The sequence below is a fragment of the Chenopodium quinoa genome, unplaced genomic scaffold (assembly GCF_001683475.1).
Source record: "Chenopodium quinoa cultivar QQ74 unplaced genomic scaffold, ASM168347v1, whole genome shotgun sequence".
In the NCBI taxonomy this organism is placed as follows: Eukaryota; Viridiplantae; Streptophyta; class Magnoliopsida; order Caryophyllales; family Amaranthaceae; genus Chenopodium; species Chenopodium quinoa.
Window position 1 is genome coordinate 3,798,870 of NW_018744080.1, and position 144,179 is coordinate 3,943,048.

General features: G+C 36.0%; 10 protein-coding genes and 2 pseudogenes across 14 annotated transcripts; 8 read left to right on the plus strand and 4 right to left on the minus strand.

Annotated features, from left to right (window-relative positions):
- Positions 1-12,060: 12,060 nt before the first annotated feature.
- Positions 12,061-13,631, plus strand: LOC110691544 (zeatin O-glucosyltransferase-like). Its single transcript, XM_021868478.1, has one exon. The coding sequence runs from the start codon at positions 12,105-12,107 to the stop codon at positions 13,515-13,517; it is 1,413 nt and encodes a 470-aa protein (XP_021724170.1). The 5' UTR covers positions 12,061-12,104; the 3' UTR covers positions 13,518-13,631.
- A 4,171-nt stretch (positions 13,632-17,802) lies between these two features.
- On the plus strand, positions 17,803-19,282 carry LOC110691607 (annotated as a pseudogene).
- Positions 19,283-19,901: 619 nt separating this feature from the next.
- On the plus strand, positions 19,902-21,854 carry LOC110691546 (annotated as a pseudogene).
- Positions 21,855-23,797: 1,943 nt separating this feature from the next.
- On the plus strand, positions 23,798-26,323 carry LOC110691545 (zeatin O-glucosyltransferase-like). The gene has a single exon (XM_021868479.1). It carries the CDS (start codon positions 24,612-24,614, stop codon positions 26,028-26,030), a length of 1,419 nt encoding a protein of 472 aa, XP_021724171.1. The 5' UTR covers positions 23,798-24,611; the 3' UTR covers positions 26,031-26,323.
- A 19,953-nt stretch (positions 26,324-46,276) lies between these two features.
- On the plus strand, positions 46,277-68,300 carry LOC110691547 (ABC transporter D family member 1-like). Of its 4 annotated transcripts, none has more exons than XM_021868482.1 (28): positions 46,277-46,573; positions 46,913-47,062; positions 48,351-48,466; positions 49,180-49,459; positions 51,709-51,933; positions 55,084-55,281; positions 55,396-55,850; positions 56,697-56,832; positions 56,916-56,994; positions 57,948-58,186; positions 58,345-58,649; positions 58,756-58,867; positions 58,965-59,123; positions 60,415-60,514; positions 60,598-60,706; positions 61,810-61,900; positions 62,049-62,173; positions 62,289-62,438; positions 62,575-62,647; positions 63,612-63,792; positions 64,022-64,180; positions 64,927-65,085; positions 65,149-65,382; positions 66,570-66,730; positions 66,855-66,907; positions 67,049-67,127; positions 67,841-67,954; positions 68,033-68,300. In XM_021868482.1, the coding sequence occupies exons 3-27, from the start codon at positions 48,405-48,407 to the stop codon at positions 67,925-67,927; spliced, it is 4,011 nt and encodes a 1,336-aa protein (XP_021724174.1). In that variant the 5' UTR covers positions 46,277-46,573; positions 46,913-47,062; positions 48,351-48,404; the 3' UTR covers positions 67,928-67,954; positions 68,033-68,300. The 4 variants fall into 4 exon arrangements, with proteins under 4 accessions (XP_021724174.1, XP_021724175.1, XP_021724176.1 ...); XM_021868483.1 differs by having other exon boundaries at positions 67,841-67,949; positions 68,026-68,300; XM_021868484.1 differs by having other exon boundaries at positions 67,841-67,949.
- Positions 68,301-70,760: 2,460 nt separating this feature from the next.
- Positions 70,761-73,973, minus strand: LOC110691548 (protein FATTY ACID EXPORT 7-like). The gene is made up of 2 exons (XM_021868485.1): positions 73,762-73,973; positions 70,761-71,347 (listed from the first exon to the last, which is right to left on the minus strand). Exon 2 carries the CDS (start codon positions 71,317-71,319, stop codon positions 70,990-70,992), a length of 330 nt encoding a protein of 109 aa, XP_021724177.1. The 5' UTR covers positions 71,320-71,347; positions 73,762-73,973; the 3' UTR covers positions 70,761-70,989.
- Positions 73,974-77,408: 3,435 nt separating this feature from the next.
- LOC110691549 (nuclear pore complex protein NUP93A-like) lies at positions 77,409-87,234 on the minus strand. Its single transcript, XM_021868486.1, is given in 16 exon segments — positions 77,409-77,839; positions 78,272-78,563; positions 79,251-79,432; positions 79,842-79,922; positions 79,924-80,742; positions 80,811-80,897; positions 81,260-81,343; positions 81,439-81,492; positions 81,733-81,867; positions 81,967-82,062; positions 82,992-83,261; positions 84,838-84,927; positions 85,200-85,259; positions 85,493-85,559; positions 86,786-86,877; positions 86,993-87,234. Coding segments are annotated over 16 exon segments (2,589 nt in total). The 5' UTR covers positions 87,095-87,234; the 3' UTR covers positions 77,409-77,761.
- Positions 87,235-101,930: 14,696 nt separating this feature from the next.
- Positions 101,931-106,377, plus strand: LOC110691550 (uncharacterized protein At2g39795, mitochondrial-like). Its single transcript, XM_021868487.1, has 3 exons — positions 101,931-102,407; positions 104,643-104,974; positions 105,973-106,377. Exons 1-3 carry the CDS (start codon positions 102,282-102,284, stop codon positions 106,136-106,138), a joined length of 624 nt encoding a protein of 207 aa, XP_021724179.1. The 5' UTR covers positions 101,931-102,281; the 3' UTR covers positions 106,139-106,377.
- Positions 106,378-111,256: 4,879 nt separating this feature from the next.
- LOC110691551 (putative calcium-transporting ATPase 11, plasma membrane-type) lies at positions 111,257-120,160 on the plus strand. 2 transcript variants are annotated; one of them, XM_021868489.1, is made up of 8 exons: positions 111,257-111,616; positions 115,169-115,220; positions 115,308-117,232; positions 117,331-117,457; positions 117,552-117,580; positions 118,088-118,259; positions 118,339-118,637; positions 118,809-120,160. In XM_021868489.1, the coding sequence occupies exons 1-8, from the start codon at positions 111,455-111,457 to the stop codon at positions 119,112-119,114; spliced, it is 3,072 nt and encodes a 1,023-aa protein (XP_021724181.1). In that variant the 5' UTR covers positions 111,257-111,454; the 3' UTR covers positions 119,115-120,160. The 2 variants fall into 2 exon arrangements, with proteins under 2 accessions (XP_021724181.1, XP_021724180.1); XM_021868488.1 differs by lacking the exon at positions 117,552-117,580 and having other exon boundaries at positions 117,331-117,486.
- Positions 120,161-120,346: 186 nt separating this feature from the next.
- On the minus strand, positions 120,347-123,359 carry LOC110691553 (UDP-URONIC ACID TRANSPORTER 1-like). Its single transcript, XM_021868490.1, has 4 exons — positions 122,916-123,359; positions 122,028-122,131; positions 121,096-121,324; positions 120,347-120,689 (listed from the first exon to the last, which is right to left on the minus strand). The coding sequence occupies exons 1-4, from the start codon at positions 123,357-123,359 to the stop codon at positions 120,543-120,545; spliced, it is 924 nt and encodes a 307-aa protein (XP_021724182.1). The 3' UTR covers positions 120,347-120,542.
- Positions 123,360-127,162: 3,803 nt separating this feature from the next.
- Positions 127,163-128,521, minus strand: LOC110691554. Its single transcript, XM_021868491.1, has 2 exons — positions 127,975-128,521; positions 127,163-127,886 (listed from the first exon to the last, which is right to left on the minus strand). The coding sequence occupies exons 1-2, from the start codon at positions 128,141-128,143 to the stop codon at positions 127,264-127,266; spliced, it is 792 nt and encodes a 263-aa protein (XP_021724183.1). The 5' UTR covers positions 128,144-128,521; the 3' UTR covers positions 127,163-127,263.
- A 1,921-nt stretch (positions 128,522-130,442) lies between these two features.
- On the plus strand, positions 130,443-131,882 carry LOC110691608 (F-box protein CPR30-like). The gene has a single exon (XM_021868564.1). The coding sequence runs from the start codon at positions 130,443-130,445 to the stop codon at positions 131,880-131,882; it is 1,440 nt and encodes a 479-aa protein (XP_021724256.1).
- The last annotated feature ends 12,297 nt before the right edge of the window (positions 131,883-144,179 follow it).

A 144,179-nucleotide genomic window follows, 5' to 3' on the forward strand; every position in this document is an offset into this window, starting at 1 on the left:
TATCTTAGTCCTACAACGACTCATTTCAAATGGCGAGTAGTGGGGACAAAGTAAAGAGAAGTTTTTTAGGTGACGAAACATATTTATGATGTGCATGGGTCACTACAAGAAATAAGCTATTTTGCGACAGCCAAAAGTCGCACATAACAATTAACGGAGCTAGTATAATGGTCTTTACATACTATCTCAAAATGAAAACAGAAACATAATTTTGGATATCCAACATAGGAAAACAGGAATTATATTATGAGACGGAGAGAGTATAGAAGAAAGTCACATAGGACAATGATCACACGAGATAAATATACTCCACATTTTGAATATCACTGCTAAAAGCTTTGACCAACTATTCAAATCGTCTAGAAAGAAAGAAGAGTCGTAATGGCAAAAAAGAAAAATAAAATACAACAGACTAGACTAAACTATGGAGGGGATACAACCATTTCAGAAGAATTGTCTAATGTCTTTGAATAATCTGGAAACTGGCCTGGTCATCAATAATGTGACCCTTGAAGATAAGAAAGCTAAGTTACAATGCAATGTCACGGAATATTTTGATTTGTAAACAATAACAAAAAGCTTGTCACAATTGGACCCCCTTAACCGCTTGTAGACAAAAGTTGTATGAGACTTTTATTTTGTGGAAAATTAAATAACCATTTAGAAAGTTGTAGTGTTCATGTACGATTCACGATTGAATGTTAATCAAGTCGAGTTTAAGGCCTTGTTTGGTTGATATGGAAAATAACTTTCCATGGTAATTTATAATTTATGGGAAGTTATTTCACTCATTCAATTCTTAGGAATATAATCTAATTTGTTTGGTTGGTATTAAGGAAATTATAATTTATGGGAATTTTGAATGATCTAGGGGACCTAGGTAATTTACTTCCTAATGTGGTTATTTTAAATGGATTCCAACTTCCTCCATTTTGCACTTTTTGGTTAACCAAACAACTTATCAATTTTGCATTTCCTAGGAATTTTGAGTGTCTATGGAAAATTAGTTTATTAACAACACCTAAATACAACTTTGTACTTTTTACTTTTGAAAATCTCTAAATCAAACATATAATGTTAAAATGATCAAGCTAAATTAAAATAAAAACTGTGAGTAAATATTAATTTAAAGGTGTATAATTTTTTCTTATAATAAATTTACTTAACATAAATAAACGAGTTATTCATAAACAAGTAATCGAGTATATATATGCTTGTATGTAAGCTTGTTTATTACACAAGTTTCAAAATTGATTAGCCTCAGCTCGTTTGTTTAATAAACAGATCATGACTCTTATTATACAACTTTCCATAAGGATTTATGGATCTATGATATTCCATTTTTTTTTAAGGGGATCTATGAGAAGATGATAGTCAGTCATTCGTAAATTATTCATGTCTCAACAATGTGCTCACTTATAAAGTATTCATGTCTATAGGAAGATTTTATGCAGTCGTGGAACTTGACTACCAGGGCTGTCCCAAAGTATACGGAGGCCCCGTGCGATTAAAAATAAATGGGCCCCCATCCAATTTATAATTGTGTCACCCAAAAAAAATAAAAATAAAGAGTGAAGCTCACAACTATCATCGAACTTTGAACCACTTGTAAATATTCTCTAGCATCTAACCATTGAGCTACTTACGGAGATTCTCAATAATAATGCTAGCTTATTTGTTGAGTAAAGGTAAAATACAGTCCCTAAACTTTCGTATTTGTGCACTTTTAGTCCCTGTCAATTTTTTTGTGCACTTTTAGTCCCTCCTCCACCACTTTAGGTGTTTTCTAGGCAAAAGTTTAGGGACTATGCTGACTAAGCATTAGTTAAGGGATTATGGGTCAGCAAAATAGTTTAGGGATGTTGAGTCATCAATAGTTTAGGGACCATGACTTATATTTTTTTTTTTCCTTTTTTTTTAGAATTTATTAAAAAAAAGAATCTTTTAATTACTTGTCATTTTTACTCTTTTTTTTTACAGCATTATTTTTAAAATCAGCTTTAATTATAAATCAAAAGTAATTAAAAATAATACTTTTCTTTATAAAAAAAAATTGACAGAAAAAAATAAAATTAAGCTTTATCTTTTCATGGCTTCTACTCTCTCCCCTTCTTCCCTAACACCCCCTTCCCAATTTTCTCTCTCCTCCCTTCACCCATGGCTTCCAATTCCCTCTCCTCCTTCGAAAATGGCTCCCACCCCTTAAAAAACCCAACCTCAACCACCAACAAAACAATGAACAAACCCTAATTTCCCCTCTCGAAATCTCCGCTGAATCCTCCTTAATCTTCCCACCATGACCCCACAAAAGCTTGCATCAACAATTGCTCGCACTTAAGGGTGTTTAAGAATGGGTTGAATTTGGCCGGATTTAAGGATTTATCTGGGTAAATACATATGTAATTGTTCTCTAATGGTGGAATTAATGGTGATTCGGGTGGTACGATTACAAGGCTAAAAATTACTACGGTTGATGAAACATTTTAGGCTCTGGTTTGGATTGCAATGGCGAGCTGGTGTTGGATATGCGGCTGCGTGAATTAGGTTGTTATGGTGGAGATATGCGAAGGGGGAGATGCGGTTGCGGCGACATACATGAGAGGAGGAGTAGCAGAAGTGGTGGTGTTGTGAATTAAGGCAAGTTGCAAGGTTGGTAATGGTGCGGTACGGGAGGTTAGGGGAGACAGGGGCTGTGTTTGGTGGTAGTTGCGGTGGGGATTGAGTAGCAGCAATGTGAATTGGTGATAAAATAATTACATGGCTTTTTTATTTTTATAATTGTTAAATAAGAATATAGGTTTTTTTTTTAATTAAAGAAAAAATAAAGGAATTTTTCTTTTTATTTTTATTTATTTATTGTTATTAATGGGGGTGTTAAATAAAATTTTGACATAAAAAATTTTTAAAAACAAAATAATATAATGAGTCATGGTCCCTAAACTATTGGTGACTAGGTTTAGTCCCTAAACTTTTGCCTAGAAAACACTAAAGTGGTGGAGGAGGGACCAAAAATGCACATAAAAAGTTGACAGGGACTAAAAGTGCACAAATACAAAAGTTTAGGGACTGTATTTTACCTTTACTCCTTATTTGTTATATTCAGAAATTGATATGAGGCCCTATTAACTTTTGGGTCCTGTGCAGTTGTTCACCCTGCACACCCTAAGGGCCGGGTCCGTTGACTACTACCTCCGTAATATATTTTATCTCTTATAAATATTACCCAAGGTTGCAACTAATATATTACGGAGGTAGAACTTAAAAAGTTAAGAATGTTGATACTATATACATTTGAAAGGTGCTCAGTTGCTCACCTCTTTCTTACCTTTCTTTTGAAGTTGACACATTTTATTTTGTATATCCTTTCTGTATTCAATTCTCTAATCTCCATGCCAAAAAGAAATTAATTAATTAATAAAACTAAAAAAATAATTTAAAAGACTTATAAATGTTATAATAACTATATTAGACTCGTGCGATGCACAATTTTAACAATATGTTACTCCCTCCGTCCCAAAAAGAACGATCCATTTGGCCAAAACTTTGTCCCAAAAAGAATGACCCATTTGCATTAAAACACCACCAATTTGCAACAATATTTATGCAAAATTAGCTTCCCCATATAAAAATTTCATTTTCCATATTATTTTATTACTTTCTCTCTCTATTTTGTTACAAACCCCATGTAAATTTATCTTTCCAATATTCTTTTACTTCTTTTTACTTAACTTTCTTAATACCCGCGTAATCAACCCAAGTGGGTCCTTCTTTTTGGGACGGAGGGAGTACAATTTAACAAAAAATTTAGCTTATTTGTGTGTGATATGTACGTATATAAATAATTTAAACAAAAACTAATATATTGATAAATTAATAAAGAGTTGAAACCCCATTCATATAATCTATTAAAAAAAATATACGAAGTAGGAGAAAAAGATAATGTTTATAAGAAAATGAAATAGTCCGACCTTCTTTAATTTCTGCAACGAAAATTGTATAATTAGTCAATTTAAACATGAAATCTGTTAGGAAAATGTATAATTAATTTACCATTTTCAAATTTTTTTTATTTTTGTTGAAAAAAAAAAATTATGATGTCATTATTAGTTTTGGAGGGAAATATTTTTATAAGAAATTGACATATGGAAAGTAATGACATCAGCGGTAATTACTTTAATTATAACTAGTTTTGTGCCCGTGCGATGCCCGGGTTGTTTATTGAATAAGATAAATTTTTAATCTATATGTCAAATTTTAGAACATATCATTGATACAAAATTAGTTAGGAATTGATGTGTTTTTGCATTTAAACTATATAGTAGGAATGTAATGACTAATAATAATAACATTGGTGAAAAACATTTCTTGACCCGTAACCTGAAATAATGACCCTGTTCGAAATGACTCGTGACCTGACCCGATTGACAGGTCTACACACAGTAATAAAATTATATTAGATTGTAAAGTATATTGTTTTAATTGATTAGAATATATTATAAATAATGGATGTGGTGCATTTTGAGTTAATTCCTTCACTCCAAAAAAAATACTATGATACAAAAAATTTTATATGATAATTTATGAGTGTTATAATTTATTTTTAATAAAATTATAATTTAATTTGTACATATGAAATATTGGTATTTTATCGAAAATAAAACTCTAAATTAACAATTTTATCCTAAAATTCTATCCAAATTTGATTGAAAATAGAATTCTAAAATTAACTTTTTTATTGTACAAATTAAATTCTATATAACTCTATCATACGTGGCGCGACACTTGGCGAAAAGTTGGAATGCCAAGTGTCACTATCTCGTCGCCTGGCTAAAAGTTTATCTTTATATATTAGTTACTAGTTTTGTACCCGTGCGATGCCCGGGTTGTTTATGGAATTTTAAGATAAAATTATATTATAATCAATTTAATTGATTGAAAATAGAATTCTAAATTAACTTTTTTTTTCCTACAAAGTCTATCTATATTTATCCAACGTGGTACGACACTTGGCGAAAAGTTAAATGCTATACGATGTTGTCTTGTGGCCTAAATATAAGTTTATTATTTGGTATTTTCTCGAAAATAAAACTCTAAACTAACCATCTTATTCTAAAATTCTATCCTAATTTGATTGAAAAAATAATTTTTAACTAACTTTTTTATCTTATGAATCTATTTAAATCTATCCAAGGTGGCGTGACACTTGGCGAAAAGTTAGAATGCCAATACCAAGTGTCGCTATTTCGTGACCTGGCTAAAAGTTTAGCTTTATATATTAGTTATATGATATGATTATAGATTATAGATAGATTGATAAATCAATGTTGTTGTCTAAATTCCCTCTTTTTTCGGTACAGGGAGACTCTTAAAGGAACAATGATGTAGCAAAATTTAATCTCAGGATTAAGCTAAAAAAAAAAAAAAATTGCTAGCTAGCATTCTTTAAAAATTCAACATGGCGAAATGCTCAAATTTCTTAATAGTAAAAAAAAAAGGGCAAAATTACCAAAAGGATCCAGATTATTGCAAACATTAACAAAAGCATCATATATAAACAAGAATATATATGCAATTTGTAGCTAGCATGAAACATTTGATTTCTTTTTATGGGTATGTTTAAAACTTAATATGCATCCCTCTAACATTCAACAACTCATCATTAATATTTAATATACTCCGTAATAAACACTCTAACTTAAACGTCCCATTATCAGAACTAGCCCATCTCGTTGTCTACAAATTCTTAAATGGACCTGGTTCACACTAATTTATTGTGGACCACTAACATTAGAGAAAGTATGGTTGTTTTATTAATGAAAAAAAGGGTTACTATAATTAAAAAAAGGAAAAATGGAAAAGAAAAATCCAACCTTTGCACTTTTTCCTTACAAAAATCCAACCTTTAGTTTATTCCTCAAAAATCCAACCTTTGTACCCCTCCTTCCCCAACAGGTCCATTTTACCTTTTACCTGATTAACTGGTAAACTTTTTATTTTCCCATCCTTCACCCTTTCTTCCTTAATCGTATTCATCTCTCTCCTTAACGAATTTTCCCAGCAAAAATTAAACGCCATTTTCATTCTTTCGGAAGCTTGAAAAAATCCAGGCTTTCCCTAATTTTTTTTTCATTTGGAAGTCCTCAAAGGTTGTGTCTTTGCCTGCGGAAGAATAATTGGGGAAAGATAATCGACATTGCAATTGTTAAGGTAAATCGTCGAACCCTAATTCTGCGTTTTGGAGAATTTGCTTAATTGGAGTGATTTAAGTGCTTGTTTAGTTATTTATTGTAGTTTAAAGTTAGTTTTGGTTTATATAATTGCGAATATGGTTGATGTTTGCCTGAAAATTTATCATGGGGGCAAGTTTAAATTGAACAACAATGGTGTATGGGGTTATTTGGGAGGGCAGTATAATACTTTTGATGTTGATCCTGATGAGTTTTGTTGGTTTTATATGGAAGAGTTAATTGCTAAATGTGGTGATTATGCTGAAAAGTACTTGCTTTACTATTTACTTCCTAGGTGTGAGTTTGGGGAAGGGTTGAGGAATGTCTGTAATGATGATGAGTTCAGGACAATGGCTGAACTGATTATGAACAGTAGAGAATTAGACATGTATGTGGTGCATGATGATGTTGAACCTGATGTGTTAGTCCAATCCCAAACTGGATCCACTAACAAAAACCAGCCCAAACTGAAGTCAACTAAGTCCAGTAGGCCTAGAAAAATTATTCCCAGGAGGGCTAGTACATTGACCCAGGAGTCAATTGCTGTGGGAGATAAGATTCCTTCCCCCACTTGCAATAAAGGATCAGAATTTCACATGGTCCCCCCTCGAACAGTCAACAACCTAACAGCTTCTAAAAGCATTCTTGTCCCCTGTGAATCTACCTCAATCCCTTTTGAAACACAAGAAAACCCTATTGAAAAACCAGATCCCCAATTTGAAGCCAAAAAACCACCTTCAACTCCATCAAAATTCATTAGGTCTGCTGTGCCTGATGACTATGACTGGGAAGACAACAGACCAGACAGTCCAATCCCTTTAGACACCTTCCTCTGGGGTGAACCTTATGATGATGAGGATGATGGTGATGATGAGAGGGATGGTGATTTTGTAGTGGAGAATGAGCCTGAATGGGATACTGATTGTGAAGAAGAGTGTGAGGAAGATTATCTAAACAAGGAAAAATTGGTTGACTGTGAAGAGGAGGATTGGCTTGGTGACTATGAGATTTATGATGCAAACTTTGGGTCTGGTGGGATGGATGGTGAGCCCAATGATCTTGAGTTTTTGAAAGACCCAGAGGTGTTTTGATTTGGACACCAGTGATGATGAGCATGAGGTAGCTAGGGAGAGAGTTAGGGGATTTAACACTTCTATTGTTCAATTAGCACAGAAGCTGCAAGAAGAAGCTGGGAATGGAAAACTTTATGCACAAAAAGAAGGAGGGGTGAATTAATAGAGGCCAGGCAACAGGGTGGTCTTGTTTCTGAATATGAGGATTCAGAAGATGATATTCATACACCTAGGGGTAGTGAGGATGAGGAAACAAATGAGAATAGGGAAAACAGGAGGAGTTTGTTAGTAGGGGTTGACACAGACTTTAAACAATTCAAGTGAAAGGCAGGACAAAGGTTTGGCAATAGAGAAGCATTTAAGGAGGTTGTGGCTAAGTATGCTGTATTTCAGGGTAGAAACCTCAGTATACTGTCAGGGAATAGGCCCAAGCAACAAAGAATTGTAGTGAAGTGTTCAGTAGGGTGTCCATTTAGGTTGTATGCTTCTTAGGATTCTAGGAGGGGTTCATTTGTAGTGAAGACTGCCATGGAGGAACACACATGCTTAAGAAATATGGAGAAAAATAAGCAACTAAAATGCACTTGATTGACTGAACAGTTGCTTGATGTGTTCAAGGCAAGGCCACACTGGCCAACAAAAGAGATAGTTGAGACAGTGAGGAGGGCTTACAGAGTGATTGTGAAGAAAGATTTTGCTTACAAAGTGAAATATCAAGCCCATAAAAAGTTACATGGTTCTATGAAAGAACACTATGGGAAACTTGGGAGGTATTTAGAGGCTCTGAAAAATACAAGTCCCCAAATTAATTTAGATTTAATGACTTACATGGAGAAGAAGAAACCCCCAGAGATATTTAAAAGGTTGTATATTTGTTTTGAGGGGGTGCAGAAGGGTTGGAAATAAGGATGTAGGAAAGTGATTTGTGTGGATGCATGTTTTTTGAAAACCTTTTTGGGAGGGCAGTTAATGTCAGCAGTTGGGAGAGATGGCAATGATCAGATGTATCCTATTGCCTAGGCTGTTGTAGAGGGAGAGAATAACAATTCATGGGAGTGGTTTTTGAACAACTTGAAGAAAAGCCTTGAGCTTGGTGATGGTGGTGGCACAGTCATTATTTCAGATGAGCATCAGGTAACTTCAATTTCCTTATTCCTTCTTGTTTTGATCTATTTGTTGTAGTGTGTTAGTTGTGAAGATTATATGTGTAATTCTCTGTTATGGATGTTTTTTCTCAGTCCTTTTGGCAGGAGTGAAAGAGGTTCTTCCAAATGCAGAGCATAGGCATTGTGCAAGGCACATCTTTGCTCATTGGCACAAGAAATTTAGGGGGGATGACATGAAGTTGATGTTTTGGAACTGTGTGAAGTCTTACAGTGAAGCTGATTACAATGATGCAATGGGTAAGTTAGCAGTGGCAGACCCCCTTGCAGCAGAAGCCTTCAAGTCATACACCCCTAAGGTGTTTTGTAGGGCCTTCTTGAAGAGTGAGGTGAAGGCCGATGTAGTTACAAGCAACATGGCTGAAACTTTCAATGGATACATAATACATGCAAGGGCTAAACATTTGATTTACATGTTGGAGGATATAAGAGGTGCCCTGATGAGGAGGTTAGCATTGAAGAAAGAAGAGATGTTGAAATGGAAGACTGTTCTGTGCCCAAGAATTCAGAAAAAATTGGACAAGGAAAAGGAGGAGGCTGCCTTCTGTGAAGTCCTGCCATCAACAAACACAAAATTCCAAGTGAGCTACAGGTTGGATACATGTGTTGTTGACTTAGAACAGAAGTCATGCACATGTAGAAAATGGAACATGTGTGGCTATCCTTGCTGCCATGCTGTTGCTGCCATTTTCTTTTTGCACAAGAATGCAGAGGATTATATGGATCAATGCTACAAGAAAGACACTAACCTGAAAGCATATGAAAACTCCATACCACCATTAGAGGGTGAAAGGCATTGGCCCATGTCTGACTTAATTATGGACCCCCCCCCCCACCAATCAAGATAGGCCCAGGTAGACCTAGGAAAAATAGGAGGAAAGACCCCTATGAAGACCCTAAGAAACCAGGGAAGCTAACTAGGCATGGAATGGAAATGACCTGTGGTGTTTGTAACTCAAAGGGGCATAATAAGAGAAGCTGCCCTAATAAAGGTACAACACTACCACAAGAACCCCCAGCAAAGAAACCAAGAGGTAGTCCTAGAAAAGAGCTTGTGGTTCAGGCTACCCAACCAGCACAGACTGTTGCAGCTTCCCACCTCACTGCTACTGCAGAGCCTTCAAGGATAGGTAGAGGTGGCAGGGTAATAGGTAGGGGAGGCAACAGGGGAGGCACCAAGGGAGCAACCGCAGGACCAACTCCAACTGGAGCACCTAGGGGAAGGGGGAGGCCAAGAAAAGATGCTGGCAAGGAAAGTGATCCTCCTGCCAGTGTGGAAGTCCACAGTACAAGGGGAAGGGGTGGTAGAGGTGGAAGGGGTGGCAGGGGTTCAATAGGTGGAAGAGGAAAGGGACAAAGTATTCCTAAGGGCTATGGGAACTTTGTTACACAAGATGGAAGCTCTTATGTAAGCTTCCTATCTGTATCTTTAATTTTTTTTAGGTTCTGTGTTAAGGACTATTTTATTAACATTACAGGTTCATGGAAAATCACAAGCACAGGATGCCAGCTTAACAACCACAACCTTTACATACAACTTCAGCCAAGGCTCAACTTCATAGCTTCCTCTAGTTCAACAGATTTAAAGTTGTAATAGTAGTAGTTAAAGTCTGTTTTGGGAGACAATTTGTTTTTGATTTCAATGTCCACATGTATGAATTTGGATTACTTTATGTAAGTGTTTTGCAACATTAATGTATTATCAGTTGCTGTTATTATCAGTTGTTGTTATTATCAGTTGTTGTTCATTATGCCTTTCTTTTCTTTCAAATTTTGCATACAAAAAAAACATCAAATAAAGCAACAACATGAGTTCATTCCATTAAAATCAGTTGCCCAAAATTTACAATTATTAACACTTTATAGGTCCACATTGACCATACTAAACAAGGAAACTTTTTTTTTTGCCAAGTATTGTCTGCTACAACTACTGCAGACATCTAAACAGAACCATTAACCTAGTACTACTACTTGTTGCATATACATCCCCAAAAGTCAGCACTAACACCTACACCTTAATCATCCCCAAAAGTCAGCACTATTACTAACACCTACCCAAAAACCTGCAACAACATCCAAACCCCCCCCCCCCCACACAACCCCTTCACTTACTTAAACATAAGCACTAGAGTGAAAAAAGCCCAAGAAAAAACCAGAGTAATCATGAGCCTCTTGTCAGTGTTATTCTCCTTCAGCTCGAACATTGTCTCAGTAGTAGCAATGCCCATCTCTTCAACCTCCTCTACCAACTTCTCCTTTTTTGCTTTCAATTTCTTCACTTTATCCCTCATAAGATCCATATCTTGCTTCAACATTTCCACCTGATGCTCAAGCTCGGAAATTGTTTCCTCCTTCTCAACAACAATGTTTTGCAATTCACGTACATCATCAACCTCATCAGCCCATTTGAAGAACCCACATGTCCTCTGTTCCTACAAATTAATTCAATTAAAACCCCTTTCGTACAAAAACGCACAAAAAAAATTAACCTAAAAAATAAAAGACAATTCACACACTTACAGGCCAGTACGAACAGCCATAGAACCGTTTACCCTTCGTAGGACCATCGTAGCGAACAGTCCTCAATGGCGCTAACTCATTGTGGTAGCATACCAGTTTTGCAGGGGAAGAAGAATTTCCCTTCGACCTTGAAGAACCAGAGCCAACTGAAAGATGACTTGCCATTTTTTTGGAAAAAAATTAACGATTTCAATTAGCCTAAAATGGAATTGCAGTAGAAGAAGAAAACAGAAAGGAGGGCAGAGCTTTTAAAGAGGGAGGATACTTGGAAATTAATGGGAGTATTAACTACCCTGCAACGGTATTAAATGGAGGGAAACCGGCTAGATTAAGAAAAGTAGGTATTTTACCTGTTTTAAAAGGTAATGGACCTGTTGGGGAAGGAGGGGTATAAAGGTTGGATTTTTTAGGAATAAACTAAAGGTTGGATTTTTGTAAGGAAAAAGTGCAAAGGTTGGATTTTTCTTTTCCATTTTTCCTTAAAAAAAAGTCACTATATTGAAATAAAAATCATTTTGGTAATATACATGCCTAAGTGGTTATTTTTGTAATGAAATATTTTATATACTGATTAATATGAATAACAAAGGTCACTATGTTAAAATTAGGATAATAGCGTCATATTTCAAGTTCACAATATTATTAAACGTTGTAGTAGTTTTAATAAAGGTTACTTGTTAAAAATAAGGTTACTATGTTAAAAATAATGGTCACTATGTTCAATATAATGTCAGTTACGTGTGTATAGACCTCGAGTCCACAATAATATTATTGTGGACCAGGTCCACGCAAGTCTTTTTGCTCTTTGTCCCAATTTCAAAGTCCTATCAACTAGTGGTGTTTGACAAATGATATACACCATCCGAATCCGGGCCACAAATGACAGGACCAAGAGCAAAATTCTGGCATGTTTAATTTTGTTAGAGATTGTTTAAAATGATCACTAGCATTACAAATGACGCATTTAGTGAGGTCATAAGACAAATATAAAGACTAAGTATTTAAGTTTCTTTGTAAAAACGATGCTTGTATTACTTTATTGTCTATATATATATATATATATATATATATATATATGTAGCATCAATAACTTCATCAAAAGAAAAAAAATTAAGACCAAAATGACAATAAACAACACCCTTAAGAGTAAAGTAGCAGTGGTAATTGTACCACTGCCCGCACAAGGCCATCTCAACCAGCTTCTCCACCTCTCTCATCTCATTGCCGCCTACGGTATACCGGTTCATTATGCCGGCTCCGCCTCCCACAACCGTCAAGTGAAGGTACGATGTAACGGGTGGGAATCAGAAAGCTTAACAAAAATTCAGTTCCATGATTTTGAACTCCCTCCTTATGACTCACCTCCTCCTAATGTCGACCTCATCTCTTTCCCCCATCATCTCCTACCCCTTTTCAAGGCTTCCATGCATCTTCGTCAACCAGTGTCTGTTCTCTTGCAGCAACTCTCGGGAAAGTTTAACCGAGTAATAGTCATTCATGACCTTGTTATGGCTTATGTTGTCCAAGATGTAAAGCTCATTCCGAATGGTGAAACATATAGCTTTAATCCTGTCTCCGCGTTTTACAATTTCTTATATTCATGGATAAGTATACCCGACAAAGAGAAGCCGTTTCAGTTGGATTCAAAAGATATCCCAGAAGGTATCCCCCCTGAAGATGATGGGTTTAGTACACAAGATATGACAGAGTTTTTTCTCAATCAAATGAAATTTCTCGGGTTTGAATCAGGGTGGATTTTTAACACCTCGAGAATTATAGAAGGTAGATATGTTCAGCTATTGGAGAGGTTACCTACAACAAAATCACAAAGAAATTACTTTGCCTTAGGACCTTTTAACCCGGTGAAAATCAAAAGTGAAAGCATGAAAAATAGACACCAATGCCTTAATTGGCTAGATAAACAAGGGAAAGATTCAGTGATATATGTTTCTTTTGGGTCGACAATATCACTGACAGATGATCAGATCACAGAGTTGGCTAACGGGTTGGAAAGATGCGGGGAGAAGTTTATATGGGTGCTTAGAAGAGCGGATCCAAACGACATTTTTACAGAAGCTGATAAAGTAAAAAAGCCTCAACTTCATGCAGATTATGAAGAAAGAGTAAAAGATAGGGGAATAATAGTAAGAGATTGGGCACCACAGCTAGAAATCTTGGCTCATCCATCAGTTGGCGGGTTCATGAGTCATTGTGGATGGAATTCTTGTATGGAAAGTATAAGTATGGGTGTGCCGGTTGTAGCCTGGCCTATGCATTCCGATCAACCAAAGAATGCATTTTTAGTTAGCAATGTACTAAAAATTGGTGTAATGGTAAGAGAATGGGAACATCGTGGTGAGATTGTAAAGTCAATTACAATAGAGAATGCAGTTAAGACACTGATGGCATCACAAGAAGGAAAAGAGATAAAGATGAGAGCTGCAAATATTGGTGAAGCTGTGAGAGGATCAGTTGCTGAAGGTGGTGCTTCCAACTTAGAAAGGGATGCTTTCATTTCCCATATCTCTAGATAGTCCTACCTTGTAGTAGCCTTGTTTCCATTGCACATTTTCTTTTTTCAATTCAGTAGTCCTTGTTTTTACAGTATTGTTACATTCCAAATAAATGGTTTAAACAAATTGTTGCAAGGATGTTTCTGGATCTCATAACTAGCTTGTAAAAAAAAATGAACATCTGACATTTTTTATTATAAGGAATGGACAATGAGACTATTAATTCTACAAAAAGGAACCGTTTTAGAAAACATATACTACCTCCCTCTCTTATTAAGAAAAGTTTCAAAAAATAATACAAATATTTGGCCCGTTCTTTCTTAATAATACAACCTTTGGGTTATATACAATCTTTGGAGAGTGTTCATTTAAACAGGCAAACCAGATTGGAAACAAATTTACCATAACACGTGTCGTCATGTAATTGGTTACCATGACACGTGTCGTTATAAAACGATGATAACTTGTATAAGCAGGTTACCAATTGATTTATTTTAGCCTGTTTAAAATGAACACCCCCTAAAGATTGTAATATTAATGTATAATCCAACGTTTATATTATTAAAAAGAACGGGCCAAAAGTTGTATTCCCTCCGTCCCATAATATAGTTCTTGTTTTCCTATTTTAAAGAACCAAAATGATGTTTCTTTCCATTTATGAATAATATGTAAAGACTATTACATCCTCAATTTAATAACTTTAGTCATTCTACTTCCTACATTACTCTTGAATTTTGCACATGTCTGGTACTTTTCTCAACTTTCTCTCTCTAACTTTTGTGTATAATTGTACTTTTCACTTTTATTAATATACTTCATCCACTTTCTCCTCTTATTTCTTAAATACTGTGTAAAAAATACAATCGAGAACTATATTTTGGGATGGAGGGAGTATTATGTTTTGCAATATTTCGTTCTGAAAATTTTATATCTCACAAATAATACCCTTTGGACACATATGGGGACATACTTGTAGTTTTGAAGACAATCCATGTGATAGAAGAAGTAGCATTTTCAAGTTTTCATCAAATAGAAACAATACCACATAAAATGGTAGGGCAGTAAAGTAGGAATGATCACTAACCTCTCGAGGCTCTCGTGGTGTATAATTGGGGGGCAAAAATTTCTACTAGCTGACAAGTTACAGGGTTATAAAACATGTCTAATCTTTTTCAACAGTGTAAAAATCATCATCCTTGCCTAGTCCTACGGGCAAGTCCCAAACCATCTCAATTTCATACCACCAGATGACATTAATCTATAAAGAACCGCACAATTTTATACCACCAGATGACATTAATCTATAAGAACCGCACAATTTTACAGAGTAACATAGTCAGTTAACTTATATGATATGTGATACTTGGTATATCTTATCATTACTTCATAATTCACTACACTTACCAATTACCAATTTACCAGCAGAGTTAATGTGTTATAAGCAGACCTATAATTTTCCAAGGTTCTACGAGTATATTGTTTTTTTTTTTTTTTTTTTAGTGCAACCACTACAAAAATTTGGCCTTTTAGCAACAGGTGAAATCCGTTGCTAATTGCTAAAAATCCGTCGCTGGACATAGCTAGCTACGGATTTATCAATGGAATCACTCCGTTGGTAAAAACCTTGTCGCTAAATGAATTTAGAGACGGAAAAAAAAAAAACTGTCGCTGGACTTAGCAACGGAAAAAAAAATCCAAAAATAAATCCGTCGTTGGATTTAGCAACGGAAAAATAAATCTGTCGCTAAAAAATCCGTTGCTAGATTAAAAATCCAAAAATTTGGGTCGACCTCACTCGGCTTTCCATGTAACGCTCCTTGAATCTCAAGGTCGCAATATTACTGTTAGTAGGAGTCGAACCCATGACCTCAATGTCAAATATTGATACTCTTACCAACTATACCAAATATTATTTGTTTACTTTTACGCACATAATTGATAATAAATGAAAGAAATATTAGAGACGGAATTTAAAATCCATCTCTAGTTTAGAGATGAATTTAACTTACATAATTCGTCTCTAATGTAATATTTTAAATAATTAGTTTAAAAAATTATCTAGAGACGGAATAAAAAATCCGTTGCTCATATTAGCAACGGAAAAAAAAATTCCGTCTCTAACTTAGCAATGGAAAAAAAAATCCGTTGCTAACTTAGCAACGGAAAAAAAATCCGTCTCTAACTTAGCAATGGAAAAAAAAATCCGTTGCTAACTTAGCAACGGAAAAAAAATCCGTCTCTAAATTTAGCAACGGAAAAAAATCCGTTGCTAGATTCATCAACGGAAAAAAAAATCCGTTGCTAATTTAGCAACGGAAAAAAAATCCGTTTCTAATTTAGAGACGGATTTTCAATTCCGTTGCTAATTTAGCGACGGAATTTTTAATTCCGTTTCTAAATTAGAAACGGATTTTTAAATTCCGTCTCTAAATTAATTTAGAGACAGATTTTTTGATTCCGTCTCTAATTTAGAAACGGATAAAATTCCGTCGCTAGAATTCCGTTTCTATATGGACATTTTTTTGTAGTGAATCTACGAGTATATTCGTAGTATTGTGTTACTCTGTGTTCAACATGGTTTCTTCCATCTATCAAAACTTACTCGCTTTATATAACTGATAAACTCTTATAATAGTCTAATTCACGAAAGCTGTAACAAGGCCTAACAAGCAATTTTGACTTCTTACAACAATAAACAGGTCATAAGCTGTACCTGAACACAACTGTGAAATTTTTGTTACAAGGTACAGAAAACTTTCTGCAACACATACGAGCAAACTTGGCTACTGTATAAAAACCATAAGGTATGAAACAATTGAATGGTACGGAGTATGAGTTAGGATACACTGATATTTTACCTCTTTTCTGGCTGTATGGCAGTGTATGCGGTCTACCCTTAGCATTCTTTACATCCACAATATTTTGTTTTTCGAGCTAAACAACCTATAAGATTGTAAAGGACTATATCAGCAAAATTCTGTAAAAATATTTACTATCTTAGAGGTCGAGGACTGTTGAGCATGTTGGTCTAGCACCAAACATACTTGGGATGGTTATTCAATTTTAAGAAATCATAGGTGGTAGACATTGTTAGTTCAACTAGTAGAGCTCATAAACTTAACATACATGGAGTGATTGCGATATGCTACCTTTGTACCGCCTTCTTGTTAATCTTGGCATGTAAAAAAAAAAAAGTAGAAATCAGAGGCCTAAAATTAAAATGTGACATACAAAAGCTGAATAATTATGGGAAAAATAGTTATAAAAAAAGTGTACAGATAGTAAAAGATTTATGGTCAATATAACAGAGATAATTACGTAATTAGAAAATGTGAGACACTAATCACAAAAGGGGTGTGAAAATCTTTGCACGAGTTAGTAATAGGAAAACATTTAATAGGCATTTCAAAATAGCATAAAGGAAGAAAAATATTAAATTTAAGTCCTGGTTTGAATATACTTTTTCTCGTTTGTTTTTAATCACGATGAATTCTTGTTTGAGAAGCTATAAACTTATTGCAATATTAGTTTATTTTGAGCATAATCTATCTCTCTCCTTATCACATACTCCGTAGTTGGATTCATGACATAATAAAAACAAATAAAACATAGTTTTGGAAGGAGGAAACAGACAGATTTGAGCAAGCAGGCTTCACTTTTTTTTTTTCTTTTTTTTTTGTTGTTGTTGAAGAAAGCAGACTACTTAGTAAAGATAAGTTTTTTTTTCTTTTTATTTTTTGAGGTCAGTAAAGAAAAGAATTAAACACGGGTATATACGAGTAGTAAATTCCACAATAATCAACGTCGGTATTTGCAAGTCAGACACTTTGAGAGTGAGGAGGGAAGGATAAGGAATCTTCATCCTCAAAATGCCTCTAGTAGGGATTGAACCCCCAACTTCAAGGTTGGATGGTACAATCTTTCCCACTAGATAAGCTTAGCTTGATAAATATTATTCTGATCTGAATAGTTCATATTAATATTGACTTGTCAAATATGCAATTTTTATAATTTTTTTAGTTACAAAAATAAAGATATTCAATGAAAATTAAACCTAAATAAGAAAATCTATATAGTTTAATTTGATCTGAATTAATTTGATACAAACTTAAATAGTTTTTTGAGGCAAACTTAAATAGTAGTTAAATTGATCATAGCTTATAAACACATTTGTAATTATCATAATTTTATACTCTGAATCCAAAGTAGCAACAATACATAGTAATAGTTATAAATCAAACGTAATACTCATCTTCGACAATATGAATCTACATACCTCCCTGCCAAGTTCCCACCCCAACTAACAATGGAAGGCCAGACTTGCTATAAAGACTCCCAAGTGGCAGTTCTGATGGTGCCGCATTTCCGGCACAAGGCCACCTTAATCAACTCCTGCATCTCTCAAATCTCATTACTTCTTATGGATTACCTGTACACTATGCTGGATCCTCGGTCCACAATCGCCAGGCCAAACTCCGTCTCCATGGCTGGGACGCGGAAAGTTTGAGTAAAATCCATTTCCATGACTTCAATCTCCCTCCTTACAGCTCCCCTCCTCCAAAACCAGACCCTACTGTCCATTTCCCTACACACCTTCTACCGCTTTTCGTTGCTTCTGAGCATCTCCGTGAACCTATTTCCCTACTCCTACAGCAACTGTCAAGCAAGTTCAGGAGAGTGATCGTGATTCATGACTGCCTAATGGCTTCTGTGGTACAAGATGTGAAAGATATCCCAAATGCTGAAGCATATGCATTTATTCCCATCTCTGCATTTACATGTTTCTTCAATTCTTGGGACAAACTGCCACAGAAACCTTTTACATTGGATTTAGATGTACCAAAAGGCATCCAATCCACGGAAGGGTCTTTAACGCCCAGGGTTACAAGCTTTATAGTCAATCAACGAGATCATTTGGGGTTTGAGTCTGGAACGCTTTACAACACATCAAGGGTGATAGAGGGTGAATATATTGAGCTACTAATGAAGCTGCCAAGAAAAGCTGATATGAAACACTTTGCAGTTGGACCTATGAATCCAGTGGAAACAGAAAGCAAAAATGAGAAGCGTAGACATATATGCCTGGAATGGCTTGACGAACAAGAGAAAGATTCAGTGATATATATCTCTTTTGGATCTACAACCTCAATGACAGATGAACAGATCACAGAGTTGGCGTTGGGATTGGAAAGAAGCGGCCAAAAGTTTATATGGGTGCTTAGAAAGGCTGATACTAGAGACATTTTTACATTTGATGAGGTAAGCGAAAGAATGCCTCAGCTGCCTGAAGGGTATGAAGAAAGAATGAAACAAAATGGAATTGTGGTAAGAGACTGGGCACCCCAATTACAGATACTAGCACATCCATCTATAGGTGGGTTCATGAGTCACTGTGGGTGGAACTCATGCATGGAGAGCATCAGCATGGGAGTGCCAATGGCAGCATGGCCTATGCATTCCGACCAACCAAGGAATGCTGTTTTGGTGACAGAGGTTCTAAGAATGGGTACTCAAGTGAGGGATTGGGCACACCACACTGAACTGGTGACATCAACTACTGTAGAGAATGCTTTAAGAAAATTGATGGCATCAGAAGATGGGGAGGAGATGCGGAAAAGGGCAGCAGAGCTAGGTGAAGCTATTCGAGCATCAGTTATCAAAGGAGGCACTTTTAGCTTAGAAATGGATTCTTTTATTTCTCATGTAACCAGATAATAAAAATCTGTTAGTGTAATGCAGGGCCAAAATTATCAAACAAAGGAATAGAGATTGACTCGAGTCCAGAAGGCTCTTCAACAAAATTATGCTCTATCTTATCTTAGTTACAGAAACTTACCATTTAAACATTACTGTTAGTGAATCTCTTGTTCAAAAAACTCACATGAACCTGTGCTTTATAATAAGCAGGCACTAAGCTTGTCTATATCCTACTACTGTAATCTCTGTGTTTGGCATTGTAAATTCCTACTAAAACTTATAAGCATAATCACCTGCCTCTAGATCACGACTATACTCTAAGAATAATCAGAAAGCACACTTGTATTAAGAGTTCTTACAAACAGAAGCAGGTAGTAAAAAGAGTTTCAAACTTCAAACTTACAAAATTAAACTTTTTTCAAAAACTAAACGAGAAGAATTTATAGATCCAAAAAAAAAAAAAAAAAAAAAAAAAAAAAAAAATGGTTTACGAATACTTAAAAAAATAAGTACACCCTATTAAAAAAAAATAAATAAATAAAACAACAACAACATACTGCTTGAACAAATTTCAACTTAGATGTACAAGAAGCAAAATGGCCCGCAGCTAATACCCCTTTTTGTCATGTATGACTTAACATGAATAAAAAGATTACAACATTTTAAAAATAGAAAACTTCAGTCTGCAAACGTAGAAAAACCACATATCAGCAGACAATGTCACAAATAAAATGTTATAAAATCCAATCTTAACATGAATCTTACTGATAGGGGCCATGACGCAGCCACTGATGTAAGAACTGAGGCAACATAAGCTCCTCCTAAAATAACATTAAACAAATTTTGCTTTGTGTGTACGACAAGTAACCATAATTTAATAGAGTTTTTTTCTATTTATCAAGAGTAGTATAAAAATCACAATTCTTCCTATATTCTACCCCAAAACTTGACCCCAAATGGAAGACCAAAATTGCAGTAAAATAGGCAACCAAGATGAAGTAAAACACCCTCAAGTGGCTGTGGTGATGGTACCATTTCCAGCCCAAGGCCATTTGAACCAGCTCCTCCATCTCTCTCACCTGTAACCTCCTACGGATTACCAGTTCATTATGCTGGATCTGCCAGCCACAACCACCAAGTGAAGCTCTGACTCCATGGTCGGGACTCTGAAACTTTAAGTAAGATCCACTTCCATGACTTCCATCTCCCTCTTCATAGTTCACCCCCTCCTAATCCCGACCCCTCTATCCTTTTCCCCACTAACCTTGAACCACTATTCGATGCTTCTACACATCTACGTCAACCCGTTTCCCAACTCTTACAAGAACTCTCCACAAAGTTCAAGAAAATCATCATCATTTTTGATAGTCTAATGACTTCAGTGATCCAAGATGTAAAATCCAAGATGTCTTCTTTCCTGTCTCTGCCTTTATCATGTTCCTAAATATCTGGGAAGAAATACCTGAAAAGCCTTTTCAGCTAGATTTTGATGTCCCAGAATGCATTCCCTCAAATGAAGGGTGCTTGACACCAAAGGTTTTTAATTTCATAGTCAGCCAACAACTTTTGGGGTTTGAGGCAGGAATACTATACAACACATCAAGGCTGATAGAAGGTAGATTTGTTCAACTATTGGAGATGCTATCAATAAACCCTGAAACAAAGCACTTTTCTGTTGGACCTTTGAAAAGGAAGGTGAAAATGATAGCCATATATGCCTACAATGGCTAAACAAACAAAAGGCAGGTTCAGGAATATACGTCTCTTTTGGATCAACAACCTCGATGACTGATGAGCAAATCACGGAGTTGGCAATAGGATTGGAAAGAAGTGGAAAAAAGTTTATATGGGTACTTAGAAGAGCTGATACAACTGATGTATTTTCCAGCAATGAAGTAAAAACTCCTTTGCTACCGGAAGGGTATGAAGAGAGACTGCAAAATAGGGGTATGGTGGTAAGAGACTGGGCACCCCAAATGCAAATTCTAGCACATCCATCAATAGGTGGTTTCATGAGTCACTGTGGGTGGAACTCATGCATGGAGAGCATCAGCATGGGTGTGCCAATGACAGCTTGGCCCATGCATTCTGATCAACCCGGGAATGCCACTTTAGTGACAGAAGTGCTAAAAATTGGTACACTGGTGAGGGATTGGACTCACCATGCTGACCTAGTAACGTCAGCTACTATAGAGGATGCATTGAACAGATTGATGACATCATAGGAAGGAAAGGAGATGCGAAAAAAGGCTGCAGAATTGGGTGAAGCTGTCCGAGCATCAGTTGCTGAGGGTGGTGCTTCTCGGGTAGAAATGGATTCTTTCATTAGTCATATCACCAGGTGATGATATGCAGATATCTCTCTTAAAAAGTGGCCCTTTCACCAAGAATCTCAGTTGCTTTGGGTCTAGAAGGGTCAACATCCAGTTGTGTGGTGTCTTAAACTATTTTCACAGTCACATGTTCTGCTTCTCTATTATCAAATTATTTTCATCAGTTTATTTATTTATTTATTTATTTATTTGAAAGACTGATGCGTTCAGATTATCATAGTATGCAAACATTATTAAGTTTTCCAATGGTTGTTATTTCAATAATCACAATTGTGCTCAAAATACTATTGACTCACCATTAATGATACTAATCAGCTATTTCTCTTTTCTCTGAGAACTTTTATCCATTTTTCAGAGCTTCCAATCCCTTCCATACATAATTTGCAAGCCTGTTTATCAGCTCTTGCAGCACCTCTCGCCTATGTATCAGAAAATAATTGCCATTAATAACAATGTATATGATTCTGTAGACCAAGATGTAAAGTTTATCCACAATTACTGAACTCTACAGTTTAGTTCCCATTTCTGACCTTACCCTTTTCTTGACTTTTGTGGCATAGTATAGCATTCCTTGGCAATGTCCTAATTCCCTTTGAACATGTAAAACCTTACTAGTTAGAGCACACGAAAGCATTAAGGAAGCACAATACTCCCTCCGTCCCTTGTTTTTGCCCCATATAGAATTATAGATGAAGTTGCTTTTTTAAGATTTTGTTGGAAAGAGTTGATGAGAGAAAAAAAAAATGGTGGGACCAAAAGTAGTTGGTGTTAAGAGTAAAGTAGTGGTCCTATATAGCATTTATGGAATTGGGCAAATTTAAAGGGACGGACTAAAAAGGAAATTGGGGCAAACATTAGGGGGTATAAATTAGTAAACATAAAGAGTATAAATATTAAATAAATAAATAAAAAGAAAAGGAAAATGAGAAGATCCATTTTTTATTTTATTTAATCATGCTTATATGTTGCAAATAAAAAAAATAATAACTAAATCTAATTTAAACAGAAGTACAGAACATACTTCTTGAAACAGGAACAGCTTAGACGTGCAGGAAGAAGAATGGCCCTCAGCAAATGCCTTTTGATCATCTATGAATTACTACGATAATAAGTACAGGATATAAGGATTGGCACTTTTCTACAATGATTAGAGAAGCATAAGACAACTTCAACCTACCCTAGATAACTCACATATCAGCAGACAGTGTAGGGTTGCCAAAAAAAATCAATATAATGGAGAGAATGCAGAAAAGGGAAGCAGAGCTAGGTGAAGCTATCCGAGCATCAATTATCAAAGGAGGCACTTCTCGCTTAGAAATTAGAATTGGATTCATTCATTTCTCATGTGACCAGATAATAAAAAATATGTCAGAGTAACACAGGACAAGAATAAAAGCCGAGCCAAATCTTATTCATGTAAAACCTGCTTGATTTAGATCGGGAAAATCGTACGCTTTTATGAAAGCATGTGCTATGGCTCAAATCCGTAGTCAATGCGATTTCCGATAGGAGCAGTTGACAATTGAATCCAAATTTCCCCATTATTTTCGTATCCGTAATAGTGCGAAAAGAAGTCCCGGCTCCAAGTTGTTCAAGACAAGAATAGTAGAATAGTGGCGTTGAGTTTCGCGACCCTTTGCCTTAGGATTAGTCAGTTCTATTTCTCGATGGGGGCAGGGCAGGGATATAACTCAGCGGTAGAGTGTCACCTTGACGTGGTGGAAGTCATCAGTTCGAGCCTGATTATCCCTAAACCCAATGTGAGTTTTTCTATGTTGACTTGCCCCCCGCCGTGATTGAATGAGAATGAATAAGAGGCTCAGCAATAATGATATCCCCCAACATACCAAAGCTGGCGGTCACCCCACCAGTAGTAGGAGATGTAAGGATTGATACATAAAATAACTTTTTATTTGATTGATAATCATATAAAACAGACGAGATTTTCGCCATTTGCATTAAGCTCAAGCTTCCTTCTTGCATGCGTGCCCCCCCGGAAGCACATACTATAATAAGGGGGATTAATTTATTGGCAGCATACTCAATCAATCGGGTGATCTTTTCCCCTACTACGGATCCCATACTGCCTCCCATAAACTGAAAATCCATAACACCAATTGCTACAGGAATACCGTTTAGTTGACCTATACCTGGATTGATGTTAGTCCAATTTATGCTCTTTCTTATGCTAATTTCACAAATTCGCCATTTACATATAACTGTTACTCTGTTAGTCCATACTCACATGGATCTGTTGTCCATAATAACTTAATAAGTAAACGTCTAGCTTCTCTATGGTTCCTTAATCCTACTAATCTACTATTGTGATCTGCTTTGTGTTTGGAGTTGTAATCTCCATGTAATAAACCTTATAAGCATAGTCACCTGCCTCTAGATCATGACTAGACTCAGAAAAATCAAAAAAAGGTGGTAAAAGGCTCACACCAGGTTAATTGAGAATATATCAATCAAGCAACCTTGACGGCTTGACTTAAGGGGTTCTTCCTAACAGAAAGCAGGTTCCAATAATAGTTACAAACTTTCGAACTTATAAATTTAACTTCAAATAAAAAAAAAAGTGTCACAAATAAAAAATTCAAGTAAACCCTATTTAAACGAAACTAAATACTTGAATAACTCGATAAACTACAGCTTTAGATGTGCCAGAAGCAGAATGACCCCTTAACTAATGCCCTTTGGTAATGTATGCATACTATGGCACTAAACATAGATACAAAGATTGACACTTAAAAAAATAATGAGAAGTGTACGACAACTTCAACCTGCAAACATAGAAAAACACATATCAGCCTATAAATGTTATAAAATCTAATCATAAAATCCGTCTAACTCCAAGGGGCCATGACAACATCAATGAGGTAAGAATTGAGGCAACAGTAAGTATTTTTTTTATTTTTCTTTTATTGACAATAGCTAAGAGGGAGCAACAATTTGCCGCTAATTAATATTAAACAAAACTGAGCGTATGACAAGTAACCATAATTTAATAAAGGTTTTTTGTATCTATCATGAGTAGTATAAAATCATAATTCTTCCTATACTCAACCTCAAAACTTAACCCCTAATGGAAGACCAAAATTGCAGTAAAGTAGGCAAGCAAAATGAAGTACAACACCATCAAGTGGCTGTGGTGATGGTACCCTTTCCAGCCCAAGGCCTTTTGAACCAGCTCCTCCATCTCTCTCATCTCATAACCTCCTATGGATTACCAGTTCATTATGCTGGATCTGCCAGCCACAACCACCAAGCGAAGCTCCGACTCCATGGTTGGGACTCTGAAACTTCAAGTAAAATCCATTTCCATGACTTCAAAATCCCTCCTCATAGCTTGTCCCCTCCCAATCCCAACCCCTCCACCTTTTTCCCTACAAACCTTGAACCACTATTTGATGCTTCTACGCATCTCCGTCAGCCCATTTCCCAACTCTTACAAGAACTCTCTACAAAGTTAAGGAGAATCATCATCATTTTTGATAATCTAATGACTTCCGTGATTCAAGATGTAAGAGGCATCCCAAATGCTGAATCATATGCCTTCCATCCCACCTCTGCCTTTACCAAGTTCTTAAATGTGTGGGAAATATTACCTAAAAAACCTTTTCAGCTAGATTTTGATGTCCCAAAATGCATTCCTTCAAATGAAGGGTGCTTGACGACAAAGGTTATCAACTTCTTGGTCAAACAACATCAACTTTTGGGGTTTGAGGCTGGAACACTTTGCAACACATCAAGGCTGATAGAAGGTAGATATGTCCAACTATTGGAGAACCTTTCAATAAATCCTGAGATGAAGTACTTTGCTGTTGGACCTTTGAATCCAGTGGAAATGGAAAGCAAAAATGATAGACATATATGCTTACAATGGCTTAACGAACAAGAGGCAAGTTCGGTGATATATGTCTCTTTTGGATCAACAACCTCAATGACTGATGAGCAAATCATGGAGTTGGCGCTGGGTTTGGAAAGAAGTGGACAAAAGTTCATATGGGTACTTAGAAGAGCCGATAAAGCTGATGTATATTCCAAAAGTGATTTGAGAAATCCTCTGCTACCCGAAGGGTATGAAGAGAGACTGAAAAATAAGGGAATGGTGGTAAGAGACTGGGCACCCCAACTGCAAATTCTAGCACATCCATCCATAGGTGGTTTCATGAGTCACTGCGGGTGGAACTCATGCATGGAGAGCATCAGCATGGGTGTGCCAATGGCAGCTTGGCCCATGCATTCCGATCAACCCAGGAATGCCACTTTGGTGACAGAAGTGCTAAGAATTGGTACACTGGTGAGGGATTGGGCTCACCGTGCTGACCTAGTGACCTCAGCTACTATAGAGAATGCATTGAGAAGATTGATGGCATCAGAGGAAGGAAAGGAGATGCAAAAAAGGGCTGCAGAACTGGGTGATGCTGTCCGAACATCAGTTGCTGAAGGTGGTACCTCTAGTGTAGAAATGGATTCTTTCATTATGCACGTCACAAGATGATGACCTGCGACCATTTCACGAGAATCTCAATTTTCTTTGAATCCAGAAGGCTCAATATCCCAAGTTGTGTAGTGCTATTTTGACATTTTCACACAGTTAATGTACTGTATTTTTGTCTGCATTCAACATTGTTAATTTTGTGTAATAAAAAGCATGTTCAACACTGCTTCTAAGCATGTAATGAAACAAAATTGTAGTCATCTTGTTCTAGATCACAAGATTCACAACAATACCAATGGAATTATCTCACTAAGAAAAGTTAACAAGAAATGAAATAGCTCAAGTAGAGGATACATCAAGTGAAATTGAATTCTCACAAACAGAAAGCAGTATTAGTTTAAATCAAAGTTCACTAGGAGGGATAAATGGTTTTCAATCTACTGAACTCTATTACTTTATAAGCAAGCTTACTGAAGTCTGATGATTCCACTTCATTGTCACAAAATTAACTAACCTTCAAATTAACTTATTTCAGAGAGATGAACAATAGCAAAACGAAATGTTTCCTTATCTCTGCCTTAAAATTTATCGTTACAGTCAAGTAAAAAGCTTTATAAGTTATGGCCTTAAAACATAAGTACAATAGAAATACAAGAATAAATCTAAACAAAGGGGTATAAAAGATACGGGTTTTTAACATGTTTTTTGACATCAAGCAACAAAAATAAGTATAATAAGATAACAAACAGATTAGAATACCACAAGCATATAAAAACACAGAAAAAACTTCAAAATCGGATTTCAGAGTAGCCAGTAGGTGAAGTTATACTACTTCCAAAGGATTTTAATCTAATTTCAAACCTCAAGCACTTCCTTAAGTTCTTAAGATGTTAAATTGGTATAGAGTTACAGCTAGAGTTTAAATTCACTCATCAAGAAGTAGGAACTGTAAACAAACTTATAGGACAGAAGAAGCATACACATTTTATGATTGTTCCAAATGCCCCGAAGTAGAGACGACGTCGTTGATACTTGGAATCTTCATTATCTTCCCCTCAATTACCAATGCCAATACCTCAATTTAGGTGTAGACACTCGACACTTCATTTTGAACCAAATTCGTAAAATATCCGACTTGACAATTGGCACCTGTATGATCAAGTTTATCAAGTATCATGTTAACTTTCCAAGAGACAAGATTCACACTCAGGCTCAAAATCAAAACACATTGTGCTCTTAAGAATTACAGTTTAAAACCCTCACAAATATGAGAAAATTAGCAATAATCATTTTAATATGAGTACTTCAAATTAAAGCCAAAATAAACAAAATTCATGCCCAAAATGACAATTTCTCTCATTTTTATAACCCTAAGTAAAAAAAAATAGATAATTAACTAAAAAATCTCAACTTCTCAAGAGTAGTACACTTATGATCTTCTTCTAAAAAAATAAATAAATAAATAAAAAGAAAAAAATAGCATTTATGATCAATTCACTAATCCGAGATGCAAACACTCGATTAAACAAGAAAATTGCTCAAAATACTGTGAATATGTGACAGATTCAGTGAAATAAAAGCTAAATTACTCAAATTGAAGACACATAAATGATGAAAATCAAAATTTAGCGGAAATTCTTCAAATTGGAATTGGAAAGAATCCACTGAATTAAACGAGTGTAGATTGTAGAAGCAGATGTCTGAAATGCAGGTAGCAGATATCGAATGGATAATTGTTGATGAAGGATGATGAATACAGATTAACTACAACAGCTTCTTTAAATGTCTAGCATTGAAATGGTGAATTGGAATGGTGAGTATTGTTGCGCCAAAAGTAAACATGAATTGATTTGTTTAAATACTTGTACTTCAAAAACAGAGGAACGGGAAAAATTCGAGGAAAGATTAAATACGGTCCCTAAACTATCGTATTTGTGTCGTTTTAGTCCCTCTAAACTATTTTGTGCCCTTTTAGTCTCTCAACCACCTTCTTTGGTGTTTGTCAGTCAAAAGTTTAGGGACCTAGTCTAGTCAGTAAAAGTTGAAGGACCATGACTCGTTTTTTTTTTTATTTTTGTTTTGTTTTTTTCTTGAGAATTTATTAAAATATGAATCTTTTAATTATTTGTTTAAAAATTAATAATAAAAAACAAGCCACCCTTAAAAAAGCCCAGCCGCCCTCCCCTTACTCATGTCGGAAGCCGCCGGCGACGGCGACCACACCTACTCCCTTTCCCCCACCTACCAGCCACACCCACCACACGCACCACCAGCACCATAAAAATTCAACAAACTCCACTAATCAATCGATCATACAAATCAAAACCCTTAATTTATCACAAAATCATGAATTCAACCCAAACTATTCAACAAATTGGGCAAAATCATACCATTTTTTCGCCAATTTTGCAAGCCACCACAAATCATAATTAAAAAGTCATTTTTCGCCAAAATCATACCACCAGCAACACTACCCAAATAATTTTTTTTTTTTTAAAAAAAAAAAAAAAAAAAAAATCTCCACCCTAACCCTAAACCCGCCTAAGCCTACACTCTACAGCCACCACAAACCCAGCCTAAGCCACGCACCACCACCAGCACCACACGAACCACCACCAGCACCATCACACGCGCATAGCCACACCCACCACACGCACCATTAGCACCGTCACTACCCAAAAAATTAAAAAAAAAAAAAAAAAAAAAATCCTCAACGTACCTTATGAAATCTTCAATGTTTGGTTTATATGGTTAAATTCGACCATGAAAACCCCAGGTCTGGAGTTTTCATGGTCGAATTCGACCTAAAAAATCATTAATTGATAGTGGTCGAATCCGATCAAAAGCCCTGGGGATGGATGGCGCTGGACTTCAAAAACCAAGGAGAGAGAATGAGAAGGGAGGAGGGAGGCGAAGATGAGAGAGACCGAAGGGGGGAGGCGGAGATCAGAGAGAAAGAAACTGAGGAGATGGAGAGGAGAGAGAATGAGAAGAGGGTAGGGGTGAGCAAACCGGGTACCCGGTCAAAATTTTAGGATCCGGACTTGGAATTGGTTGGAACCGGTCCTAAAATTCGGATCTGGAATTGGTATTGGTTCAACCGGGTCCTAAAATTTAGGAACTGGTATTGGAACCATCGAGTACCGGTTCCGGGTACCCACTTATGTATGTAATTGTTAAAATATAATACAAATTATAATGCTTATTTTAGTTAGGTTCATTTTTAGCGTTTAATACTTATATTTATCAGTGGGTTTCTGGTGCGGCTGGCCGCACCATGCGGCAGGTTGCCAAATCAGCAAATGACAAAGTAACCCCCAGAAAAAGTAACCCCAAGACAAAAATAACCCCTTACTGACTTAGTAACCCTTGACCAAGTAACCCCTGACTGACCTAGTAACCCCAAGTAACCCCTAACCGACCTGGTAACCCTCGACCTAGTAACCCCAAGTAACCCCTAACCGACCTAGTAACCCCCGACCTAGTAACCCCTAACCGACCCAGTAACCCCTAACCAACCCAGTAACCCCCGACCTAGTAACCTCCGACCTAGTAACCCCTAACCGACCTAGTAACCCCCGACCTAGTAACCCCAAGTAACCCCTAACCGACCTAGTAACCCTTGACCTAATAACCCCCTAATAATCCCAAGTAACCTGACATGGTAAAGTCGTATCCCCTAATCAAAAGTAAATACCTAAGTCCTCTAACTAAAGTAGATAGGGAAGTAGGGTCGAACTCCACAGGGAAACAAGTCTTTTTACTCCTAATTAATTATTATAATCTAAATTATCTAAGTAACCAATATTTTTGGGAATAAATTCTATACTACGAAGAATAAGTTTAGGGAGGAAAACAATAATAAGAAGGTTTAGGGTCACAGGTTCACCAATAATTAATATTCCGGGATAAAACATAATAATTAGTAATCAACATTGCACAAAATAACTTGATTAACAGGCTCTCGTAATTTATTAATCAACATAAATCTAACAGGCTCTCGCAATTTACTAGATCTAAGTTCCTATTAAAAATAGCCTTTAATATTAAATTAACATCCGCTCGATTCATCAATTCAATATTACTAAACATTCACAATCAAATTACATCTGCTCGATTCATAATCTAACATTTCAATAAGAAATTATCATGCAATACCAATAATCAATAATAACAAATTATCCCTTCATATTAATTATGGATCCCCACAAACCCTAAAAAGGAAACAACTCACACATAATTAATATAAAGAGAATTATAGTATAAAATTAATAAGGAAACAAAATAATAAAATCTTGATATGAAAAGAAAACTAAACTAAACTAAAGAAAAAGAAAACTAAAAAGTAAAAACTACCTTCTAAAGCTACGTACTCCATCCTTTTATAAGGATTTAAGAATCTTATCTTAATTATAAGCTTAGGAAAAACTAATCCTAACTAAAAGATAACTAACCAAAAATAAATCCTAGGATTCCTACCAAAAGTCTGACAAGAAAACTAGAATATCTTAGAAATCCTAATCTAACAAATTAATCACCGTCTAACAAACTAAAGCTACTACTCCTCTGGTCAGTGAAAACCGAGTAAGCAAGCCCAATAATTTACAGGCCCACTAAGTGATTGATGCTGAAGATGTCCGGACAACTGGGCTAGCTCGTCTAATCGGGCCCGGTCAACTAGTGCTGTGAGTTGAGCTTTGTGGCTTCTTTTGTTGCCCATTTCTTCTCCTGTTTGGTCCGTAATTTGTGTGGAAAATTTTAGACCTCTTTATATATCGAGCCTAATCACCGGATTAAATTCCTTTAACTCGGTTTTGGGTTTCATATGAACGGTCATAAATACGATCAAACTCTAATGACTTTGTAGTGGCTCAATAAGCTCGGGAATTGACATTAATCTGCAAATTCCTACAAAAATAATACCAACTCTACAAAACACTAGAAAACGTATATTAGTAATAAAAATAGCTCCGTAGAGCTCAAATAAGTACAAATATGACCATGGGACGGTGAATAAAATATATATAAAATAGACTGATCATAACACCTAACCGACCTAGTAACCCCTGTCTGTCGTCCTAGTAATCCGAAGTAACCCCGAACCGACCTAGTAACCCCCAACTTAGTAACCCCTGACCGCCGACCTAGTAACCCCTAACCGGACCACCTAGTAACCTCTGACCGGATCTAGTAACCCCTTACCCACCACCAACAAAAAAATACCACCAACAACCACCACCAACGAACCACTACCAACCTAAACGCCTTGCCACTAGCCCCTAACCCACAAACAAACCCCTGATCCAACCAAACCATTAAAAAAAGGCTAAAAAGGCCAAATTCAACCATGAAAATTCTAGATCTAGAGTTTTCATGGCTGAATTTGGCCTTAAAAACCTTGAATTTGTTTTCCGGCGACGGACCAAACCACCACTACCCTCCCAGCGATACCACTACTTCCGACGAATGAACCACCGACGAACGAACCATGAAGACGACGATTGCGAAATTTGTGTTACGTTCTCTGAGAAAATGAGATGAAGACTCTAGCTTGAAGAAGAAGAAGAAGAAGAAAAGAGGAGAGAGGAGAGAGGAGAGAGGAGAGAGAAAAAGAATTTTAAAAAAAAATAAATAAATTTGTGGCTAGCCACACGGTGTGGCCAGCCACTTATGAAACTTTGTATATATTTATATATGCATCAAGCTATTTGTATTTATGTTAGGTATTAATAATACTTTTTTAATTTACAAAGTAGAAACATTCAACATATTTTTATTATTTAAAATTTATTTAGTTTAGCATATATTAGGTAACCGGGTACCCAACCGGTTCCGGTTCCAAAAAGTTGAGAATTGGAATTGGAATTGGTTATAACCGGATCCTTAATTTATTACTCGGAATTGGAACCACCGGGTCCAATTCCGATTCCAGACCCGCCGGTTCCTAACTGGTTCCGGTTCCAATTCCGGGTACCCGGAATTTTTGCTCACCCCTAGAAGAGGAGGCTGGGTTTTAAAATAATAATTAAAAGATTTATTTTTTAATAAATTTTTAAGAAAAAAAAATGAGTCATGGTCCTTAAACTCTTGCTTAGTCATCAAAGTCCCTCAACTTTTGGCTGACAAACACCAAAGAAGGTGGTTGGGGGACTAAAAGGGCACAAAATAGTTTAGAGGGACTAAAATGACACAAATACGATAGTTTAGGGACCGTATTTAGTCTTTACTCGGAAAAATTCGAGTATATAGTTATATACAGGGGAGTAGGGGACTACATAAAGGCTACACATACACTATACACTTGGAGTGTGTCAACCTATTGATAGGTGGTTAATTTGGGGACCAAAATAAAAATTTCAGATTATATTTTCAAATTTAAATGAAAATTTTAAGGTTCGTTTGGCATTGCTGTGGTTTTCTGTTTTTTGGTTTTTTGTTTTCTAAAAGTATATGATATGAGTTCCATAATGAATAAAAAATTATATAAACTTATTAAAATCATGATAATTTTGAAAACTGACAACAGAAAAGTGGAAACACCTTTTTCTTGTTTCCTGTTTTTGGTTTTTGGTTTTCAAAAAACAGGAAACTGAAAATCAAAACTGATGTTAAACAAACCCTTAGTTTGAATTTCAAATTCTATTTCTATTTTCAAGATATACTCGTAATTAATGGTTCCAAATTCTCAACTACCCCCTTCTCTCTCATGTCATTTTTTCTGTAATTTTTTTTGCTTCCATTTTTGTTCTCACTTCTCTCTCTTCTGTTCATCATGTTCTACTTAGTTTCTATTTTTTTTAACAGAATTTTTATGTAATTGCTTAATGAAATCTATTTTCTAAGTTTGTTTCAATAAAATAAATTGAATTTAGAAATGCTTAAACAAACTAATCTATTTTACAGATTTCTTTATGTTCTTGTTTAACATGTAAATTATTTATTATATACTTTCTCCATCTTTTGCTTAAAAATTTGTTTCTTTTTACAAAGATTCTATTGAATATGCAATGTTTTGACCAACAAAATTGTTTTATAAAATTTTCTTTTGTTTAGATTTGTACGAATCTTATGTTCGAAACTAGAAAAAATAAAAATAATTTAATTTTTCCAGATTGTCTTAAATTTTTGCTTTCATGTTGTTGATTTCTAATAAGTTTTTTATTTTAATGTTTTTTTTTTCATTAAGCAATTTGTTTTTAGACAAATATAAATATATTGTCATCCTAACAATGTAAATTAAAATCGATTATAATTTTTGATTCTTCACAAAGACAACACATGAAGCTCCTTGATTTATCATAATAATAGATTAGTAAGAAATTAAACTTCTAGTTTAGAGTTAAACATTAAGCTTTTTAATCCATGAAACGTTTAAGTCCATTATTATATGATAATTAAAATTGAAATTAAAACATAAAATGGGCAATAAATTTCAAGTATATTATTAACGAAACGATTGTAAATTTGTATTTTTTTAGTAACAATATTTATTTGAATAATATTCGAACTTATATTATAGTTTGCAAATAAGAGTGATATATACTATAATTATTTGAGGCATTAATTTGTTAACATGGTGAATATCCCGCAATCTTAGTTACAACTGCAACATTCAAAATAAGTTCCATGTATTCAAGTCTCGAGTTTGAATCTTATATGTTTACAAGTGCCACTTTATTGATTTGTTTAGTAATAGTATATATTTGAATAGTATTCCCTTTATTTGTTTAGTAAATATAGACATTATACAATTGAACACAATAGGAGAATATATAGGTGTAATTATAAAACAAAGATAAGGGTATGTTCTATTCACCTTATTTTCACTTATTTCAGGTGTAATAAGTTCAGATAAGTTCAGTTAAGTTCAGATAAATTCATATTAGATTTAATAAGTTATAATAAGGGTTATCTAAGTACAAATTACAACTAAAATAAGTTTTAATAAGGTTCAGGTAAGTTTAGATAAGTTCAGATCAGTGAAAATCAAGTGAATAAAACGCACCCTCAGTTAGAGAGCTTTTATATAAAAATAAAGTATAAAAAAAATATAAGTTTTATTGTGAATATTTTATTTGAAACTTTCTATTTATTGTATTTTATTTCACATAATGCCATATTTATTAGTAACCTATATCTATTTTATGAATTTGATATTTTATTATTTTTAACCCTTCACTATTTGATTTTAATCCTTCACTTTAATCCTTCACTATTTAATACGTAAAAAAACAATTCAAAATTAATAATTGGCTTGGTGTGCCTTATATTTATCAATTATACTACCTCAGATTTTTTTTTAGTTGCTACTTTGGGGTATTATTTGAGAGATTCTAAAGTTGCAACTAAAAAAAATCGGATATAATATTATATTTTAATGATGGAATGAGACCATTACTAGTAGTTGATGTAATAAAAATATATAATAATAAAAAAAATAATAATAAAAAGTAGTATTATTTCTCCTTACAAAAAGTAAACAAAGTATTGAAAATTAGAAGTTTTATTATAGATATGATTTAAAAAATTTAATTTTTTTTTGAGGAAATTTAAAACTTTTACTTAATTTGCATTTGTATTATATCTTTTGAAAAAAAGGATAATAAAACGAAAAATAGTTAGAGATTTTTTTTACATAAAACAAAGTATAAAAATATAAGTTTTATTGTGAATGCGTTATTTAATTGGTGCTTGAATCAATATTGAGTATTTCAGCGGCTACTTCTTACTTTGAAAATATTTAGTTTTGCGTAATTCAACTTTTGATTAAACAATGGATCGAATAATTAGTTTTTATATATTACAAGATTAATTAAAGTGTCTAATAATAATCTATTATCTAATATTAATATTAAGGAATGAGATCATACTAGCAATGCTAACAAAGATATATAGCTTGAAAATATTTAGTTTTGCATATATAATTTAACTTTTTGGTAAAACAATTGATCGAATAATTAGTTTGTATATATTACAAGATTAATTGAAGTGTCTAATAATAATCAATTATCTAATGTTAATATTAAAGAATACGATCATATTAGTATTGCTAACAAAGATGTAAAAAGAAGGATTATAGAGCAAAGATTAGTTAGAAATTTTCCCACCAGAAGTAACAAAGTATAATATTTTTTTTTTTACAATTTTATTATAAACATGTTACAAACTTTAAATTCTTTTTTTATTTATTCGTAACCGATTACTATATTTTATGTATACTCCAATAGTTATTATTTTAACCCTCCACTATTTAATTTTAACCATTAACTTTATTTTTTTTTTTTTTTTTAAAAAAACCCTTTACTATTTGATTTTAGCCCTCCAACTTATAAGAGTTATTCCATACTTTGTATATATATTTTTGCATAAATACATTACTTTGTTACTAATTTAAATTGGTGGTTAGTTAGTTACTAATTTAGATACAATAAATACTTCGGAGTCGGGGAAAAACTTTTTTTGACACTAGGAGTCGGGGAAAAAACTTGCGTGAACCTAGTTTATTCACAATATTATTGTGGACTTGAGAGATCAATGTCTTAACATTTAAATTGTAAGGAAAAAATAGTTTAGGATACAAAAATAATGGTTTTGTCACTACATTTTTTCTTTGAGGGATTGTTACTACATTAATATCAAGCTTATTAATATATTATAAACTTAAAAAGGTAATAAGACCAACTAAAACTCAGAATGTGTCCTTGTCATGATACTAAAATAATTTATTCGTTACTAACTTAACATTAATCTTATTAAAACCAACTAGAACTCAATACACGTTCTTATCAAGTTTCTCTGTCATCAAATAATGTTTTGTATAATTCCAGAAGTTTGTCAAAAATAAATTAGTAGATTCAAATAACAAAACAAAACTAATAAATTAAGTGGAATATATATTTAACGATTATAGTTGAACTAATTAGAGGTTACCACACTTTGGTGATAAATAACAATTCAAGTTATGTACTATTGAATATTTTCTTTAGAAATGAACAAACAGGACTGAAAATTAGTTTAATTCGGGTATGGAGTGTATTAGTTTAATATGAGTATGAAGTACTCAAAATACTATCGATCTTTAGAGCATTTAAAAAAAAAAAAATATTGCCAGAAAATTTCTCCCTATTAATGGCTTCCATGTTGAAGTTGTCTTCTCCGGCCAATTATATTAATATATGGAATAGCCTTTTGGTTTTCAATTGAAAAGAAGTGGGTTAGTGGAGGGTAGTTATTTCCACAATTAATGCATGTTTAGCACTAAAAAATTAGTGAAACGCTAAACATCGCCCGCAATTTACCATATAAAGCCCACAAATATGTTATGATTTGACCATTATGCCCTTTTGCTAAAATTGAGATAATCTCGGTGTAAAAAATGTGGAGTCGTACTGGCTCGCCGGGGGAGACCGGATGGCAGGCCGGAGATGCGGGGGACGCCGGAGGTACGTCGTCGTCGACGGAAAACGAGGTAAGTGACCGCTAAAATTCACGGATTACCGTCGTAGTGGCTCCGGCGCCTAGGGTGGACGCCCAAACCGTAGCCTGGACGTCCAAGCCGGACGCCAGAACCACCAGAGTGGCGTCCAGGCTAGACGCCCAAACCACCAGAGTGGCGTCCAGCCCAGACGCCCAGACCACCAGACTGGCGTCCTGGGCAGACGCCACTCCACTGGGTGAGGCGGCCCTGCCAGGCGCCAGTCCAGTGGCTGTGGCAGCCCTGGCAGACGCCACCTTTAATAATTAATTTTTATTTTTTCCTTTTTGATTTTGTTGTTGTTTTTTATTTAATTTTTTTGTGAAAATAAAAAATCGAAAATGATTTTTTAAAAAAATTCGAAATGGGTTTTTTGTAAATTAAATTTGAAAATTCGAAATAGGTTTTTTTAAAATTAAATTTGAAAATTCGAAATGGTATATTTTTAAATTTAGTTTGAAAATTCGAATTGGGTTTTTATAAAAATTAAGTTTGATTATATATAATTATGTTTTTTTTGTGTTAATTATGTGGAAATATAGAAATTAAATGTATTATCCGTTAAATGTATTTATTGTAATATATAATTGATGCAGGAAAATGGTGGTGACGGAAATGATTATAGTGAGATATTTGGACATGATGGTCCATTCGAAGAAGCTCAACAGGCGATTGATTGGGCAAAACAGGTTGCAATTGCAGCTGGATTTTGCTTGGTAGTAGCAACTCATAAATCTCAACGGGATGGTAGAATGGATCGCATTTTGAGATGTGACCGTTATCGCAAAAGAGAAGAAAGAGATTTTCGTACAGCCACTCGGTTTGACACAAAGCGGAAAGGTTGTGGGTGTGAGTTCAGAGTAAAGGTTCGACAACTACGGAGTCGTGACGGTTGGGAAGTGATAGGTTACTCTAAATGGGGGTATCACAACCATGAGATGATAGTATATGAAGAGGGTCATCGACAACTGAGCGGCTTAAGTCCTGCTGCGAAACTAGTTGTGAAAGAAATGAGTGATGCTCAAGTGAAGCCTGCTAAAATATTAGCATCTGTGTTAGAGAAATTTCCAGAAGACCATCCAAACCGAAGACACATCTACAACGTCAGACAGCAACTCAGGTTTGAACGGTCAGAGGGAAGGAACCCTATACAGCAGCTGCTACACCAGGCACAATCACGTGGTTACCTGTTCTGGTTTGATTCTGATGAAGATACAGCGGAGGTGACTCATCTGTTCCTTTTGCATCCTGATTGTGCTGATATGATCAAGTCTTGGCCATTTGTGATTTTGATCGACTCAACGTACAAGACAAACAAGTACAAGTTCCCTCTAGTTGAGATGGTTGGGATGGCTCCAACGAACCAGAACTTTCTTATTGGTCATGCAATCATCAGGGATGAGACGGCTCCAAGTTATTATTGGGTGTTGGAGAAGCTGAGAAACTACATCGGGCCTAATGTTCATCCAACAGCCATCGTCAGCGACTGTGAGGGAGGTCTCTTTGCCCCCATAGCAGAGCTGTTTCCCGAATCGAACCACTTATTGTGCACATGGCACATCAACAACTGCGTGAAAGTGAAAGCCTACAACCTTTTCAAGAAGAATTTGGAAATGGCAGAGAGATTGGTGAATGGTAAGTGGCGGAAGATCCTACAGGCTACCACAGAGGAAGCGTATGAGCGAGCATTGGCTAACTTCAGGGATTCGTACCAGTGGTGTCCGGCACTGGTGGACTATGTGATGCATCAATGGGTCCCTCACAGGGAAAAGTTTGTCAAATATTGGACAAACCAGGTACTTCATTTTGGGAACACTACAACATGTAGAGTTGAGAGCGCTCATAGAGCTACCAAGGACTGGATTGATTCATCGACCGCTGCTTTGGATACACTGTTCGCTAGACTGAACAAGTCAATTGAAACTCAGAAGAACGACATCAGGAACTCTCTAGAGGACTCAAGACGACGACATGGTACGATGTATAGCCATTTTATATTTAAGATTCTCCAAGGTCGTGTGTCGCACTACTGCTTGGGGTTGATTCTCACTGAGCTGAACAGGGTGAGGGACTTGGCTGACGAAGTGTATACTCGGTGTGGGTGTACTATTTCAGTAACTCATGGATTACCTTGCGCATGCACCATTCATCGTTGTGTACCAGGATGACTTGGATGGCGCTCTCCGGCGTATCCGGTGGGGAGGTGGACCTTGCGGCGAAAATCATTATTTTGACGCGCCCCTAGATCTGTTTGCCGTTGCAAACATTTACAAATGCGCAGTCATGCATTTCGGCCTGGGAGTGCATAGTCAAGCTTATTATCCTTGTACCACGGTTCTCCCTTGGCGGTCGCGTGAGACTGTCACCACACCGGTCAGAGAGCTAGCTATTGCGTTTCTTGGGTCGTCATACAGACATTTCATCCGACTAGACATGTCAACCGATTTTCCGGTGCCACCGATTATACCTCGGTGGTACAACATTCGCACAACGAGCGTAGAGGGTTGGGATGCGCTATATAATGACCGGATCCACGAATGGAACACCCTAGCTGCATTTTAGTTTTTCTTGTGTTTATTCTTTATTTGTAATCTTATTTGTACGTTGATCTTTTAATGAGAACATTAATATTTTATATTGTATTGCTTACTGCATTCTACATGTTGCATGGGTAAGTTGCGCGGATCCACTGTTAATATGTTTGAGATGGAAGCTAAAAGAACAATCTAAAATGTTACAATTTTACAACATAATGTCCAACATAATGCTCTATAAATAAAATACAATAACCATCAGTAATCCCTCCTTGACGACGACTCCCACTGCGCAAGGGTCTGTTCCAGACTATCAACAACAGCTCTCCCTGTTGCACTCATGCTGTCCTTCTCAAGAGAGAGTTTCTGAACGTCTTGCATTATCTTTCCCATCCACTGCATACAACAAAAAACAGAAGGTGAAATACAATAACAACAAATAAAACTTAATTAAAAGACAACGATAAATATAATAAAAGACATACCGCTTCCGTGGCAGTAGGCGGTGGCACATAATCATCATCGCTGTGGTCGAGATCAGCGATCAACCTCGGGTGCGAATACCGGTTGAACCATTCCATGTAGTAATGGTCACACATGGGAGTAACCCTAGAGGGCGGCCGCTGCAACTCCGCTGTCCATAATCGAGCCACCATCGGAAACTGGTCCCACGTCCCGGTCATGATATCCGGCCATTCCACGACGTACTCCCTCGACGATGCAGGTCAGACCGCCTTCATCGGGCACGCCGGGGGAGGAGGGACAACTTGGACAAATCCAAGCTGGCGAAGACAACGCTGGGGCATGTACGCCTCGACGATGTCACGATACTGAATGAGTCCCGTGTACAGGGTCCTGGGTACCCTAACAGTAGGGTTCGGGCCGAAAGGCATCCAGTTCACCTGTACAATTACAACATATAAAATATAATAACATGAATATAATATGTGCAAATAATAAAATGTAGACTCTATAAATAAACGTTACCTCTAAGGGGGACAGCCTGTCCAGCAATAACCGTATCGATCGGAGGCGGCCAACGGACTTCTTCTCCGAGCGCGGACTCCACGCACAAGCACGCGGCATCCCCTCATCAATAGGAACTGGGTCACGATGTGGTCGCAATGCAGGAAAGTACTCGTATATCCAAGTCTGCAATAGAGTCAGACACCCAGTGATACCTGCCGCGTCAGCCCGACTCGCAAATCCTAGTTGGCGATACAAATACGCCAACGTAGCCGATCCCCAGGAAAACTGGCCTACACTGTCGGGGTCACACGCCTCTACGATGTCGCGTGGCCTGAGCTTGTTTCCGCCGCTCTTATCCGGAAACAAGGTACATCCGAGGAGTAGAAAAACATAAGCACTCAGCTGTGCGTCGGGCGTCCTACGTGCACTCGGGTACAAACACCGCTGCAACACGGATGCGATCTTCACACCTCCGTGTTCCCAAACACCTAGCGCCTCGGTGTACAGTGCAGCCCTGTCCACCGCCAACAACTCCGCCAGCGAATCTGCCTGATCCGCATCAGCCACAGCACAAAGTCGTTTACCCTCAACACGAATCCCCAGAATGGCCTCGACGTCATGTAACATGATCGTCATCTCACCGAACGGAAGGTGGAAAGAGTTTGTATCCGGCTGCCATCGCTCAATGAAAGCCGTGATCAGCGTACTGTCAATCTTATCGTGCATGGTGGCAGGAACGTGCTTCACCCCAGTGCCCTCCAGTCGCTCGAACATCTCGCTCTCCGCCGGCCAGGCCTCAGCCCATGTACGCAAAAAGCTACAAGTCTTTTCCCGGGTATGACATTTCAACAACCCCGTAACTGAAGGCCTCTCCCGGTCCTCCCAAATACGGGCAGCTATGTGTCCTAGAAAGCTAGGAATCACACTCCCGTCAACAGGCCCACCGGGCACCTCACTCCTAACAACCCAAGAATCATTACCGGCCCTCGACCGTTTCCTGCTTGCCCCAGATACAGTGGACGCAGATGATGTGCCAGATCTACTAACAAACCTACCACCCCTACCCTTACGCACCTCCACCATATGCGTCTCGTACATGTCATCAACCCTCTGACTGAATGGACCGTAATCATCATACGGTCCACTGCCATCGTCCACATCCTCATCCTCATCTGCGCCCTCCTCCTGCTCCTCCTCCTGGTCACCCTCCTCAGCATCATCATCGTCATCGTCATCCTCATCCCGACGGTGGATCCGTTCTCTACGAACTGAGGCCGAAATACCACGGGATCTGACATGTCTATGCCCCGACCTCTCCACTGAATAACTTCTACTAAGAAGCTCTATATTCTTCCCCCCACCATGACGACCCTACACAAAATTTTAAAATATATAAACATACAAAAATTTATACGATAAATAATCATCATCGCAAATCAAATACACTAAAAACATACAAATAATTGTAAACAAAATATAGACGTAGAAAAAATACAACGAAATTGAAAAAATTTATAAAAATAAACAACAAAATATAAAAACAATTCAAAATTATATTACAAAAAAAAAAAAAATAATTAAAAACAATTTTTTAAAAAATTTAAAAAAAAAATAAAAAAAAAAAATGGGGGGGGGGGCGCCTTGGCTGGACGCCCAGCCGGCGGTGGTGGCGCCAGATGCAGACGCCGCCACCAGTTGGCTGGCGTCTGGGCTGGACGCCACGGCCACGGCTGCGGCGCCTAGACTAAACGCCACAACCGTGGCGGTGGCGCCTAGACTAAACGCCACAACCGTGGCGGTGGCGTCCAGCCCAGGCGCCAGCCAACTGGTGGCGGCGTTTGAATCTGGCGCCACCACCGCCGGCTGGGCGTCCAGCCAAGGCGCCCCACCGCGTTCACGGCGGTTTTCCCCTTTTTTTTTTTTTTTTTAAACAAAATATACCTTTCCTCCTTGGGACATCCTTCCCTCCGCCGCCGCCGCCACTTCCTTACCTTGCCGCCTCGACATTGCCGTTATTTTGAATTTTTTTTTTTAGAGAGGTTGAAAGAAGATGAGCAATGAGAGTGTGAGTGATGAGAGTGTGAGTGTTTTTTTTTTTTTAAGGTCAAGGGCAATTTTGGGAAACCAAGTGAATTTTGTGGGCTTTATGTAGTAATTTGTGGGCGATGTTTAACAAATCCCAAAAATTACTCCCGCCTAACTTGCATTGTAGCGCCACTTTCCCATTTAATTTCCCCCTCATTTTTCCCTCCTTATTTTTTAGTTTATGTTGATGTGGCGGCTTTTTATTGGGGGTGTATGTTTACCCCATATACACCTAGTGTATGTGTATCACTTCTCAGGGGACTAAGGTGGACTTAGGGGCGGTCAAAACCTGATCCGTGTCGGAAAAATGGATTATTATAGATCGGGTTGAATCTCATCTTTGAGTTGAGAAATTTAATTTAGAAGTATGTATTTTTTTTATTCTTGGGTTGAATACTTTAAAAATTGAGCTTGACTTGAATTGATATTCTTTTGTGTATAAATATGCAATAAATTAATAATTATTTTACATTATGACATATTTTACCATTTTACTAAAAAGAAATTAAATAATAATCTTACTAGCGGTAACAAAAAATTTAAAAAAAAATTCTATTTTTTAATTATTAGCTTACTAAACTTTACTGTTGGATTATGGTCACTTCCTATGTGGAGAAACCCATTTGATTTGGTGATTTTTTTGGGGTAACTAGGCAGTAGTATAGTATATGCTTAAATGTAAATGATTTTTTTAAAATGCTTTTTAGTTTGATCTTTGGGGTGCTTGTTACTATAATAAAAGTATTTTTTTTTAATAGCAAAAATATTTCATTAATTAAAAGTCATACGACATCTACAATAGAGACTCGACGTTAACAAATACATAAGATATTGAATCAAATAGAATTTTCCTTTATAAAAACTACGATCGTTGAGTAGATCTTGCACCGCGGAGCATCTCCCGCTTATATCGTTGAAAATTACAGCCTTGTTGGAGAGACAATCTAACGATCCTTTGTAGCCGTGAGGATGTTTTCCTTCTGATTCATCTGTTCGTATTCGAAAACTTGATAACTTTTTCGCCAACGAAATAAATTCACGACAAGCCATTAGATCTACTACCATGAATTCAAAACTAAGAAATTTCTCCCTCGAAAATAGGAGATAAACCTTGTCTTTCGAAGGAGGTCAAAAAACCCTTGTCTTTCGAAGGAGATCGGAAACCCTTTCTTTCGAGGGAGAAAAGTTCCTCCCAAAAGGAGGAAGCATTATTATAAACCTAAAAAAAACAATAAAGAAACAAGGATTGAGGCTTTCCACCTATTAAAATCGATGGAAGCCCCTTCAAAATTCAACAATGGATCGGAGGCTAGGGTTTTGGAGAGAGAAAGGAGGAGAGAGAGGAGAGAGTAATTATTTTTCGATCAGGATTTTATTCTTGTATAACAAAAGTATATTGTAACCTCACCTGTGGACAATAGAGTGACATTAAGATGAAGTAATTTTAGTATGAGAAAGAGAGAAACAATACTCCCTCCGTGTTTTAGGCCCTGTTTGGTTTAATGTAAAACATTTTCAATGGAAAACATATTTTCAAGGAAAAAGACAATTGCAAATTAGTTTTCCTTTGTTTGGTTGCATACAAGAAAAGTCCAAGAAAAATAAAAAATAAGAATGGAAATGTAAGGATGAATGAGAGGTAAGTAAAAAAAGAGGTAAGGAGGAGAGAGGAAAATGTGGCTTCCCTTGTTTTGGGAAGGAAAATGTTTTCCATCATTATTTTCCATCATTAAAGATGAAATTTTCCACCCTTGGAAAATTTGTTTTCCACCTATTAACAAACCAAACAAAGGAAAATGGGAAAAAAAAAATGGAAAATTCATTTTCCATGAAAACCTTTTACATCAAACCAAACAGGGCCTTAATAAGTGTTACACTTACCAAATCCAACCGTGTTTTAATAAGCGTTACACTAAAATATTATATCTCTCTCCTCTCATGGTCTCCACCCAAACTCACTACTACTTATTTTATTATATTTTTCCTCTCATAATTATTACTTTTCAATAAATTATTAACTCTACTATCTTTCTTTTACAATTTTTTAATACTAACTACCCCATGTACCTCTTATTTTATTTAAGTCAATTAAATTGCCTAAAACTATTTGCCGGTCAAATTGTAACACTTAAAAAAACATAGAGGGAGTAAGGATTTTCAAAGTGCAGCCATTTCACGTTTTACAATCACCAGTCTCAAAAAATCACTTTTGATCAAAGCTCATCTATGGTCCAATTTACAGTACAATAAATTTAATTTTGGGCAACAAGTTTCATAACAAGAAATTTTTTTTGGCAACTTTCCGTTAGATCAAGGGCTTCGTCTTCAACGTTATCATTGTCGTTTGCTGCTATGATTTGTGAGTTAATTATAGTCGTCGGCAAATAAAACTTTGTTCTTGGTGAAGTTGTCTCAATTTCTTACTTCGCAGTTAAGCTCTTATGATTGATGTTGTTGTTGAATAAATTGAGTACCCACTTTTGAGACTCGAAATTGTGTTTATGTAACATTCCTTATTATGTGTTCTTTACTTGGTTGTTTGTGCTGGTACATTGCTATATGTTGATGTGTTTTATGTGTTGATATTGCTAGTGTATTGTTGATCTTGAAAAATATATCATATTGCTTGTGTTGGGGTGAAAATGAACAAAGTGGTAGTGGAACTTGCTTGTGGTTTGTTTTGTCATTTGATTATTCCGCAAGGGGTGTATATTTACCTCACAAATAAACAAAATCTAAAACTAATCTAGTTGAGGTTTTGGATCGGTTTTCAGTCTAGCCCTAGCACCACCAATCCGGATGATCTTAGATCTTAAATCTTAAATTTCAGTATTTCATTCGTTCGCTTGTCTGAGTCTTAAAGATTAAACTTTTGAGTATTAAGTGTAGTCTAAGGGCCTATGATGATTGACAGGACTGAGTTGAAAAGAACTGAATATTTTATAAGAGAAGAAAATTAAGATTTGAACTGAACTGACCTTATTGGAGCTGAACTGAACAAAAAATAAGCTGAAGAAAATAGGCCCTAATATTCTTTTTGTCCCAGAAAAACTGACACAATCAAAATTAGCACACAAGCCCGTACACTAGTTGTACTTTATTTTATATATATAATTAAACATTAGTAAAAATTATTTAAAAAATAGATATGGAGTATTATAAAATTTATACTGATACCTATTTAACAATAAATTTCATGATATATTATGTTTTCATTTAGTTTGTAAAAAATTATAGTCAAAGTAATATGTGAATGATGAAAAAAAGTCCAACGTATAACTAATTTTGGGACGAAGGGAGTAGTTCTTTCACTATTGGACAAGTGAATAACTAATACTTATATTCCACAATATAATTCTGGGAAGGAGAGAGTATAAAAATGTTTATTAAGTGGTAATCCTAGAATTAAATCCAAATAGAGGGAGTATGATATACTACCTCCGTTGAACACAATACTTTAATCAAACACTCATACTTAGGTAAACAACTCATACTATGAGCAACTAAACTTTAATTGCTACTATTTAGGAACTACTCTAAAAATTACCTGCTGTCCAAATGCCAAAATCTATCCGCTACCGCTATTTTTGCAAAATAAAGCCTAAATCTAGAAATTAGACAACATGCGAAATTTCTTATATTGAATTATTATTTTCCTAATGTTTATCAATAGTGTTTTACCATATCAATAACTTAATTTCCCCCACACACAATACTATTTTTAGTATTATATTTACTAATTCAATGTTATATTTGTTACTCCTTCATTCCTTCCTTTTATTAAGGCCATTTTTGCATAGATTAATTTGAAGATATTATAGTATTGTACACACTTCAAAATTCTATCTTCTAACCAACACTATATATTTATATAAAATTTATGTAGTATTTATATCCCTAAATTAAACCTAACAACCAATAATAGTTGAGATTAGACGCAAAATTTCCTTGCAATTACCACGACAATTGCAATCACGTAACAATAACTTCAGATTTGGCCCCACAAAAACCTTCACGCAATCTTCTCCACGTCAATTCTTTTTCTATTTCTTAAATTTTTTTCTCTAATTTTCTTTAATTTTTAATTTCCTTCATATTTTTTATTATTGACTTTCACAAAAAAGTTCCATTTTCCGGTCTCTAAATTAGTTCAATTTTGTTTTTATTATTATTTTTAGGGGATTTTTATCATCAATCTCTAAATTATTGTTATAAATTTATAATAGTTTTCAAAAAAAAAATAAAAAATGTTATAATATTTTTTATATATAAGCTCATTTCTGATTCTACTTCCCTTTCACTTGAAATTACAGTACAATTTTCCTGTTTTATTTTTTGATTTTATTATTCAGTGTTTGTTAGTTTATTTTGTTTTTATTTCCAAAAAAATTGGGAATTTTAGTTCTAGGGTTTATCTTTTTTTTTTTCTTGGTTTTGGGAATTCAATCGATTGATTTCTTGCGGAATTGAGCTATTTTACAAGTGAACGCTAGACGGGGAATCGATGACCGGTGTATTGCTGTGATTAAGCTTCAGATTTGGTGTGCATAATCATTTGATTTTGATTGATTATGGTTATTATGTCATTTGTAATTGAAATTAATATAATTTGTTGGATTTGAGCTATAATTATTGCTGTGTTTTGATTTTTAGCTTATGATTATGTTACTTCAGTGAGTGATGATTAATTTTTGTGTTTTGGGATTGAATTCATTTTATATATAATTGTGATTGTTTGTTGTGTTCAATTTCAAATTGAATTACACTACTGTTTTTATTGCTTTAGCCATTGTCTGATTTACGTTTTCGACTACGGTTCGAAATCTTTCTTTTTAGTTTGGATTCTGAATTTAGTAAGTGATGTTAGAGAACCTTTTCAGGTAAGGAGATACGGAGTATCCATTTTTAAGTGAAGATATTTGTGTCACCTTTGGCATGACCAACACCTACATTGTGAAAGAGCGATTTGTGCTACGATGATCGTGCTCTATTGTTATTTATTGCGGCATTGTCAACGACATTAGCCTGTGGTGAGTAGCAATGTTTTGCAGGGTCTTTTTTTAGTCGATTCTTGCTTATTAATTAAAATGTATTTTTGAAGTTGGTCTGCTATTGTGTGCATTGTCGTAGTGTTGTAGCAAGCAATGGAAATAAAATCCTTAAGAATTTTCTTTGTGCATTTCTTGATCTAAGCTGTGACGAAGTGGTTAGGTGGGAAATGTTTTTTGGTCTATCAACTTCCAGCATTGAAATCTAGTTGGAATAGTATGGTTTCCTGTTGTAATGGCAGAGTGAGAAGCTGTGTCTAAAAAATTGTATTGTAGCATGCACAAAATGATCTCGGAATTGGTTTTATAGATGCCTATAATATACAGCTGAACATCTGACCATCTCCTAGAAAGAAAGGGCCTCTTTAAATATTTTATTTTTATTTAATATAAAATGGGGTTAATGCCAAATTAGAGCAATGGAGGCAAATGTTGGAATCTAAAAGATTTAAGCTAAGTTGGAGTAAGACCGAATATTTGGTATGCGGATTTGGTACATAGAGGGACACAAGCGATGATGTAGTGAGTTTGGACGGAAAGGATTTTTCCATGAGTGAGTGTTTTAAATATCTTGGGTCGATCATCCAGAAAAATAGTGACATTGGTGACATTGATCAAGACGTCGCTCACGGGATTAAGTCGGGGTGTCTTAAATGGAGAACGACCACGGGAGTATTATGTGACCGAAGCATTCCTCTATAGTTGAAGGGGAAATTCTATAGAATTGGCATAAGACCAGTGTTGCTATATAGGCTTCTAAGAAAGAGCACATTAAAAAGATGAAGGTTACGAAAATGTGCATGCTAAGATAGATGTGCGGGAACACTATAGGAGATAGAATTAGAAATGAAGTTATTTGCAAGAAAGTGGGTGTCGCAGGCATTGCAAACAAACTAAGGGAAAATTGCAAGGGTGCACCGGTATGAAGAGTGGGATCATGGAAAGGTCAAACGAGGTAGAGGGATACTGAAAATGACTTGGTTGGAAGGAATTAGGAAGAATATGAAGTATATGAATTTGCATGAGAATGATATATTTGATTGTAAGGAATGGAGGAAGAAGATCTTTGTGGATGACTATACGGAATAATCACTTTTGGTTCATGTACCGGACCCCACTTATGGGATTAAGGCTTTGATTGATTAATTGATTATTTAATAAAAAAAAATGTTTCTTCCATCCCCCCCCCCCCTAAATTGAATATATTTTTCCATTTTCTGCCTTCCCTTGGAATTATTATCTGACATATCTATCTGTCCTACCTTTTAAGGAACGAACAAAGCTGCAGCAATTACTGTTGACAGAGAAGTTATCTTTATCAAACATGCCTTCCCTCCAACTTTTGCGACTAACAGAGCATGGCAGAGGCTTTCTTGCTTCGAGAAGGTACTGGGATTATCTTCTTTTCTCTTCCAATATGAAATTGAAAGTAGAAACTAACGATCATTTTTTCTCTATGTGTGGTACTACTAGTCTGCAGCTTAATCCAAGTGGGTACTTTTGGCTGTTATTTTGCTCATTTGAGTAGTTTGGCTGTAACCTGTTACAGAAGATTTTTCTTAGCTTTTAGGATTTAATTTTTCATGATCTTTGGATGTGCATTGGAGGTGTTTATTGCTTTGCAACTATGTTTAAGCATTTAGATGACTGATTATATGCTTTCATGGCATAGATATAAGAATTGGAAATGCATATTAAAGCTGCTCACTCCATTTAGTTGTACCATATTGACTTATAATGTTGGCCTATGCAATTAGCCAATTTGCAACTTTGACCATTAAATAACTCTACATATCTGTAGGTACATACTATAGAAATTTGATATTATGAAAAAACATATTGAGATGAATCCAACAAAAACCTGCATGACTATGTTTTTCTTTATGTATAAATAACCAAAGATGGGGAATATTGCATAGTGTCTATATGATACAACTAATAAAATGGAGGGAGTAGCTTCATTTTTCATTTACTATTTTGCATCCGATATTTGAGAAAAACCTTTGTAATCTTATTGCCTCGACCTTCTCTTTCTACTATTAATGTGTCGTACATGTTCAAATCTGCTCCGATATATTTGAATTGTAATTCTCTTGCAGGAAGTCTTTATTGCTGGCTACTGGTATCTTAGTAGCAGGTGGAACAGCTGCATATATGCATTCAAGATCGAGCCATAGACGATCTGATTCTTCCGGTCATTGTAATGGGCCTGGTAGTGTGACAGAGGGTTCTGAAAATGACATTTCGAACCCAACTGCATATAAGGGAAAAATACAAAAGAAGAATCCATTAAGATCTCTTCAGATCTTAGCAGCGATTCTTCTGTCACATATGGGTAGAAGGGGTGCACGCGACCTTCTAGCATTGGTGTCTGTAGTGGTAAGCTTCTTCATCGATTTCTTAGACTGTTATTAATCAGGTGTTAATGAACCAAAGAAAACACAATTCTAATAAACAAGGCTCCTTTTGGGTTCAAATATGGAGAGGTTTATTCTGTTTGATACCTGCAGTTGCGTTATGGGTTTCCATTTTGTGTTCTCATCAATCACTCAATACTCTCTGTTGTCATTGTGATTAATTTTCTTTTTCTGTATATGTGCCTTGGCTGTTTAAATGGTGAGAGATTGTGAGTAGGGGTTACTGTGTGTAATCCTTCTTAGAGATGCAACGATAATCTACTTTGGATAAGAGATGAATCAATTTTGCCTTAGTTGGGTATAGAAGAAAATTTGGCACAGTATTCCACCTTTAAAGAGTGAAATCTGTGAATGGCAAAGGGTGCAATTGAACAAAATACCAGCAAGCATCTGCTAATAGGAAGGTCTTGTGGTCTCTAGTTGTATCTAATTAAGAACCATTTTTTTATTCCAAAATTTTATGGTGTGTGGCTTACTTTTCTTTTTAATTGTTGCAACTATGACTAGTAGACCTGAGAGCAGCTTTAAAGAAACTTGTTATTTTGTAAACCTCTTGTCTTTAACATGAACATGAAAATTCCAATGTTTTTGAATGTACCTTAAATAAGATTAGTGTGAAAGAACCAATTTGAGAAGTAGAGATTAAGGGATGGCTAGAGAAGCTTAAGTCCACGCGAACAATCCTTTCACTGACTTGCTTATAAGTACAAGTGAAAGTAGAATGCACAAAGCCTAAAATCTTGATTGGTAATTGACTTTGCTATTCTATGTTGGAGAAAGCGAGAAACCCATGTGGTATCCTTTTGGCCCAGGACATTCCCATGGTTTCGTTTTAGGCAATGTATTTTACAAGCTAATCATTAAGGAGCTAATTTAATTTTAGATTATATTTTGCACCCGATATCTACTGTATGTAATTTGTAGAACACTAGAACGTCAGTGTAAGGTGTGAAGGATCGTTGATTCCTTGGAGCCTATGCGTGTTTTTTTGGGTATCCCTATAAGATTGCTCCATTTCCTTAATACACATGTAGGGTTTTTTTTTTTTTTCCCCTTTACTCTCTCATCAACAATATTTGGTCCCACTATTTTACCCATTTATAACCTCCAGTCCACCCAATTTAATAACCGTGTAACATGTACTTGGAGCATTCATTGACTAGAGGAAGTACTTTTTGGGGGGGGGGGAATATGTATACCTCGTTTTGTGTGTTGTTATATTGAAAATGAGGAGCTATTCTTACACGCACGTTGGATCACAAAGGGTAACCTTTTGATCAATTTGAAAAATTTTAAATGACCAAAATTTATCAAATGAGCACAAAAATACCCTTTGGTGCACTAATTTAGGTGTACATGGGTAAGAATTTCAGAAAAAAATTAGAAATATTTTAAGTAATCACCCAAAAATTTTGTTGTAGTCTTGTAGATATATTGAGTAGGATGTATAAACATCAAGTTGGATGATATTACTTGCTTCTCTAAAGGAAGATGAGATTTGTTCCTCATTTTGTTTTGTCATTTTGAAAAAGCATTTTCTCAACTAATTAAGATGAGATGTGTTCCAAGAAGCAGGCAAGTAAATGGATACACTCCCTAGGAAGTGTAGAGAATCATTGTAATCAGTGGAATCATTTGGTCTAGAGAATGAGACTAGGGAGAATTGTTGATATTTAAGAAAATGGTAGTAGAGGTAACATTTTCATTCTACTGTTATCTGAAATCTCTGCCATTATATTCTCGTTTATGAGTTTTGCCCTTAGCATCTTCAACTTTATTGCTGATCCATTGGACCTTTGATATTTTAGAAAATGGAAGTAGAGGCAACATTTTCATCTCTCTGCCAATATATTTTCTATATCCATATCATCTTGTACTATTACAGATCCATTAGACCTTCACCATGTGCAAATATTGTGTGAAGGTATTTATTAGGAACTGATTGACAATTGAAAGTCCATTGCAGTTTGGATCATTAACATGATCCACAACCGGGGGTCCAATACTCGGTTGCTGACTTCTTGTTTAATTACAAAAGACAACTTTATGATGCAATTACAGAGGTTACTCTCAGCACAAATACTTTTGGGATTCCTTTGCTTTCTATACTTTCTTAATCTTTCTGTCTGTTGTTGGTACATCATTTACAAAATAGGCCTCTTTAATACTGATAAACATTACATAATTTGTCAACTTTAATTTCTTTTGCAGGTGTTGCGGACTGCTGTAAGCAATAGACTGGCCAAAGTGCAAGGCTTTTTGTTTAGAGCAGCTTTTCTACGCCGTGTACCATCCTTTTTGAGATTAATAATTGAAAATGTTCTTTTGTGCTTTCTTCTATCAACCGTACATTCTACATCAAAGTACATAACAGGGACCTTAAGCTTACGGTTTAGAAAAATACTGACAAAGCTTATCCATACACATTATTTTGAGGTATGTTTTGTGTACAATGCATGTACCATTTCCTACTATTATGTTATTATTCTTTTTGGCTACATTCTTCTATGCTAGTCCCATTTAGAATATTATATTTTAATAGAGACGAACTTTGACTATGACTCTTCATTGATATTTATAAGAAAAAACATACTCATGGAGGGTGTTAATGGATACTAAGATTTCTCTCTGTGTGTAGTTCTGAATAATAATGTTCATAATTTATACATTCATACATGACGATATTATTCTCAAGATATGCATCGAAACCGTGAAAAAGGTCAAATGGGACAAACGTTACGGAGTGGAGGAAATAGTTGGTAAATATTTGATTTTAGTTATAACTTTAAATCTATTTCTATACTTATATGTTAAGGACAAACGGGAGAAACATTTAGGCTTTTTTAATTATATATATAAATATATACAGGAAACTATTGTGAGAATTCCTCCTTTAAGTGAGAACTCTTTCATATGTGTAAACACTCTCATGTTCTAAATTTGTACTTGTATGTTCTAAATTTTAAATAAAATGTTCTAAATTCTAAATCATGTGTTCTAAATCTTATATGAGTGAAATAAAATGTTTTTAATTATTACTCACATGTTCTAAATCTTAAATTTTTTGTTCTAAATTTTAACTTATATGTTTTAAATTTTAAATTGTGTTCTAAGATTTTTAATCATGTGTTATAAATTATTACTCGTATGTTCCAAACTTTTACTCACATGTTCTAAATGTTACTCATATGTTCTAAATTTAAATTTGGTGTTCTTAATTTTCATTATGTTCAAAATCTTAAATTAGTTGTTCTAAATTATAAATCAGGTTTTTAAAATTTTTAATCACATGTTATAAATCCAAAATCAGATTTTCTAAATTATTACTCGCGTAGATGTTCTAAAATATTACTCACGTGTTCTAAATTTTAAATCATGTGTTCTAAAAAGTTAAATTATGTGTTCAGAATTTTTAATCATATGTTCTAAATTTTCACTATTATGTTCTGAATTTTTACTGTTCTAAATGATAGATCAGTTCTCATATAAGTATGTTTTCTCACATCACTCACACACACACATACACCCATTTGATTTTACAGTTTACTTTTAACCTAAATTTAACCAAGGAAACTGCTGATGAATGTGAGTGAAGGAGAGAAACACTCAGTTATTATACTCATCAATGTCAATTTCATATCCTCGTTTATTTCATCAACAATCAATTTTTCATCAAACCACATAATCATGTGTAATATGTTAAAACTCTTAAAAGTTCTCATAGTGATTATATATTGAGTGTTAGTTTTGAATTAAAAACAAGATTGATTAGTAGTATTTCTGTTTTGACTCATTTGAAGCATTATCATATATTGCTGGCACTTATTTTTGCCCAAACTTATTATTACACTTAGTTAACACTAGAAATCCAAATTCTTTGCATACAGGTATAATACACTCCTCCATCCCACAAAGCCTTTCCCGTTTTTGTGGGCACATAAATTTAGGAGAGCAAAGCCTTTCCCATTTTTTGTAGGCACATAAATTTAGGAGAGATGTGTATTTATGACATTTATGAATGTGTGGGATAACGTAAAACAAATTATAGTTGGTGGACCAATCTGAATGGGAAAGTTTATTGGGACACACTTAAATGTAAAATAAAGGGAAAGGCTTTGAAGGACTTGGAGAGTATATATATAGTGATGAACTGAGTAATTGAAAAACTAGTGCACTCGGGCCAGCTTTGGGCGGTCCATTTGGATCGACAGAACAAGATCCCTTAATTTTGGGGCCCAATTTTATCTATCTATTTATTTATTTATTTATTCCACTGGTTAATGCTAAAACCCAAACCCAAGTAATAAGGAATGTCTTCTTCCTCGCATTCCCTGCACATTCCATGAGAAATTTAACAATTTATTAACCTCATTAAATTTATTTCTTCATTCAAACCTTAAATATCTTCTCAATATTTCTTCATTCAAACCTTAAATATCTTCTGAAGCAATCCACGTTAATTAGAGTTTTTAATGGCCAAATTTTCATATATTTATATTTGTATCAAGATAACTAAATTACAATCTTTCACATCCTACAAATTTGTTTTAGTTCTTTACAAAAGGAGAGTACTTGAATTTCTCTGGGATGATTTTTCAATTAAATTTCCATGTTATTATCTATTTTAATTTTAGTATGTATCTATTATAAATTGCTGCTGTGGTTTTTCAAATAATTTTGTGAGTTTATCAGTTATGCCTCTTAAAATCAAGAAATATGATTTTCAGATTTTGGTTGGGAAAACAAAAATTGAATAAAAAAGAATGCTCTCTATAATTTCATTGTAAAGTAAACACAAGTTTCTATTGAAAATAATGATGGTGGTAATATGGAGGATGTTGTAATTTCGAATAAAAAATATTCCTATCTCGATGCTGACGTGATTTCACATTAGATAGTTGTCCTTTAAAAAATTACAAGGGCCTCTGAATTCCCGGAGTCTGCCCTAAGTGCACTGCACAGGCCACAGGACTATAATTATTCAAGTAGAAAGTTTTCTGCGGCTGGGTTCTTTTACTGAACGAGCTCCTTTACCTCAACATAATCTGATGGGTACAATTGTAAACCCAAGGCTCTGAATATTTTTGGAGTGCTTGCTTGGCAATGCATAGCTGGTTCAAGTTCTAGCTATAATATGAAAAGGAATTACTACATTGCTAAAATCAGTTATTGTTTCCTCTGTCTTCTCCTCTCTCCTCTTTTATTTTGTGCAAACTCGTATTTTTTTTTCCTTCGCTTTTTCTTTTGTTGGTGTATTGATTCTTCTTCTATCATTCAGAGCCTTTGGGTTGTTTTGGAACTGTCTTCACGTGCATCTGAGAAGAATTGGTTTTTGGATCGTAGCCACAGGCTTGAGCTAGACTTGCTTGTACTTTTTGTTGTGCTCTGTGTCGGGCTTCATTACTTGCAATGCTATTTGTGTTATAGCTGGACTTTATACTACTGTTGAGGATTTCCCCCCTGCTCAATCTTTGATCCTTGTTTTTCTTGAAGCTAGAAAGTTACACTGCTTGAACAAACTGTTCTTTATACGTAGTACATGAAAATCATGTGGATATTAAACTCACAGACATCTATCCTTTTCAGAATATGGCGTACTACAAAATATCCCATGTTGATGGTCGGGTAACTAATCCAGAACAAAGGATTGCTAGTGATGTTCCAAAGTTCTGTTCCGAATTAAGTGATCTTGTACAGGAGGATCTTATTGCAGTTACAGATGGGCTACTCTATACATGGCGCCTCTGTTCTTATGCCAGTCCAAAATATATCTTCTGGATCTTGGTATATCCAATCTGGTCATAGTTGTACATTTAAATTGAATTTTCTGGAGTTTTTAACTAAACTCCGCTGTCTGGAGAAATTCATTTCTGATTAGGTCCCTTTGATGTGTTTCAGGCTTATGTACTGGGAGCAGGGACCATGATTAGAAACTTTTCTCCTGCATTTGGTAAGCTAATGTCTAAAGAACAACAACTGGAGGGGGAATATAGACAGCTCCATTCTCGATTGAGAACCCATTCAGAAAGCATAGCATTCTATGGGGGAGAAGCTAGAGAGGAATTTCATATTCAGCAAAAGTTTAAGACACTAGTAAAGCATATGGGTGTTGTTCTTCATGATCATTGGTGGTTTGGTATGATCCAGGATTTCTTGCTGAAGTATCTTGGTGCCACTGTAGCTGTTGTTTTAATAATTGAACCCTTTTTTTCTGGCAATTTGAGGCCTGATTCTTCCACGTTAGGACGAGCTGAAATGCTAAGCAATCTTAGATATCATACTAGTGTTATCATTTCACTTTTTCAATCATTGGGTACTCTGTCAATCAGCTCAAGGCGACTCAATCGTCTCAGGTACTTTTGGACTTGGTTTTTTTAAATAAAATTTGCAACTCTTCTGTTATCTTTTACTGTGCTCTTTTTTTATATTATGTTTCCTCCTATATGTTCTTTTGTTTGTAATGGTCATTCCGTTGGGAGTCCTCTATTTACAATATTAGATGTAGCTTTCTCAGTCATTTACTTGTCCAGTAACCTATATGTGCCATTCATCTTCCATCCCGTTGGTTGTGCAACGGATCTCTAGCTTGCATGGGAATTGCGTATTTTGTTATTGTTTTGAGATATATCTTTATCTATAGTACATACTATGCAAAAAGCGAGCATAACATTAGAGGACAAAGCTTGTAAGGATAAAGGAAAAGGTAGAGTTTCAATAAAAAACATTACATCATTCAATGAATGAACACCCTGTGGTAACCGTAAGAGTAGCAAGCTCAAAGTTAGCACCAAAGGTAATCACTGTGATTTACCCAAACTTCTTGCTGCAGAAGTTTGGGTAGGTAAAACAATACTTGCATGTTGCATGTTTTCCATGAGCAATATAACCTCTTAACACATGCACGATTTTGAACCATCTAATGCATGACATATTGGCCATTATGTATCAATTTCTCTGCTTACCGAACCAATGTATGCTTCCACAGTGCAAGTCCATGCTCCTGCATAGCTTATGCGTAGACTTAGAATGGCTTGTTGAGAAAACACTTATTTAGCTGTAAGCTTCCTCTATCATGTCGCTGGATTAATTGTATGCTCTTGATTGTGATCAAAGATGTGGATTATTCCTTGCTAATTTCAAGGGAAGACAATATATCTGCAATTTATTTTTCGTTCATTCATTTATTGGCTAAATCGCAGTGGTTATGCGGACCGAATTCATGAGTTAATTGCTGTATCTCGAGAGCTTGGTCTTCGTGATAGCTCCTCTTCACAGAAAAATGGAAATAGAAATTGTTTTAGTGAAGCCAAGTACATCGAATTTTCAGACGTGGAGGTGCTCGCTTTCTTGCTATTAGTTCCAATACAGATTTACTTGTGTTTTGAGTTTTGGCTGTTACATAACTGTGTTAAATGCAGGTTGTTACCCCATCTAACAATAAGCTGGTGGAAAACTTGACGCTAAAAGTTGAACCAGGATCTAACCTTTTGATTACAGGTATGGTAGGAACTTAGAAGCTTGAAATTTTTCGTTGGTTTTTTATTTGGGACTGAATTTCCATTTCAGAAGTGATTGTATTTGCATGTTGCTCTAGCTTATTTCTCATGTTTAGTTCCTTGTATTGTGAAACTATGATTGAACTCTGGGCAAGCAATGTGTCAATCTATGCTTCACTTTTCTTCTCCTTAGGCTGTAGTGTAACTGTGCAGAACCTTGTGCAGTTCCCATTTTGTGCTGTGGATTGCTGTACTTCTATAACTTATGGCGTTTATGAGCTTGTCTTTGAACCGACACCCATCTATTTGAGTTTTTCATAGCTAATAGTTAGCTTGAAATCATAGACAACCCCTGGTACTCTAACCTAGAATGTTTGCTACCACACCCTTGTATGCCAACTACTGTTGGACACACATGTAAAGATAAGGCGGGGTTAAAGTAAAAATGAAGAGGCTTAGGAGAGTAGCCTACATTTAGTTGATCTACTTAAGGTCTTGGGGTGATGTGGTATGTATATGCGAGAATGTAAAATTGAGATCTCCCCAAGACCTTTATTAGAGTAATCTGCCTACATGTACGCAGATTACTCTCCTAAGCCAAGAATTATATTTAAAGTTAGGAGAGGAAAAAAAATAAAGTGTGAAAGTGACAATAAAAAAAAATATTAGTTGTGAGAGTACAAGTGGTGGGTCCTATTTCCAAAAATATTAAGATGAGACTGGTGAGTAAATAAGAAAAAATCCAAAAAAAGAAAGTGAGTAAATTAAAAGATAACAGAGGGAGTATTGAATTGTTTTACCAGGAAAAGGGAAGGATGTTAAGTAAAATCTGTGTAGCCATTCCATGATTTTTGCATACATATGTAGTGGATTTACATTCTTGTAAAGATAGTGGAGATCTATGGTGTATTTCTGTATGTGATTTGAGGTTTTGCCTTTTGTTTTTCTTTGAAGGCCCAAATGGCAGCGGCAAAAGCTCCCTTTTCCGAGTTCTAGGTGGACTGTGGCCTTTAGTGTCCGGACATATTGCGAAGCCTGGAGTTGGATCTGACCTTAATAAAGAGATATTTTATGTGCCACAGCGACCATATACAGCTGTTGGTACTCTTCGGGATCAGTTGATTTATCCTCTTACTGCTGATCAAGAGGTTGAGCCGCTTACACGTAGTGGAATGATTGATCTGTTGAAAAACGTAGGTTACTTTTCTATTTGCATCATAGTTTATATTTTTTATTTGCATTGTGGTATATATCTGGAAGTTGTATAGAGCAGCTGCTTTCTCTCTATTAAATGACTGACATTGACCACACAACTCTATTTTTTGTGGATTTTCTTTGTTCCTATTTCTAGGTTGACCTTGAATATCTCCTTGATCGCTATCCTCTGGACACAGAGGTCAATTGGGGTGAGGAACTTTCTTTGGGGGAACAACAGCGACTAGGAATGGCAAGATTGTTCTATCATAAGCCCAAGTTTGCGATTCTTGATGAGTGCACCAGTGCTGTGACAATTGATATGGAAGAGCGTTTTTGTGCCAAGGTCCGGGCTATGGGAACTTCGTGTATCACAATATCCCATCGCCCTGCATTAGTTGCATTTCATGATGTAGTGCTGTCCTTGGATGGTGAAGGGGGATGGAGCGTTCACTACAAAAGGTAAGAATTTGACTTGCATTCTGAAATTGTGAAGCATTTGTAAATTATTGATATGAGCTAATGAAACCAAAATTTGCTTTACTAAATTGTATTTTTTAATTTACAGGGATGAAAATTTGGCAGATGATGAGAATGGTATGGATACTAGTAACCCTTTAGAGTCTAACCGCCAGAATGATGCAATGACTGTGCAACGAGCTTTTGCGACTAATAAGAAGGTTAAATTTATAAATCTTTTTCCATGTATATGTACAAAATGTTTCTCCTTAACACAATTCTGAAAAGCTTGGCACTGAAAATTTCATGTCCTTCCAGAGAGCATCAATTGCTAGATCAAACTCTGAATCATACATCTCAGAGGTATTGAAATCATCACGTACTTTGGATCGAACTCCATCTTTGCCCCATGTACCACAACTCCAAATATCTCCAACAATGTTGCCATTGAGAATTGCAAACATGTTTAGGATATTGGTAAGTTATGGCTAAAGAATCCTTACATACAATGACTTTTGTTGCTGCAATTTGTGCCACATTTTACCAGCTTGGACTTTTCTGGTTGTCATCAAATATGATTGATAATGTTGATGTGCATTGTTTTCTTTTTCTCCATGATTAAAGATCTAGTTAACTTGGTGAGTGAACTTGCACTCAGTGTATGGGGGCTGTGGGGAGGAAAGCCTTACAGGTAATGCCTGTTTAATACTGCTGTTAATATCACAAGGGTGCTATAATTGTGTCTGAACTTAAAAATTGCCATATGGTAAAATGTAAAGCCTGAAGATTAAGCTTAATATGGAATAAGGCAAAGCTTTGAACATTGATAAGCTTCACCAGATTTTGGAAATGGAGGGAATTACATCTCAGCCTTGTTCTCTTCACCTGATTTTTGCTATACTGAAATTTAATTAATTTTGTTGAACTGAAATTATTTTCTAAACTGAAATTATTTTTAATTGATTTAAACTTGGTTTTTATATTTGCTCTTTAGAGTTACTGATTTTTACTAATTCAAAATTATTTTACTAAATTGAAATTATATTTATTAAAGTGAACTTATTTTTATTGTACTGAAATTATTTATAATAAACATAATTATTATTACCGAATATTAATTGAGTAAGGTGAAGAGAAAAGGGCCATAAGCGAAGATGTTTTATGAGCAACGGTTTTGTTCATTACTTGGCTACTTACGGCAATTATTTAATTGAAAGCATCAACTAGAACTTTAGAAAGTAATGGTGTACTTTGTTCATTTTGTGCTTATAAGGCAGCTTGTAAGAACTGTTGTTTCCATGTTGGTCTATTGCTTGTGCTATATATTGTCCTTTGACCATTCTTTGTTATATGGTCTTATATGCTAATTTTCTTTGTCATATTGTATGCTATAGTTGTTTTAAGGGTGAACTATGTTCTTGAAAACAATTTTTTCTCAGATATCAGGTGCTTGTAAGTATGCTATAGTTGATCTAACATTATAACATAAAACACTAATGTTTAGTGTATACAGCCATAGCAGTTTCAGTTTTCCACGCTCCTTATTAACTCGTTAATATGCCTTTCCTGCAGAAAATAGATTCATGCTAGTCTCTTTTAGTTGTTGCTTGATTTCAAGGACAAAGTCATGTGATAGCATTCTTCTTGATTATATATGTAAAATAGCAAATTGAACACTTGGTCACTGTGCAGAAAGGTACAGCCATTGAACCACAGAAATGTGCTAAGGTGTAGAGTTTAATATTTGTCAATGCCTTTGCTTTTGCAGGTACCTACTGTTCTTGATAAGCAGGGAGCGCAGCTACTCGCAGTTGCATTCTTGGTTGTCTCAAGAACATGGGTCTCTGATCGTATTGCCTCTTTGAATGGTAACTGGCTTGTATAATTTTTTTTATTTATCCTATACAATTATTTTTAGCCAAATTGTTACTAAATTGCATGTTTTCCCCAGGGACAACTGTAAAATTTGTTTTGGAGCAGGACAAGGCAGCCTTTGTCCGTTTGATTGGGGTCAGCGTGCTACAAAGTGGTGCTTCTTCTTTCATTGCTCCATCTATAAGGTTATATTCCCTGGTATCACAAAAACTGGTACCACTTTAGCACAATTCAGGTTTCAAATTCCGTGCTTATTTTAGGTTGCATCATTAGCATTCTTGGATTTAGGAAATTTCATGACAAGTATCTGTAAGTTGCTTGAGGATTTTATGTTTTGACAAATTGAATCAGATCTAACTACCCTTATTAAATCAAACAGTTGATATAGTTTCTTACAAGGATGACCCTATTACTATCTAATTTCATTGATGATTCATATGATACTAAGGAATGAAGTAGATTAGCGTAAAACTCAATTTAGGAGTCTTACCTAGAAATTTCCATGATCCTATCATGTAAGGGCATAATTCTAGGAAGTATATCAAACACACCCTTACGGCATGCTTGGATTGGGGATAATAAGTTAAGGGGGTAAATGTCAAACCAGAAAAAATGTAAGTGATTAAGGTATTGTTGTAGGAGATAAGGTGCTTACAAATGGAATAAGGTAGTTGAGACATGAGAAAATGAGAGAGACTGAGGAATCATTACCCTCATTATGAGGGCAATTTTTATCCACCCTCCCCCAGTATAACTACAACAATGAGGGTAATAGCTCCCTTTTCTTTACCTCTCATTACACCATCACTACATAATTTTCTTATACTCACACCATCACTCTCTCATTTTTCCTTTTATTCACATTCATTTTCTTAAGCTGACTTTTATTACTTCTAGTAATACATAACTCTCAATTGAAGCATGCCCTTAGTGAAAGAAAAAGTACAGGATTAAACGCATATATTTTTTTTTGTGGGATGCTCTGCATTAGTACGACTACAACAACAAAGCCTTTGTACCAAAATGATTTGGGGTTGGCTAACATGAATAATCATAGCAAAAGGCTCAGCTGCTTGACAATTACCCATTGAATTTGTGCTCATAAACCAAAGCAGCTGTTAAATTTCTTTTAGCTGCAGATGGTAATGTAAATTGGCAATTATTGCTCATGTTCTGAACATCAAGATGAAAGTCAGTCACTGATGCTGTTGTGTTATTTGATATTATTGAAGCTTGAAGATTTTAGCATAAGAGACGTTTCTGATCTGGACATTTTGTCTTAATTCAGGCACTTGACAGCTAGATTGGCACTTGGATGGAGGATTCGTTTGACTCAACATTTACTCAAGAATTACTTAAGGAAAAATGCTTTCTATAAGGTACGAGTTAGACCAACAATTTTCCGGGGCAGATTAGACTATTACCAACTTGTTAGCTGCTTTGACCGTGTTCTGAGCATTTATTTATTTTTTTCGCAAAAACACTTGTTAAGTTATGTAGTAGTTATTAAAAACTTTAAATTTTCAGGTTTTTAACATGTCAAGCAAAAGCATAGACGCTGATCAAAGATTAACTCATGATCTAGAAAAGTTAACCTCCGATTTATCAGGGCTTGTCACTGGAATGGTGAAGCCCACTGTAGACATACTGTGGTAAGCACTGATACAACTGGCAAGAGATGCAACTGGGGGCTTATGATTTAAATTCTAGATGCTATGTGTTCACTTTCTGTGTATGGTCCTTACTCGATTTCATAATTTCTTTAAGGTTCACTTGGAGAATGAAGCTGTTAACTGGACGTAGAGGTGTTGCTTTCTTATATGCGTATATGTTGCTTGGACTTGGATTTCTGAGGAGTGTTACTCCGGATTTTGGTGACCTTGCAAGTCAAGAGCAACAACTTGAAGGAACTTTCAGGTTTTTTTATATTTAAGACTATATATATATATATATATATATATATATATATATATATATATATATATTCACTATTGTCTGTCTATCTGGCATTATGTTGTGAACTTTGTTGTTTATTACTTTTCTATCTGTTTAGGTTTATGCATGAGAGGTTGCGCACACATGCAGAATCTGTTGCGTTTTTCGGAGGGGGTGCTCGAGAAAAGACGGTGAGTTACTTCAATTTTAGTTTTCTCTTGCTCATCCCAAAGGTAAAAGGTAGACGCTCCTCTCTATTGGCTGGGTACTTAAAAGGGTAGAACTATATCTTTTAATCTGACTTCAGAAATGATAATAGGCCTAATAGTTATGGTAAAATAATTGGCTATTAGTTTTTCTATTATTCTCAAGCCCTGATTCTACCTTTTTCTTACATTTTTAAAGTTTACAGGTTAGTGAACTTTTCCTTTTGTTGGTTGTAGGAAAGTGGCACTAAATGGTCATTATCTATCTCTTGAACAGTATTTTAATCTATGCCTTATCTTTTAACTTATTGATTTTGCTAAGTGACCTTTCTAAGGAATTTAATCATTTTTCTACTTGCACATGTTTTGTGCATGCATCTAACTCTTTTGTGCAAGAGGTAGGGAAGAGTGAAATAAAATTCAGCCATTATTTTGTTCAAAGTCCTAGTGTAAGTCACTTTTGAGTAGTGTATGAATTCTGGCACACTATCTTTTTGTCATTGACTCATTGCCTGCCTTCATGTTGACAAATGTAGACACTGGAAACTAACTAGTCAAGTTTTATGTTCTCAATTTGCTTAACCCAAACCAAAATTGAATTGTACCCAAAACATGATGTTCAATTCTGACTTGAATTTATATTTTAATTCAAATCAACCCGCATAAATGGCGCGACTAGCATTAAGAATTAGATCTATTTATCTGTGATGCAACACCCCCTCTCCACCCCCCCCCCAATGGGCAGTAATTAAACAGAGTATTTGTTAAGATTCAGTTGTGATTTAGGTATTAATCTAACTTGTGTGCTGTTTTGTTCACTCTGCCAAATTTTCAATTATGATACGGTTTTGATAAGAGCTATGCTGTGCCTTTGTTATGTTGATTCTTGTTGTGTTAGTAGTTGAGGAATTCTGATACTGGTTTTTGTAAATCCTGCTTATGTTTGCAGATGGTAGATTCAAAATTTGAAAAACTTTTGAACCACTCGTTAATTTTGATGAAGAAAAGATGGCTATATGGCATACTTGATGATTTTGTCACCAAGCAGCTCCCGCATAATGTCACATGGGGACTGAGCTTGTTATATGCCTTGGAACATAAGGGAGATCGCTCATTGACTTCCACACAAGGTGAGAACAAAATAACAACACGCACACACGTGCCACTTAGTGTCCTTTAATATGTGTCTAATTGTGTTATTATTGGCAATTTTGGATGATAAAAATCATTTTAATAAATTAACCTAATGCTCTACCAGTAGTGATGTTAAAAAAATTCTTTATAATTGTCAGAGTTTGACAAGCTGTAAGTAACTTAAATTGTCTTGCAACCCTGACTTTATGATAAATTTTCCTTCAGGTGATCTTGCGCATGCTTTACGCTTCTTGGCATCTGTTGTCTCTCAAAGCTTTTTAGCTTTTGGTGACATACTTGAGCTGCATAAGAAATTCGTTGAGCTTTCTGGTGGTATCAATCGAATCATTGAGATGAATGAATTCTTAGATGCTGCTCAATCTGGTAAATAGAAGACATGGTTTTGTTTTTTCCTCTCCCCAATTATATACCATAGAGCATCGGAAAATCTATACATTTTGAATTTGTGAAAATGACATCATTTATACTACCTCCGTTATATATTATGTGCAACGATTAGACATTTTTCCTCTCTACTTTATGTCAAATCGTTGCAAATAAAATGTAACAGAGGTAGTATATAATTATCCTGTGCTGCAATTCAGTTCTTATAACGCACATGAAACATGCCTTAATTGTGAACTTTTCTCATTTAGAAGCTCTGTAGCAATTAAGATGAATTCATGTACAGTCCTCAGAAATGAGATTCCAATTTTCTCATCTCTCTAAGAGGCACTAAAGCAATATATGCGCTTTTATGTCTGATATACTGTAGATGGTCAAAAGAAATAGTAGTGGAAGAGAGTATGTTTTGACATAATTGCTTAGAATTTTAGGACTCTTTGTCGTGTTTGTTGTCAAGGTATCCCATCCAGTCCCTTGAGGTTTGATTTATTTTATATGCATTCAATAGTTGAATTGAATTGAACTCAAGTTTTGCATTAGAGTCTTAACTGCATTTCTTCTCTTCTGCTCTCTTTGTTCTGTGTCTCAAAAACAGATTAATTATTTTGCCTTGAATATATAGCTGCTCTGTTGTCAATTATGATTCCCTCGGAAAGAAGAAAAAGCCTCCTTATGGAATTGTTTTGTTTAGGAAGATTATCTGATCAGTTAATATGCCCTTGCAGAACACTTGACTCAAACTTCATTGGCATCTGAGGGAAATTTTGCTCTCTCTGAAGAAACCATTTCATTTACTGATGTTGACATAATCACACCGTCCCAGAAATTATTGGCGAGGCGGCTGACGTGTGACATTGTACCTGGAAAAAGTCTTCTTGTTACTGGTAAGTTTATCAATTTCATTTTAACGCTCACTTGTTGATGTCTGACTATTAGCCCTTTTTTAGGTCCGAATGGGAGTGGTAAAAGTTCAGTGTTCAGAGTCCTTCGTGGTATCTGGCCCATTGTTAGTGGAAGACTCGTAAAACCAAGCCAACTTTATGAAAAGGGAATTGAATCTGATTGTGGAATATTTGTTATTCCACAACGACCTTATACATGCCTAGGAACCCTGAGGGATCAGGTCATATATCCTCTTTCACGTGAGGAAGCAGAGATAAGAGGACTGCAGAGGGATGAAGGTATGCACTTGTTTGACTGCTTTTCAACTTTTCGTTTCAAATCAACCTTGATACTGGATGTGACTGTTTGTTGATTCTGTATTTTTTGTTTGCCTTGGATATTTCGTTCTTCAGATTGCTTATAATCTTAATCCCTTGATAGACTCTTTACCATTCTAATGTTTAGATCTATAGATTCTAATAAAATCCTATGCTTTAGGCACACATCTACAATTTGCTCAAGTTTTTTTTCCCCCTTTTCTTCGGCATCTCTTATGATGCATCATTTCTTCGATAAAATTAGAAGTATTACGGATTCCAACATAGTTGTGACGTATCTGACCATTAGGAAAGGAGAATATGCTGTTTTGCTTGTTCAGGTTCCATAGAAGTCCCAATTTTAATGATATGTGTGGAAATTTATTGCTCTGAATCAGTGCTGGCTCCCCATTACCGTATCTCTAGTTGTGACTTGTAAGGGCAGGGCCTCTGTGACTGTAGCAAGCTATCCATGCTTTTTTTTTTTCCGGGGTTTTTAGCATGCAAATTAATAAAAGAATCCCTGTGTATCCACTGGCCAGGTTATCAGGCTAGGTTAGTGAATGCTACTATTCACATCTAAATGTGGGCCCACCTTTATTTTTGCTGGGGTTACGGAGCAGTGTGTTTGAAAAGCGTTCCTAGGCGCTGGGCATTAGGGGTCTAGGAGCTTTTGTAGTCTAGGAAAAGCGATTTTGATGAGGCGCAGGCGCACCCCCGAGGTGCATCGCATTGTTCATAAGACTTTTTATTTTTTATATATGCGCCTCACTTCAATAAGGTGCACTGAGGCACACTTTAGGCGCAGGGAATTCCGTAATGCCTTGGTGCTCCTTGAGTTTTTTTATACATTGGTGGGGAGTGGGTGGGATGTGGAGCTAGAAAGCAACCCTCCCCTCAAGTGATCCCTTGACTTGTCTGTACCTTAGGATCTAGATTGGAAAGTTATGCTGTTAGTCCACTTCAACCTCAAAAATGTTGACTCAAAATGTAATCATTTGTTATTTTTTGTAAACTTGAAAAACAGAAACTGTTTGAACGCTTGGAATTAGGCACCTTATACAACTTCTAATAAATCAAATTAGTAGTGTATGATTCTCACATTCGATGATTGACGTGCTGCAACATGCTTTAGAATGCTTCACGCAACGTTCTTATGTTGATTTCAGGTCATCACACTTGCACCTCCTCAGATGTATTGGATAAGCAGTTACAAGTCATACTAGAAAATGTTAAGCTGACTTATCTATTGGAAAGGGAAGGCGGTCTGGGTGCCACTCTAAATTGGGAAGATGTTCTCTCTCTTGGAGAGCAGCAGAGGTTAGGGATGGTAAGTTTTTCTTGCACACTGCTCAGAAAGTCAGAATATTAGTGCTTTATGTTTTTTTATCTCTTGTGGATATTGTATTCTACTGGTCTAATCTGTCATTTTTTTGTTCGGTGAATGGCTGAAGGCACGCTTATTCTTCCATAAGCCTAAATTTGCTATCCTTGATGAGTGCACCAAGTACGTAATCCTGCATTAACTCCTTTTGTTTTCCATGAAATGTTGCCCTATCCCCATCTTTGAACTAGAAAAATTATTTTCAAACCTCATTGTATCTATCATCCACACTGTTGGTGGGCTAATTCACCCTATGACTGACAGTGCCACTAGCGTTGATGTGGAGGAGCACCTGTATACACTTGCTGCTAATCAAGGCATTACAGTTGTCACTTCATCACAGGTATATGGTTTTTCTTCCCATACCTTCTTGGTATTAATGTACATTTAAAGTTTTTTTTCTACTTTACCAGTATCTATCATTCTATTGTATCAGTACTGCAGTTCCAAGTATTAATAAAACACTGTGCACCAGGTTTTAAGGAGAAATAAATTTTGTCAAATACTTTGTTGTTGCTAGGGCAAGTTTCAGTTCCAAGTATTAATAAATTTGTCAAATACTTTGCTCTGCCTGTCAAATACAGATCAGCAACTGCCTTGAGTTATCTGCTGAAAGGCTGATTACAAATAGCTTCTTTGATTTAAATTAGGAGAGTACTATGTATTTTTGTGAAGTTCATAATACATTGTTATCTACTTTTATTCTTCGAATTCTATTTATAAGAGGGTAGCATTTACATCAGTTATATTTGAGAGAAAAACACAAGCCCCTCTTATTATCGAAGGGATATGGCCTGATTGTGATGGGGGAATGAATGAGAGCGCCATGATAATGGGAGCATTTGCATCAGTTTTATGTGTGAGAGACGCAAGTCCCTCTTATCACCAATAAGATATGGCATCAGTTTTATGTATCCTTGATTTCGGAAACTTATAAACAACCAATTTCTAATAATCTCTTAAACTGTGAATTAACTGTGTGCATCCTTTAGCGAATGTACGAGTGAGTTGCCAATCATTTAAACTTTGGTACTTATTTCTTTTTTCTTCTTTCAGCGCCCTGCTTTGATTCCGTTCCATGCATTGGAATTGCGACTGCTTGATGGGGAGGGCAGCTGGGAGCTTCGCAAAATTAAGCAGTGACTGCTGATTTTTGCAAAGAAATGTGAGGTAAATGATATGCTATGTTTGATGCAGGTAGTTAATTTTATGTAGTGATGATATTAATGGTTGTAATTCAGATTTCAGGGTGTAGCAGTGTCCTGAGCATTATTTTGGCCCAAAAAAGAGCAAACCATTCCCTTAAAACATATGGGTAGAAATTGTTCACGGGCAATCAGAATTAATAAGACTGCACATATAGAAATGTAATTTATGTAATACATAGAATACTTCTGTACAGGCTATCAAGCAATCTAAGTTATGGCATCATTCTTATTGTACAACTTTGGTTTCTTAATCAATTTTGTTTCCCGTTCTTAATAATGCAAATAACTAGATACTCGATTACTACTGCTGTTCAGCGTATTCCAGGCGTCTGTCTTGTGCTATATGCACTTCAGTTTCCTCATTGCCATCAATTTCATGATTCAGAGTTTGTAAATTGTGCATGAACAATTCTTTCTGGTACCTACAGTTACGTAGGAGTCTCATACGCCTGGCAATTTGTAGCTCATTGATCTGAATGACCTACCTACGTAATTAGTACAATACTACATTAGCTGAGTAGCCACCATTTTATCAATACTATGACATGGAATACAAAGCTCTACTTAACAGATTTATATAATCATATAACTAATATATAAAGCTAAACTTTTAGCCAAGCGACGAGACAACGACATTTGGCATTCTAACTTTTCTCCAAGTGTCGCGCCACGTATGATAGAGTTAAACAGAATTCAATTTGTAGGATAAAAAAGTTCGTTAAGAATTCTATTTTCAATCAAATTTGGATATAATTTTAGGATAAAATTGTTAATTTAGAGTTTTATTTTCGATAAAGTACCAATATTTACAAATTAAATTATAATTTTATTCAAAAAATAATTACATTATAACTCTCATAAATTATCATATAATTTTATTTTTTGTATCATAATATTTTTTTTGAAGCAAAGAAATTAGTTCAAAATGTACCACATCTATTATTTATAATATATTCTAATCAATTAAAATAACAATACTTCAAAATCTAATATAATTTTATTACTGTGTGAAAACCTACCTATCAATCGGCTCGGATCACGAGTCATTTCGAATAGAGTCATCATTTCAAGTTACAGGTCAAGAAATATTTTCACCAATATTATTATTATTTGTAGTCATTACATGCCTACTATATAGTTTAAATTGTCACAAAATTAAAACACATAATTTCCTAACTAATTTGTATCAACGATATGTTTTAAAATTTGACATATAAATTAAAAATTAATTTTAAAATTTAATAAACAACCCGGACATCACACGGGCACAAAACTAGTTTATGTTTAAAGCAACTGCATTGACGCGCCACAGGCTGAGCAAGACCTGACTTTTTATGGTATAGAATTAAGAATTTACCAAGTCAGCATGTTTAAATCATGAGTTTGTGGAGACTTTCATGGGATCTTCACTCTGCATGGGGCGTGTATTAACTATTTTTCGATTTTAAATTTGGAGAAACCTAGTCATGTAAATACAAGATGAAGGAAAATGAGGAAATCCAAATTGATATCCTATATCAACGAGGAGCGTTGATATAGGGGCGGCGTTGTCATTTCACTCATTAAACGAAGGCCAAAATTGGAACAGAAAAGAAAACCCCTTGAAACCCGTTATATGCTTACGGTTTTTGATAGATGTGGGGTCTTTACCTTCTTCCAAACCTTAGATTGTCTTCATCTTTGTCATGAGAGAGAAACAAAAAAGCAAGCTCACATAGTACATGAAAATGGCGAAATCGAAAAGCATGAACAACTTCAATGGAGAAGGAAGCAAACCTTGCCTCTAAGGGTTAACCATGCCCCAATTTCTCTTATTTTTCTAGGGTTTTCGTTTAATTCCACGGCGAAGCCGTCGGAAATTTGTCGCCGGAAAGGTGAAAGAGGGTGAATGAGATAGGGGACAGCAAGTTACTAGAAATTTCAAGCATGGAGCCATGGCAATTGGTGGTTTCGACTCTTCATTTCTTTCGGATCGGGAGTTGCAAAATTCCAGTTTGTGTACTACTGTTTGGGTAGCCTTGAACACCATACCTAAAATTCAAGGAACCACGTGCATAAATTCAGCTCAGATGAATCGATTTGGAGCAAGATCGACCTGGAATTGCGCCATTGATGTTGTTCTAATGTAACTTCTCTCTGTATTGTGGTTTCTCTCTCTAAAAGGGGTTTTTTTCAAAACGGGCTCATAAAAGGAGATAAAACGGTATCCTATTCCTAGTCAGCCTTAGTAGTACAAATACTATATTTTACTAAAAGTAAGTCTAATAATTGCGGAAATGCCACTATATCAACGTAGGATATCAATGGGGTCTGGCTCGAAGGAAAATATGTTGAAGCAAGTATCAATGTTGGTTCTCCTGTAGTTAGTTAAAACCGGAAAGTCAAATCATGCAGAAAAATAACTTCAAAGTAATTAAAAACAGTAAAGAAGATAAAAACGATTAAACAGCTTAACTATACAAGTGAGCTAACCCATGCCAGTCCACGCAGTTAGTCTATTCGTGCTTGTTCAAGCTCTCAGGAATCTTGCTAGGCTGATCGATAGCTTAGCAAAACTTGACACAGATATTGGTATATATAGATCTATCAATTTACAGATCGCAAAGGGCTGTTTTTCCTGTCTCACACAAATTAACATTTAGCTATTAAGCTATCATTTTTAGTAAAGTACAATTCTACTAGGGCAGATGCTTCCTGCTAAGATCTTCCAGTCTCCCATGTTGGCCATGTATTGAAGTTAAGAGTACTGCCAAGTGCCAACCATGAAATTGACTAGTTTGTGCTATAAAATGGCTTCACTGTGATTAACGGAGTATAAAATTGTTATTCATGTTCAGACAAACATGAACTTAAACAACAATTCATAATTCATACTAATACCTCACCTTTCTCAACTCCAACAAACATTATCAGACAACAACAGTACCAGACAACAAATTGTTCACTAAAGTTTCAGCCTAGACAATACCATGATGCTTCCAGGTGCCCTATCACCGTCTAGTTTTGACTTCGAATGATTCCATGTAGGTAACCACCAGTCATTCCAAGTGAAAGAAGAGCAACAACTCCAGCAGGAAATACCTTCCTCGTTTTCTGAAAACGATAACCCATTGATCCAAGCAACATTGTAGAGACCCCAAGCCCAAGTGATGAGGCAAAAGCTGGATTATTTGGGAGTTCTGTGTAAACATAGTACAGTAAAGCAGATGATGCTCCACCAGCACCAAGGGACATAAGGCTACCTCTCTTCATATAACCCATAACCCCGCCTACTCCAACTAGGGCAGCATAGCCCAGAGTGAGTTTTTGGGATGTTGACAAGTCCATTATCTTCCTTCGTTAATAATAGAGCAATCTGCAATGACCAATTGGCACAAGTAAATTGATCAGTTCCCCCATGTCAACCTTTGATGATAGGAAAAGGGCTTAAGTTGAGACTTTATTGTGTTGGAACTATTCGGAGAAATTGTGAACATCATAAAAACACTAACTGAAGCATAGATTTTCTGAGGCTATTTATCACATGATTTTATGTCATAATTAGCATATTATGGCAAAGTGCAACTCTAAGCATGATCACAAAATTATTACGTGTATGATCACAAAAGTGAAAGCAACTCTAAGCATGGACAAAGTTTGAAGATAGGGACTGCAGAAGCTCAGCTAAACTCAAAGGCCAACCCAAAAATGAAATTTTTTTTAAAAAAAAAAAAAAAAAAAAACGGTGTCGAGTAACAGAAACTATCTCCACTCTTTTCACTCTCTATTTTGTTTTATTTTATTTTTTATCAGTCTTCAATCCTCCGTGACACTCTACATAATTCCATATCCTTAACATCATCATCTGAACAACCTCAATGGTTGAGTCTCAGCAAAATAGGCAATATGCCACTACATAAAGTCTATATATTTGGAAATTGATCTTCAAATTATGAACCCCCGTAAAAATAGCAGAATAATAACAAAATAATAGAGTATTACTGTATTAGAATAGAATATCATTGTTCAAGGCTCACTTTATTTTATTTTATTTTTAATCTTTTATTTATTTATTTTTTATACGGTAAGATACGGGGTCCCCCACACTATCACAGGAAAGGGAAGATGTAGATCGAACCCCCAACCACTTGGGGGGGAGATGGAGGGACTAAACATCCCTCCATTTCCTATGTCCTCTTAAAGCTCAATTTATATGGAGACTATGTCAATCAAAGTTGTGAAAACCTCAAACATGGAACATGATTTGGATTCCCTCCAACGGTGAGTCTAATCTCAATTGAGCCTTTTATCCTGAGAACCTCTTTGAGACTACCATTTAAGGTAGTAACGTTTTCATTGTATCTGTGAATCAGCCCAGAGACCATAGCACAAAGCCAAAGGGAATTTAGGAAATCAATAATTTGTAAAAGCGGATTGATATTGATTCATATTGGACACGGAGTAATAATGAGAGGGAGGGTAATCAATAAAAAGACGGAAGTTGGTCTACAACTTTAGAGTTGGATATGGATGCTAATTTAAAAGGAGAGTTGTTGTAAATTACTTTTATCTTAAGGATAGGTATATCTTCCCTTCCTGGATCGTGATCCGCATATCACCTCTTAAGAAAGTTCAAATATGCATTAAAAATTGCCACCCATTATCCAAGTAGCTGACTTTGTTTTACACTGATAGGATTAACATAAGAAAGTTGAAAGATATCCATTTTTCCTTTGTCTCTTAGGGCAATTAGAAGATGGAAGCAATGAATAAGGTTAAAAGGAAATATAATAAAGAGAAGGAAACAAAGTAGAGATGCAGGTTGAGGGAGGAGAAAGTGTTGGGAAATTATTACCTTCCAAATGTAGGTAATAGTTCACCACCAACCCCCTCCTCCCCCGCCCCCCCTCTTTCGGTCTTTCCCTCCCCTTGTATCAACCCTGAAATGAGGATAATGATTCCACATCCCTCCTTCCACCTCTAACCACCACTACATCAACCAATGATTCAATTGGGTTATCTTGGACGCCATCACTCTCTAATTTATGCACTCCATTCTAAACAAGACCTTCCTTTGACCTTTCAACATGAAAATTGTCATTGACTCCCAATTTCGAAAATCTCATATTGGCCCTCGCCTACAAGGCTACAAGTCCTACAACTACAAGTACATTGAACATCTATATCATCTAGGTTCAAGTTTCCACACCCAACTCAACTAAAAGTTGGAAATGGTATTAATCTGGGATAAGGGGCTAGGAATATTAGGTTTTTGACAATAAGATCATGATCAAGCTAAAAGTAAATATTTATGTGAGAAATTTTGATCTTTTATTCTTTTGGCCTAACCCATAAGGGAAAGTGTAATTTCCAAACACCAAATCCCCAAGATTTAGTACCCTCAATGATAATTAATTACAGATATCTTACAATTCCACTATAATTAGAACCAAATTAACCCCAATCCAAAATTTAGGGGAAATTTAATTTCAAATTTGCAAGGCCATAATTTTAGTGCCACGACTTTTTCAGAAAGCATACAACAATAAATTCTAGTCTAGCAAGTAGCAACTAATTGCTTGACGATAAACAAAGATTAAACAAAACGATTCAAACCCAGAAATCCAAATGTTTCAATATTCTGGGATCATTAAAGATATTAAGCAAATTTAATGCAAATTAAATGAAATAAATGACAAAAACCCAGTTCACCAAATCAGAAAAGGTTAAATTAAATAAGGGAAATCTAAATATCAAATATCGGAAAAAATAGATGGGAGAAATACTTACTTGTTGAAATGGCGTTTGGTAGAGTTGCTGTATTAGTCTGTTTAGTGAAACTGACGAAGGAAATATTCAAGTTTGCACCTTTTTTTTTTGGAGGAGATTCTAGTTTCTTGCATTTGCAAATCAAAGTGGCAATTTGGTAATTAATTATAATCCCAAAACTATAGCTGAACTATATAATTTTTTTTTTCCAATATTAATTCTAAATAGGTTTCATCTTAAAGCACGTGATAATATCTTAATTTACTCTGTATATAGTGTTATACTCTTTCATATCTCATCTGTATATAGTGTTAAAAAAAAACACAAATTTGAGATTCAATCCGATGTAATTTTTAAGACTGCTCATAGTTTCTCTCTTTCTCTCACTATTTTGCTTCCTCTTTCTCACTATATTGTCAACAAATGAGCCACTAAAGGACTTTAGTTGCCCATACAAATCCACAACAAATGTAAGTAATGTTAGCATTCTGCAGAACTACTAGGTGCCTAATGTTCGAATTATTTTTAAGGACGACTGTATTCCTAAACAGGATTGTCCTTCGGTGGTTTCTGATTTGTTACCGGTGCTTGGGATGCGTCTCTGGTTAGGCAACTTTTCCCTAATTCTGTAGCTTCGGCAATTCTTGGTTTGGAACGTTCGTTACAGAAGATTGACAACTTTGTTTACTGAAAATATACCCGAGATGGATCCTTCTCTACCAAATTTGCCTACACCAATTTACTTTCTTAGTTTCTTCCCCCGCCTTGCACTTCAATTTTGCCTTCATGGTGGAAAAGGTTATGGGGTTTACCTGTGCTTCCAAAATGGAAAATGCTAGCTTGGAAAGTATTACATAATGCTCTTCCTACGGCGGAGTTATTGGTGCATAAGGGCATTCCCATTGATTCGGTTTGTGTGTTGTGTCATGTTTCCTTTGAGTTGGTGGAACACTTATTTCGGGATTGTTCTTTCTCCCGTCGTATGTGGGATTCGCCTCCCATGCCTGACGTTCTTCTTCCTTTTCATGACTGGTTCTCGGTCTGCGTTAGATCGCTTCTTCGGGATCTGTTGGGCTATCTGGCTAATCCGGAATAAAGTGAGGTTTCGATCGGCAGTCTATTCTCCTAGGTCTGTTTTGGAGCTTGCCTCTGATTGGTGTGACAGAAGTAGAAAGGCCAGTGAATTATCAGATTGTTCTGATGGTATTCCCCCTGGGTTCTCTTGACCTTCTGTGGGTCAAGTTTTCGAGGTAGTCTTCAAGCGACCTGTGATATTGTTATGTTTTTTTATGGTGCCTGGGATCGAGAGAATCATAGTGCATGTCAGGATGGTGTTTTTGGGATCCCTATTGTACCCAGTAATTTGTAGGGGGTGGTGCCCGGGCTTGTATGGCCCCTATAAAATTTTAGAATAAATAATATACTTGTTATACATTTAGTTGTACTTAACTAGATATATTGATGGTTAATGAAATATATTATGAAGCTTGTCTTAATAAAACTAGGCATATATGCAAGGAGAACATAGGAAGTGTTTGTATATTATCATCAAAATTGATATGTATGTTGTTATTTTGATAATTGTGATATGAAGGAATGTAGGATATCTCATAGAAAATTTTCTAACAAATATATACTTACCTCCGTTTTTTTATTAATTGACACATATTCTTTTTTAGAAAGTTTTTTCTTTTAATTAACACATTTCCTTTTTTGGTAAGTTGATTCAATGATTTTTTTTTTCTTACAATTAAAGTGTTAGTCGGCCCTATAGCTTTCAAATCCTGGCTTCTTCGCCCCTGCTCATATGTTACCTATGGATATGAACTCCAAGAATGAAATTCATGGAAATGATCTCTCTTTTGGTTTCAAATAAAATTACTTAGTGGGACCCCCCTAATAACAAGATCATAAGATGACCACAAACCCATGTGATTTATAGAGTTACTGAATAGAATTATTAATTTCTCACAACTGAAAACTGAAATTATTAAAAAGTAAAAGTTATGCTATTAAGGAGTTAACACAATTCAATAGAAATTTATTGGGCTAGGGTTTCAAAGGTGGGGAGGGGTAGTTGAGGGCTTTTGCGGCGGGAGAAGAGTTTTTTTAGGGGTTTTTTGGGGAAGGGGGGTTACAAGATGGAGTTAATGGTGGTTTAGGGGTGGCGCAGTGGGTAGAGGGAGTGCCGTCATTGGTGCAAGAGATGGGGGGTTCAGGCACAGTGGGAGGGGAGGGAGGGGAGGGGAGGGGCGGGGGCAGAGGGCGGGGAAGGTGGCTGGTGGTGGTGGGTTTTGTTTATTTTTAAATTAATTTGTTTTATTTAGTTAGTTAAGGAGTTAACCACACAATTAGGTCCTAATTTCTCACTTTTTTCACCGTTTTGGTACTCTAATTTTTATAATTTTTCACCGTTTGGGTACTGAATCCCAAATGTTGGCCAAACTAATTAAATACAAGTTAAAAAGATAGTCCCTCGGGGTAAAAATAGAGGGCCTTGGATTAAATTAATTGATGTATAACTCAGCATAAATTTCTAGCAATTATTATTATTATTATTTTTGTTTATTTTTTTTTTTTTATTTTTTTTTTTAAGAGAAGAAACAGGCAGCAGCATTTTATTCAACACTCACAAATTACAGAGTATCAATCTCCGCCCCAAAAAGACTTGTTCAATTTCATTACATGGTTCAAGCTTAGCACTAAGATGAGTTACTGCATTCCCATTTCTTCTAATATGGGCACAAGAAAAAGACTCAAAGCTTTTGCCTTCATTCTGGATGTCGTCAATAACTAAATCAAGGGGAGACCTCCCTTCACGGATGTGTTAAACAATTTAACCACAGCAACCGAGTCACATTCAAGCTCCACACATCGGTATCCAAAGAGATGTTGACCTTGCAGCCATTGCTTCTACTGTCTTTACCGAATCAATCCCAGCTTCTCTGCGAATAGCTACAGCACACAGCTTCCCTTCATCATATCTCAAAACAGCACCAAGTCCCACCTTATTATTAGCCAACATTGTCGCATCAGAGTTCACCCCAATCGCCAGCTACTCCTCGAGGATGCCCCTGTCTAAACCCACCTCCACTAGTAGACTCCCTGTACTTATAGTCCTCCACCAATCTCACAAATCCCATACCCCCACTCCACACAATTACTCCAAGGATTATCGAACACAACAGAGTTTCTAAAGGCCCAAGCAGCCCACGCTAATACAGCAAAAGTAATAAATTCATCAATATTGACCTTCGTTTTCATCCATAGCAAAAATGATAAATTCATCAATTGAAAATTGTGGACGACAATTCTTTTGCAGCAGTTCAACTTCCCCTCCCCTGTTCCTCTTTTTTTCTTCTTTTAGAATGTGACAGTGAAGGTTGAACATCAATACTTAAAAATTCATGATTAATTCCAGATTTCCATCTAATAATGCTATAAATAACCTAATTTTAACAGAAATTTAAACCTGTCATGACCGAGTACTCATGACATGAACAAAGGTTATAATATCATTCAATGACAGAAATCCAAACTCGGATACACTTTAGACGGTCTATGAAACGGTGCATCCACACATACACATTCACATAGCAGGGTTAAAACCATTCAAATTAGCCTGAAATGGCATTCTTGAAGTGCAAGAGCAAAGTGGCAAGTGTATGTAAAATAGAAATAAGAGTTTGCTCCGGACTCTGGAATGATAATTTTAGCCATATGACAAATTATACTATTGGAGAACACAGCTGAAAATTCTTCTAGTTGTCACTAATACTTCTGTCTACATGAAAAGTAATTAAAGGCAGGACCAACATGGTAAATCATACCAAAAACACACAGCCTAATTTGATCTAGCTGCAAGAAATATACTATATATCGGTAAAAAGAGAGAAATAGGAAGTTCTAGTTTCATAAATGTACAAAATGTGCAAGAGGAATGATAAGCCCTTGACACCAGCACTTGACAGTAAGCTTGGCAGCGCTGTCCAAGCTGCCAACCTTTCCCTTGTGCTTGATTTCAAAGGCTTCTTGCAACCTTCTCAAATAAATCACGAGGCCAATTTCGATGCAGGTTGTTCGCAAGAAAATTTGCAACCTGTGAAAGTAAAAACTCACATCAGACAAGCAAGTTCATCAAACTTTCAATGAATGAGCACTTACTACTTCTCACTAGCGTGTGTCAGAATTATTTATGAAAATTAAAAATTTAAAAAAAAAAAAAAAAAAAAAAAAACAAGAAAGCACAAAGACAGACACGAAACTAGTAAAGAGGAGTGTGATGATCTGTATAAAACCAATCAAGATAATCAGAAAATTCAGGAATATTAGAGCATTTTGTCCATCAAGAAAGCCAATCACCCACTTCTCTCTATTACCACACATCCATATGATCAGAATTAGCTAATTTGCAACTAAACAAGCTAAAGCATGAAGTTTGATAATAACTGAATGTGACATTTGCATGTGATGACACAACCAATAGCTGAATGTTTATGCTCAGGGAAGAAACCAGGCTGCCTGTAATTACCTTTGTTCTTAAAGCACGAAGAGATCCATCAGTATCTGTCACATTGTCCAGACAGCTTAAGGCAACTCTTAGAAGGTCAGGGACACAAGCCTGGACATAAGGGGATAAATTCTGGAATGAATCCATGCTTAACCCTGGTGCACGTGGATCCAGTGGAAGGAATGGAAGTTTCGCAATCTCTCGTAATGCATCCAAATGGCGGCCCTGTCGTGCATGCTCGTGAATTGACAATGTCGCCTCAAGCTGTCTCAAGACAGTTTCTTGTTCTATAACATGCTCTCTATCTTTTACGCTGCACGGAAATTTCAAGTTAGCCTCCGGGAAAGAAATTATGAATGCATCCCAGCTACATGTTAGCACAATATTAACCATTATGGCTCTTACAAAATCTACAAGTGCAAACAGTATAGACAATAACAAGAAAGGAGGAAACAGCAAGTTGATGAAGAGACTACCAAGACTCAGGCCAAATGATAATTTAGTAAAATAACACTCATACCAATTTTTTTTGAAAGTAAACTGATCATGTAATTCCTATTTAACAGTAAAATGATTGCATTTAGTTAAAGAGGGAGGACCAGCATCAAATTCACCTATAAGCTAAAAACAGCAGAATTAGATTTTTTTTTTCATATATAAATGACAAGTTGCTCCCAGGTAACTTTAAAGTCTTTTTCACCCAGGCTAATTGCCTAATTCTGCTGGCATTCTATTTAAAAAGAACAAAGTGCACAGTATTGATTAATATGTGTAAAAGGCAGAAATCAGCAAGCTCCCAAGATAACAACTAAGCAACAGAACCACAAATAAAACAGTAAATATGAGATTCAAAGATGAAAATCTAATATTATATTGCTGCACAAGTTTATCCAGCATTTGGCATAACATTTCCCTTTCTGGAGCATCAGCTTAGAGAAGCTACACTGAAATAAGAATGCAGCTGAATGGAATATTAAGTATATGCGATCGTGATGCATACCTGATCTCAGGATAATATTTGCACATCTCTAATATCTCATTGCCAGAATGGATGAGCGCGGCCGTCCGACTATCACCATCGAGTTTGCCACGTGATAGTGAGCATATTGCTTCAGATAAGCACTTATTAATTGTATCTAAAGCTATTCCAAATGCACCAACTCTCTTCTGAATTTCTACAGACTGATTCAATATGAAAAGAGCATTAAGAAAATTGACGATGATCGAATACATGATCATAAGCAAGGAAACACAAGGTACAATAAAATATCCTTTTCATCCCAAAAAGTGGCAACATAGTATTAGCTCCTAATAATAAGCATCAAACATGACTTCACTAAAAGACCTATAAAATTTGCATCATATTTACCCTCCTGGGCTAGTCCCTGTCAACCAATCTAAGCATGGACATAATGAGAAACTATAGCAGTTTTCTTTTTCTTTTTTATTTTTTAAAATAAGAAACCATAGCATTTTAACATTAGGAAGCTATCCATTTTTCAGAATAATAAAGTAACATGTGGCTAATATATCCAGAGAGCAGTATTAATTAGCTAGCAAGCACCAAGGAATCACAGCGTTAGATTATTACTTTGTCAAACAAACCAGCTTCCTGACACTGTCGAGCTGCTTCAAGCAGAAATTGTTGTCTTGAACCAGCATCAGTAAAAAAACCGTCTCAGTTCGGCTTCTTCTCCAGCACCCCTAGGTCCAAGTAGGAGATAGATTCCATTATCACGTAACAACAACTCTGTAAGGAGCTGATTCAACATTAAGCTTCTCTGCCTTTGCTGATCTAAACTACCTCTTCCTACCCATGACAATTGACCACCCCCAACTGCAGCAGCTGCTTGTGCATAATATTCGAGTGCCATAGAAAGATTTCCAATTCTTAAGTATGCAGACCCATACTGCCTAATCATGCTAGATACTTCAGCAAACGCGTCCATCAATCCTAGCTTCTGTCCTGCAGCAGCACTTTCTGAAAAAACCCCGTGATCCGCAAATGTAATTGCTATGTGAACTGCATCAATGTTAAACCCTTCACCCATTTCTTTTGACAAGTAGATGACAGCTGGTAACAACTGAATGCTCAATAGCAAAACATATGGGTACATGAGAGGGTCCTTCCCACTCTTAGTGTAGTATGATGGCTCAAACTTGTTAAGGTATGTTTGTAAATCCTCTAAGGTGTAAGGCACAGACCCCTCATTCAGTGCAGAGGATGAGGCTCCATGTGAATTCTCCCGTATGGCACACAACTGGAACCATAGAAAGTCCTCTATGGTGTTGAATAGATTTGGTAGCTCTCTAAGAAGGCGGTCAATCTGCCTGCGAGATCCAGAAATCATAGCATAAAGTAATAGTTTCTTTCTGTCATACACTGCTCGAGCCCCGCGATCACCCATTCTAAACATTTTCTCACATTCTTCAGAAGCAGCAGCAGCAGTATTTGCAGATACCACACCTCCAGTAGATATCCATTCTGAAAGCTACCACAGTAGAAAGTTATGAAATATCATCTTATACCTTAAAGATGCAGGGGATGAACAACTAATACCTGAGGAGCAAATTGAAGAGAACCACGAGATGACTGAGCTACACTCTTTGCTTCATCGTAATATCCACTTCTTAAACAGAAATATATCTGAAACAATAGTACGAAAAGATTCAGTACTTTAGACAAATAAAAGCTGGTAAATTATTCAGGTCCTTTATAGCTTCACACAGATGAAACAGGTAAATTAAATGTGAAACAACCAAGTTCAGAAACAATTTCAGAACCCAATCCTGATTTAACAAGAACTAACTCATTACTATCAGGTTTCAAATAATATGATGATCGTGAAAGATAAACTAGGAAAATGTAGGGATATCAATTCTGAGACAATGTTCTGACCTCCTTGTCATTTCACCAATGTATAGCAACTGTTTGCAGAAAAACAAAACAGAAAGGGTATACTAGATAGGATAGAAAAGAAAATAGTAATATAACAGATACTATAGGACCTGTTGCCAAGTTGTATCCAAAGGAGGTTGCCTCCTGGCATCAGCTGCATCAAAGTCTAGAACCCCGTGATCTCGTAAACGGATCTGTAAAAAGCATGACATTGATGATTATAAAGTCCTAATATACACAAAGTGTAATTCATGATTCAATTAACTGATAAATAATAACTCCAACTAACCCGAAGAAATGCATGAATTCTTTGTAGATTACCGACAGAGCCCCCAAGTGCAGCCTGATTACAAGAGCCGAATATGTTTATGCAACAAAAACCATGTCAGATTGTCAGGTATAAGATGCAAGCATACATATGCATTATTGTTTAAGGCTGGACAATTATTGTATTGACAAAGTATGAGATCTATTGGCAGAAACTACTACACGCCAAAAAGTACCAACAAGAGACCAGATTGCACAAGCACTAGTTTTGAGAAACACTTGCTCAGGAAAAAAAAAAAAAAAAAAAAAAACTAACCTGTACAGGATGATTTTGTATTGTTTCAATGACATGCTTCGAATGTCCCCACTCCAAATGCCGCCTGGCACCATTCACCAACATCATTTTCCTTGAAATATTCTGCTGACTATTTATATCCTCACCCACCAATGTCTACAAAGAACCAATACATTAACATTAAATCAAGGAAAAATTATAAATACCAATATCTTGTTTAGTCATCAAGATGAATCATATAATCTCACAACCAACCTGCACAAGGTGCCATATCTTCTGCATGCCAACAGACTTTCCCCCAGATGCCTCAAGAGCCAAACTTTCAAAAGCAATCTTAAATGCTGAAGCAGGCTTCAAAAAAAAAAAAAAAAAAAAAAATAACAAGAAAAGACTAGTCAGAAAAATACTGATTTATAAAGCACAAACTTGGAAAAGACAAGGATGAGAAGAAATCTTTCAGTAAGAAGCATTTGAAAATTGAAACCAACACACTAAAAACCTTCTTGATAATGAACAACATCAAAACAAATCCAGAATTTTAATAAATTAGTACGAACTAGTAAACAGGTAAAAAATACCTTAAGTTTAAGACATCAAACCACCCTATTTCAATCGAGTAACACTGACTCATTATTTGAGTTGAAAATTTTCAACACTAACATGCAGTTTTTAACTTTTTGTATCTAGTTCGAGTAGTCTTGTCATATGAAGTCAGTTGATTTGCAATGATCCACATTTAACAATCTCAAATCAAACTTGGAACAAGTCGATTTTAAATTGTTTGTGATTCGCTTTGATCATGTCACCACAATGAAATTTGAAGCTGTTCGACTTTCTAACTTCACTAATTTACATATCTCTCATTAATGCTGATTAGACATATAATATTCATGCTCAGTCCAATATCATTTTCTAGGGATAGAGGTTGGTTTTTATTTCTTTTATTATTATTTTTTTCTCTTCTCAAAAAAATATTTTGCTTATAGCATGGAGCTTTATGAGGAAAGCAAATAATAATATCCAATACATTTCTTGAGTTTGACATCCCAACAAAAATCCTGCCTTCACAACAGTAGCTGGGCAATCATGCATTATGCCATCATCACAAGAGCTAAACAGGAAAATTCATAATGTAATTAAAAAAAAATTACATACACACCCGCAGCACGCACACATGCACACAGGTAAAATTATAAAGGAAACAGGAAACTATGAACAATTTATAAATCCACAGCAAGGAAACAGCAAACTATGAACAATTTATAAATCCACGGCCTTACTTTAAATGACAAAGCACGCTCCCTTGCACTATTGAGGCTCCTCACAACCTCAGCATAAACTGAAGCCTTCTTCTCCTCAGTGGGCCTATTAGTTTGAGGGACGATCTCCATACTGGAGGATCCACTCAAGGCTTGAGGTGTAGAAGACATTGATACTATTTGACCAGAACGAGTAATTGCATTAGTTGCTTCACCAGTATTAGAACGAGGCAATGTTGAAATACGGCTCAAAACTTGAAGATAATCCCTTTTTTCCTTTTGCCAATCGTACTGCAGAAAATCAAACATGCAAAGTTTACTGTTAGAGTAATTAATAACTTCTTCCTCTGCAGAACAATCACTCTTTATTAAAATAAAATAAGAAAATAAATATAAATAAATAAACAGGAAGCATAGGAAGAATAATCATATAAACAAAAATTCTGCTGAAGTCAAGAAAGTCATAATGTATATGAGAATGGTTTCTGAATTTTAAGAAATCAAAAGACTTGCAAACCCAGGTTAAGAGACACTCTAAATCTAAACAATAAGAGTTATAACACTAACCCACAAGGTTTGTGCATGAGTCATTTGCACTCCTTTTATGTAATAATCTCAAACAATCCTTCTCACTTGAGAGAATACCTTGAAATGGACAACTACTAAAGATCAAATCCTTCACTGATTGCAATAAAGGGTCAAAATACAAGCCAGATTAGGCTATGACATTGATAAATTAGGAGTCTTTCAAAACAGGGCTAGGTTATGCTTGACAGTGTGAAGAAGGCAGGGGTTACAAAACTTATAACAATTAAAAACAGGACAATGGTTTAACCAATTATCAATCCAAATGATGATTCCTACATTGAAAATGAATAGAACAAATGTCAATAGAAATCAAATCACACTCTGCTCATATAATACATTCTCTATCCTACTCCATTGTGTAAGATAGCGCATGGTAATAGAATACTCTTTGCACAAGTTTTCTAAAGCAATGACTACGCAATGCAAAAAAAAAAAAAAAAAAAAAAGAAAAAAAAAAAGAATAATCTTTGCACCTGCCTCTGTACCACTATCTCACTGCAAAGATATTCCATCTTTAAGAATGTAAAGGAATTGTAACAGATAGAAAGAGCAAGGAAAAATTAAAACAAAAGACTCCTACACATAACTATGTAAAGCAATGACTACGCAATGCAAAAAAAAAAAAAAAGAATAATCTTTGCACCTGCCTCTGTACCACTATCTCACTGCAAAGATATTCCATCTTTAAGGATGTAAAGGAATTGCAACAGATAGAAAGAGCAAGGAAAAATTAAAACAAAAGACTCCTACACATAACTACGTAAAAAGTATATACATCTGAAGATGAAAAAGTGATTTTCTTAACCACCAAAGTGAATCTTGTTCCTCAAAAACTGAAGACTTGTCACCAATCTAGCCATTAAACCAACTCCCTCAAGATCAGAATTGTAACTCTCGTACAGTCGTACTCCTAAATGAATGACTATCAAATATATTACGAACAAAAAGATCTACACATCACAAAAAAGATGCAACACATATGCAGCATCAAACTTCAGAAAGGAGAAATTATAACCATAGTTGTGTGGGCCAGGTGATCGTGGGCAGAAATAACAACAAAGACAGTAAGTTCTTTTTTTTTTAAAATAATATTGAGTAATCATATACTTTAATTCAAACAAAAATTAGCATGCAAATGATATTATCATACTAACAATAATAATTTTCACTAGAAATACATCACAATAACCAATGCTAATAGCAGGACGTAATACAAGAGAGTAGGGCAAAATGTATGAGCACTTGAGCAAAACCAGATCAACCTGCTTGGCACACTAACCTCCAAAACTTTCATCATATAGTCATCAAAATTTCTCAGGTTATCCTTCTGAGCTTCCTGGATGGATGAGACCATTGCCATCTCATGTACCTGCAAGGAGAATTTAAGGAACTAAATGATACAGCCAACAAATCATGCTAAGAAGTATACAGCTATGCACAAAGGTTAGACATAAACCTATAACCGTAAATTTATTAACACAAAATGACTGTAGACAAAAATTCATGTTTATATTGAAATGCTAACAAGTAACAACCAAACAATAAATAAAGAGTATAACAGAACATAAACCTAATCCTGGAGTTTTCTTTAGAAAATGTTCAAACTTTCATTGTAAACCACAAAACAGGAAAGGAAAGTACCTGTTGGAGATACTCTTCGACACTAGTTGCTTCAGCTGGGAAAACATCCTCATAGGTGGTCTTCAAGATAAAGAAAGTAAACTGAGTCAAAATAATTCTACACAACAAGAAAGAATTTTAAAAAAGAGGGGGGGGGGGGTATTGCAAGAGGACAAAGTGAAACTTCCACATTCTTTAGACAAGTACAGCAACAGTTTCATAATATTGTAAAGAGCATTATATACATCAACTAAAAAGGGGGTGAACAGCAAAGATTAGTTCCCATACACCGAAAACAATTCAATAGCATTTACCTTCAGTTCAAAAGACTTTAAATCCCTAGCAAGTTGCTCTGCATTGATCCCCTCACGAGCTAACAACCTATCGACAGGCAGCAAATTAAGCCCACGGCAATAGCCGATAAGCAATTAAGCATATAAGGAAAGAGTAAAAAGGGGGTAATTAAGAAAAACCATGATATCATTTTCTCAGTTTAGGAGTTCAACAGAGGAGGAAGCATTAAATAAAGGTTGATGCAGCAATATTCAATGAAGGGCGTGTAGGCCTTGGAGTGTTCATCAGATCAGAGATAGGGAAGTTGCTAGCTGTTGGTGTCAAGAAGTATAGTGCAGTGTGGACAGTGGAGTGCCGATATGGCTGAAATGCTAGCAGCAAACTTTGGGCTGATAGTAGCACAGAGGCTGGGGTATACTAACATCGTGCTAAAAAGTGATGTTCTGAGATTCTGAGCACTCTTTCCCCACAGCATTTTTACCTTGGAGGAGTTTGTTAACTAATTAATAAAAGCTCCCCCTTCCCGGTTCTCCCAAAAAATAAAAAATTTAAAACAAAAACTTTTTCTCAAGATCAATTTTGTTTTGCAACTCATATGAAATCTAATATCTGGTAGAGCTAAAGATCAGATTGCTTGTTCATAGACCTGCTATCTTCATCACAGAATTATAATATATTCGGTTTATTAACTGCAAAATTGACCCTCCTTAGACTCCTTATCCCTCCTAGTATTCCCAAAAACGGCACCAAAACTATCTTCTCATCCCCCTTTTTAACCCTTATTCTATCATTACCCCTCCCTCTCTCCAAATCAGGCATACAACAAAGAGGGAAATTTTTGGCACGTATGAGTAAATAAATCCCAGGGAAATCCCAATAAATTATATACCCTTCTAAGTTCTAACCAGCCAATGATCCTTACTTACAGGATTGTATTAATAATAGCAGCTATCTAACCCAACATCTAAATTCAGTAGAGAAAGGTGGAATTCGAAGACAGATACTATCTTTCCTAGAATTAATCGCTTTGCTCATGGAATAAACCCCCGTGTTTTGCTGTCAATTAATCACCTCAAACCCCAAACCAATTGCCTTTCCTCTATCCCCACAACCCGCTTTCCCCAAACCACTAACCCAATTACAGAAATTTGTGGACATTATATCATAGCATATGGTTGAATTAATTATAATTAACATAATATATAGATATCTACAAATTAAAAATCAAAATGCAAATGAAAAACAAGAAGAAAAATGCAGTTCAATCACAAAAAAACATAAAATAAATAAGAAATGTAAAAAAAGGGGGAAACCTGGTGGCAGCAATAGACTGAGAAGGAGCTTCATTTCTTAGGGTTTTAGCCTTAAGCTTCTTCGACAAGGCTTCCAATTGATCCAAATTCCTCTAAAATCAATCCAAACATAAATTAAACTTTACATTTCAATCATCAATTTAACCTAATTCAAAAATGCCGAAATACTTGAAACAACAACAATGAAATTGAAGAGAGAGAAAAAACCTGAAGAGGAGGAAACTGTGCGGAAGGTGCAGCTTGTTCGAGAAGCTTAGTGGAGGAATGAAGAAGGTCGGTCCAACCGCTCATGTCTGCTTCGTTCGCCATTGATTTCTCTCTCCTCGAACTTGGGTTTGAGCAGTAGGAGTAGAAGGAAGTAGTAGTAGTGTGAGCAGAGATAGAGCCCTAGTAGGATGAAGGGGAGTAGTAGTTTGTTCGAGGTTTATGTAAATTCGGGGTTTTCAAATTTGGTACTCCGTAAAAGAAGCGCTTATAATGTTAATTTCGAATTATGGCTACACTCGGTAAGGAGGAGGTGAGGATCACGTTTTTCGATTCTCTAAAATAATAATTGGAAAAGAACTGAAATAACAGAAGCCGAATTTGGATTAGTCCAAAGAGTAAATCAGTGGAACATCAAAAGAAATGTTTATTTGTGGGTATAAATGCCGATTGACGTATTTAGGTATGAATAATTTCGTAATTTCAACTATGAAAAAAGTTAACACTGTAAATCTCATGAACAACAACGTTAATGGGAAAATTTCAGAAGCAAACCATAGACAACGTTAATGGGAAAATTTCAGAAGCAAACCATAGAGAATGTTAATGGAAACAATACAGCAAAGAGATTATAACTATATGACAGTCTCACTGGAGGACATGGTTGTCCTAACCCCAACCTTTTGGGGTTGACGGTGCCCTTAATCTCACTTTTTCATAGGATTTTCGTGTAATACCCCGTATTTTTAAGCCGTTTACTAATTATTAATTATGGATTTTTCCGAAATATTTTATTATACAAAAAAAATATCTATTTAAATCCATATATGATTTTACAAAGATATAATTTTATTACGCTTTATAATTATATGAGTCAACTCAAAGTTGTCGGAATTTCAACCTCCAGTATTTTGCTTCCTAGTCAAACTAACAAGTACCAAATTATTCCTCATTCCGTAATCAAAATCAACCCTTATATTAATACTACTCATATTCACAACATTTATTAGGTCGGCTGCATTTATTGGGTCAGCAGCATTTATTGGGTCAACTGTATTTATTTGGCCATCAACATTTATTAGGTTGGCTGCATTAATTGGATTGACAGCATTTATGAAATCGGTTGGAATAATGCCTGAGTTGAGGCTATAAATAGCCATGGAACATGAGCTATTTTCATCACATCTCCTACTTCTCTTCTTACTTACTTTCTCCTTTCTCCTTCCTCCCCCATACTCACCTCCTTTTAGCTTTCATTTGTGGTCTTGAGCTCCTCACAAGCACCTCCTCTCTGCCACCATACCGCCGCCATTCGATCACCACCTTGTTGCCATCTCCTTCCTTGCGTTGCTCACCGTAAGTAAGCCATATATTTCTCATTTTAATACTACTACTAAGTACTACTAATACTACTACTTCTTCTTCTTCTTCTTCTTCTTCTTGTTGTTGTTGTTAGTATTGTAATTGTTATTGTTGATATTTTTGCTACTACTACTACCTACGTACTAGACTACTACCTTATTTTTATTATTATTATTATTATTATTATTATTATTATTAAAGATAATTTCATGAATACAAGTGTTAATTTTATAAAAGGGTTATGATAATAAAATATTCATGCACAACTAGTCAAAGTCGATAGTCTAAGTCCTTGTGTCTGTGGGTTGAAAAGTATTTGATTAGGATTATTGGTTTGTTATAGGAGGAATTTCGGGCTCAAAATTAGAAGTTCCGTACTTGTGTGCAAGGATCAAAGTACGTACACGTGGCTAGATCTTTTAAAGTGACTTTTATATGCAACGTGATTTACATGTTAAATGATTTCGAACCATGTTTAAATGTTTGTGGAATATATTTCGGTGAAACATGTTTTAAGTGTTTGGTCTCGAATGTTTAAATACATATGGTTGATTATAAACTTGTACTGATATTCAAGATTTTTAAAAGGGAAGTTTTATTGTTTAAATTATCCCGATTATGGGATATTGGAAAGTTTATTTAACAGGATTTACTCCTTGGATCTTGGATTTTTAACTCCCACTATGCGGAGTAAGTTAAACACTATGGACTTTGTATGACCTAGTTTTTCCCCTTGATAGCACTATGTAAAGGAGTTACTAGCTTGGGGGGTGTGTGCACACTTAGATAGTTAGATGGGAAAAATGATTTATGAAAATATGAACGGATCCATCCTATTCGGAATTATCTTTGGAAAGTTGGTTATTTCGAAAATTGGTTCTTTTGACAAGTTTTATACATGAATTTCTATTCATGATTGGTTTGGATAAATTATGATTTATTATAGTTAAATCTCTTCGAAAGCATGTTTAATTAATTAAATTGATTTTACATGTCTAGCATTTGTATGTACTTAGAATTTTGGCTAATACGTATTTGTTTTGTTTTGGCTTAGCCATACTTATCATTTTGATAGGTGATGGCGATCGGACAACGTGAACTATATGCGGCATTGGGAATGATGGGCGGTGATCACCTAGTTTAATTTAGTAAACATAGTATTAGTGGTGTAACTACTTTGAAAGTGTATCAAACTATTATTATTACTATTATTAATAATAAAAGATAAGTACTGTTTTCCGCTGCAAAACTCTGTTAAGCCTTACGTAATCATGTGGCGGTAATACTCCCATGTTACTCCCTAAAGTTGGTTTAACATTGTTAAATATTAGAGAGTAATTTGGGGGTGTTACATTTCGTATAATATGTAGCGTTGTAGGTAGTGTCGTTGGTGGAAGATGGAGTAAAAAAATGGTGTTGTTGAAAGTTAGAGACGGTTAATATGGTGTCGAAAATAGTGATGTTGGTGAAAGTGAGTGGATGCAATGGATTTAAAAGAAAGCTAAAGCACTTAATTGAGGGTGAAAAAAATTACTGAAATTGCACCATTTTAACACTAGATAATTAAATAGACATGGTTTAACAATAAGATTCATTGAGGTGCCATCATATGGCATTAGGGAGTGACTTGTGGGTTAGGAGTAGGTCGCAGACTCGTAGTGGTTAATAATTGCGATATATAGATTTCATTTTCTCCATAACAGTCCCAGATGTCTATTGGTACCAAATCTACCAGTCAAAGCTTAATGAGAAAATCTATTGAATTATACACGTTTATGAACAAATATCAGATGTGCATATCAAGTCATTAATATATTGAATTGAATTATATGTGTGAAAATTATAAAATTTATACTCCCTCCGTTACGATTTACTCGCAACAAATACCATTTATGGGTGTTACACATTACTCGCAACAAATTTTTTTTTCCTTATTTAGTAAGTTTTTGTGGGCAAAAAGACAGATTTACCCTTACCTTTATTTTTATAAATGTTTAAGTGTGTGTTTAACACATTGCTTAACTTTGTAATCTAATTTACTGATTTCTAATCTACACTAACAATTCCCACCAAAATTAACTCCTATTCTTAAACCATCAACAACTTTTCTGATTCCAACCACCCAATTCAATGTTCTTCATTGAATTCTCCTCGATGATGCAGCCCAGTCTTTTCTTCTTCTGGAGAATTCTCCAGATGAAATTCATAAACCCTAGATCTATTTCTCACGCACATTTTTTCTCTCTCCTCTATCTTCTCTGTTCTCTCTCTTCCCTTTCTACTGTGAAACCCTAAGAGGAACCTCCGGATTCAAGGGATATTTTAAAAAAGGTGCTAGTGCCGTTACTGGCTACCGACCCGGAAGGAATGTTGGGCAAAAGGGTGATGGATAAGCTATTGATGGTGCCGGTACATAAGCCAAATCAACTGGATCTCCTTCAAGCACTCAATCTGGATCTTCATCTGTAACAGGATATGCCTTTCACGCTACTGGCCATGGATCAATAACTCTATCTACTAATGATGGATGTTACTCGTGCTTCTGGGCTATTGGCTATGCTGACTCAGATACCCTCACCACCTTTTAGGCAGGGTCTACTTCTACTGGTGTTGGATTCTCCCTGCCGAATTTGTTCTTCAATTTCTGGAAAAATGAGTTCCAAAAAAAGAGAACTGGGGTCCCTTAAATCTGATGAGAAGGACGATGTGAGCACTCTTTACGCTGCTAGACGTGGAGATGGAGTGATGAGGCCTGTGCGAAGGTGCACTCCGATCTTTGCGAGGTACAGGGCTAGACAAATTGGAGCCAAGATTGATTGGCACTCCAGCGAAGACGAGGATGATGTTGTGGTTGTAGATCCACCCACAAAGGTGGTTGCTGAGGTGATAAATGTTCCAGATCTGCCTGAAACCGGTGATGTTGCTGTTCCAAAGCCACTGGGGGAGAAGGACCCAAAAAAAGATGATCTGGAGAAGGAGGAGAGTCCGGCAAGGGAAGAAGGCGACGCTTCCTCTCCTAGGGGACAGAAACGCTCCAGATCTGTCTTCAAGGAAGACTACAGCGACTGGGAACCAGACTACTTGGCGTATATCAGGGAAAAATACCCTAATGACTTCCCCCCATATCTTTGAACAACAGCGTAACTATGACTAAACCCTAATTCCTTTATTTTGTTTTTAATTTGGTAATGTTGCTGCTTGTTTTCTATGATTCCCTAATTCTTTGATATGTTGCTATAATATCTGTTGGTTGTTTGATCTGAGTCCCTAACGTAGGCTGAGTACGTGGGTCTGTGTTTGTGTTTCATTTTTGTTGTTCATTGATTTGTTATTGATTATGATGATTAAGTGAATGGGGATGTTGTACTGTATGGATGATGAGCATGGTTTTGGTGGTGTTGCTTCTGGATAATGCTCATGTTGTTGGTGTTTAATTGTTGTTGTAGTTGGTTCTCAAAGGTTGTGTGTCTGGCTTGTGGTTTGAGACAGTTGAATTTGAGTCCCATTGTAAAAATGTGTGTGTGACTGAACCTATGGTGAATTGGAACCCATTGATGTGTGTGTGGCTTATGCACTGACTGATTTGAGATTGAGTCTCATTAGATTGATGTTTGAATGAGGCACTGAGTCCCTGATGTTGCTTGTATGCATGACTAATTGAGTCCCCCTCTTGTGTTGTGCCTCATTGTCCTTTGTTGATCCAAATGATGAAGGGACTCACATGATTGTACCCCCTAATAAAGGATGCTCCAACAATTTCATTTTGAAGTTGTTGTTGAGGTGCCTTGTTAGTTTGGGGTATATGTAGAAAAACACACCCATCTGATGGATTATTGTCATACTTTAGAGGTGGCTTTTGAATGGTTTCATTTCATTTCTCAAAAAGTTTTGATCTTTACAAATGTAGTAGCCCTATACACTTGTATGTCATGACTGCCTAACTAAACTACCTAAGTTACTTCACAAAATACACCTAACCATTACTAAAACAAACAAAAAACAAGTTTTACTATTAATGGTTATGTGTGGCAGTCCATGAACTTGCAAAGCATCTTGTTGTCAGTCTTCCATCTTCAAAAAATTGTCTCTTGCATCTTCATCCTCAAAAAGTTGTATGTCTGCATCATTCTTAATCAGCATCTACTTCCATATCTTCTGTCTCTGGTTGAGTCCCTGCAGTAGGAACAAAAAGGATGTTGAGGTAGTTCACAGTGTCAGCAATGAGTTCCCTGCTTACCTTTAGTATGTCATCCAAAGTCCCTTCCCTTGCCTGTTTTGCCTTTTGCTTCTCAAGCACTTTTATCATGCATGATTGGAGAGTAATCCATGTGTATCTGTTGAGGGTGGGATCAAAAACCTCAAATGCTTCTGCCACCTTCTCAATAAGTTCATCCAATTTTTTAGGGAAGGACTGATATTGGGTAGATTGTATGACCTTAAATAAACCAAGGTCTAAGACATTCAAATCAGGGGATTGGCAGGCTGGAAAACAAATTGAATGTTGAAACCATTAGCTTTTGTTGCTGCCCACAAATTCTTCATCATTAGGCACTTGATGTAGCCTTGCATTATCCCACTGTATTACAATGTTCTTGCTTAGTTGTTGTGGCCATTCAGCATGAATAGTAGGAATGATTTTGTTTAAAATCATCTCTCTAATAGCATCTCTGTTGACACTTTGAATTGCTTTGGTTTCCATAGTCCTTGCCTCTCTGTTCTTGCTCTTTTTCTTTCCCATTTGTTTCTTGATAAAAGGGAAAAGCCCATACTTCCCTGAGTGCAGTAGAGTCCCATCCTGTGCATACAGTGGCTTCCCTATCATTCCCATAAACATTGCCTTCAACTTGAACCTTTTTTATTGTTGTGCTCTGTATGGTACCTCTTCATTAGGTGTTAGATAAAAGGTCCTTGTCTCTGGGTTTAGATAGAACCACTTCTCATCAATATGGATGTAATGTTGCAAATCACTAAATGATGGGTTTCCCTCTGTTGGAACAGGTTCTATATGCTGCAGCACCCATTTTAGCCTTGCTATTTTATGATTGTCAGATAATGCTGGGTGATTGGTTGCTGTGACAGCCCTTAGTCTTCCCTTTTTCTTTAACCTGTGTATGAGTACATGATTTACATTCAGAGCTGCACCATAACTTCTGTTTGTGGTTCTCTTATACAGAGGCACAGACATAAGCCATTCATCTGAGTATTCTTTTGGCTTTTCCCCTGTTGTTCCTAATTTTTTGCTCCTGACATCTACTACATCCCCCTGTTGAATGTATTTTTAATTTCTTGAAACCACCTTGTTGTTGTTAATCTGTGAACACCATGTTTTCTTGCCAATGCTGAAAGAACTCCTCTAGGAAGTGAGTCCCCTTCCATATTCAGCATTATATCATCAACTATACTCCTCTTTTCATGGATGTTTAACTCTCTGCTCTGCCTACCATGGTTTGGTCCTTGTTGTTGGTCATTTGCTTCTGCCTCTGTGTTTGAGTCCTCTGACTCTGCTGATTCTGTTTGTTGCTGATTTGATGACTCAGTTGAGTCTGACAGTGAAGTAGTGCTGCTTGCTTGTTCTTGCATGTTTGTTTGATGCAGCTCATCTTGGTTCTGCTCCATAAGCAGTTGATTGCTGTTAAAAAATTCATCAAACTCCTCTTCCATGAGTCCCTTTTTTTTTCAGATGAAGAGGTAGGTGATGAAGTGGAGGTGTCTTGCTTTTTTTTTGGGAGCTTTCAATGGAGCCTGATTCTGTACAAAGCTAATGCTGCAACTAACACAACAATTAGAAATTAGGACTAATTTCAGTTTAGGTTGGTTTTTGTGTAATTTGCAAACAATGGCACCTTTGATTTTGGTCTTTAAGTTAACAATGGATGTTGATTTCCCTCCCCCCCACCCCACCCTTACAATATTCAACAATGGTGATGTATGAAACAGGTTTGGTCTTTTTATAAGGCCTTTTGGTTTGAAAAATGGGTGAAGTGGGAAAATTTTAAATGTTGTTTGAATTGATTTCAAATTTTGGTGAAATGTTTGGAGGGAAAAAAGAAAGAAGCAAAAAAATTGCCTCCCAAAAACTGCCAGCAACGAAAAAAAAGGAGGGAAGAGAGAGAAAAACAAAACCTCCCAAAAACTGCCAGCAACGAAAAAAAAGGAGGGAAGAGAGAGAAAAACAAAAAAAAATGTCACATGGGTCACCAACTTGTTTGGGACCACCTCTTTTCCCTCCAATTTTATTTCACCTAATTACATACCTGATAAGTGTTTTATTTGTCCACTTATCATGGCTTTCTAAACACAATTTTGTACTCTTTCCCCTACTTTAATCCCTTTTTCTAACTCCTTTTGTGCTAATTTGCATCTTTTGGCTTCCCCGTTTCTTTTTATGTGTGTGCTCGTGCTTGTAGGTACAATGAAAAATGGGCTAAATAGCATAAGCATGAAGAAATACTCTTTGGAAGCAAAGGAAAGTAGGAGCGGGCGCTCCTCCCTGTTTTCCTACATTCTGCCCCAAACTGCTGCAAGAGGAGAGGGCATGCAGAGAGCCCAGGAGCGGGCGCTCCACACAGAGGAGCGGGCGCTCCTACTTACTGGAGCGGGCGCTCCTCCTGTTCTGAAGCCCGATTTTAACGGATTTTACAATGTAATTTTTGGGCATATAAATAGGACGTTTGACTTCAGATTATGGGGATCTTCTTCCCCTTTAGTTTTTCTTAGGCCCTTAGTTTCTCTCAACCCTCATTAATTAGTTAGATCTTCTCAAACTCAATCATTGTAATAGATTAATTGAAGATTGTTCTCTTGAATTCAACAATTTCTCAACTTTGAAGCATTTTAAGTAATTTCTTTCCTCTATCTATTACTCTTAAATTTCAGTTTTTATTTACTTTGAGTTGTTAAATTCCTCTCTTGATCTTGCTTAATTGTTGTTGCATGTCCAATCTACCTTATTCCTACTACTCCTCTCAACTTGTTAATTTAATGTTTGAATTGGAACTTGTTGTTTTGGTGTCCCTCACCATGTTTAGTGAGTAGTTAATTAGCTAGGGGTTGGGTGAAGACCCAACCAAGCCATGGGTTGATTGATGTTTGTGCTTGCATGTTCATTTTGGGTTGATGATTGATTGTTAAAGAATTGGTTAATTGCATGTGTAATTGGATGGCCACTTATTGCTCATGTATTCACTTTTATGCTTGCATTGAGAGATGGAGTCTAGTTGTGAGCCTTTTCTTATATGGTTATGCTAAATTCCTCTTGATTATGGTTCCTTGTTTGAATGATGTAGTAGTCTTAGTTGCAACAATTAGGTGAGAAATCTCAATTGCTTGTGCTTTAATGCTTTTTTGGACCGATCGAAAGACAAACCCGAGTTAGTAGTCTACTTCTCATCGTTAAGACTTGGTTGGCCTATCTTGTTAGTTGAGTTTGGCTTAGGAATGCTTAGTGTTGTGGCTTCGAAAGAAGGCAACATTGAGTGCCCTCTCTATCACCCAATTTGTGTTCATGCTTGCCTAGTGTTTTGATCCATTGGTTTGGTTGGCGTCGATTCCCATTTCCCCCTAGTGTTTGTCTCCATAGTAGTTACCTAATCAAAACCCCCAATTTGTGACCGAACTAGATTGCAACCGTTTCATACTCTCGGTGTTCTTCACCCATTCCCTGTGGACACGATCCTCTACTTACCCTAGACTTGTCTTAGGTTAGTTTAGGTAGAATTATTGTTTGGTTTAGGGTAATTGTCCAATGACCGATATATCCTCTACCAATACCCCTCCACTCTAATCTCTCCCCTTAAAAGTTTTGCCTAGGAGTTCGCAATTGACCCCTTTGTTGCGAGTAAATCGTAACGGAGGGAGTATTAAGATGAATCACACTTGAACTTTTCCCCCCAATTAAATATATATACCTTATTTGTTTTTAAAATTATACTTGAAAGTTGCAAGACACCTTAAGGGTTTTCAACGTAAGTAAACCTCTCTCTCACATGGAAAAAAAAAAGTTGATAAAATGAATTGTCAATATTTTTATATGTTTGTTTGTACCATTTTTTTTATCTCTTTATTCATTGTCCTTTATCTTTGATCTTCCTCAAATCACCACCCACAACCCACCTCAATTTTCTTTTAACAATCCCAACCACGACCCACCTCCATCATCTTCTTACAATTTTCATTTAAACTATTGGTACACCATTGAAGCTACTCGAGCTTTCTCTTTTTGAATCACCACTTTCACACTTTCACCACCATATTTCCTGCGACTTTTGCGACTTAATTAAACAAATAATGTAAGAAAAAAAAGGAAAGATCATGGTTAACACCATAGGGTGAGGGTGTCCTCCCCATCCATTAAAGCCCATTGTCATGTTCATTTTCTCCTTTGAAGCTCTTCGTTTCTCCTATAAAGGTCTTTTGATTTTGCATAAATACATTGAGTCATTAGAAAACAATTCAATTTTAACCCCAACTGATTAACTAAGGGTCTGTTATGATTGACTGAACTGAACTTGTTGAAACTGAACTGAACTGAAATGAAAATCACAACACTATCTATCATCGGCATATTTTTTTCCTTACAACAATTTTGTAAATGGAAATACAAATGTCAATATAAATAAATAAATAAAATTAGAAAAATAAAATAACCAGTTATAGGTCACCTTGGTTCATTAAAAGAAAATATATCTAAAGATTGGATTGTTTAAGAATAATTGAAAGGTAAGATTATTTTTTTTTAGAAAAAAGGTAAGATTATTTTGGGAGCCGGTTGAATTATTATTTATTCGTCTATAATATTTACTACTCCGTATTTAATTATCAAGTTAAAAAAATAATGGGAAATTCTCAGTGGTAATATCCAATTTATTTTTTTCTCTTTGGTAAAGGGCTTAAAAAGATTTTATCAACAGTAATCAACAATTAATTAAACTAAGCTAATGGTGACATGAGTTAAGTCATTGATTAATATATTAACCATGGTTTAGCTATTTAAATCAAAATTGAACATGAAATGACAAAACTACCCTTATTTATTTCCCCCCAACCAAATGTGTCTAATCTAACTTTAAGAATCAAGGGCTTCCCTTAAAACTTCCATCACCATTTTCTTGAACTTAGTTCTTCATATTCCACCAAAAATTGCGAATAAGTGTTGCTGAATTTCAGTTTTTTTGCGCGAAAATTGTTACATTGGCTATCAAAGATCAAAGCTTTCTGGAGAATTAGACGTTATTGACGTAGAATCGAGCAAGATCTGTGAGTTTTTTCGTGCTCTAGCCTCATATTTATGCTCTGTTTTTTTTTTTAGTTTTTTTTTGTATTTTGTCGCACCGTAGTGCTGTGTTTGTGTGGATTTTTATGTGAATGTTGGTTTGTTTGTGTAATTGTTGCAGAATGGATGATAAAATTGTATTGCAATTACAATATAGGGGTAAAGATGTTACCATTGTAGTTGATGATACTGATAAGGCAAATATGATTGACCTAATTGTTGAATATTGGGAAAAGGCAAAAGAATTGAATTTAGAAACACCCAAGAACCCCACTTTTAGATATGTGTTTAAGATGAAGCATGTTGAATTAAAGAGTGATGCAGATTTAATGAAAATGTTTGCTAATTTACCTGAGAAGAAGGAGATATATATTTGGATTGGGGATGGTTTAAAGGACACTGAGGTGGTGGCAGCTGCTAGGTCTTTGATGTTAGGTAAAGAACAAGCTGGTGTAACTTAGAGTCTTGTCCCTGAGAGTAGTAACAAACAGAAACTCACACCTAGGAAGATCATTGCTCCACTTGTTGAAGCTGAGGTTGTTAGTCAGGAAGAATGTGATACACATTTTAAGACTCTTAGTAGGGATACAACCCCAAGTAATGGCCCTGAAATTGAGTTCTTTTTACCCCCACACACAGACATAGATACAACTTGGTCAGATGTCATTGCTGATCAAGAGTTGACTGGGAGAGGGAGTTGTAGGGGGAGGTCAAGAGGTAGAGGGAGGGGAACTGGAAGAGGGAGAAGGAGAGGGAGATGGAGAGGTGTGGTTGAGGGAGGGGAACAGGGACAAGGAGAGGTTGGAGAGCATGCTGATAATGTAGGGATGCCAAGAGGGAGAGGGAGGGGAACTGGAAGAGGGAGGGGAACTGGAAGAGGTAGAGGGAGAGGGAATGCTTTATAAAACTGGTTTAGGATTTCCCCAACCCCATGGCAGCCTGAGGAGCCTATTTCTGTACAAATGCCTACCTCTGAGCTTGAATCTAACCACCAAGCTCAATTTAGCAACCAACAAACTCAACCTCAACCATCAACCCAGTCTGTTGTACCTCCTATGGTAAATGTTGGGGAGCATGGAGTTGGGCAAACATCAAATTCATCAAAATCTGACATGGGGTCAGTTTTCTTTAGGAGGCAAAGAGTGCCTAGGACTACAGCAAAGAGGAAAGACATTGTAATCAGTTCCAGTACAAGTGGAGGTGACAGTGACCAGCATATTCAATCTGGGGTAGGCAGTAAGGCCTTAAGTGTGTCAGGTGGATTAAATAGGAGTGATAGCTTGTCTGTACATGATGAGCAGGATGCTGATGAAGCTAATGAGCAAGAAGATAGGGCCTATGAGGCATATGACAGTGATGATGATACAGTTGAGAGTGTGGACACAGAAGAGCAATTATCTGAAGATGAATATGGTCCAAAGATTGAAGATTCATGGGATCCTTTTGAGGAACATATCTTTGAGTGTGACAAAGATGAGGACAACTACTTAGAAAAGCTGTACAATAATGGAGAAGTCTTCAAAGATGAAGGTTTTGGGAGAATTGTTCTGAAAGAGTGGCAACTCTTCACTGACAAACAACATCTAAGAGATGTTGTTAGAGACTATTGCATTCAATGTGGTTTTGCAGTTATTGTGGATTATGCCAGCAACACTAGGTACTCTGTGAGGTTCTTAGATGCTCATTGTGAATGGAGATTGCATGGATCAATTCTGCCTGATGGTATTACTTGGGCAATCAAGCTAATTCAGAACTCTGAACACACATGTCAAGGATTAGGATCCAGGAACAGCATGGTGAATGTGAAGTGGGCAAAAAGGGTTCTTCTTGATGATATTAGGGCACACAATGACATTCCTGCTAAGTCATTGAATCACTTGTTATGGCAAAGGTATGGGGTGGAAATGGCACTGTCTACCTTGTATAGGGTAAGAAATAAGGCTTTGAATGAAATTCATGGGGGTCATGATGAGTCATACACCCTGTTGCCTAGGTACTGTGATGTACTTAAAAGCTTGAACCCAGACTCAATAGCTCACCCTGTTTGAAATCCTCCAAATCACCCAGAGAGCCCTTTAGCATTTAGTAGTATCTTTATTTGCTTCAAAGCTGCTCTAGATGGCTTAATTAATGGTTGCAGAAGCCTAATAGGTGTTGATGGAGCCCACCTTAAAGGGAATTATGGGGGTTGTTTACTGTCACCTGTTGCATTGGATGCCAATAATGAAATTTTTCCAGTGGCCTGGGCTATTGTTAGAGGGGAGAACAGTGAGACCTGGAAATTCTTTATTTAGAACTTGAAGAATGCATTAAAGGACAGTGGCAGAGGTGATAAGTGGTGTATCATGTCTGACAGACATAAGGTAACCTTTCACAGCTTTTTTTTTTGTATTTTTTTTTAACTATTTTGATAAGTTTCACAAACTAATATGTCCTGCTAATTGTTTGTAAAGGGCATAGATGTGGCAATCACTGAGTTGTGGCCTAAAGTGGGAAGGAGATATTGCTGCAAACATCTTGTGAAGAAGTTTAAACCTCAGTTCCCAGGCTTGCTTATGTTCTAACTTTTCTGGAAGGCAGCTGGAGCTTATAACCCTTTCACATTCAGAAAGGCAATGGAAGCTCTGAAAAAAGCTAATCCTTTAGCTGTGGAATGGCTGTCAAAATTAGGTCCATAATCTGTCTGGTCCAAGCATGCCTTCAACCCTGCTATCAAATCTGATGTGAATAAGTCTAAATTTGTAGAAAGTTTCAATGCCACATTGGGCATTGATAGATGCAGACATGTGCTTACTTTGCTTGAAGGTAATGTCCTTAACTTAAGATGCTAATTGTTATTATGTACACACATCAGCACACTGTTAACATGTATGGTTGTTTTATGATGCAGGTGTTAGAAGACTTACAATGGTGAGAATGGCAACAAGAAAAGAGCAATGTGAGAGCTGGAGAGATGATCTCTATCCAAATATTATCAAGAGACTTCAGGTTATTAGCAAAGAGTCTAGATCTTGCAAATGCTTGTTGTCTGGAGATGGTGAGTTTGAAGTATTAGATGGGAAATCTGTTCTTCCAGTGAACTTAAGGGAGAAGACCTGTGCTTGTAATGCATGGCAGATATCTGGTTTGCCATGTAAACATGCAATGAGGGCCATTTATCACTCCAATGATGATCCTCACAAGTATGTGAGTGAATGGTACTTAGTTAGGAGATACAAGCTCACTTACAAGAACAATATCAAGGCCATCCCTGATGTAGACCAGTGGCCAGATAACACCTACCCAGACATTCAGCCCCCACCTATGCAAAGAGGTATTGGGAGGCCAGCAAGAAATAGGAGGAGGGAGGAAGGTGAGCAAGCAAAAGGGAAAAGATCTAAGACTATTAGATGCAGCAACTTTGGTCATAACAAGGTCACATGCCAAGGAGGATTAACTGGTAAAGAGAAAGCAAGCATGGCAGCAGAGCAGCAACAGACTAAGCCCAAGAAAGGTGTTTCAATGTCTCAACCAGACCCAGCTTCAACATCACAGCAAACAAGAACTTCTAAGAGGGCCAGGAAGGGTGTTTCTGCCTCCCAACCAACTTGATCATCAGAACAACATTATTTTGGAACTTATTTAGTGTTACTAGCTCATGTCAGTAGAAATTAAACAATGATGTTAATTTAGTGTCATCAGGACAAGTCTTTTGGAACTAAATTATTGTGTTATTTGAACTGCACCCTTTTGTGACATGATGTGAATGTGTTTAGACAGTTTTTGTGTCCTGATTTATATAAATCATGATTTTTTTGGTGCTTAATTTGTGAACTTGACTGAGTATTTATGGCAACATCAATTGAAAGCATTTCATAAAAATTTGGTAATTTTATTCATCTTCAAAGATCATTGCTTACATTCATAAGGCATAAAGCCAAGTACAAACATCACTTAACTAATTCTTACTAACAACAAACAACAACACAAAATACAGAAGAATGAGTGCCATTTTATCAATTTTGATAAAATTGACTAATTCGACTACTTTTTCCTTCACATCTGCATTTGGACCTTGTTCAACTTCCAATTCCTCGCTAACCCTGAGTAATTCGACCACTTTATCCTCTTCCCTAAGCATGACAACCAGTTTAGGCGGAGCACAATTGCAGGAAACATGCTTCACCCAAGCAATTCTTGTCGTCCAAAGATATATGCCGCAATGATACAGACAAAAATTCAGACCTAGCCATGAAAACAGAGAGAGAGAGGGTGAATAGAGAAATTCAGAGGTTGAAGATGAAACAGGGATGAAATTAGGGTTTTAAAAAGGGGGAAATCGAAAGGAGGGAAAAAAGGGGGAAATCGAAAAGAGGGAAAATCGAAAGGGTATTAGTGTAAAACATGACAATTTAACCAAGATTAACCATAGTTAGTCTTTTAAATGAATTAAAGTATCAATTCTGTCACCATTAGCTTAGCTTAATTAATTGTTGATTACTGTTGATAAAATTTTTTTAAGCCCTTTACCAAAGAGAAAAAAAATAAATTGGATGTTACCACTGATAATTTCCCAAAAATAATTTAAATAAGCAAAACAAATGCCCTTGAATCTCGACTCCTTTAACTGAGTTGTGGAAGAATCTGGAGTAGTACTGGTAGTCATAGCAGTAGTCGAGAATGCGGAACGTAAGAGCAATGCAAACAGTACTCAAGAATCGGGAAGCCGCCAAAGCCAAAGTCTTCGATTTACTCAAAATCTTGCAGTCTGAAATCACTCACGAACTCTCTTCTCCCTGCTTTCAAGTATTTCTTCCTCTCTCGTTCCTCAATTTTTCTTGATTTTTCTTTTTAGATTATGCAATTTCTGTAATGTGCCTCTTTCATTGGCAATTTGTGAACTGATTTTAGGGTTGTTAGTTATTGATGTATACTATACTTGAATTTTGATTGTTTTTTTTTGAGTAATTTATGGGTTTTCTGCCAATTTGTGATTGGAATTGTGTTAAAGTTTCGAAATTTTGAAACCCTTTTATTTATTTCGAGTATTTTTCATTTTTTCCGTATTCTTTGTAGCAAGGCAATGACCATTAGCTTAGGATAAAAGCCAGTGCTTTGTTAAGTTGTTGAAGAGTCTAAAACATTGAAAATCCGAAAGTTGTTTGGTTGGCAAAAACACGGTGCGAAGCTGCTTATGTAGCCCCTAAACTTTGATTGAGAAATTCGGCTTATAGGGATAAATAGATCATACCCTGTAGACATTATTTTTAAGGATGAATCCTATAACATGTTCCATACACTCTCTTCGTGTTGGAATAATAAGCTACATGTGAGAGTATTTGATTGATGGTTGATGTATAAGAAATTGTGATATAATACCAGAACTACGATAAAAAGTACTCAGTACTTAGCAGTTAAGGTATCAATCGGTGTGATTGAGAAGTTCGTGAATTAAATTACTGAAATTAGAGAGTAATTTATCTTGTTTTGTGACAACTGAATATAGAGACATGGTCTCTTATTGAGGACAGGGGAGTATTCGTTATGAAATGTTGGACTTACAAGATTATACAAGGTATAATTACAAAAATGAGAAATCATGCCAAGATGGAAGCCGTTTGTTGTTGTCCTCTATGATTTAGTTGTCAACTCAGGTTAGAAAAACATACCAAGATGGGTCCACTGTGGCACCGTCCAGTCATCCACCCACCAATTTAGGAGTGATGATTGTTGAAGTTATAGAACCCTCGAGAGGGATAGCATGAAAAAGATGTAACATCAAAGTCAAACGCCTTTGAGACTGCTTGATTTGCACTCTAACTCTAGGGAAAACTATTGTCTATCAGTGTCTTATTTTAAGGTGGAGAAAAATGCTTATTGGGAATGTGAATTTGATACAGCCGCTTAATTGCTAGACTCATGGCTTTAGTACCATTTAAGGGAAGAACTTTAATGGGAATTTAAAATGTACTTCAGCTGTGTGTTTTGCTACTTGCAGAGTTTACTGTGAGAAGCTTACTACAACTTGCTTATGCATAGAATGCTTGAAATTTTTTGATAGGTAACATCTACAAAGGCAAATAGCCAAATATTATTCACGGTACAATAGGATAAATATCAGTTAGTTCCAACCTTTTAATTTTTGGACATGGTCATCTTTAAGTGTTATATCTGTTGAGGAAAAGGGATCCTGTAGATAACTTGATATGAGCAAAGCAATTTCAGACTTTAGTTTTTGAGAGAAAAAGAGAAAAAGAGGGGGGGGGGGTTTAAATGCTTTGAGAATTCTGCTTAGCTGTGGACCTAATCGATCTGCACCCTTTGTTTCAGTAGCAATGCATTGTGGCCTTGCCTACCTAAGTCCTAGACTCCTAGTTAATGTTTGTGCTAAGAGGTAAGTAGTGCGTGTTAAGTCTTTGTTTGTGCACATAATCTTGGTTGTGCAATGAAAACCCCGGCCTACTACCATTGGTTTGAAAGGGGAAGTCCAGATGTGATTCATTGTTATAGTTGAAATTTACCAGGAAATTCGAATATAAAATGTCTCTTACTAGAAGAGAGAAAGGAGAGTGAGAGAAGGGTATTATATCTTGTATACATATTGTTTAGTAATCCTTAAATGGTTTGTGCTTTGGGTTGCAAACCTGTGGAGAAAAAGTGAAGTAAATGGTTTCTGTATTGGGTTGCTTATAGTAAGCTATATTACTATATATACAGAGTTGTTTATGCTGAATGAACTAGTCTTTTGCTTCTCTGGAGTACATGTTATCATTAAGAATTTTCTCTGGCTTCTATTTGACATGCTTATTCGAGTACAAACGGATTATATTTATATGCAATTCACATGGGGCTATCTTTCAGCAATTCATCAAAAACTCAATTAATTTCTGGAAGTGCCAGAGACCAAAGCTCGGCTTGAAGAGCTTGCTCTTTCCTGTCTTTCTTTCTTTCTTTTTTTTTTCCTAGACTCCTATTGCTTTAGTTGATAACTTGATACCATGCTGCTTTGATGCCTGACCTTATAACTTATTCCTGGAACAGAATTATCAAGCTGGTTCCCCAGGAGATTTCACAGTGGAATGGGATACTTCAAATTCTAATGATGTAGTATTGCGAAAGAAATGTGATACTGGCGAAGATGTTGCTGTTTCGGCTTTACTTGGTCCACCAGATTATGCAAGAGATGGTACATACCCAAGGGGTGTTCTTATGAAAGTGTGCATAAAAAAGCCTGGCTTAAGTTCACTTCTCCACTTCAAGTGCGAAGTTACCAATACAGGTCATTCTGGCCCAGAATTTAATATCCATTCTGCAGATTATCTAAGATCAACAAGCTCTACAGGTCCTAAAAATTACAAGGCCCCCTCGTTTAGGTAAATCTATGTTGTCATTGTGATTAACAAGCTCTTTTAGTCAGTTTATTCAAAATTATAGGATTGCATGTTAATTGTTAATCTCTAAATTAAATTCACAATTTTCATTTTGGAGTGTCCAGGGAATTTTTTACATCTCTATCCCATCAATCTTTTTATCTATCCCTCAGTATTCTCTCTTATTTTCTGTTTACATAAATTCAGTTCTTCATTCAACATTTAACAACTTTTTGATCTCCATGTCAACCCCAATAAATAAAGTTAAATATTGGACTGAGGTAGTAATAATTTGCTTACAAACATTCTTATTTCCTTGTATCCGCCCCATTTCTTTGCCATTTTGGATTAGTCACTTTTGACCTTCAGGGAGGGTTGATCAGTGGGATTGGTTGAATGACCTAATGTAATGGTCATCAATTATTCATCATGCTTGATTTCCAATGTGCAGCATTTTTCTAGTCCGTGTTATACTTCGTTTCATCTAGTTATATTCTTCTTTGTTTATGATGTAAAAGACACTGACTTTTTATCTTCTTCCCTAGTTTGTATTTGTCATTCCTTAATATTGCAGAATTAGAGCCTTGTTCCGGACAGTATATAGATATCCTCTGACTTGTACAGTGGATTCCACTTACTGTATTAAATTGCAGCTTCGAGCCTTGTTTATTGCCTTCTTTAAAACCATTTTTCAACCCTCCTTCCATGCTTTTGAGGATGAACATCAACACCATACTGTTATAAAGTCTTGATAGAGGCGTAAGCAAATAGATGCAACTGTTCCTAATGTTGAAGTTGTAACAGTTCCTAATGTTGAAATTGTTGGGGGGGGGGGGAATATTTTGTTGACCAAGCACCATAAAAGTTTAGTATTTGATCTAATGTTAATTATCTTTTATTCAGTACATTTACAGTGAAATTGACCCTCGTTTATCCATGAGAAGAAGATTTCCTGTTCAATGTTTATATTCTGATATCCATTTATGGTTCTACTTCTTCAGTGAATTAGACTCAGATCTTCAAGATGCATTCAGAGACTATTTACAGACGAAGGGCATTGGAGAAAGCTTGATGAACTTCCTTTTAGTACACATGCACAAAAAGGAGGAAAATCAGTATGTTAACTGGCTGCAGAAGCTTCAAGGATTGTTATCTCAAGGTGATTGATCGTAAGTTACGGAGAGAATGATCTTGACATTCTTGTCTCAGATGTTAGCATGAAATTTTATGTATATATAAACACGGCAAGGTTATTTTTGGCTACCTGGTTAGACATTGTGATCTAGTCCTTGCTTTATTGTAAGATAGCATGATTTAGCTGTCATGTTGTTCTTATGAAGCTTCATAGAAAACTGACTTACCGAGAATTATTCAATTCTGAGCACGTTGGATTTCATCAGGATTCAGGAGGAACTTTCCTACATTTATGGTAGTCGTTCACATTATTTTTTGAATTGGCACATTGAAGACCTTCCATACCCGAGCTGGCGCAAGGCGGTCTTAACCATCCACGATTATACAATTGACCGAATTATAAAAATCCTATAAATATTAAATAGGGGTGCCAAAAATGGCAAAAGAGAAAGAAAAAAAAAAAAGTTTAAAATGGACAGTTGCAGAATACTTTCTTTTTGGAATATATTAACGACGTCGTTAATTTGCTATGTTCCTTGGCTTTTCAACAAAAAATGTCATTAATATGCTATTCGCTAGATTTTCAACAAAATTTACTTTGATTTCATCTAATATAAAATTCTTCATCTGGGGTTTGAATTCAAAGTCAAACCATCGAGAATTGAATTAGAACTTTAGCTCTCTCCATTTTCTTTAATTTAGGGCTTGTTTTAGATTTACTAAAAACAACAAAATTGATTGAGAATCAGAGAATGAATTGAATCGAATTGAATTAATTGGAGTTGAACTAATTGAATAAAGTTGAAATGAATTGTTTGTTCAACTAAATAAAGCTGAAATGAATTGTTTGTTTAACTGAATACAGCTGAAATGAATTGTTTATGAGAGAAGAAAATTATGCACTGAACTTATTGGAGCTGAATTGAAATTAAGCTGAACAAATCGTGCCCTCACTCCTTTTTTTTTTTTTTTTTTTTTTTTTTTTTTTTTGGAAAAAATATATGGTTTTATGATTTAAATTTTTTTTTTCTCTTGTTTGGATCAATTACACTCCTTATAATTTTTTTTTTAAATTTTTTTTTTGAACATCTCACTTATTTAAAAAATAGAATAAAATTTGGGAAAATAATACTCCGTAACTTTCTTTGTATCGTATTTAGAAAGGGACTTGTTAAACATCGCCCGCGTTTTTCTACATAAAGCCCACATTTTTTAAAAATTTTGACATTATTGCCCTTGTTTTAATTTTTACCGAAATTGAAAATTTTCACTCACCAAAAATGTGGAGCAGGACTGGATCGCCGAGTGAAACCGAAGAGCCCTCAACGTCGGCTAGATGCACCGGAGAGACGCCGTTGACGCCGGAAAAGGAGGTACGAAGCCATCTAAAACCACGAATTGGCGGCTGGCGTCCTGCCGGGACGCCGTGACCGTAGTGGTGGCGCCTAGCCAGGACGCTGCCTCCGTAGGTAAGGCGCCTGGCCAGGACGCCGCCACCGTGGCCGTAGCGTCTGGCCAAGACGCCGCCACCATGAAAGCGGCGTCCTGGCCAGGCGCCATCGCCACGGTGGCGGCGTCCTGGCTAGACGCCACCGCCACAGTAGCGGCGTCCTGGCTAGGCGCCACTGCATTTTTTTTTTTTTTTTTTTTAATTTAATTTAAAAATTGTTTATTTTTTATTTTTTTTTTGTGTTACAATTTTTTTTCGTTTTTTTTTGTTTTTTTTTGTTTTGTTTTTAATTGTTTTAAAATGTAATGTAAAATTTTGTGTTTGATTTTTGTGTTTTTGATCGCTATGTTTTTTATGTTTATGTTTTTTTTTTTGTTTTTTTTTTTTTGGTTTTTTTTTTTTATTTAATCTAAAGTTTTGTTTATGTTTTTTATTTTTGTGTTTTGTTTTTTTTTTTTTTTTGAATACTTTTTGTTTATGTTTTTTATTTCTTTGTTTGTTGTTTATACTCGTATATCCACGTCTGTAACAACGTCATACATCCAGTGATACCTGCCGCATCAGCCCGGCTCGAAAATCCTAACTGGCGATACATGTACGCTAATGTAGCCGACCCCCAAGAAAACTGGCCTACTCTGTCGGGCTCACACGCGTCAACTATGTCGCGTGGCCTGAGCTTGTTTCCGCTCTTATCCGGAAACAAGGTACACCCGAGAAGAAGAAAAACATATGCAGCCAGCTGTGTGTCCTGCGTCCTACGTGAAGTGGGGTGCAAACATCGCTGCAAAACTGCTGCGATCTTAACACCGCCGTGATCCCACACACCAAGTGCCGCTGTGTACAGCGCAGCCCTATCCACCGCCAACAGCTCCGCCAATAAATCTGCCTGATCCGCATCTGTGACAACAGATGCTCGGTTTCCCTCTACGGGAATCCCAAGGATGGCCTCGACGTCATGCAACATGATCGTCATCTCACCGAACGGAAGGTGGAAAGAGTTCGTGTCCGGCTGCCATCGCTCAACGAAAGCCGTGATCAGCGTCGAGTCAATCCTCTCATGCATGGTGGCAGGAAGGTGGCTCACTCTAGTGCCCCTCAATCGGCCGACCATCTCGCTCTCCTCCGGCCAAGCCTCAGCCCAACTACACAAGAAGTTACAAGTCCTCTCCCGGGTTTGGCATTTCAAAATGCCGCTATCCAAAGCCCGCTCCTGGTCCTCCCAAATACGGGTAGCGATGTGTCCTAGAAAGCTAGGAATCACACTCCCGTCTATAGGTCCCCCGGCCACCTCACCCCTCACCATCCAAGAATCATTAACGGCCCTCGACCGTTTTCTGCTACCCACAGACACAGTGGACGCAGATGATGTGCCAGATCTACTAACAAACCTACCATCTCGACCCTTACGCACATCTACCCTATGCGTCTCATACGTATCATCAAGCCTCTGACTGAATGGACCGTAATCATCATATGGTCCACTCTGATCGTCGACATCCTCATCTGCATCATCCTCGTCCTCGACCTCCTCCTCCTCCTCCTCCTCCTCCTCCTCATCATCATCATCATCTTGATCATCCGCAGAACAGTGCACCCGTTCTCTGCGGGCCGAGGCCGAAATACCACGGGATCTAACGTGTCTGGGCCCCGAGCTCTCCATTGAGTAGATCGTACTCCTCACGACGTCAATACTCTTCCCCACACCAGGTCCAAATTGCGATGCCTAACTCCAAGTAAATAACGAAACATAATAACGAAAACAAATTAAAAAAAAGTCGAAAATAAACACAAAAGCAAATAAACAAGTTACGGAAATAAAATTATAAACATAAAAAATATAAATATAAACAAGACAATATACATATAAACATAAGAAATATAAACATAAACATATACCAAAAACAAAAAATATAACCAAAAACAAAAAATATAAACTACAAACAAAAAAAAAAACAAACATAAACAAAAACAAAAAATATTACCAAAAACAAAAAATATAAATACAAAAAAGGACGAAAATAAACACAAAAGCAAATAAACAAGTAACGGAAATAAAATTATAAACATAAAAAATAAAAACATAAACAACACAATATAAATAAAAACATAAAAAATATAAATATAAACATAAAAAAATATAAATATGAACATAAAAAAATATAAATATGAACAAAACAATATACCAAAAACAAAATATATAACCAAAAACAAAAAATATAAACAACAAACTAAAAAATGAAAAACATAAACAAAAACAAAAAATCAAAAATGCAAAGAAAAACCAAAAACAAAAAACTAACAAAACTTAAAAAATTTAAAATTGCAAAAACTTAAAAAAAGAAGAACATCAAAATTTTAAAGAAAATTTATAAAAAAAAAAGGGAACTTATAATTTTTTTACATACAAAAATATAATTCAAAAAAAAAAAAAAACAATACATAGGAACATAAAATTAAAAATTAAAACCAGAAACAATTTTTTTTTTTTAAAAAAATAGAACATAAAATTAAAACAAATAAAAAAACAAAATTTAAAAAAAAAAAGGGAACATACAATTTAAAAAAAAGAAAAACAAATTTTTTAAAAAAAAAAAAAAAATTCGAAAATAAAATTTAAAATTAAAAAAAAAAAAAAAAAAAATTAAAAAAAAAAAAAAAGGAGGAGGCGCCTAGGCAAGACGCCTGTACGGTGGTGGCGGCGCCTATCCCAGACGCCACCACCACGGCTGTGGCGCCTAGCCTATCCGCCGCCGCCGTGGTAGTGGCGTCTGGGCTAGGCGCCGCCTCCACCGTACGGGCGTCCTGCCTAGGCGCCTCCTCCGTGGTGGTGGCGTCTCGCCTTGGCGCCCCACCGTCGCCGGAGGTTTTTTTTTAAAAAAAAAATTACAAAAATTACCTTCTCGCCGGCAAACCGCCTTCCGCCCACCGCCGGAGCCGCCACTTCCTTGCCGGGCCGCCTCGACATAGCTCGGGAAATAATTTAGAGAGAGAAAGTGGAAGTAGAGAGTAGAGAGAGAAATTGTGTTTTTTAGTTTGAGGGCAAAAGTGTCATTTCACTCTTATTTTGTGGGCTTTATGTAGGAATTTGCGGGCGATGTTTAACAGTTCACATTTAGAAAGGGGATTCACCACTTTAATTCTCATAAACAATTCTTTTTACATATCAATTTCAATTTTTACCTTTTTTTTTATAAAAAATATTAGATTATTTCAATTTTACAATATGAGACTAATCAAACACCATTTGTCCATTTCACACAACCCAACTAAAAAAAATTACAAATACTAAAGGGAATGATAATTTAATTTAGGAAAATGCTATACATAGCCATTAGGGCTACATATAAGCATTAAATCCACACTTAAAAATCGTAAAAAGTTCAAAAATCATAAAAATATAAACACTAATTACATTGATTTACGCGTATTTTTGTCGTGAATTTCTAATTTTATACAATTTCCAAGAGTATTTTTAATGCTTATATATAGCCCTTAAGGCTACATATGACATTACCCTTTAATTTAAATTGAGGTCCCTCTCATATAATATTGACATACATGTCTTAGAAGTACTCATCAAAATCTAACATTCAAAATAAAATCAATTTTCAAAAATAGATTCCCTCTTTTATTTTTTAAATTAAATATTAATATTAATTTTAACGTGGGTGCGAATAAGTGGATATATACGAACTTACGAAGTAATAAAAGTGCAAGTACCAAATCGGTTCATTTTCCCATTATTTATCCCTATTTCTAGTCCTTAAAACACAACCTTTCTTTTGTTTGCAACCCCCCAATGGTGAACTTGTACTACTAGTACTCTTTCCCGCTATTCTTTGTAATTTGTTTCATGTAACGTAATCGATAAACAAAAATCACTTAATCAATAATTTTCAATGGAGAGGTTGCTTAAGGACTTTAATTTGCCGCCGGATGCACCCGAAGACGCTCGTATCCGGTGGCGAAAAGCCGTCGGATTACTCATTCGTAATCGCCGTCGTCGTTTCCGATATGTTGCTAATCTTAAACAACGCTCTGAAGCTGCTAAAACTCTTCAGGTTTTTTTTTTTTTAAATTTTTTTTTCAATTTTCTTAATGGGGTTTATTATGGTATTAATGTTGCTGAAAATATTGGTTTAATAGTCAAGAGTTAGTTGACCTTTTGTATTTCCTCATAACAAATCTTTTTCGAACGGCTCAAAAAGATTTTGGTAAATGACTTTTTCTTAGAGTTCATAATATGAGATGGGGGAGTACTTTAAACTTTTTTTTTTGTTGTTGTTGTTGTGTTTTTTTGTTTTTATTTTTTTTTATGTTGACTATTTTGTGTTACAAATAGCTTTTTAGATTACCTAGCTACTCCTCTATCTTAAAATTTAAATTACGAAATATAAACGTAATATTTTTAGATTTTATTTATGTTCTCAAATGTCATTTCATATAATCATTTTTTTGAAACATAATGATATATTACCTCCATTATAAGTTATGTGCAACGATTTAAGAGGAAAAAAGTCTAATCGTTGCACATAACCTGTAACGGAGGTAGTACAAGTAATTATAGTCAAGCTAGATTATCAAACAAGGCCTTTGAAATTTAATGGTGGGAAAATATGTGCATTTCGTATGTACCATGTAATCTTATTTTTTTTATTTAAATTTAATTGTTTATTCAATTACGAAGTATTTTTAAATCATCTTAAGAAGTTAAGAGGTGGTAGGCAACTACGCATTATTGCACGTCTGCATTAGGCTGCAACTTGCAAGACTTAAGTGTGGTGTTTGTGTAAAAAAAAAAAAAAAAAAAAAAACAAACACCTTTGGCTCACTTTTTTGAAAAAATAAAAATCGAGGAGCGAAAAAAAACATTGAGTTTGTCATATAGAGTAACTATTTTTACTCATATGTCTACCTTGGCCATTTCCTTTTTTTTAACACATATTCCTTAGTACTCCCGTTCTAATCAAGAGGCCGACGGAGTACATTATTTATTTACACACTAACACTATCACTTTTTAATTCCCTTATTTTAAGATATCAAAAAAGATTGGAATAAGTTTTTTTTTTTGAGGTAAAAAAAAAATAAATAAAAAAGAGATTGGAATAAGTAGCAAAGATAAATTTCTATCTTTACTAATTCTAATTTTTTTGATTTATTCTCCTTTTAATTACATCCCTATCTTCCTAAGCAAACACTAGATTTCTTCTATCCTCACACACTTATTCTCATGAAGTCCCTTTCTCCTTAGTCCTTATCCCATTAAACAAACACCCTCGAATAAAAGGAAGTGGAAGATGATAGAAAGCTATAGTTTTTTTTTTTTTTTTTTTTAAAAATTGCTTGGCTTTTTTTAGTGTTGTTTTATTCCTTATTTCCTACTTGTATGTAAATGTCATTTCTCTCGGAAACTTTCATTTTATATTTGCATATGATCAAACAAACAGTTAGGTAAATAAAATGCACCTTTACATTAAAAAATAAACCGACATTAATATAATTTTTTTGGAAAATTCTATTTATGATGTTCAACTAAACAATCGAGTAACCTAAACGTCTTAACTCAAGGGTAATGATAAAAACATTGATAACGCCAATATTCAGATATTCAGTACTCATTCTGCCTGTACTTGCTATCATATTGTAGTTGAATCACCTTATAAATTATTGTGCTTTAGTACTAAGTACTGATAAGATTCCACTGTTAAGGTTTATGTGATAAACTGATAATCACATGAAAATATCCACTCTACTTTATTAAAGACCCTATTTATTTATTTATTTATCTATCTCAAATTTCAAAATTTTGTACTGTTCTGTAGTGGGTGCACCCATTAATAGCATTATAAATAATGACTTCTTCTTAGCTACTGTTATATAATGGGCTAGAAAAATTTATAGCCGCAAAATTTAAACTTTTTTTGAACATCTATACAAAAATATCAATTGGTAGGAAATTTCCTTGAACTTTCTTGCAATATTGATGATCAAATTGAGATTATGGGCATTTTGTACTGGTATAGGTTAATTTTGGCTATCTTTGTGAAAGTGATGTTATGGGGCTATACTTTATCTTTTTGTTATGCTACATGCTCCAGTTAAAATCTTGGTACGTGCATTTTGGTACCACTGTCACGAGATTATATCCTTGCTAGGATTATTACCTTACATAAGATAGCTCGGAATACCTACATTTTAGGTACCTGTTACCTAATGCGATATGAATTGATAAACATGACCGTATAATGGATGTAGTAAAGATTGAATTGAGGTCTAGTAAGAGTAAGAAAGTTGCCTTATGGATAAATACGTTACTTGCTAATCCATAAGGATTTAGCGCACTGAGGCTTTGTTTGGTGATTAGCGATTAGCTAGTTTTAAGAGCTGGTTGTGTTGATTGATTTGACTAACTGGTCGTATTGGATGTTTTGACTAGCGGATCTAATAATCACACTAAAGCTCAGGCGAGTCAGGCCATAACAAACCATTGTGTTTTATGCGCACATGGGGGCGTAAAACCATATAATACAAAGATATATGAGAGCCTTTGTGACTTGTGGTTTATGTTACCTTCTTGTTGCTATATTTTACTGAACATATTCACCTGGCTTGGATTGCTTTCGCTTTCCTTTGACTTCTTGTATCAATCTTGTAACTTGCACTATTTTTTCTCTAGTATGAGGAATGTGCATTAACATCAGCTGAAAGTATTTCTATAAATTTTGAACAAGTATTTCAATGTATATCCTGTTTAGAGGTTGTGGAATGTGGATAATATCCTACAATAAGAACATGAAAAATGATCCAAAATAATTTCCTCCTTTGAGAAGGTCTTAAGAGACTCATACAATGCTTCTTAGTTCTTAGCCCCGTTGTCTACTGAACAGTCAAGACTATAGGAGAGGTTGCTTGAAATGATACCTTTAACAGAAACATTTTTACAAACTGCTACTTGAGAGGTTTCTAGAAAACAAGGTTAATAGAGCTACAAAAATACTAAGATCTGCATATTATGATGTGGTAGGAGAAGCTCAGTTATAAATTGAATATGTAAACACTTCCTCTTTGCACCTCCTGATCAGATGGAGCAAAGGAATCATACAGTTTATCCTTGGCCTACTTATGACTAGCTATGAAGCTTTAGGACGTCACCTCTGGAGCGAATGCAACTCTCAGAGAAAATGGAAATTTTTGTTGAACAATCGAGCTAACACTAGGGAAATTGCACTTCAGCATCACTTGTAGTTTGTAGTTCCAACTTTGCTCTATACACATTATGACATTAATGTCTCTTGTATTATTGACAATTCACAAGGAAATATTGAGGCAGTTGCATGTACTTTGGACTGTTTGCCATATCCATTGATATATCGTGTACTCTTGACACTTAGGCTACTCAAACTATAACATATGACAAATATTATTGTCCGTTATTGGTTTGCTCTGCAGGTATTATATTGGTAATCTTGAAATATTGTTTCTGGGAATAAGGATATGCATGTTTTGGTTCGTTTTTGGCTGCATCATCCCATATCCCATGAGTTAGTTATATCTTGACCTGTGTACTTAGCTGTTGCTGTTCTTGTTTATTCATTTTTTTTTTTTTTGACAGGATTTACGTGTTGCGTTCATGGTACATAAAGCAGCAATTCGTTTTAGTGATGGTATGGAGCTTTGAAATATTATTTTGATATTACTTGCTATCTATTTCTCCAGTTATTGTGTGTGTAATATGTTAATCATTTTTGCAGCTGGTAGAAATGAATATACGCTATCAAAGGAAACCCAAGAGGAAGGTTTTGGAATTGATTCTGATGAATTGGCATCTATTGTTCGTGGCCATGATACAAAGGGCTTTAATACCCATGGGGGCGTAGAAGGACTAGCCATGAAAGTATCCTCATCACTCAAAGACGGAATCTCATCAAGTGACATACCTTGTAGGCAAAAAATTTATGGACAAAACAAATACACTGAAAAACCTCCTAGAGGATTTTGGACATTTGTATGGGAGGCATTACATGACTTGACATTAATAATTCTGATGGTTTGCGCGGTGGTTTCAGTAGGGGTAGGAATTAGTACTGAAGGGCTTCCTAAAGGAATGTATGATGGGGTGGGAATTCTACTCAGTATATTTTTGGTTGTTATTGTGACTGCTGTCAGTGACTATAAACAGTCGTTGCAATTTATAGATCTGGACAAAGAGAAGAAGAAGATATTTGTTCAGGTTACAAGAGATGGACGTAGGCAGAAGGTACTGATCTTTGATTTGGTTGTTGGAGATATAGTAAACTTGTCTAATGGAGATATAGTTCCTGCTGATGGAATTTTTATTTCTGGCTACAACTTGTTGATTGATGAGTCAAGCTTAACGGGTGAGAGTGAGCCAATTAACATAACTAATGAAAAGCCGTTTCTTTTATGTGGAACGAAAGTACAAGATGGATCAGCTACAATGCTGGTGACTGCTGTTGGTATGAAGACTGAATGGGGAAAGTTGATGGAGACTCTAAGTGAGGGGGGTCAAGATGAGACGCCTTTGCAGGTGAAACTAAATGGAGTTGCTACTATAATTGGAAAGATTGGATTATTATTTGCAGTACTGACATTTTTAGTATTGACTATTAGATTTGTTATTGAAAAAGTTGTTCATGATGAGATCTCACACTGGTCTTCAGAAGATGCATTGAAGCTCCTAGACTACTTTGCTATTGCAGTAACAATTATTGTCGTTGCTGTTCCTGAAGGGCTTCCATTAGCAGTGACTCTCAGCCTTGCCTTTGCAATGAAGAAATTGATGAATGACAAGGCACTGGTTAGGCATCTTACTGCATGTGAAACAATGGGTTCTGCCACATCTATCTGCACTGATAAGACTGGGACACTCACGACAAATCATATGGTAGTTGAAAAGATTTGGTTAGCTGGGAAAGAACGAGAATTGAAAGGAAAAGATTTGAAATCAGATGTATCTGAGAGTACCTTGACCACTCTTTTACAAGTTATTTTCTTAAATACTGGTGCAGAAATAGTAAAGGACCATGATGGAAAGACTTCCATTCAAGGGCAGGCAACTGATTCAGCATTGCTTGGATTCGGAATGCTTCTAGGGGGGAATTTTGAGGAGTTTCGCCAAAAGTACCAGATAAAGAATGTAGAGCCTTTTAATTCTGTTAGAAAGAAGATGTCTGTCCTTGTGGCTTTGCCGGAAGGTGGAACTCGAGCCTTCTGCAAGGGGGCATCAGAAATAGTTTTAGGCTTGTGCCACAAAATGATTGATTGCAATGGCAATTCTGTAGACATTTCTGAAGAGCACTTCAAGAATATAACTAATGTCATAAATGGTTTTGCTGATCAAGCTTTGAGGACTCTGTGCTTGGCTTTCAGAGACATGGATGTTGGATATGATGAAAACAGCATTCCTGAAGATGGATATACTTTAGTAGCCGTTGTTGGAATCAAGGATCCAGTTCGTCCTGGGGTAACAGAAGCTGTTCAGACTTGTTTAGCTGCTGGAATCACTGTGCGTATGGTCACTGGTGACAATATCAATACAGCCAAGGCCATAGCAAGAGAATGTGGTATACTAACAGAAGGTGGCCTTGCCGTAGAAGGATCTGAGTTCCGTAGTAAGACTCATGAAGAGATGAAAGAGATCTCACAAAGAATCCAGGTTTGTTTTCCAATTCTTGCAGAAACTCTCTTTAGTTGCAGGCATTTATAGTTGGAAAGTACTGAAGTTTGCACGAATTTTTTTATCAATAATATCAGGTAATGGCAAGGTCTCTGCCATTAGACAAACACAAATTGGTGAGTAACCTCAGAATACTCCGGGAGGTGGTTTCTGTGACTGGTGACGGGACCAATGATGCACCTGCCTTGCATGAGTCTGATATAGGACTTGCTATGGGAATTGCAGGAACAGAGGTTTGTTAATAATTTCATTGTCTAAGTCAATTATGATGCACCTGCCTTGCATGAGTCTGATATAGGACTTGCTATGGGAATTGCAGGAACAGAGGTTTGTTAATAATTTCATTGTCTAAGTCAATTATGATGCACCTTTTATTTTAGAGAATGGATGCAGGGTTCATTCAGTTCTTTTACTCATGATTGATGATTCCACATGGTGGATTGGAAATAATTTTAATGCCTGTGAAAATGACTGTTGCAGTGTAACTACTGAACAGTTTCTTTCTTTCCTGGCACTTCCCTTGGTCCTTGCCAAATTCTGGGGACTGTTGTTGATACCTTTGTATATTATTTCAGTATTATATTGTCTTGACAATAAAGACTTTGCAACACTTTTAGTTTCTAAAATCCAAATTTCTTTACAAAGAACTATATGGATAGATAGATTAGATAGATATTACCTGTTATCGAAAAGACTAGAATTAAAGCTTTGTAGAAATTGTTTATTGAGATTCATCATTTACCACCTTAAGTCTGAAATTTTGTGATCTGAAGAGTTGCATGTAGAATGCTAGCTGCAATTCTACCTTCTGACTCCACAAGTTATTGTCTACAGGTTGCAAAGGAAAGCGCCGATGTCATTATTTTAGATGACAATTTCAGCACCATTGTAAATGTAGTCAAATGGGGGAGAGCTGTCTACATAAACATCCAAAAATTTGTGCAATTCCAGTTGACAGTCAACATAGTTGCCCTAATGCTAAATTTTGTAGCTGCATGCATCACTGGTTAGTTCCGGATTTATTGAACTTTCTTACATTGCATAATATCTTTGTACATTTTACGGATATATTATGGGACTTCTAGGTTCTGCTCCATTGACGGCTGTGCAGTTGCTGTGGGTCAACATGATTATGGATACACTTGGCGCGCTGGCCCTGGCTACAGAACCACCTACTGATGAGCTCATGAAAAGACCTCCTATTGGAAGAAATGTTAGTTTTATTACCAAGACTATGTGGAGAAATATCCTTGGCCAGAGTGTATATCAGTTCGCTGTCCTTGCTGTTCTGAGCTTTGATGGAGAGCGGCTACTTAGACTTGGCGGCCCAGATTCTCAAGTTATCCTGAATACAGTCATATTTAACTCTTTTGTGTTCTGCCAGGTTTCCTCTTGCTTTTCCTCTGCCTCTCTCTTTTCCTTTCTTCCATTGCTCCCTTTCTCCCTCTGATTGAAATTGAAAATCCAGCAACAAACAGCACTTACCATTGAGCTTTTAAGTCATTGTTTTCGCTGCTTTATATTCTTATGTGTTTTCTGCTCCATTCTTTATCAGGTGTTCAACGAAATCAATAGTCGTGATATAGAGAAAATAAATGTCTTCCGTGGAATATTCAGCAGCTGGATTTTCATGGTTGTTATGGTTTCCACTGTTGCATTTCAAGCAATCATAGTTGAGTTTCTGGGAACTTTTGCAAGCACTGTGCCCTTGAACTGGCAGCTTTGGTTAATCAGCATTTTAATCGGAGCAGTTAGCATGCCTTTAGCTGTCATTCTAAAGTGCATTCCTGTTGAGAGAAATGCTGCTCCGCAACACCATAATGGTTATGAAGCCCTACCTAGCGGTCCAGAACAGGTCTAATAATACACGGGCTGCACCAACTTTGATCAGACAAAAACGGTGCATAACTCAATTTCACAAAAAAGGCATGAACCAGAGAACTAACTGGTTGAAGAAGTATCCTCAGGTGTTGCTTCAGTTCCACATTTTTTCCTCGTACCAGCGGCTTGCAACTCATTTTGTTTGCACAAATATCCCAAGTTAGGTATTTTGGATTAACTTAATGTTAGGAATTTGAGATTAGGCTGAATTTTACCAAAATGATTCATGGAAGTGGTTTCATTTTAGGTACCTCCACCCATACGGAATTTACTCTTCTGTTAAGTTGCTTACATAAACGTATGGTTTGGTTAGAACGCGTTAACTTAAAATATTTTGAAAACGACGATAATTTTTCATCTAATGGCTCTGTGTCAATTGAAAGTTTACCTTGCAATTGAACTGTTTGCAATTGTTTATGTACTTACTTTTAAAAACACAATTCGCTTGGTTGAAGTATCATCCAATAATAATTTAATAGAAGTGGTAACTCCAATGAAAAATACTTGACGATTTTTTGGATATTCAAAGGATGTTAGTTTTTCAAAATATTAACTCAAAAGCCTCTGGTATGAAAAAAATGTGAAGTTGAAGCAACTTCTGATGATACATCTTCGGGCCATGCTTATCTTCAAGAGATTAAGCCATGCATGATTTTATTTTTCGTCAAAAGTTGGTGCTCATGCCAATATTGGTTCATATGGAGAAGCCGTCGAAGGGAACTGAGACAAGGTGCCATTGTGAGACACTGAGACCCCTGAGACCTCTAATCTTTTCAAGTTTCAGTTATTCTGTTCGGAGCACTGTAAGAGAAAATGTTATTGGTTTTTACAAAATGTGAGGTAAATTATTAGATATATTCCATCCATGTTTTCTTGCCATATTACCTGAATATCTGACTATCTGAGATTGCATGCTGGTAGAGAAGAAAAAATTGTCTTGTTTTTCTGGTGTTATATCAGCTTATTTCAGCAAGGTATTGATTTTATGCTCCAAGAATATGCAAACTTTCAATTCTATTCATTTTTGTTTGTAGTTGTAAATTTGCAATCTACTACAGTATTTGTATTACTCAAAATTTACTGCATGAAAAACCTAAGCATTTGAGCCGCGTTCAGATTTTCATACTACCAATTTCACAGCAGTCATAAAATTCATCTGATCATACTGTTAAATAGCAAGAACGACAACACTATATTCTTTCCGATAATTTTCTTAAGCTGAATTTCCTGGTGAGCAGAATACAAAAAATAGAATTATAAATTTATAACCTCTGTTTTGACCTCTCTGTGAACAAATACTGCTCCACTCTACTCAAGACATGCTACTTCAATACAATATAGTTACGTGTAATTACCTAGCTAATCAATCTTCCTATTTAAGATGAAAAAAAATTAAATAAAGAATGTATTACTTGAATCTTCGCTTTGTCTCTCCATAAGCAATTACTCCAAGAACAGTCATTGTATAACCACCAATACCTATCACGGTAACTGGATTCTGGAAAATAAGTATTGAGATAACGACAGCCACTGCACCCTTTGCATTGCCTAATACCTGAAGGAAAAATTAACATATACTGAGTAAAGATACTAATAGCTGGGAGAAACATCAATATCACAGGGATCCCTAGGAAACAGAACAAGAGAAAATAAAACGTATGGAGTGTAAACTTTACCTAAATATGCTATACAAGAAAATGAGATGTCATACTTGCGAAAAAAAAAAAAAAAAAAATAACACTACACAAGGCATACAAAGTCTTCCCTAACTAATTAAGTTCTTGTAATGGATAAAACAATCCGTAAATAACCAGAATTACTTTCCTAGATAAAGTAGATATTCCGAATCCTAGTATTGTTGCTTTGAGAGAATAATGATAGCAAACAGATTAGCCATCGACTCACAACACATACAATTAATTAAACACATTTAAAGCATTAGAGGTATAAGGATATCAAACCTGGAGAGTTAGGGCACTTGTGTACTTGGTCACCAAGAAGTTGGACAAATTGGCAGCATAAGCCATGGTTGAGTTCAGTATAAGAATTATCAACATGAACTTATGCTGATGTCCCACAGAAGCAAAGACTTCTAGTACAGTGGGCTCCATTATAAACACAGCAGGAACTAAGGCGACAACTGCAATTGGGGCCATATACAGCAACAAGTTCATCGAGTCCATCTTTTCCCTGAAATAAGTAACATGAGATTAGATTGAAAGTCCACCAGGAATGCATCTGAACAGAATTCAAACTTTTACCCCAGTTTGCACTTTGCAAATTGCTCAAGTATGAGTCAATAGGGAAGGACATCAAATGTATCATACTCTATCAGAAAAGTGTCTGTTCTTTTGTCCTATATCTAGTCTCAACGTTTTTAAGATAAGACTTTAGAATCAATGAATGATGTCTGAAATAAGCATTCTATTGTTGATCCATGATGTGCCATGTATTACACTCTTTTGAACTTTCAGCCTTCAATGTGATATACCCCAGAGAATGTTTCTAATCATGATTTTAAACACCATGCCGTGATGCTTCCTGTACTATTTTCTACTAAAATGTTGAATTTGATGCAAGATAGATGAATAATTGCATATCATTTGCCATCAGCATCTTGGTCAAGTACGGGTCACTTCTGAAGTTTTGATGCACCCTGGTTATGTCGTGTCACTTGATGGAACGGAAAATTGGATATAAGGACAGAAAAGCTTTCATGTGTAGTCGTGTAGATTTGTGATTTTGAACGTACTACCACAAAAACTCACAACTTCCTTTATTTCTGTTGTGATTCTTTGTTTCCCTGCTTATATCTAAATGACTCTTTACCTGAAAATGCCCAAAATTTTGCAGTGTCTATTGCACATTGTTTCATAAAGTAGCAGAAACTCACCCTTCATCAGAGAGTAGGATGCCCTGGAGAACAGATTTGAACGCCCTCGCTGCAGTGGCACTTATACACATAATAAATCCAAACAAATGAAAACTTGGCTCCCCCTGTCAAAATCCGCAAGAATTCCATCAAGTTTCTTACTTTCAAGTTCAAAATCATCAAAAACACGAATTATTTTCTAAACAAAGATGGACAAAGTAAAAGGTGGTTGCTTGCTTTAGTGATGTTCTCAAAAGAAGTAAACATATTTGAATGCGGTCCTTGATGATCCGAAAGGACCACATTCAAATATGTTTACTTGTTCTGATATCAATATAACCAAACAGGCCAATAGATTAGTACAATCAATTAAGTACAATAAGTGGGGTTAATTATTTAACAAATCAAATCAACAAACAAGCAATGCAAATATGCCATCAATTCCGGCACTAAATCAAGATTTGACAATATTACTATTTACCAACATTCCCAACAAATTGAATAATGAACAATATTTCCAAAACTATCTTCATTATCATAATATAACTTCTCTTAGTAATTAATTGATTACACCAAGCAATGCTCTACTTTGAAAGATCCACCAAATTCAAAGGTGACATAATTTAAATCAAACATTTACTATTTTACAATATTTAGCTCACTATCATTATAACAACACATTCCAGATCTTAAATCTCATACTTAAAGTTCCAAATCAGATCAAAACATACAAATAAAAGATTCAAAGATTTCAAACTAATGAGGAAAACATAACTATCAACAATCATATAAATTTAAAATTCCACAAACAATCCAACAACAATAACATTGCCAAAGATTTTATCTCACGTGATCATCAACAACGAATAAAATATAATAATTCAAAAATACCAAGTTGAAGAAATATACCCCACTAGCAATAATAACACCAGTAACAACAGGAACAAGGCAAGCATAAGTAACCCAAGCTTCTCTCTTGAAAGTGATCAAATAAGCAAACAAAGCAGTGAAAAACGGCGTCGTAGCACCAACAGCTTGATTGAAGGAAACAGGAAGAAATCTCAAAGATACATTACCACCAACAACTGACCCACAAAAAACAATACTCAAAGTCACAATTTTAACAAATTGTGATCTTGATTTTACTCTTTGTAATGGAACTATTTTCAATATAACAATGGAGATGTAACTCAGAAAAGCACAAGCTGACATGTGGCACATTGTTAGGAATATTGGAAATCCGAATTTATAATTTGAGAGAAGTAATTTGTTTAATAGTAATACCCCAATATTTGATGAATACCATAGTATTATCAATGATCCTATAAAAATCATGTCTTTTTTTATTGACATGTTTTTTTTTTTTTGGGATCTGGGGATTTGGGTTGAAGCTCTTTCTGGAGCTTTAATGGAGATTGAATCAGGGTTTTTTTTCCTTTTTTGGGAAGATGGGTTAAATTAATTTGAAATAATTAATGTATTAATGTATTAAAAAAATTTCAAAAAAAAAAAAGCAATCTTTGAGTTGAGAGGAGAGAGAAAGGGATGTATTGAGTTTGCAGGAGATGTCACAGGTGGTGGGGAAGAAGATGAAGATAGAAAGCGTAGTTTTTGTGTTTTTATTTACGAGTTTTTTTTTTAAAGTTTTTTGTTGGAAAGAATGTTACACTTTGAAAGCTTGAATAGGGTATTTGTACAGATCATATCTAATTGGTGCAAAATTTATAAAAGTATGTTTAATAGTTTAAGGCTTTAAGCCCTTAATTATTTTTTTTGGTGTTTAGAGAGCCACAAGAGCGAGGGTGAGAATCAATCTTAAGATCTCCTAAATTCGGAAGGTAAGCTCTAACCACTTGAATTACCCCTCACTCTCTTAAGCCCGTTAATTGGATGAGCTAAATGCACAAGTTTGTTATGGAATATATTTATATCTTTAAATAAGAAAATTAATTAAATTACGATATGAAATTCTAAATCATACCCATATATGGCACACAAAATAAGGGTATGTTCTTATTGACTGAACTGAACTGAAATGAATATTTTAAAAGAGAAGGAAATTAGAAGCTGAGCTGAACTGAACTGAGCTGAACTGAATTTTAACGTAAGAGAACAGGCCCTAAATATATTAGCTTCCCTACCTTATAAAAAGTGGGAAAATACTTTATGAATAGTGTCAAGACTATTATACCCTTAAAAAAGTTAATTGACATATTATCCCCATTTAAAATTAAATTTTGATGCATTTAAGTATTTAATCTTTCGTATTTTTGTCCTCTATTTCTTTTGTTTATCTTAGCTTCCTTCTTATCATTCCATCGAAAAGGCCAAAAATCCTCATTTCTCAATTTCCTCTTTTCTCACGAACTCCTTTCTGGTTGCTGGAAAATATTACTAACATGTCAGTTTTCATTCCCCGGTCACCACCTAGTCACCTACCACCGTGATAATTCTATAAGGATGATGACCCTGCTGATTGTTTTTTTATACTAAAGGAAATGTAAAGTTTGTGTAAACTATTTGTTTATGTTATACGAAGAGGTGAATAAGCATACTATTCGGAGACGCCCGTATCCGGTTAGAGTTGGGGACAGCTCAAGATTGGTGGAGTTGACGGATGAATGCAATAATGGTACCTTCGTAGTGGTGGAGTGTAAAGTGTAATTGCTTGGATACCATTAAAATGATAAACCAAAAAAATAAAAAATAAAAAATAAGAGTAATACTTTTGATATAATCTCTTCTAGTTGTGTTTATAGAGGAGTCAAACAAAGCAACTCATTTGATGAGTCTTCTACGGAATGTAGCAGTTATGTCTTACATATGAGGTACTATAGTCTTATGCTTTTGATTAAGAGGTTGTTTGAAGATATATTTTGCTTTAGTTACTGTGTCATTGTCTCGATTTTTATCCTAGGAAAAGCTTATAGTTTATGATTATAGGAAAGAGTTAAGATGTACCCATACATCATCAGTTAAATACTCGTAGCTCATAAATGCTATCTCCTCCATTATATGGTCCAATGACTATCTAATTGCAGGGAAATATACTAATTCACATATAGCCTTTGTGCTAGGGTGTTCAATGAGGGTTTTGTCCTCTCCATAACACTCCTATTATAGTTATAGAATGATGCAATATCTTTGATTGCCTTTTAATATAGTAATACGTACATTGGCGAGTTATAATATATATGATCATTTTCAAAATAAATAATCATAACACAAAACATGTTTCCACTATTAAATAAATTAAGATATAATTACTTATTGATCGACCTAAGACAAGTATAATTCAACAGCAACTCAAAGTACGTAAATTTTGAGGTTCGAATTTATAACTCCCCTACGATGGCTAGCTGTATCGCGCACTGCGCGCGTAGGATTCCCTAGTTCAAATAAAAGCTCAAATTAACCCTGTATAGTTGTATGTGCGGAGCATAAATTGATTGAAATTTAAATGTTGATAACAACATAAGTTTGTAATGAATACGAAATAATTAAGTCTTTGAATTATTATATGTAAAAAAGTTAAAGTCCATATTTAATTTACAAAACTAATTGTTGATACATGTGTATTTAATCAAACTAAATAACTCTGTATTCTCTTATTTGTAAATTACTAAATTGTAATGTCTTATATGAATATCAAACACATTTAAAATATCTTGCTAATTTCTTATTGTATAAAGAGTAGTAGAGTTGATCAAAAGTAGCCTAACTCGCAGCCCGAGTTTGGGCAACTTTCGGACCCGACCTGTTTCGATCCAACTCGACTTATTAATTTGTTACGAGCAACCTAAATTATCTTTTTTTCAGTAAAAAAAAAAAAATATATATATATATATATAGTCTAATCCAAATTTGATTTGATAATGTAAAAGTATGCTATTTTAGCTCTAATTAGTGAGTTTGGGCATGATTTTTGGCACTAACTTTGTATTTGACTAATCATCACAAACCCCTGTAACTCGAGTAATCTCTAATTGAGCAACTCCTGCCACCCCAAACTAAAAATGTAACTCAATTGCTAAACATCGCCCGCGAATCTCCACATAAAGCCCACAAAATTAGAGTGAATTGTCACTTTTGCCCTCAAAGTAAAAAACACAATTTCTTCTCTCAATTCTCTACTTCCACTTTCTCTCTCTAAAAAACTTTCCGAGCGATGTCGAGGCGGCCCGGCAAGGAAGTGGCGGCACAGGCGGCGGGTGGACAGCGGTTTTCCGGCGAGAAGGTATTTTTTATTAATTTTGTGTTTAAAAATTAAAAAAAAAAGGTCGGAGGCGGTGGTGGCGCCTAGGCCAGACGCCACCACCACGGCGGCGGCGTCTAGCCCAGACGCCACTACCACGGCGGCGGCGCCTAGGCCAGACGCCGTGACGGTGGCGGTGGCGTCTGGCCCAGGCGCCATAACCACGGCACCGGCGTCTGGCCTAGGCGCCGCCGCTGTGGTAGTGGCGTCTGGGCTAGACGCCGCCGCCACCGTCACGGCGTCTGGCCTAGGCGCCGCCGCCTTTTTATTTTTTTTTTTAATTTTTTTTTGGTTTTAAATTTGAAATTTAATTTTCGAAAATAATTATTTTTTTTGATTTTTTTTTAAATTTGTTTTTCTTTTTTTTAATTTTAAATTTTATGTTTCTGATTTTTTTTTTATTTTGTTTTAAATTTTGTTGGTTTTTTTTAAAAAAATTTTATGTTCCTCTTTTTTTTTTTTAATTTTTAATTTTATGTTCTTGTTTATTGTTCTTGTTTTTTTTTTTTTTGAATTAGTTTTTTTACTTAAAAAAAATTTTATGTTCCCTTTTTTTTGTTATAAATTTTTTTTAAAATTTTGATGTTCTTCTTTTTTTAAGTTTTTATAATTTTATATTTTTCACTTTGTTATTGATGACTGCAACAGGCAGAGCTGTTATTGATGAACTGCAACAGGCAGAGCTGTTATTGATGAACTGGAACGGGCCCTTGAGCAGTGGCAGTGGGCGTCACAGAGAGATTATTGATATGTCGGCAGTGCATTTATAAAACATTTTCCTAGTTGTTTGTAAAAGTTAACATTATCTGTTCTTATAATTATTATTTTAAGTTCTTAGAATTTGACATTATATTTTTAGTTTTTATAACTTTTATTTTAAGTTGTAATTAGTGGGCATACGAAAACTAAATACAGGTTCACATTTAAATGGGAAAACTAAATACGAAAATTAGAATCCGAAAATTAAATAAATGGGAAAAACATAGCAATAGCAATATTAGGTCACATAGAAAAGGCAACTAGATTGTTCCACTGCTGCACCCGGTCATGATATAACGCATCCCAGCCCTCTACGCTTGCTGTACGAATGGTGTACCACGTTGGTATAATCGGTGGGACCGGAAAATCGGGTGACAGGTCCAGTCGGATGAAATGTCTGTATGACGGCCCCAGAAATCCAATAGCAACCTCTCTTACCGGTCTGGTGACGGTCTCACGCGAACACCAAGGCAGAACCGTGGTACACGGATAGTAAGCTCGACCATGCAAACCAAGGCCGAAATGCATCACTGCACACTTGTAGATGTTTGCAACGGCGAAGAGATCAAGGGGCGCGTCGAACCAATGATTTTGACCGCAACGTCCTCCTCCCCACCGGATACGCTGCAGAGACCTATCCAAGTCCTGTCCGTACACGTGGCGATAAACAGCTCGGTTTGAGGCGATTTCACTGTACATCAACTGACGCACTAAACCGTAGTTGTCTTCACCCATCTGAAACACATCAGCCACAACCCGAAATCCACAGTTACCATCTGCAACCACATCATTCCACCCGTCCAGGAACGGCATCATGATGTTAGGGATCCTGTCTTTATATGGAAAATGTTCAATGTCCATTCTGCCTGTTGCACACATCAAAAAACACAATTAACAAGTTAGCAGAAAACTAAACAAACACTCTAAAAAGTAAATTAAACTAAAGTACCGTACCGGTGCCGGGCATATTCACCGACGAAGATGTTTGACTACCACTTGATGACGATGTACGACCACGGCACGTGGCGATAAATGAAGAACTTGGTTTGTCCAATATTTGACAAACTTTTCCCTCTGAGGCACCCACTGCTGCATCACATAGTCTACGATTGCCGGGCACCATTGGTATGCATCCTTGAAGTTATCCAAGGCTCGGTCGTACTCTGCCTCCGTGGTAGCTTGCAGGATCTTCCGCCACTTACCATTTACCAATCTCTCTGCTGAATCTAAGTTCTTGTTGAAAAGGTTGTAGGCTTTGACTTTCACGCATTTGTTGATGTGCCATGTGCACAGTAAATGGCTCGACTCCGGAAACAGCTCCGCTATAGGGGCAAAGAGACCTCCCTCACAATCGCTGACGATGGCCGATGGCTGAACACTTGGGCCGATGTAATTTCTCAACTTCTCCAACACCCAACGGTAACTCGCAACCGTCTCATCCTTCATAACTGCATAACCAATCAAAAAGTTCTGGTTCGTTGGAGTCATCCCAACCATCTCAACCAGTGGAAACTTATACTTGTTTGTCTTGTACGTTGAATCGATCAGAATCACAGATGGCCAAGACGAAATCATATCAGCACAATCAGGATGCACAAGGAACAAATGAGTCACCTCCGATGTGTCTTCATCAGATTCAAACCAGTACAGGTAACCACGTGCTTGTGCCTGGTGTAGAAGCTGCTGTATAGGGTTCCTTCCCTCTGACCGTTCAAACCTCAATTTATGTCTGACGTTGTAGATGTGTCTTCGGTTTGGCTGGTCTTCAGGAAATTTCTCCAACACAGATGCTAATATTTTAGCAGGCTTCACTTGAGCATCACTCATTTCTTTTACAATTAGTTTCGCAGCAGGACTTAGGCCACTTAACTGTCGATGACCCACTTCATATGCGATCATCTCATGGTTGTGATACCCCCATTTACCGTAACTCTTCACTTCCCAACCGTCACCCCTTTGCTGTTGTCGAACCTTTACTCTGAACTGACACCCACAACCTTTCCGCTTTGTATCAAACCGAATCGCTTGACTGAAATCTCGTTCCTCCCTTTTGCGATAACGGTCGCATCTCAAAATGCGATCCATTCTACCATCCCGTTGAGATTTATGAGTTGCTACTACTAAACAAAAACCTGATCTAATTGCAACCTGTTTCGCCCAATCAACCGCTTGTTGAGCATCTTCGAACAGACCATCGTGTACAAAAATCCCACTATAATCATTTCCGTCTCCACCATAATCCTGCAACAATAACATATAAATATAATCACATAAGAGTAGATTAAATTAATACATTTGACACAACATAAGCACAAAAGCAAAAACAATAATAAATTATAAACAACAAACAAAGAAATAAACAAAAAGTATTCAAAAAAAAAAAAAAAAAACAAAACACAAAAATAAAAAACATAAACAAAACTTTAGATTAAATAAATAAAAATAAACCAAAAAAATAAAAACAAAAAAAAAACATAAAACGAAAAAAATTGTAAAAAAAAAAATAAAAAATAAATAAATTAAAAACAAAAACAAATTAAAACAATTAAAAACAAAACAAAAAAAAAAACCAAAAAAAAAAGAAAAAAATTGTAACACAAAAAAAAAAAATAAACAAATTTTAAATTAAATTAAAAAAAAAAAAAAAAAAAATAGTGGTGGCGCCTAGCCAGGACGCCGCGACCGTAGTGGTGGCGTCTAGCCAGGACGCCGCCACCGTGGCGGTGGCGCCTGGCCAGGACGCCGCCACCGTGGCGGCGGCGTCTTGGCCAGACGCCACGGCCACGGTGGCGGCGTCCTGGCCAGGCGCCAGAGCCACGGTGGCGGCGTCCTGGCTAGGCGCCACCACTACGGTCACGGCGTCCCGGCAGGACGCCAGCCGCCAATTCGTGGTTTTAGATGGCTTCGTACCTCCTTTTCCGGCGTCAACGGCGTCTCTCCGGTGCATCTACCCGACGTTGAGGGCTCTTCGGTTTCACTCGGCGATCCAGTCCTGCTCCACATTTTTTATGAGTGAAAAATTTTATTTTCGGTAAAAATTAAAACAAGGGCAATAATGTCAACATTTTTAAAAAATGTGGGCTTTATGTAGAAAAACGCGGGCGATGTTTAACAAATCCCAAATGTAAAAGGGAAAGAAGAAAAAAAAAATCATAGTTTTGTTTTCTGTATTGTTTATGGGCTCCCTCATTTTGGCCCAAACTTGTACAGTTATAAAACCAAGTTCTGTAATAATAAAATTAAAGAGGAATTCCAAGAAGAAAAAAAAAAAAAACAGTTATAAATACCGTAGTTTTGTTTTCTGTAATTTTCCACATTTAAGTCAAACAAAGCATCTCTTTTCACTCTCACTGTAGTGTTGCCGCCAAAACCACCACCATTTCCTCTCTCCGCTATACTCGCCGCCGCAAAACCCCAACTCCATGTCTTCTCCGCCGCAATCTCCGCCGCATAAGAAGCTAAAAAGCTCCACCGAAGACGCCGGCGAAGAAACTTTGATGCACATCATATCGAGTGAAACCCAGAACAGTGAGACCCAGAACAATGAAACCCAGAACTCTGAAACCCAGAACTCTGCAACCCAGAACTCTGAAACTCAGAACAGAGAAATCCAGAACAGAGAAACCCAGAAAAGAGAAATTCCGAAGCACATGATATTGAAATTCTTGAGTGAAACCCAGAACAGAGAAATTCCGGATCACGTGATATTGACTGAAATCCTTCCAAGACTTCCCGTCGATTCACTTCTCCGATTCAAGCAGGTCTGTAAAGAATGGGAGTTACTAATCTCGAGTCCCGATTTCATCAATGATCATGCGTTCCGCCAAAATCCTCTCTCCTCGAGGTCTGTTCTTTCAATTGCCAATGATTCTTCATTAACTGCTATTGATTACGAAGATCTTGATTTCACCCCTTTAGGCCAGTATTCCTCAGTAAATCCCATTTTCTTGATTGGTTCTTCTCATGGCTTAGTTTTGTTGATTTCTTCTGATGCAACTAAGGGTCAATTGCGATTTCCTAGTTTACTTCTTTATTTTGAATTTGATTTTAGGACTTTTAATCCTGTTTTTGGTGGTCTTGGTAATACTATTTACCCTCCTCCAAAATTTCTTCAGAGTACTGATTTTGCTGCAAAGGATTATAGTTTTGGGTTTGGTTATTCTTCAACTCATGATGAATTCTACATTGTTGCTATTAATTTTCTAGTGTCCTCGAACCATCCTGTTGTAGTTGTCTTTCTATACAACTGTAGTACCCAAAAATGGATTGAGAAGCACAAGGTAATAACAGCGCCAAGTTATGAGGAACAAAGGATGGCAATTATACTTGAAGATGTTTGGTATAAACATAGTGGAACACTTGTGAATGAAGCTTTACATTGGGGTGCTATTATTGTACTTGAAGATCTTTGGTGTAATCACCAATGCATTGTTGGCTTTGATTTGGGTAGTCAGAAGTTGGGATTTATGAGTTTGCCGTCTGCCAATTTTGGGGAATCTGCAATATTCATTCGTTCTGCTTTTAGTCTGTGTTGTTTGAATGATTTCTTGTGTGCTTGGGCTTATTTTAAGGGTGGAAGAAGAGTTGAGATGTGGATGATGAAAGAATATGGTGTGCGGAAATCATGGACCAAGTTGTTTTGTGCTGATATGAATTCTACATATTGGTATTTTTTTGGAAAGCCTCGACAGATAATGATTTTCAATTTTGATGGGCTACGGTATGTTGACTTCAGCTGCATTACACCAAGATGGAGCAAAGTTGATTTTCAAGACCAAGTGAAAGCGGTGAATTATGTTCAAAGCCTTTTATCACCTGATGCAATAATCAAATATCCGACCTCTGGTGAAGAGAATGAATGACATACATTGGGAGAATTATCGTGTTGGTACATACATACATTGTGAAACTTAGCTGCTCGTGTTGGTAGATACATTGTGAGAATTAGTTAGTTGCTCGTGTTGGTAGATACATTGTGAGAATTAGTTAGTTGCTCGTGTTGGTACATACATTGTGAAACTTAGTTGCTCGTGTTGGTAGATACATTGTGTAGTTAGTTGCTCGTGTTGGTACATACTGCTGCCTGAAAATTAGTTGCTAGTGTGGTTGAGACAAGCATTGTCAAAAATAAGCTGTTTGTGTTGGTACAAACATTTGTTATTGTTGTGAAAATTAGTTTCTTGTGTTGATACAAACATTTGATATTGTTGTATTCCATTGTAAACCTTACCAGAAATGATAATGCAAATCTGCAGATAAGACTTAGCTACTTGTCTTGAATGATAAGGCAGTTTGCCTGAATATTGCTATCATAAGCTGCAATGAATATGAGTTGTTTTCTTGGTTTGATTTATATCATGTGTTTCTCCTATCTATTTTACTGTAGACATGATCACAAAATGGTTCAACTAGCACTTACTAATTTGCTATTACAGCAAAATCAGAGAATATTATTATCGGGTTGGATTTGTTTTAGCAAATTTCTTGTTTAAATGTTATCTTGAAGCAGGTATGTTACTAAGGTAACAAATGTCAAATGTGCATTGTTTTTCAATTGATGTAACTACTTAGTTCCTTCGTCAATTTTTGGCTGCTTGAAGTGTAGCAGACTGTAGGTGTCATGGATAAAGAATATGATCAGTACGCATCAGGAAAGAAACCAGGTAAGTAGTAATAGGTCATTTACTGCATTAAGTTAAGCTATGTGAGTATGTTGTTAGAATCCTAGCTCTGAATTCAGTTTGGTATCTGTTCTGAATCCATTTGACATTTTTAGAATGAATGAATGGTTTAATGTGTCTTATTCCTTTGAGTAAAAGAGTATCAGTGGGTGCCATCACCGGCAAACATTCTGAATTTCAGACATACTCTCTATGAACAAAAGAGGGGGGGGGGGGGAGCGATTTTGATCTTGTACACAGTCTAAATATGAGAAGCTGTTTCCATTATTTTTTTTCTCTTTTTTGTGGTTAGTTAATTAGTTATATTGAGCTTATTTATCCTGTTACTCTTTAATAATAATCAGGTCATTTGCATGTCCACAACAATCTTTCAGCACACAGATACCTCTCAATGTAGACTGATCTTGTCCATGAAGGCATGAACCACCATCTATATATATAAGAGGCAACTATGATCCTTAGTCACTTTGTTTTGCTCACATGAAGTGTTGACAAGTAATCATATATGACACACAGTACATGATGTCCTCCAACCCCTTAGCCTTCCTCCATATCCCGTGACCCTCTAACCAGGAAGCTTTCCCACAGTATGCTCATATGTGAAACTTGTATTGTGATGCGTTTTGTTCTTGATCGATTCATGCTCGACTATAGGTCTGTTAAGTGTATGACTTGCATTTTTCAATCCTGAATCACCAGTTTCTGATTTTAAAAAGATAACTTTAGTGGCTGCCTTCTATTTGGATTTGGGTATGTGTCAAATTTGTACTACTACAAACTTGGTTCTAGGTATTGATGAATAAAAGGCTTGATTTATGTGAATTATGTCTATTCCTTGTAGCAGTAAATGATCGCTTGTCAATTTAATTACTAGTAGATCGATTTTCTGTAGTTGTCAGAAGCTAATGAAATGTTAGTCTCTGAAACAGATGATAGCAGATAATATGTTAAGCTATTGAAATGTTAGTCCTTGAAACACTTTGAATATATTATTAGATTATTGTTGGATCACGTCTAATTGGTACACATAATATGTTAAGTTAATCCTGTTCATTGGATGAGCTGCAAAAGTTTGATACTTTGATATGGTGAAAATTATAATATAGTCGTAAGAGTTTGATTTACTTTTAATTCTGGATTGGCTTTTATCTATGCCTTTACTGATGAGCTAATGCTAGCTGACTTCGGCCTTGATCCTCCGAAATATCTGCATATTTAATCCAATGGCCATTTTAATGTAGTGAATTATGTTCAAATCCTTGTATCACGGCTCTTGCCTTAAGCTCGGACCAAAGAGAAAAGATGATTGTTTGTACTATAGACATTATGAAAGTTAGTTGCTTCCTAAAATGACATTAACTTAGCTACTTGTCTCACAAACTGTAAGATAGTTTCCCTGATTTTGCTAGTGATCGAAATGATACAAAATGTCTAGTTGTATCACCTCTTATCCTAAACTCGGATCAATGAGAATAGATGGTTATACATTAGTTATTTTCTCTGTAAATAAACTTACTTGTCAAAAATCTACTTACTGCAATGAATACTACGGAGTATGAGTTATTTTTGCGTTTGATGAAATATCATGTGTAAATACTTTCATCTATCTCTTTATAATTGCAAATTTGATTACAAAGTGGTTCAACTACCTTAACATTTGCTATTTTATATAGCAAAACCAAAGAATAATAATAAATCTTTTTACTTGGTTGGAAATAGATTGGATTCGCTTTAGCAAATTTCTATATAAGTATTCATCAAGTTTTTATCTTGAATTTGCATATTCTAGTGTTTAGTGTCTTCAACCAAGTTTGTCGTCTTAGCCGGAAATATAACCATCAAACAAACAAACATTTAAGGAGATGATTTTTTTATTTTATTATTTTTTTGGGCATATAAAGCTTATTATGATTAGTTGTGATTTTTTTAAAAAATAAAATAATAAATAAATGAATTCAATTAAAATAAAATAAGTAAAATCCTATTATCAAATTAAAAAAAAAAAAAAAAAGTAAAGCCCTAAAAACCTAGCCACCATAGTAAAACTTAGGGCTGCCATCAATTTTATTGATGGTAAGCCCCAAATTATTCTTCAATTTAATGTTTTTAGCCAATAAAGATTACCAGCATGGTGATTATAGTCAGTCCCTTAGGATTTAGCCAGTCCCTCGATGTAGGGTTTAGTATTGTTTGTTTTTCGTGTGTGCAAGGATACAAATTTAAAAGATTCGTCTAGCAAATTTGTGGAATAGTGAGTCGTTGGTATAGTGGTACAGATTTAAAAGATTTATCTTGCAAATTTGCAGATCTTGATCAATCAAGTTTTATCACTTTTACGACTATACATCAATGGATCCCCGTCAAGAACGATGCAGAAATATCTAAAATTATTCAGGAGCAGTTCAAAAGCAATGTCATTAGTTTAGGGGTGTTTAATTCTTGTATTGAGAATTTAGATCTCTTAAGGGATGATTGTAAGTGTCCTTAATGATATCACCACTCCCTATTCCATTAAAAAAAAAAAGTCAAGTCATAATCATTTAAGGACTTGTGTTACTCACTCTGTATTTTGTTATTTGCTCCATTTTTTCATATTTGGAGTTTTAGGAGAAATATTAGAAAATTATTTTATAATGAAAGAAGGGTTGGTTAAAGAGTAAAAAAAAATGTGAAAACCAAAGGTGGGTATAAGAAGAAAGGAGAGTAAGGGTCTGTTGATTTACCGAGCTGGATTGAATTGAACTGAAATTAAGCTGAAGACAACATAACTTAAATATGAAAATATTAAAAATATGATATGAGGAGACAATTGATGGGAGAAAAAAGTGAAAAATATGTTAAAAAATTTCAAACAAGGATAAGAAAATTAACAAGAATAATCCTAGCTATTGACTCCTCATTTGAATCCCAACTAAGGGCTGTTTCGATTTACTGAAAACAACTTAATCGAACTGAACTAATTGGGGCTTAACTGAACTGAATTAAATATAGTTGAAATGAATTGTTTATGAGAGAATGAAATTAGGAACTGAACTGAATTGAATCTAAATAAAACAGGGCCTAAGTTTCAAATCAGAATAATCCTAACTATTAGGGGTCCTTCTCAAAATATTCCCTCTTACCTATAACCTGTGATACCAGTAAAGCGGTTTTTTTTTTTTTTAGGCAATTAACTTTTTATTTATTATCACCCATCATTCACCTACAACCTTGGTCACTTCCATAGCCACAACTAACCACCACTACCCCTATCTCTCTCTTCCTTCAAACCACCATGAACCCAACAACTCTTCACGGCCATACCACCACCACAACACCACCTCTACCCTCATACTGCCACACCACCACCACCTCATCAGCCCACCTCCTCTCCCAATTGCAGTACCCTCGCTTACTCTCTATCCTACCCCTATTTTGTGGTCGTTGGTCAGTGTGGTTTTGCAGTGGATCGAACATTGTGCTTGATGGTCATTATATTGTTGTCAGGGGCGAGGCAAAGAATTTCGGAGTCCTGTGCGATTTTTAAACTTGAGCCCCTTTTTCATAATTCTAATTTCCGCTTAATGATACTTGAATACTTTGTAAATATTAATTTTAATCATCACATTATAAATTATAAGAAATAAAACTCTAATATTTTTACGAGTCCTTGTAATGCCAATTATCTCAATAATTCATTTTGGAAAAATATATTATCATAAAAAAAAATTCATTAAGTTGTATTAAAAAAAATGTTAATTAAATTTATAAACGATAAGTTGTTGTTGTTTTTTTTTTTTTTTTTTTTTTTTAACGGGTACTTGTAAGAAATAAAACTAATATTTTTACGAGTACTTGTAAGGCCAATTATCTCAATAATTCAAAATTTTGGCAAAATACATTTTCATAAAAAAAATTCAGTAAGTTGTATTAAAAAAATAATAATTAAATTTACAAGATTTTTATGTCATGGGAATCGAACCCCTGACTTCCCTTACATAGCTCATTTAACCTAACCAGCAAGCCAAGAAAATCTTTAGCTAATATTGATTTTGAGGGCTTGTGCAGTCGCCCAGGTTACATCGTGCCAGCGCCGCCCATGATTTGGTGGTTGATAGTGATTGATTGCTGGAGTAGCAAAAAGGATAGTTTCGGTGGATAGGCTTGGCTGAAGATACTTTTGGTTGCTAGGGGTGGATGTAAAGGTGGTTTTAGTGGATGAAATTTATAGGTGTGAGAGGGTGGTGGTGAGAGTTTGGGTTTAACAGCAGGTACTGATTTTTTTTGTATAATAATAATAATAATAATAATAATAATAATAATAATAATAATAATAATAATAATAATAATGTAAAATAATCTAGCTAACAAATAAGTTGTTGACATGTTGCTCATTTTACCTGATTAACTAGTTAACAAATAAGTTGTTGACATGTTAAAATATGGCTATAAAATAAAATTAGAGCAAGTAATTAAATATAAAAGGAGTACTTGTTGTTAGTCGCCGATTTAAAATCTTACCTCTTATAGAAGCCTCTTCAACATAAGGGGTTGGGAATGGAAAGTTTTGCTAGAAGACTTCAACATATCTTCATTGAGATTTTGTTAGAAATCTCTTTTGGGAAATCACAAGAAGTGACTCAATTTCCATCTATCAATGGAGTCTGAATGGTTCTCAATTACTCAAGTCCTCGAGAATCCCTAAAACACGAGAGATTATATTCGCCCCTCTTGGTGCTACAATTCACCTAGGATGATTGTTCGAGTGCACTAGACCTACAATCAAAGCTCATTGGTTATATCTCTATGAAGTCATGTAAAGTATGCAAGTAGGGATGACAATGAGTAGGGCCTAACGGTGGGCATTGTGTCGTGCCGGGCCACCACGAGTCGTGCCTTGCCATGCCTAGTGGTGGCTCGTGCCATGTTGTGCCGTGTCGGGCCACCATTTTTCATACCCAACCCACGTGTCTGGCATGCTGCCCCAGGTTTCTTCTTATTTAAAAAAATCGATATATTTTTGGAAAAATTGCCTTAAATAATCCGACTTTTGGCTCATACACTCAAAATAATTCCACCTATTGATTATTTTTAAATAATCCGACCTTTAATGCCAATCCTCTATAAATGATCCCAAGTGACCTGTAACCAGTTAGGTTGATAATTTTTTTTATTAAATTTAATATACACGTGTCATCACCTGATTGGTCAAAAAATAAGTTTTAATTTTAATTCTATTTTGAATATTGATTATTATTAATTAAATTTAATCAACTAAAAACGAAAAATTAAACCATATCCAGACCCATAGCAACCCCAATAACCTCCCCACCGCCTCTACCATCGGCCTCGACCAGGCCAAGAGCCGTCAACCCCACCGCCACTAGACAGTTACTCCGCACTGTTCGCCAACCATTCCTTACCCTGTTCCTTCGCAAATTAACTATTATAGAATTCAAGGTGTGGGAAGAGGAGGGAGACGAAATCGGCGAGTTGTGGGAAGGGGATTGGGGTCGAATTAGGGCGTGGGGAAGGTGAGGGGGGGTAGAAAAGGTACAGGGGAAGGAGAGGGCCGGAAAAGGTACAAGGGTGGTGGAGGGAGGTCGAGATCAAGATGGGGAAGGAGTTTTTTGAGACGGTTTATGGGTTAGGGGGAGGGGAGTCGATGGTTCAGGGGGAGGGGGAGAGTGGTCAGTGTAGGGCGCGACGCTCTGGCGTTGGTTGGCAGGCAAGGGGTCGGTAGGTAGTTGGTGGACTAGTGGGCGGCCGTGGAGGTTGGTTGGGCTGGTGGTGGTGGCTTTTTAATTATTTAGAAATTATTTTTTTAACTTTAAATTTTTTTTTTATTTTTTTGACCAATTAGATGTCGACACGTGTCATGTAACTTGCTATAACAAGAAGTTAAAATGACCGGTTCGGACCATTTATAGCGAATTGGCATTAAAGGTCAGATTATTTAAAAATAATCAAAAGGTGGGATAATTTTGAGCGGATGATGAGCCAAAGGTCGGATTATTCCGAGCAATTGCTCCTATATTTTATTTGAACAACTTTTAAAATGGATACAATTTAAATAATTTTATTAATTTATGTTTGTGTTATTTTATTATTATATTATTATTGTTCTTTTTTCTTTTTCTTCTTATTATATTTCTTTATTATTTATGTTATTTTATTATTAATTTATTTGAAGCAGCGAATGAGCAGTCGTTTTGCACAAGCCGTGCTTTGGCGTGCCGCATGTCGTGCTTGGCCATGCCATGTGTCATGCTCGCGAGCAATGCTCGCGGGCCAAAGTATCATATCGCTTGCGGGTTCGTGTTGTGCCCGTGTCGAAGTTTCAAAATCGTGTTCACGGCACGGCCCACAGCCCAATCATCGTGTTGTGTCATGATGTGCCATTTTCATGTTGGGTCGTGTCGCCCATGGGCCAGCCCGGTCCATGCCCAGTTCTAGTATGGTCTAGTAATACTTGGAATAGTACCCCGATTTTTTTTCCATACATATACTCTACCCGGGCCCTATAGTTATAAATTTTTAGACCCTTACCCGCACCCTTTAATTGGGTATAGCAGGGTCTATCTAGGGTTCAATCAGGGTTCTTTACCCCCCCTCCTCTAATTATTAATCATATATTTTAGGAAAAATTGAAAAGAATAATCTCACCTTTGCTCCATCTGCTCAAAACAGGCCAACCTTTGCGTATTCTGGGAACAATCCCACCTTTTATCCCTATTTTCTCAAAACAAGCCCCTGACCTGTTTTCTAAATTGTTAACTGGTTTTAGCAAGTGACATGCCACGTGTCACTTACTAATTGGCCCAATATTTTTAAATTATTAAAAATTAAAAATAAAAACATAAATTTTAAAAAAAATACAACCCAACCCCAGCTCAACCCCTGAACGACAACTATTCCCCAACCCCTGAGCCGCCCTTGCCTGAACGACTATCATCGTCCTCGACTCAACCCCACCCCGCCGGTCTTAAACAAATCCGCCACCTCAATGACCACCCTCATCTTCCTCTTCCCTTGAAAATTACTTTTGTTCATGGTTAATTTATTACCCAACATTTGATTTATATTTGGTGATTGTGAAATAAAAATAGATGTGAATTTTGTGGGTATTAGCAAAAATTGAGGTTTTTATTGTTTAATTTAAGTTTGTAAGTGAATTTTTCTTGGTAGAATTGTGGGTAAAAGCTGCTACCTGCCTTACTTGCTTGAATGCTCCATTAATAGCTAGAAATGGTAATGTGGGGAACAACTAGAAATGGTAATGTGGGGGTTGGTGGAGTATGCATCAAAGAGGGATGTGGCGTCAGGTGGGGTTTCACGAGTTGTGGTTGGTGTTTTGAGGTGGAAGTCAATTGTGGTGTGGAGATTGTATGTGATGCAGTGGTGCTGGTGGGTTTTAGGGGGTGGGGTTTCGTGGGTGATGAGAGAGGCGGTGCTATTGGAAGGGTTTTCGTGGCGGTGAGGGTCAGCGATGGTGTGAGAGGCGTCGTTGGTGGTGGGTTAGTGGTGACATGGTTAGAGGTAGTGGAGGTGGTGGGCAGGGAGGCGGGGATACGGAGGTGGGTAAGGTGATAAGAGTGGTGTCTTGATGAATTGGGGGCTGGTGGCCGTGGTGGGGAACTGGTGAGGGAAGGTGGAGGAGGGAAAAGGTGGTTTTTTTGTTTTTAACTTTATTTATTTATATTTTATTTTAGGGAGGAAAGAATAAAAAAAAAAATGAAAAAAAAACTAACCTGTTAAACAAGTTGTAGGTAAAAGGGCTTGTTTTGATAAAATAGGGATGAAAGGTGGGATTGTTCCCAGAATACGCAAAGATTGGCCTGTTTTGAGTAGATGAAGCAAAGATGGGATTATTGTTTTCAATTTTTCCTATATTTTAAGTGCACGACGCTGCCTGCCGGTATTGGTAGGGGCTGCCACCTCCAGGGGAGGGGTTAGGGTTTGGGCTTATTATTATTATTTTTTTTTTAATTTTTTGGACCAATCACGTGCTGACACGTGTATGATAACTTTCTATATCAAATTATATTGGATGACCGGTAGAGGGAAGTGAGAGCAGATTGAATGTAAAGTTGCGATTAATTAAAAAAAATAAACGAAATTCGGATTAATTTGGACAAATAGAACAAAGTTCGGATTAATCCTATCAATTTTTCCTTGAATTAAATGTAAAAAGTTATTGTTTCAAAAATGTAAAAAGTTATAATCCATATTCAATTTACCAAAGTTATACTCCATATTCAATTTAATTGTTGGTAGAGGATTTTTTTTTTTTTTTTTTCCTCTTAAGTTTTATTATTACAGAATACAAGACCCTTTCACAAAAAAAAAAAAAAAAAAAAAAAAAAAAAAATACAAGTTTGGGCCAAAACGAGAGAGCTGTTGTAATTTAATTTGTTTCAAGTACCTATACAGCTATTCGGGCTATACCATATTTCAACAAAAAAAAAAAAAAAAAAATGGAAAGAAGAAGCTATAAATAGTGTTGTCTGACTTGTTTTCTCACTTTCCTGTAATTTTCCACATTTAAATCAAACAGAGCATCTCTTACACTCTCATTCTAGTGTTGCCGCCAAACCACCATCATTTTCTCTCTCCGCCTTGATCGCCGCCTTAAAACAAATCCCAAAGCCCACTCCATGTCTTCATCAATGCTGAAAAACACCGCGGAAAACGCCGACGAAAAAACCCAGAATATTGAAACCCAGAACAGAGAAACCCAGAATATTGAAACCCAGAACAGAGAAACCCAGAATATTGAAACCCAGAATATTGAAACCCAGAACAGAGAAACCCAGAATATTGAAACCCAGAACAGAGAAACCCAGAATATTGAAACCCAGAACAGAGAAACCCAGAATATTGAAACCCAGAACAGAGAAATTCCGTCGGACATCATATTGACTAATATCCTTCCAAGACTTCCCGCTTCTTCACTTCACCGATTCAAATGGGTCTGTAAAGAATGGCGTTTGTTAATCTCGAGTTCCGAGTTCATCATTAAGCATAGTCGCCACCCAAATTATCTCTCCTCGAGGTCTGTTCTTGGCATTTCCCCTAATTCTTCATTAACTGCTTTCATGGAGATTCTCAAAATGTTCAAATCATCAATTTTGGTCGATATTCCACTACAAATCCCATTTTCTTGATTGGTTCTTGTAACGGTTTAGTTTTGTTGATTTGTTCTCATGCTCTTAATTGTGGATTTGATTATAGGGTTTATAATCCTGCTCTTAAGCTTGATATTGTGATTCCCCATCCTCGAGGATATGTTCTTCGGAATGACCATTTTGCTGCAAAGGATTATAGTTTTGGGTTTGGTTATTCTTCAACTCTTAAGACTTACTACATTGTTGCCATTAGTTTCCGAATGGGAGATCTACTTGTCTTTAAATCTTCCACGAAAAAATGGACTTTAAAGTATGTATTACATAGTGATCTGCCAATTTTATTTGAAGATGCTTGGTATAAACATTGTGGAACACTGGTGAATGAAGCTTTACATTGGGGTGCTAGTTCTACTATGTTAGGAAATACTATTAAACGCATTGTTGCCTTTAATTTGGTTAGTCAGCCTGAGATCAGATATATGAGATTGCCGTGTGCCAATTTTGGGGAATATGATATCCTTCGTCCTGCTTTTAGTTTGTGTTGTATCAATGATCGCTTGTGTGCTTGGGCTTATTATTATGGTGGAACTGTGGTTGATATGTGGATGATGAAAGAATATGGTCGGGAATCATGGACCAGGTTGTTTTGTGGTGATATGAAATATGAATATGATTTTTTTGGACTTACCAAGGCTAATGAGCTTATGATGTTCCGTTTTAATTGGCTACTACTTATTGACTTGAGCCATGTTCCACTTGAAGGGAGGTTTGTTCATTTTGGAAACCAAATGTCAGCGGTGAGCTATGTTCAAAGCCTTGTATCACCTCGTGCAGTTTTTCTTTCTGGTGAACAGGATGGTCGAATGGATGAAATACATTGGGAGAATTAGTTGCTCGTGTATACACTGTGAGAATTAGTTACTCGTGTTGGTTGATACATTGTGAAAATTAGTTGCTTGCATTGAGACAAAAAATAAGCTGTTTGTGGTGATACTTATGCTGTGGAAATTAGTTGCTTGTGTTGATAAATACATTTGTTATTGTTGTTATTTGTAATAAACCTTATCAGAAATGATACTGCAAAAATCTGCAAATAAGACTTGGCTACTTGTCTCAAAATTTACCTGAATATTGCTATCATGAGCTGCAATGAATTTCTTGGTTTAATTTATATCATGTGGTTTCTCCTATCTATTTTACTGGAGATATGATCACAAAGTGGTTCAACTAGCACTTGCTGATTTTTTGTTTTAATGTTATCTTGAAGCCGGTATATTACTTAGATAACAACTGTCAAATCTGCATTGTTTTGCAATTGATGTAATTACATCAATTTTTGGCTGCATGAAATGTAGCAGACTGTATGTGACATGGATAAGTAGTAATAGGTCATTTACTGCATTAAGCTGAGTAATAATTTGAGTATATATTAGAATTTTACATCTGAATTCTCAGTTTGGTATCAGTTTATAAAGTGTGCTTGTCAGGATTCAGTTTGACATTTTTAGAATGAATGAATGGTTTTGAATTGAAGTGTATCAGTGGGTGCCATCACTGGCATACTTTCTGACTTTCAGATATATTCTCTATGAATAGAGGGGGACGATTTTAGAAATGCACTCATCCAACTCTTCGCCCTTTAGCTATTGATTTTATTTTGGCTGATCTTGTACACAGTTGCAAGCTTGGTTTGTGACCTTAATTATGTGTGTTTTGGTATGTATTAACTCCTATATGTAACACTTTACTACTCAAAGAACCTGTGTACAAAAAAATAATTGCAAATAAGAGAATTTGAGGGAAGAAAGGTAGCTGCTTTAATTACTGCCGAAGGTTTTTTTTTTTTTACAAATATTAGCCCTTAACCTTGAGGTCACTAGTCTCCAATCATTCATTCACAAAAATCAGCTTACTAGCCCTCTCTATATATAGACAATCACCCCTTGTCCTGTACTCGCTAATTTGGCTGCTCTGCTGCTGAGATATGTGGATGCTCTGTTGATGCTGCAGTTGCTGTTGCTCCACTACCCATCCCCTCCAAGGCCCTTCCTGTCCTTCTGGCAAGTAAGCAGAGTGCATGGGGGTCGATCATAGGTCTGATCATATGGGTTCTTTACACAATATCGTGTACTGCTATTGGTTGATTTGTATGTTATTATCTTCTCAATAGACGCCTCTCAAAAAAAAAAAAAAAAAATCCTCACATGATTAGTTGTTCAGTCTCTAATCATGCTGTTCCATGATTTCAAGCTTTTTTTTTTTTTTTTTTCCAAATAGCACATATTTGTTCGACCCTCTAACCAGGAAGCTTTCCCACAGTATGCTTTCGTCATCACTTCCAAAGTTTTCCTCATGCTCAACTATGGAGCTT

What these genes read in the sequence shown, in the direction of transcription:
- LOC110691544 (XM_021868478.1), top strand. Translation starts at nt 12,105, where the DNA reads ATGACAATAAACAACACCCTTAAGAGTAAAGTAGCAGTGGTAATTGTA.
- LOC110691545 (XM_021868479.1), top strand. Translation starts at nt 24,612, where the DNA reads ATGGAAGACCAAAATTGCAGTAAAGTAGGCAAGCAAAATGAAGTACAA.
- LOC110691547 (XM_021868482.1), top strand. Translation starts at nt 48,405, where the DNA reads ATGCCTTCCCTCCAACTTTTGCGACTAACAGAGCATGGCAGAGGCTTT. An exon ending in CTTTTGCGACTAATAAGAAG is followed by an intron (nt 58,868 to 58,964) that starts GTTAAATTTATA and finishes ATGTCCTTCCAG; the next exon opens with AGAGCATCAATTGCTAGATC. An exon ending in GGAAAAATGCTTTCTATAAG is followed by an intron (nt 61,901 to 62,048) that starts GTACGAGTTAGA and finishes TTAAATTTTCAG; the next exon opens with GTTTTTAACATGTCAAGCAA.
- LOC110691548 (XM_021868485.1), bottom strand. Translation starts at nt 71,319, where the DNA reads ATGGACTTGTCAACATCCCAAAAACTCACTCTGGGCTATGCTGCCCTA.
- LOC110691550 (XM_021868487.1), top strand. Translation starts at nt 102,282, where the DNA reads ATGCGGAACGTAAGAGCAATGCAAACAGTACTCAAGAATCGGGAAGCC. An exon ending in TCTCTTCTCCCTGCTTTCAA is followed by an intron (nt 102,408 to 104,642) that starts GTATTTCTTCCT and finishes TTCCTGGAACAG; the next exon opens with AATTATCAAGCTGGTTCCCC. An exon ending in TACAAGGCCCCCTCGTTTAG is followed by an intron (nt 104,975 to 105,972) that starts GTAAATCTATGT and finishes CTACTTCTTCAG; the next exon opens with TGAATTAGACTCAGATCTTC.
- LOC110691551 (XM_021868488.1), top strand. Translation starts at nt 111,455, where the DNA reads ATGGAGAGGTTGCTTAAGGACTTTAATTTGCCGCCGGATGCACCCGAA. An exon ending in AGCAATTCGTTTTAGTGATG is followed by an intron (nt 115,221 to 115,307) that starts GTATGGAGCTTT and finishes TCATTTTTGCAG; the next exon opens with CTGGTAGAAATGAATATACG. An exon ending in ACTCTTTTGTGTTCTGCCAG is followed by an intron (nt 118,638 to 118,808) that starts GTTTCCTCTTGC and finishes ATTCTTTATCAG; the next exon opens with GTGTTCAACGAAATCAATAG.
- LOC110691553 (XM_021868490.1), bottom strand. Translation starts at nt 123,359, where the DNA reads ATGTCAATAAAAAAAGACATGATTTTTATAGGATCATTGATAATACTA. An exon ending in ATCCTACTCTCTGATGAAGG is followed by an intron (nt 121,325 to 122,027) that starts GTGAGTTTCTGC and finishes TACTTATTTCAG; the next exon opens with GGAAAAGATGGACTCGATGA. An exon ending in CAAGTGCCCTAACTCTCCAG is followed by an intron (nt 120,690 to 121,095) that starts GTTTGATATCCT and finishes TTTTTCCTTCAG; the next exon opens with GTATTAGGCAATGCAAAGGG.
- LOC110691554 (XM_021868491.1), bottom strand. Translation starts at nt 128,143, where the DNA reads ATGGTGCCCGGCAATCGTAGACTATGTGATGCAGCAGTGGGTGCCTCA. An exon ending in GGTGAATATGCCCGGCACCG is followed by an intron (nt 127,887 to 127,974) that starts GTACGGTACTTT and finishes TGTGTGCAACAG; the next exon opens with GCAGAATGGACATTGAACAT.
- LOC110691608 (XM_021868564.1), top strand. Translation starts at nt 130,443, where the DNA reads ATGTCTTCTCCGCCGCAATCTCCGCCGCATAAGAAGCTAAAAAGCTCC.